Below are 144179 nucleotides of genomic sequence, written 5' to 3'. Positions count from 1 at the left end.
TTCCTATATGCTAAAGATATTCAAGATAGGCACCAAAGTGTATACTGTATACTTCCAATAATTTCGTCACTGGGCTGTAGCGAGTGTATGACGAACGATTGCTCGTACTGGAACCTTATTCTCTACCGTGTTACGTTATCTTCGTGAAATTAGCATGGAATTGTACTCTGTATGCCAATTTCTATTATCTTAAACGCAACGCGGTACGTTACGTGCTCTGTTAAAATAACGTGAGGTATATAAGACACCTGGGCCCTTATTCTGTATGGTAGTGTAAACGCGTAACGCGGTCGTGTCATGTTATCTTCGAGAAATGTGCGTGGAATGGTATTCTGTAAGCCAAATTTCTATAGTCCTAAATATGATGCGTTGTGTTACGTGCTTGTTACACACTGTCAAAATAACGTGCGGGATAGAGAATAAGGCCCCTGTACTGCCAAAGCGGTATGTCAGGGAAACCTTATTTCGAAATAATCGAAGTTTTGTAAATATAGTTTCATAGTTTTGTATGTAAAACTGAGATAGAGAAATTCTTTTAACGTTTTTTTAACAAGTTCTAAACAAGTCGTTTTGTCGTTATGTAGGTAAGTTCATTGGATGGGTATTTCTTTAAGCAATTTAACGACATCAAAATTAAGATTTTGTTTTTTTTTTGAGATACCGCTTTTGAGCTTAGCACGGCAGTGTAGTAGAGTGCTAGTTACGCGCTGTTAAAATAACGTGAGGCATAAATAATAAGGCTCCTTTAGTAGAGAATGACCGCTGGGAGTCTTTCGGCGCACTTGTCGAGTGTTCTGACCGCCAAGCCAGCAACGCTCAGCGAGGATTATCTTTGACAGCTCTTGTCGCTATGACAAATCATTGGAAACTTCGTCGGCAGTGTAGACATTCAGTGATCAACTATTTATATATCGACGGTTGCAAAGCTAATTGACATAAGCGACATTATTTTTCGAAAAAATTTAACTAGGTCAAAAAAACCATGAAAACTTAATAGATACACGGGTAAAAGTGGACGTACGGAGCGACATAATCGTGAAATAACGACCACGCTCTTTAAATAAAGATTTAAAAAAAAGAACAGGAAAAACGTACTGATTTTAAATATGTATGAAACTAAGTGTCAAAAATAATGTCGCTTAGAACAATTAGCCTTTGACTCGTTGATATGTATCTATTATTTAGATGTAATAAATATGTATTTTGCGTTTCCCGAGTGAGAAAGTAGTCGATACGTCGCTTCTTTTTCGGTGGTGAAACAAGTGCCACGCATTGGGATTATAACACAGGGATGCTTCCAAATATACAATATTAACTTTTGCTCGCGGCTTCGCCCGTGTGAAGGAGTTTTCTGGGATATTTTTTTCCGACTTACTTGATATGTATCGTTATATTATGACCAAATTACACTAAATCATTATAAATTGTAGCCTATGTGTTATTCTGATGTATAACCAATATTAATGTAAAGATTCGTCCAAATCCGCTCAGTAGTTTTTTCGTGGAAGAGGAACAAACAAACATACATCCATCCTCATAAAACTTTCGCTATGTATTAGTAGGATATACAATATTTTAAAAATACAATATTTCACTTGTAATCTTTGATTCAGTGACGATTCAAAGAATTTAAGTAAAAATCTAGCACAGAGAGATAGCGTATCTGTCACTAGAAATCATAAATGTATTTGTAGCGTAGTATGTCTGTTTACTTTAGCTACAATATTATTAATGCTGGTCTTCAAATAAATCTTCTATAATATCTACACGGCTACGAGGTAGATTTCAAAATCTAATACCATAAACAGAATAGTAGAGTAGACTTGAACTTTAAATCTGAATGGGTAGGCGGAAAGTAAAGATCTTTGTGGTTATAGGTATATCTAATTATAATTATTTAATGAAGATATGTTTGAAATTGTATTTCGTTAGGAGAGTTAATGACTATAATGTAGATTGATAATTTCATTATGATTGTGACAATGGGTAGATTCATATTGTACCGCCCCACTAGTTACAAGATAGAGCTCAGTGTAATTTGCGAATAAATTATTTTAATACTGGACGTTTAAGTGTTATTTTTCACCACACGCATACAGTTCACTGACAAAAAAAAATATTAAAGTAGTTTGATTTTTTTATTCAAATGTAGAGTGTATCGCTGTATTCCCAATTAAATGTTATACCCATCCTGAAAAGACGCTTTAATACACGGACAGACAGAATAATTCTCCGTATTGGAAACAATAGTCAAATAATTCATCTATACGAACCCTAATTCCACAAAAATACTTAACAAACACATAAATAACAACCCAAAAATGCTCTAATTATCGCCAGTTGGAAAACAAAATTCCTAAACTCAAGGTGGCCATAATATTTAAAAGTATGCCACAAAAATAGCTGTAAATAAAGAAATAATAAGTACCTACCGCGGCGTCATTACGCAGTAGTTAGGTGTTACAATGGCTACTGAAGTAGGGCTGGCACACGACTTTTTATAACTACCACACGCGTGGCATTTGTATTGGAGAAGTTACGGTATTGCTAATGTAAATAATGATATAAATAAACGTATCTTAATAACTGCGAACTTATTTTACGTGTACTTGCATTTGAGTTGTTTTTTTTTTAACTTTGTAATGAGATAAGTGGCTTATAAAATTCACGACAAAATCGTAAAAGTCTCTTAAATCTAAATTATATAATGTATTGACGAACTTGTTAACTGTTTATCGGTGTTGATCATTAAACATGATACAGTCATTTATAACATTGCGTTACTAAATGAAACTGCATACTTATCTTCTTGAATAGAATATAATACATACACGAACTGTAGATGTTAAATAAAAATAGGTTTATTTAAAAAAATAAAATAATGAAATAATAATTATATTTATCAATAAATTAAAACATCAATAAAAGTACATTTTAGTTTTACACATACTCAGAGAATTCGTCGCAACAACACACTTTCAATCAAAAATATACGCACGCTCACGTCAAATTACGCACTAAACAACAATATGATAAAAAAAAAATAAATTAAACCCTGGATCTTAGTAAAATATTCATTGTTGATCATTTTTGACACGATGTTAGCAAAAAGCAAACAAGAGTATAATGTTTACAAACGCAATATAAAAATGACCTTCTATTACTAGCTATAAAATACAATCTAGCATAACTAAGCCGAATAATTGATTACTAATAACAATAGGTTTATACATTATAATCGTATACCTGTAGGTACATACCAACGCAGTTAAGTCTAGGTAGGTGGAGTTATAAATTGCGTAGGTGTATGAATCGCAACTTTGATTGATATTAATCATTGGTACGACGGATATACAAATCATTTACTGTTTATAGCTTTGTTTTATTACGACGGTTAAAGGATAATAAGCCATAAACGCCCCGATATGTACACAAAGAGGTAATTTTTGATAGTTTGTGCATTTTAGATGATAATTTTTGGAAATATTAACCGATTTTTATTTATTTATTTCAGTAGTAGACAGCTTTATAATTTTTGAGTAATTTAGGGCATATTTTATTTTTATTTTTAATGTGGGTAGAAACACGTACAATAGTAGCGAATTATTTGAATCCCTTCCAAATTCAAACTCCGTAGAGCGATTTATAATCCAATTATTATTTTGATTTTTTATGCCGATAATAAAATCTATTATTTATTATGCCATGTTACCTGAATAAATAAAAACTATGCCACATAAAAAATACGAAACCGTAAAAAAATATTCTTCCTCCTTGCGTCTACCTTTAATTCCAAATTCAAAATTCAATACCACAGCACCCAGCCAGTGACAACGGTCCGTTCACAGTGGCAGCCCTTGGCTTGCGTAACGCCCTCGCGCTTGCCGCAATCACTATGACTCATGTACTAATGTGCTACACAATGAGTCTTTGTCTCGCCGCTACTGTAGCGTTATAGTAAGTCTCTTGGAGACTCCGTCAGGGAAGACTGCTCGGTAATATTAACGTGTATGTACTATAGCATTAAATTTTTTATAAATATATAATTACTAGGCATTATGAGTCCTTACATCCGCTCATATTATCTTAGTGACGCATTGCAATGTATGTTACAGATTTTAGTTGAAAATTCCTGGTCTTGTTTCTATGTTTGGGCACTTGCCCATCTTCAGTCGAGCTTGATGGTTTAGCCGTTTAATATATATAAAAAAAAACTAATAAAAATAAGTTCTACTGTGATAGTGACGCTGAAAAAGTAGTAGGTTAATTAATTTGGGATTGGACTTATAGGTGTATGGGCGTTTGTGGCACTTACTGTCATGCGAGAGGCTTGCTCGTCTCGTCATTTAATTACATTAAATTCCATTAATATTCATGTCGGTTATCAAATAGGTATAAGTCCCCTTCTACCGTCATCAGAAGCCTTTGGTCGAGTAACGCCCTCACAGTTACCGCAATGACTCACGATCCATAATGTTCTTTCAAATAAGTCTTTGTCTTTGCTGCTTTCACGTAGTACTGCATTGATTTTGCTCTAGTGTCTAATGCGCAAGTAAAATCAAGTTTTGTAGTTGAAGGACTTATTAAGCCAATATTTTTAAAAGAGTTTAAGGTTTTTTTTGTAGGCATGCGAGCAATCGGTCCGCCTATATCTGCCACCCATGGACTAGAGCAATGACAGAAGCACAGCCAAGCAGTTGTGTCCCTGGAGATGAGCAATCAGGGCCGTAGCTAGACTTGAATTTAAGGTAGGGCAGCTGTTATTACAAGCAAGGCGGAAATAAAAATGTTACTACATCTGATCTGCTCAATCGATTTTTGGTTTTCCTGACTTGTGAACGTGAGTAAAAAAAAAAGGGACCTCTATGTATCTAAATGTTGTTATAATATTCGTTTTATCTACAAGTTCAGTTGCTCGATAGGGACATAACCGACTCGAAGAATACAAAGTCTAAGCAACAGCTTTGTCTGTACGCATTGCACTTTCCCGTGATAAAAATGAGCTATATGACAATCCAGGATTAGATCTGATTTCCAAATACACCTGTATTTATGTCTTGCTACTGCTGAAAACCAACAAAACATTCTAATATGTTTAGAAACCTTTCGATCTTTATATAAAGTCGGTAGAGTCGGTTAGATAAAGTAAAATTGTGGTAGATATTGAAACTAACTTTTCGGATGACCAACACCTTAGTCCGCCCGGTAACCACGAAGGCAGCAAAGTCTTCGAAACGTCGGGAAAAATAATAATATAAAATCTGCGATAAATACAGTTTATTAAGTCTTGTTGATCGTTGACACCAGCCTTATTAACACCTAAACGCCATATTTTAAAAAGCAATATCATAATCTAACAATCTTTACACGTAAAATGAACTATATTTAACAAACCCTAACACATACGAACAAATTAAAAAAGTTATATATACTAAAATCAAAATGAAATATACACGACCATCACTTGTACTATTTAAAATCGTTATCTATATCGGCAATTGAAAGGCTATTGACTTAAACGACATTTTTTTCGAAAAAAATTAACTGGTTTAAAAAACATAGATGAAAGAGCTGATTTTAAATATATATGAAGTGTGTCGCATAAAAATGTTGCTTAAGACAATTAGCCTTACAACCGACATAAATAAAATAATAAAACAGAACTAAATCTACGACACCAACAGAGGTCTTAACAAAAGAAACGCCGCGCCCCAAATAGATCTAACAAAAATAGAATTGAAAAAGTCACGGCTAATTTTAGACGCTTCCGATTAAATAAGTGAACTCAACTTTTTTAACCGCGCCGGGTGATTTTATAAGGAACTTTGTTGACAAGTCCATCGCTTCGTCGCCCATTACGGCTGTTCGTTAAAATTAATTTTCTATTTACCCGCAATATGCAAAGTGACTTCGCTGACCTCAAGCGACAATCTCCAAAAATCTTAAGTACGTATGTTTATATTTTTATTTTATAAAACGTATTAAGATTATAATCAAAGACGCAGATTGCACAATTTTATTTTAGTGTGAAGTCGGCCTTGTTTTTATTTAGCTATTTTTGTGCTTAAATTGTTACAATAATTATACTAGTTATGTAATTGAAAATAATTAAAAAAAAAAAGTAAAGCCTTATCAAGTAAACACTGACTTACTGAACATTTTAATGTTGTACGACTCAACCTTTTTACAAATTCGTGGTAAGATTATCAGAAAAGAGAGAGAAAAATTACACTCAGTCGGAGCTCAGAGCCAGGAAGTTAGCGATGAGATACTCCGTGCCTATTAATACGTAAAGCCATTGGTCCCGGGCCTGGTCTCTCTCCGGTCATGTCGATTGCCGTCTCACCAGAATATGAGAGTGAACCAACAGAGAATGCACCTCCGTATCTTACACAACCCTATGCACTGTAATATCTTCTGCTTACTTGGCTGATCTCCGCTAAAATTGGCTGACGTGGCCGATATTCGGCTAGCAGGGTTTAAATATACCATCTCCCCTAGGTTCTTCAGCCTCTATGGACATTGCTTAGCGTAGATATCTTACAATATATTTTTTAATTTTGTAACTCCATCAGTTAAAACATATAAAAGTGCTTTCATTACATTATATTGTTTATAAATGCACAACCACGATAAAAATATGACGTATTTATGAAAAAAACAAAACACTATTCAGATCCCTTGTTATTCTAGGCCCTGATATTTCTTCACAATTTCACTTACGACAGAAACCTCTGAAATCTATGAACAGGAACTTCCATTCATTGGGTTCTTTATGTTTATGGAGATTACAAATCCTTTTGGGCATTTTTCCCGTATGTCATGTGCCATGTGTATGTGTGTGTCATGTATGTTAATCTAGGATTTATTTATGCGTTTGAAAATACATCCGTCAATTAAGCGATTATGGCGTTTACGTCTTAAAAACAATGATTCTTACCATAATAATATTAATAGAATGTAACTACCACTAATAGTTGATATTGTAAAAAACTTCTTAATAATTAAATAAGAAGTTTTAATGAATGTATTTCCATAAATATGATTATAACGAAATAAGATGTAAATTCAAATTATACAAAAAGAAATTGGATGGTGATACTAACACTGCTTCTAATTATCTTAGATCTATGTGCTATAAAATCACGCATCCAATTATGCCTTTTTAGGGTCCTGCACCTCACAAGGAACCCTTATAAGACCACTTCGTTGTTTGTCTGTCTTTCAATCAAGATCTTTTTCCCAGCAACGCGTAAAGGTACCAAATTGAAATTTATGCCTAATACTCGGGTCTACGACCTCTTTCAGCTGCGAAAAAATCAAACTTGTAAGTGAACAGGATGAAAAGATATGACCGTTTATGACACTAATTTTTTAATTTCACAAGGAAATCAAAACGTATAGGGAACTTCACGTTGACTTAGAATCATGAGATTTGACAAAAAGAAGAAGCAAATGTTAATGCAAATTTGAAAACCGTAAATATGTACTTAAACTTAGTTATCTTAACTACAAGTTTGTAAGGAACCCTCCGTGCACGAGTCCAACTCGCACTTGTCCGTTTTGTTTAATTACTTAAGCTACTAAGCCTAAAAAATCTTATCAATAAACACATTTCAATTTGGACACGTGTGTGCATAAACATAAAATTAATTAGCAACTTTAGACTAGACATATGTCTAGAATTCTAGAGCACCTTGACAAACATATTTATAGATTCAGCTAGTAAACAAAATTGAAAAGTTGAACGCCTTGACGACATTCTCTCGCGTCCCGCAACTCGGCCCACCGGGCAATTTGCTTTTTTTCTTGCCAACTAGTGGATTCTGCGAAGAACGAAACAGGTCCGACTGGCCGGCGAGCGTGAGTTTTTTCGGCGAGCAACTCCAAACACGTATGCACGCTGTACTGTGTTGCCAACTTCAAACAACGCGCTGTAATTAGAGGAAATGATATTTCGTGTCACCCAAACATGAATCAGTTGCGAAGAACAAATTCCGAGAAAAAGCCACTTGATTCTCGGTAAACGTCATTAGTTGTATAATCAACATAACGACGGGCGCCCTGCACCTATCCATGTAAGCTATTCATTTGTCAATGTTTTTACTGTAATACGCAGCGCTTCACCGCGATACCGCCGCAAGTTGTCCACTCCACAACTCGTCCGCCATAATTGTGGCCTTAATTGAATTCTCCGTTTATTTTTTATAATTACATCCCATTTATGGAAACGTCGCGTTGAAAGTGGCAACATTCGCCATACTCCTAATTGACGACCGCCCGCGGCATACTAATGGCCATATTAAAATAGTTTTATGGACTATAAACGTTGCTCAATAGGTTTCGTGTGATCAAAGCGAATGTATGTGCTTTATTAAGAATGACAAAGGCCGATCTATCGTTAAATATTTAGTATATATCACGTTTCAGTTTTAAACGACGGAGTGTATTAAATATAATAGTACAGAGTTGTAAACACACTTGACATAAAACTTATTTTTAAATTAAAGACAAAAGTAACCAGACTTAAAACCTTTCCAAACAATTAGTAAATAAACCTCGTACAAGCAATAATGATCGTTATTGACAATTCCACGACAATTTGCAAGCTTCTCGCATCATTAAGCAAACGGTAATAGGCCCTCAAGTTGTTCCTACAACTTTGCTCCCTCCCTTGTATAGAGACTTCCAGTAAGTCTGAAGATGCATTGAACGCCGAATAATAAAAACGGCTCTCCAAGAACACATACATTCTTCTTAACAATCGTTAATTGCATTGTCATGCACATACCATCTGATGTCTTAACAGGGTGTAATTTACTATGTAATGTCAATTAAATAAAATAGAATACCGGTATAGCTTACTGGTGTAAAATGTGGCGAGTTTGTAAGACTCAATGTAATTAATATCGGTTACATTCTGTAAATTCGTTAATTCAAAAGCAAAATAGACATAATAACCTCGTCGTTTTATGAAGGTGGTTAAAAATAAGGATAACCAACCTGTTCTGTACGTTGATTGAATTCCAATATTACTAACACAATTCCACGATTAAAACTATATTTCTATAAAATGAATAGATCTGTATCTTGATTTCTTATGTTTTGGCCGATTTCCCAAACAGCCATTTTCACAGTATAGTTAAATCTAACTACTGCTTAATGATTGTTAGTATTGATATTAAATAATTGTTTATTATCTGCTTACTTTTTATGTCTAGAATTAACTCATGGACACATTATAACAAGTCTATTCTCATAGTCATTGAAATTTCCTTCGCTTCGAAAATGTTCTGCATCTGTTCATTAAGGGTTTGGAAATATGTTAAATTGTAAGATTCCCGTATGGAGGATTCCGTCTGAATAGGCACTTCGTTTTATTTACTGCCGACTGAAGTGCAAGCTGTGATATCAGTTCAGAAATATTGTAGCCAGGGTAATGGATATAATGAGTATTAACTTTCGATATTTCAAAATGGCGGGAGCTATGCGATGTGATACTTCATGATTTCTAAGTTATATTGAGGTAAAATTGTTTATGACCCAACGTCTTGCTTAGCATCATGTGGACGATCAGTTTCTGATGCGGTCATATGATCCCAATGTATAGAAAGTAATCCGCATATATTCCTTGCCGGGCACCCATGTCCTTTCCCTATGTTCAGGAGTGGCGAAGCATCCAAACAACAGAATTCCTACCGGCTTCCCTTTTAAAATGTACCTATTTGTTTGTCTTAGTTTTTGCTTTCTGTTAAATTGATCGCGTTGTGTTAGCTAAGGCAATTCATTTTCGCGGATTAATTTTTAAAAAAATCGCTATTCGCCACTGCTGTTTAGAGATAAAAAGTATAATCTATATATGTTGGTCTTAGAACTTGGTGTTTCTGTATATCAAACATTCAAATCCACGCAGTGGACGGGTAAACTCTGCGTTTGCCTGTAACAAACATCTTCACAAATTTTGAAAAAAAAAAGGTAAAGAATAATTTACTGTCGCGGTACACGTGATATATATAAAAAGATGGCAGCTTTCATGATCCGCTCCGAGACCATTAAGGCTGCAGTCTTAAAACGTCGGGAGAAAATAAAAATATAATAACGATAAAATCTGTAAATAGTCTTATTTGAAACATATTTCATGCCCAAATCGCAACAACTAGGAGACCATCTCCAGAGCTGGGTTGTGATAATCAAACACAGCACTGATATCCAACTCGTTAACATCACGTTCGCACTTATAAGATTGTATTGTATCAGCCTATCCCATTGGGCAAAGGCCTCCGTAAAATCCTTCCATGAATCAAGATCCCGCGCCTATAACATTATTACGCCATAATTAACCACAGTTCTTTCCCACAAATTAACCGCGGAATCTTAACAATATTTAAGCGGTTACAACCCTACTCGTCTGTTTCGGTAATCGAATACCCACCGCGTCTATTCTCACACACCTACGTCATCGAACGTATCAAATTTCGTTTATATTTCGTCACACTCGGAGAATTTAAGTGTTTCCATTCAATGTAATTGACTTTAGTTGAGGAAGCACGCGTTATACAAAATTGTGGGATTTTGAGGTTTGTTTTGCACGTTTTTTATAGCTAAACTGGCAATACTACGTCAAATGAAGTCTCGTTTTAGCGGGGTCGTTATTCTTTATAAGGAATTATATTAGATATTAAACATGAGAAAACCTTAATATTACATGACGTTTCTTTATTCTTGATCGTTATGTTCATCAGTGAAGATCGTGTCCGTCTTGAAACCTGACGGAGTCGAATACGAGCTGTTTTTAAGCCCTCCTATCTTCGCCTTTCGACAGGGCAGTGGAAATAAGAAGTCCTGTTGCACTTTTTATTTGATCAGACCAGCGAGTGGATGATCGCCCACGTGGTCTTCTACAGTCAACTTTCCCTACAACCAACAGTTTAACAAAGTAATTAGGCCGCTTCGGGCGATGTGGCCAAAACTTAGGACTCGTCGGTAGCATATTATGGTTGACACATGACGTTTCTCAACAAAAACACCTCTTCCTAGTTATTGACATCAAGTAAATCAAGGCGAGATCATTTCAATTTTCTTAAAACACTTCAACCACGTTAGGCAACATTCCTTTCACAAACTTAATGTAAAAACGAGTTAACGAGTTCCATCAGCATAATCCGAAGATTACCTACGTAACCTGCGATTTAACGTTTTTGTGCCCATTACTGGTAAACGTATGCATAGTGTTGTTACGAACCTGCATTAGACACAGTCAAGTACCCAGTAGTGGACAGATGTCGACAACCGCGGCGCTAATGCGGTTAAATTACACGTACCTACGCGTGTAGGGTTGCCATGGGTCTGAGATTTCCGGGATTTGTCTAGGTCGAGAGGAGACTGGGGTAACATTTCCCAGAAGTGTTCCGAAGAGCCCGCTGATTTATATCAAGGCAATAATTAACTAAAATTAAAATATTTATGCTTTTTATTCCTTATAGCGCGTCTTTATTTATGGAGCATGATTTGTCCGATATTTGATCACCCGATTTAATCTATAACATCATCGTCAAAGCGTAAAAACTGTAGCAAATCTTTTTCAATGTGTCTAATCAAATAAATGATTGAAGAAAACCGCACCACACAAGAAAAACACGGAAAGTGACCGGATATTTAACCCAATTATACGGTGTTTTTATAGTTTTATCCGTCAACAATTTAAGCGTTAACCCGACACGTATTAATCTAGGGATGTTTATTTACTTAACAGCAATGCAATTGACGGGTTATAATTAATTAAACATCATCCCGTCGCGATGTTTTTATGAATGGATGCTCCATAATTAAACAAGAAATGTCCCACTTACGCTGCATTAGTGGTTAACCTAGTATTTGAATGACATTTAGCTTTAAAACAGTTTATATTTACCAGATTTTTGCCTAACGAGTACGCTGTCATACCTACCTCTAATTACATTAATAAATTATTATCGTATTATTAAATTAAATTGACATGATAATGTACAAAATTAATGAGGTAAGATAACGCGTGTACACGCTATATTGACACCCAATTATTTCCATAGAATTGGAAGATTTATTGGCATATAATAATAGTTTTTACCTGTGGCTTCGCCTGCGTAAAAAAAATCTGGAAGGATAAATATTTTCCCGTGATGAAAGTCGCCTAAGAAGTAAGTAATGTAGCTTCCTATAAGTGAAATCCAATTTCAACATGGGTTTAGTAGTTCTGAGATTATAGCGTTCAAAAAAACAATCAAAGCTTTACATAATAGTGTAGATAGATTTCGGCCTACAAACGAAGAACAGAATATTTCTGGTCCTGTCCTCGATCTACCGTCCTAATAATAATCAGTTTCGTTTTACGTGTTTTATTGCGCTTCGTCCTACAAAATATCTTGTGAAGGTATTTATATATACACATAAATAAAATTGGCTACATAAGTCACAGTCACAATGGTGAAAGAAAACATCGTGAGGAAACCTGCATACCTGAGAAATTCTCTATAGGAATTTTCGAGTGTGGATTGGTGAAGTCTACCAATCCACACTAGGCCAGCGTGGTGGAGTAAGGCCTAATCCCTGTCAGTAGTAGAGGAGGCCCGTGCCCAACAGGGGGACAGTATATACCGGGCTGATATTATTATTATTAAGTCACATAATAGCGCATCAAAGGGCAGTAGCACGACTTGAAGGTATACAGTCTTAGTTTTAGTTCAAATATGCCTGTTGTTTCTACAGTCTCCTTCGCCGAAATCGGCGAGGAAGGCATCATAATATACACCACTTATTTAAACTAATATTAACGACAAGTAAACGAGTACTAATATAAATCTGAATTAAAATGGCGACCAAAACGTCACTGTTATAATCTATTTATTCACTTGTACAACAAATAATTTTACTTATTTGACAAGCATTTTTTATTCACATCCAGGTTTGCACTTAGACTCGCGTTTTTATATTATGAGCGCCACTCCGTACAACCAAAAACATCAATATTGACACCATGCTAAAATCAGTTTGAATGGATTACAATTCAATTCAGTTGAACGCAATGAATGTTCGTAACGCCAAATCTAGCACGTAGTACATATATATCAATAGTACTAATAGACTAACGTCTATCCTTGTAGAATATATTATTTATTTATTTATAATAAATAAATATTTAAACCCCGGACACACTCCAGAAAATGCATCTCTACTTGTGTTTCCATTAGAAACTTGTCCGTCACCTACTCATTATCTAACTTAAACGCCGCCACGGAAGCTGCTTTCATCATCGCAATATTAACTATTTATTTTCAGATTACACAGCTGTGTGAACAGACGGCTTTATATCATGTGCGGAAGCTGACGAGTGGGATACCGTTCTGTCATTATTTTATGCTATTACCGCACATTCATTAATGTAATGCAACGCACTTATGGCTGCCATACATGCTACGGTCCATCGGAAAGGTCCACCGGTGCAGGTATGCCTGCGCCGGTAGACCGGAATGTGTGTGGGAATAGACTTGTGCAGATTTTTGAGCCTCTGCAGGCGACCGGCGCAGAATCGAAAATCAATTCTTTCAATTGATACCTGCGCAGGCATACCTGCACAGATGACCTCTCCGGTAGACCGTAGCGTGTATGGCTTACATTAGGCACTATAGGGTTTGGTGTTCGATGTATGGACACAGCAAGGTTTTTCTAACACAATTTGCAAGGAATTGTATTCTAAAAGTTGAAGGAAAGGTTGTAAAACTTAAGCCGTAATATTTACGTGGTTGAATATTCCGCATTACATTATTTTTGTTGTATGTCTCTGAGTTGGATATAAGTACAAAAGATTATTCATTTTACAAGAGTCGAATGTATGAATTAGTCCAAGACTCCTCGCATGTAGTTAAAGACATATTCTCGATTCATAACCATATCACAGCTAATTTATCATTCCTTATAGTGCGAGACGAGCTATTTTTAAGCCCCCAATGTGTTAGACCCTCGATGTTACTCGAGACGCCACGTGTGACGCTGCAACCACTTACTAATAAAAATGTTAATACGACTGAATAATTTCATTAAACTCTAGTAAATATATAGAGACAAGACATTGGTTTATTTACAGAAATAACATATTTTCTACATGATATCGCCAGCTCCGACCGCGTGAAACTATTGTTACGAAATAAAAAAAAAACCGATATACATTTTTCCGTAATAAAAAGTATTTTTTTATTATTTCAAGTATTTTCTTTTATGTTATGTATATATTTGTGCCAAATTAATTTAATAATTTTTAACATAATGCGTGGTAAGCATTTAAAATGCTACCAATTTTAGAAACTTTTACATTAATAATATAACCAATACGTTCGCTAACTGTTTTCTTTACCACCGTGTGTGCGTGTTCTATTATTCCTACAATCCTTGATCCTTCCGCCATAGCGTGAAGAAGCAACTAAATAGGCTAGCATTATGTCGAATGGCATACGATAACCGTAAGTTGCTAATTGCACTTCGTATGTTTACTCTATCTGGACAGCATTACGATTACCAACACGTGGAGTGAAGACATTATGTCGCGCCGCAGTAAAATTAAATAGAATCGAGAACTCTATCTGTATCAAAGCTAAATGTATGTTTATCATTAGGTAGATTGGTACCTATCTGATGCTAAATGATCATTAATACTTAAGAACGCTCGCACACTCAGAGGAATTCTGCGTTGTTGATTTTTAACACAAAACAGTAGAGGAAATGAAGTCAGGAATTACTTAAGCCTTCGATATCCTCATTGACGATGTAAATCAGTGTCGCAAATCTGTTTTTACGTCGGTTTTCTGTTAAACAACGAAATTTAGCGGAGCCACCTTTTAATACTGCAGACAAGTTCTACCATAGAAAGCACTCGTAAGCCTTAAATAGACTTCTATTCTAGTATTCATTATAACACTGGGCGTATTGAACAATTTTAAACTTTGATTCCATATCAATTAGAGCGTCTTTTCAAATTCAAATACGACAGATAAGCACGATAACTACAATCTACAAATATGTATAGAGATTACAAATGGAGACGACAAAAACGCAGCGTATAGAAGGCGTTCTGAATATTTTTTCAAACCACCCTCTCCTGAAACGCTCTTTAATTTCATGGGGAAAGTTGTCGAGCCTTTGCGCGGAAGCGAGGCTTAATTGCAAAGCGGATAGTTTAAGGCGATACCTCAAGGTCCATTTTCATACATTTAAAATTTCGTCATATTAAATTTTAAAGGCCGAAATATCCATGATTATTAATTATTTTTACGTTTTTCTTTCAACTGCGAGAACTAATCACTAACTAGACGTGAATTTAAATTCTTTACTTGCCAATACTTGTTTAGTTACCCAGATTAAAGGTGAAACAAAATGTATGAAAATGGACCTTGAGGTATCGCCTTAGGACCTACCGCTGACATTCAGAACTTTAGAGTGCCGTGCTGAAAGGAGCTATGCTAATGGATATTTCTCTGTATTTTTCAATAATATTACATGCTTAAAGCGGCTGTAGTGAGTGGTGTCGATGGTAATTTCATTTCAACTTAATTTATTTGTATGTAGACCAATGATAATTATTAAAACTCCCTTTGTTACTGATATAGGAAATTATATTATTTTGATAATCTATATATAATGTTTATGATCTCAGAACTCATTTATGAATCGATTTAGAAAATTGTTTTTTTATTTGAAAAAGTAATCTTCCAGACCGGTCTCATAGAAATATTAAAAAAATCGGTTCAGTAGCGTTGTTTTAAACTGAAATAAGTTGAGTATGTCGTCCAAGTAAACGAAATTGCGAATTTTGCTTACCCCGTCATTCTTTCAGTGGTATTTTGTGGAGTTTTTTTACAAAAAATCTGTCGTTTAAGATATAAGCAATATCCGATATACGATTTATTCGGTTGTTTTTTTTTATACATGTTACAAATATTCAATGGTAGGGCCCTCGCTTCTATCTAGAGATATACCTACCTAGCTGAACAGATGCATTTTGTATCATAGACATTCCATTTAATATAACTGCTAACCATTTACTTAACATTATAGAACCAAGATGGAGAGGAATGGCATTTTTTGTCCTTATTCATGAAACTTGGTACTTAATACAAAGTTGTAAGTATTTGTTAGTGAGTATTGTAATCGTAGTACTTATCATCAATTGATCAAGATGCTCAGCATTTAGTTGTGCTAAAATAGTTTTTTTTTTTTTTTAAGAAATCGTCAATTGCAACCGCCCTTTGTACTTCATCGTATTTAGCCGAGTCTTTATTGTATTTTATTTTCTTTTTTGTTTTACATGTATCTACGTTGTACAATAAAGAGTTTAAAACTATAAAAAACAAATTAAATTAAAAGGTAAAATTTGTTTCAGACGGGAAGGACATCGTAAGTGGCCGCAGCACGATGATTGTTTCAATCAGCTAAAAGCCAAATCATTTTCCAATTCCATTTCCGCTGTCCGGAATGTCTGGAAATTGTACAGAACAAAGGGGGATCACAAAGGCGTCGTTATCCCTTCGGATGGGGCACCCCACGCGCCCCCTCGCCACCCCCGTGGGGTAGACCGGGTGAACCCCACCCCGTGGGGATTGCGCTCACTAATTGCTCAACTAAATTGGGGTAATGCATGGAACGGTATCGTTCGGATTTTAATAAACCATGAGCTTGGATCAAAGCGGCCATTTATTTTAGTTAGTGTAGATTTTGATATTGTAACGGTAAATGTCTGTTTTATTACGTCACGTTAGTCTGTAAATGTGCATTGTAATGTTTAATTTTAGGTAAATCTTGAACATAATAATAGTGAATATATTAGGACAAACTCATGACTAAAAGATTATAGAGATGATTAAACGCGATCCGCAAGTAATAGCAATTTGTAAGTCCCGCTAAGAGAATATATTCAATTTTTTATCAGTATTCGTCTTTTTTCGTTATTACTCGATGGTTCTAGGTTATTATAGTATGTTGTAGGACATTTACCGTATGAATTTACGCCAGGGTTATTGAATAAATATGTTTGGCGCTTAATCTATGTCGATTTGTGGTCTAATATCTCTCACAGTGCTTCAGTATTCTCGTCTTCAACTTTTAATGTATTTTTTACATTGTGTAGTTGTGTTTAAATAATTTATGACTGTGTACACTAGTTTTTTTAAGTTATTATATAATATTGGTTCATTGTTATATTTTCAGTATGTATAAAAAAAATTACATTTTTAACATTATATTAAGCAAACATTCTGTAACTTACGAATGATTTATATCAAGAAAATATAAAAAATAAGATATAATATTATCTTACTTGTTATTTTGCAATTCGAAAGAATACAAAGCATACATGTAATTTGTTATTCTTTTCTTACAATTCTCTACTTCCATGTTTTTAAAACATACCATATTACAGAAATATTATTTAATAACTTATATATACACTGGCGCTTATACTAAATGCAATTAAATGACCATTATAACAGCACTAACACGCCGTCAGCACCTAACTAACGAGACAATATTCAATAACGCTGTCGAAGACATATTAGCCAATAAAAACACGAATAGTCGCGTGTGAACGTATCTAATATCGTAAACAGTCCATTTTCCACGACAAAGAATACTTGTACGCAATATCGGCGAGCTGTCACGCACACGCGGCGCTGACTCACCGCCAGCTCGGCGGAAAACCGACAGCATTCGATTGAAACGCCGTAAATAAAACATGCTGCACGAACCCTACCGAGCATTCGCATTATTGTGTTACGAAGTCCCCGAAGCGTTTTGCCGCCAAAACAACGTACATTTTGCCCCCCGGCGCGCTTAAAAACATCCACACAAATTCAGCTCGCGAGCGACAGAGAACGACCTCGTAGGACGGAAAGGGACGGCCGCCTTAATATTTTATCAGGCATCTTCTCATCAGGAAGTTCGGTGGCATGCAATTATAAAACTTAATTTAACTGTGTAGAGTCGAATATCAGTTGTGCAGTTTAGGGATTGCGTGTGTGCCCTTACGTCGGTGAAAGGAAATTACAACCACACCCACGTATAATGTTGCCGCAATAAAAAACGTGTGAGAAGAAATAATGAGCGGTTACTGGCGAGCCGGGTCCCGACCGGCAATTTCATCTTTTTACCTTCGCCCGCTAATTGATTAGAGAGCGCTGGAATTCGGTCCGTGGATTTCGAATGATTGATAAAGTGACGCGAATAGATTTGTGATGCAGATGAGGCGGTCGCTGGTCTGTTGGAGTCGGGCTGGTATCGTGCAGGGCTATCGGCCCACGGACGATTGTTCGACGAATTGACATTCAAAACCGTCACGCCGTCGTACTGTCGAGAGCCACTTATCACATTTATTGCCATCTTTAGCGTACGTCCTTTTGTTCGTAACACAATGGATCGTTTATATTTCCACCACGTCTGTATCTTCTCAATTACTTGCATTGCATTAACAATTGTCAGCATTTAAATACACGCTACGTTACCAATTTCCTTGATAATGTCTGTTTTATTCCCACAAACGGCTATTCATGCGAAGGCATTTTTGTTTACCAGATCCAATGGACAGTTACAAGTTCAGACTAATATAAACGTCCCGAAGTAAAAATATTAATATAAATCTTTCAAAGCTAACCTATAATAGAATATGCAAACACCAAAAAAGAGAGAAGCTAAGAATATCAAAAGTAATCCCATCTTTCCTTTTTAAAACGGCAATTACCAGCTTTCCATAAACGCTGTACAGAACCGAAACAATTATTAAAATAACAAGCATACGCGGAAGCCATCCTCTGCCATAAATATTTTGAAGAGACGGCAGTTATACCCATACTACATGTTTTCTACGCCATCCTTTGCATTCATCTCCAAGATATAAAACTAATTTTGTGAGTTTTATCATGATTTTCCTTTAATTTTTACTCCCAAATTATCGGAGGAACAAGACATTCTGCCCTGTGGACCATAGTCCAAGTACCATGAAGGTTTAAAAGTAAAAAGCCTCCGAAACACTAAAAATCGCGTTGATTCGATTAAAGCAAACTGTTCAGGAATGTCTCATGTAAATCAATGTTTAAACCAAAGTATTTAAGCCTCGGAACATTGCTACTTTCCTAGCATCTATAATCCTTCTCTAACAAATTAAACTCTACCATTCTGCTAATTACACATGGTGATCAATTAAACCTCGAAATAACAACAGCGAGTCATCTCCGAGAAAAGCAAACAGATAATTTAGACACTATTTATATCCGCAAGAAAATGTTAATTGCATGCAAGTCTGTTATCGCAATACGTTGAGGTAAATTGGAACATTTTCGTAATTTTTCACGCGAGGTACAATTTTTAATTGCGTACAATATATGTATGTACCTAAGATGATACATACGGAAGATACGTATTCATCTAGTGTTGTTCGACGGGCGGTTTTTGTAATAAACAAAATGAAATTTAAGTCTGAATTGGTTGGCTGGGCGCTCGAAATTATTAGCAATACCCTTTATATTGCTCATTTTGTTTGAGTCGCGTTCCGGGGAGAGACATTGTATATGCAGTTAAGATAGAATAGGATAATCCCGACATTGCATTTTAGATGCTCTATTCTACAGGTACCATCGGGCGCAGTGTGGTCAAATAAAACGTCAGCCTATAAATGAATGCTTTTTATACATCTAAATTGAGAGATGAAGACATCGTTGCTTGATAATAGGTTTCACAATTAAGCATAAATAGTATCAATAGTATATTTTTTTGCTGAGAAAACACGCTTTATCGCTACCATTACTTGGGGAATGAGTCGAACGGAGGTGGAACGGTTACATTGGTTTCACCGGTCTTACGGCCCAATGCCGACACTCAGGAATAAAACATCATCGGAGCGAACATTGGACCGAGTCCCTAACCCTATACCCACACCGGCATAGCAACCAAATCCTGCGGTGGCCTTCTTCAGTGCATATTAGACGGCCTCAGGGTATTTTGATGGACTAAGATAGCCACGCGGTATCTCTGTCGCCCTGAGTATCAATAGCATGCAAAGATTTTAGGGCGCTTGGCAGGGTGTGGGTGGTTAATACTCTTCGCCCAGAGACAAGATATTAAGACAGATAACCATAAACAACATGACTAAAATTCAACAGCGCAACTTTAAAAACAACAGCGCTTGAACAATGCTTCTAGACGGCAGAAATAGCTAGATACTACAGGTGTCGCAATTAGCTGTTTCAATTTACAGTACAGATGATTATATTAAAGTTACAATTCAATCATTTCATTTTTAATTTTTTATCACCATTGGTCAAATTTCATAACTTGGGGATAATTTAATGTAAGACTTAGCATAATATGTTGATGCGCAAGAGGCGAAACATTGTACCCTGTATAATATAACAAGGTTTTACTGACCTACGAGACTGTACTTAGACGCCTATACTACATTTTAAGTTATATATAGGTACAGTACATAATGCTTTAAATAATGTGGACAATGACACACAACATTCTGCAGTAATCTGTGTTACATGCGCCTGCGCTTCTTACTTACTATATATTCAATTTTAAATTATATACATTTCACTTTCTTTAACGCAATGTTACGCTGATCGCTGAAACAGAAATAAATAAATAACGGTTTTATATGCTAATGCAATGTCAATATGACCCTATATATACATATTATATTATATACTTTTTTTAACCATTCTAGTTTATTATTCAGATTTAAAATTTAGCGCAATTATTTCACAGTGACCAATTAGATACAAGTTAACTTATAAACATATTATAAATGAGTCTTTCTCTACGACAAAATATTGACTAGATTATTCCCTGTATCTTTATGAATTATCGCTTGCTTTAACGATGAAGAAAAACCTCGCGAGGAAACCTGCATAACTGAGAAGTTCTCTATAGAAATTTTGAGGGTATGTAAAGTGTACCAATCCGCACTAGGCCAGCGTGGTGGACTAAGGCCTAATCCCTCTCAGTAGTAGAGCAGGCCCGTGTCCAGCAGAGGGACAGTATATAATACAAAGCTGATATTATTATGTATACTCTGGAAAGTGTTTCTCCCAAGAAATCCCGGTAAAATCAAGTAGACCGCAATGACAATGAAGTGACAGAAATAAGGCCTAGTAACCTGCAGAGTAAAGCCAAATAAGATAGCACCGATTCCCTTTCTACAATCGCTTCATCAATTGGCACTTCAGACATCAAACGTTTGGAGCATACTTAATTAAATTACGTCAGCGAATGCCGACGAAACAGTATTCCGATAACTTATCAAACCTCTAAATTATGGAGCGATAGTTTGCTTTGTTTTTCATATTGAGTGTGATTTCTGAAGTTCTTCATCTTATTTCCTTCTCTTTTTCTTTAAGGTCTGATGTTTACAAGCGGTAAAAAATATTTAACATCGGAAAATAAACTTGGGGCTTCTCTGTGCCGCACGTTATTTAACAGTGCGTAACAAGCACGTAATGCATCGCGTTGCATTTAAGATAATAGAAATTGGTACACAGAATATCATTCCACGTTAATTTTATGAAGATAACGTAACACGGCCATGTTGGTCGTAGAGAATGAGGTCCACGTTCGTGCGGCAGTCACTGTTATAGGTTTTTACATTCAATTCCAATTAGTTATATTATATTTTTTTAAAAGAGTATATTGTCCTCTAACAACATCAAACAACGTATTTTATACGCACGCTCTTTGTGCATGCGCATATTTGTGCACACAATTTTTGACTATATCGCTTTTACTGTGGGTTTTAGTTGTGTTTAAAATTCATCATCTGATATTTTAAAAAACGTAAAACATCTATATAAGCTCTTCAGATACGTATCTACTTTTTAGATATGCAAGAGAGGTAATCAGTACTCTAGGAACATCCGCCGATAGTTTCACTTCATTACCACAGCCTTGTTAGCACGGATCTGGTGGAAGAGATCCAATAGAAAATATGAGACTGTTTGACAGCCTACGCGTCAATTCTCAGACGTATTTGGTAGAAACGCACTCATAGGATTCATAAAGACGAAATAACTAAAGTCGCAAACGTTTATGCGGACTTGTCACACTATTTAGCGTCGTTACACATTACAGTTCTTTGGTGAAAACACACTCTAAAGGTTAATAAAATCAAAATAATTAAAAGAACGAACATTTACGAGTTTATGAAGACTAAATCTCATACATTCGTCGAGGTAGGGTTAAAATTTTTCGTTGCCCCCTCTACTCATGACCTGGAGGACGTCGTTAATGGAAGGCTGAAATGACCTGTAATACTGGGTTATAAAGTAATTATAATATTAATTCAAGCAAAGTTTGTAAGTTATGTTTTTATTTTCTACGGCCCATGAACTTACATAGGTATCAGAGACATTTTAGATGCTTTCCCACTTTTAAGAAAAAGGAATAGCAATTAGGAATGGAGCGAAGATATGTTGCATCTTTATCAAAGTTTTCGTATGATAGAATTATTTTGAATATCAGTGACTATAAATATTTTTAATTATAGTTGTCTGTTCCCGCCACAAACTGACAAACAAGATATTTATTAAAATACATAACATAATGACATCAGCGTCTCATAAATAATGATTTATTATACAACAATAAATTGTTATTTAATTAAGTATTGACTGCTAATATTGATTTAAAGGTTAGTTTAAATATTTGTATCGTACAACTCATTATTAATAACTAATTTGTCAGTCTACCGTCTACGTAAAATTATTTGTGAGTTAGTAACAGAATACTGATTAAGTCAACTCTTAGGTAGACGAAAACTAGTGTTTCCCAGTACGATGCGATTAATCGATACAGCACTATACGATATAACGATTATCAATACGATATTTTGGTCAAAAGATACGTCTCGATATATCGTATTCCTACAAAAATATCGCATGAAATTATCGTATTAAATTTGTATAATTTTGAGGTTCACACAAATTTTGCTGATTTTATTTACACTTGGGTATATTTAAATAATTTTAGGAAGACTGATAGTATCAATGAGGTGGACCGATGACCTGGTCCACGTGGCGGGACGAAGCTGGATCAAAACCGCCCTAGACAGAACAACCTGGCGTGCATTGCAACAGGCCTACTCTCAGCACTGGGTCATTATATAGGCTGGAGGAGAAGATAATACCACCAACTAATATTATGATTCATAATGTAAGCCATACACGCTACGGTCTACCGGAGAGGTCATCTGTGCAGGTATGCCTGCGCAGGTATCAATTGAAAGAATTGATTTTCGATCCTGCGCCGGTCGCCTGCAAGGCTCAAAAATCTGCACAGGTCTATTCCCACACACATTCCGGTCTACCGGCGCAGGCATACCTGCACCGGTGGATCTTTCCGATGGACCGTAGCATGTATGGCAGCCATAAAAGTAATATTATATATCTCAGTTGCCTCAAAGTGAAATCGTATATCCATCCATTCGTATACGATACGGGTACGATGCAATATATCCATAAAAGAGAATACGATAATATCGCGTTTCGATACAAACCATATCGATACTGTTAAGACACGATTTATCAATACAACAGACTTTTTTGGGAAACCCACTTAAAATGATGATTAATAAGGTCATATAAATATACATGAACGATTCTATAGTGGCCTCTATTTATTATTAGCTTTTGCTTATTCTCGTATAAGTCGGTGATAAAAATTAGCCTGTAGCATTTAGGGATGAATTTAGCTTTCTATTTGTGATTATTTTTAGAATCGGTCCAGTTATTGCCGAAATTAGCACCGTCAAACGAAAAAACATAGAATCTCTTTAGATTTAAATAGAATATGTTATTCGGGACAGAAAATAAGGACTTCAAGCTTTTCTGTTCTAAGACAACGTGTTGGAAAGAAAGCAAAACTGATGCTTAAGACCTAAGCTCCAGTTTTTTAACGCATTAGACTTTTAGACGCTTCATATAAATTTAAGTATTTGAGTTTTACAAACATTTTGGTCTTTATTAGAACATAAATTTTACGATGAGAAACTCTTATGTACTTTCTTTAACTTTAAATAATGATATGTTTGAATGCAAGGTCAGAAGAAATTCGAACTATATTAAAAATTATTGGAAAAATGTCTTATAGAATTATAATTATTCAAGATAGTAAAATATTTCTTGATTGCTTCTCAATATCGAATACTATCTGATCGGTATTTTAACTAGCAGTTTGTACGTGTAATAACCCATAGCACAATAAATACAAGAATTTCATCTGATCCCAGTACTTTTTGTCATGGTAGTCTTGTCTTCCCTTTTTAACTTAATTAGTCAGGTGCGTAATTTAATTACTAGCTCATAGTTTATTTTAAAAGATTTTAATGAAAATAAACAATATGTTTAAAGTTCAATACGTGATACGAAACCAAGAATAACTAAACAATTTTTCAATTAACAAAAAATATCATCGAAAGTGGAACTAAATGCGGTCTAATTGCGCGATAAAGGTCTTCTATTAACGCAAAAACTGGCATTGCCATATGCAAGTTCCACCGGGCGAGCGTCTCATTAGCGGCACGAATGCCGCGCGCCCGCGCAACCACATTTTACTTACGCATAACCCGCGAACAGTGCCAGCAAAAACAACGCATCAACTCTAAAAATACAACGCACATCACAGCGCAAGTGTGAAAACCGATCCAAGCTTAGGCCGCCTCTCGCGTCCGCTCATAGAGCGCTCACCGCGTGCTGAGTGAGCGTTTCAAATCGCACACAGACGCGCTGACTGCGCCTGTGTGCGTAAGGGGCTAATTCGTGTTTTGGGATAACTTGAACTGCGATAAAACGCGTACGCGAAGGTTATCAACCGCGTGCGTTGAGGGTTAACTTTTATTCCTTTTGATTATTCGATTCGTAACCGAACGGGTCAAGTATTGTTCACGTATGGAGACGTCGCGTCGTGAGATGACGTGGGAACACGCTACGATTGTTGTTTATGAATTAATCTTTTTATGAATGGATGCGTCGGAATGAAAGCCGTCAAAGCGGTGACATGTTTATTTTATTCTAATGGTAATAATAGTATGGATTGTTGAATATGGTCTATTGTGGGAATGTGTGGGGCTAAATTAGAAACTAATTGATGTGATAGATCTTAAAGTATATGAGAAAATTAATAGAATATCAAACTTATCATGCGATGTCGCAAATGTTCCTACTAAACACTATAAATATATTGAAGAGTATGAAGTATAGAAAACTAAATAAAATTAGGACCGATAAAGCCCTAAAAAAACATCTAGAAGAATATTCACCTTTGGACTAAAAAACAGCCCAGCTTATTTCATAAATTTATTCCCGTTATCGCTCTTAGTGTCCCATTAAAATATCTTTACATTATTAATTAAGGGACCCATATCTGGTTTCGTCTTTCAACAAAAAACTTTCCTTCGGGACATCCGCAAGGGCCTGCCCTTACAAACGTCGTCCAAATACCGCATCCCATACCTCATAGCGACCCAAACATGACAACTTCTATCTACAATTTTTATAATTATTTATTACTAATAACTGTTCTCGAAACTTCATTACAATATGAATATCCCTCATCTGCTGGTGGTAGGATACCTATATTTCATATTCGCCCGGATAGCGATCACCGTACACAAGGTGTTAAAGCCCGCCATAGTGGCCCACGTAAGTGTATCGCGTTCCGGGATCAAGCTGTGTATATCCGGTTCCAACAGGCCAGCATAATGATCTCTCGTTCCTCGACATTCTCTTGGAAATATACAGATATTGTATCTGACGTTTCGGACGAGCATCACCTCCGTACCCCCAGCGACCATAAAGACTGCAGTCTTCGAAACGTCGGGAGAAAATCATTATATAAAAAACCGTGATAAAATCCGAAATATACTTTTATTTCAATAAAATATATTATAAGTATTTCCTCGAATATGTTGCGAGTTTTCTTATACATTGTGAACTTGCTATGTACTGCTTAACTTCGGCACAAAATATGACCAAAGTTTCATCTTGTAGTTAGTAGTATGTAGTAGTGTTACCGGCCAAAATACTTTAAAATGGTCTGGACAATCCGATTCCGGCAAATCACTAAATGCCAAACCGAATTTACAAAATAATATGACAATTGATCCCAATACCTCATCAGACATATAATTATAGTACTAATAAACAAACTGAGTGTGAATCAGAAGCTCGACTAAGAAAATATAATATGACAATAGGGGACCAGACTCATTTTTGTTTTTTATTATTATCAAATATTTACGTTATTTAAATTATAACACAGAAAGAAATATTTAAATCCGGTAAAAAATAAACAAGTTATAAGTCTTTCAATTACGGTGGAAGGGGTAAGTAACAAGAAACAGAAAAGAGGCGCAATAGCCACGTGTGACGTCATCGGGCATTACGACGCGTGCGAAAGCAAGAGATGAAGCGATATTCCCACTTCGCGCCCGCTTCGGCATATAGTAATATTTGAAATATGAATTACTGGCTCATTTTTTAACCAATTTGAATGTAGTTGTCGCAGGAAATAAGCTCAATTTTATAGCAACTTCAAAAAAAGGTAACATACAAAAATTAGTTTTCCGACGACTGTCACATATTAACAATTTTGAAATAGGTCTTTATTTTAGGGTTTCTTTTTGGTATTATTAACCATTACATATAGAATAATGAACAAAATCAAACACAGGACGGTCCCCTATTGATCCCAATATAATACAACATTATAGCAGTTTATGAACAAAATGGGTATTGATCATGTGTACATGATCAGTGAAGCTGTAGCTTGACCAGAAAAAAATAACCTGCTTTGAGACGCCACCTTGCTATATTGTTTTAAAATTATCATTGTCAGTACATATCAGTTCCATATTTTACAATATGCGGAGGTATTTTTTATTTCGTGTTCAGGCTACGAGTAACATTTTCATTTCCATCACAGACCGTTGATCGATGACATTTATCTTTAATTTATTGTTATCGCTGCTCTACATTGTATGACGCAGCTGAATTTGCACTATCTATAGGGTACACGTGTATTGTCTTGCTTTAAATTGACTACTATATACGATCGAACTATCTTTACGAAAAAAATCATTAACTTACGCTCCGAGATCTTTTTAACCCTGCAGATTTTAGGGTACCGTCATCATCAGGCGCAGGATGTCTACTGCTAAACATAGGCTGACTGGATTGGCACAGGTTTCAAGATCGACTTATTAGAAGCGGCCCGCATCCAGCGAGCTCCTGTGCCTTTTATTAGGTCTTCAATCCACCTCGTGGGTACCATATTCTCATTCGTAGTTGTAATTGATCGATAGAGCAGACAGGTGCTACAGTCGAGACCGCGAGTAGGTAGACGTAGTGTACTACTGCATCATGGACCGACGACTTGAAAAAGGCGGCGAGTAGTGGATGGATGCGGGCTGTTCAAGATTGGGATGGTTGGTGGTCACTTGGGGAGGCCTACGTTCAGCAGTGGATGGCGACAGGCTAATTAATTGAGTTGAATTATACACGGTACGAGTACGACAACAGCTCTGAGGTCCTGGATTCGAATCCCGAGTCGGGATAAAAAAATATTGCGACTGGGTTTTTCCATCTTAATAATTACTCAGTCGTAGATCGGAGTCAGGAACTTGGCGGTGATACCTCCGTGTCTCAGAAAACACGTATAACCGTTGGTCCTGCGCCTGATCTTTGGATTGCCGTCACACAGAACTATTAGAGAAGGAACGGAGCACCTGTGATTGCGCACACACTAACATCTCCGTTGAGATTGGACGCCGTGTCCGAAATTAGTCTAAGAGGGATTCATTCAGTTAATTAGTTATCATCATTAATCAGTCTTGTTACGGTTATCGAGAATCGGGATAGGCCCGTATCATTGCCTTCTGCCACCGAACAGTATTGTGCGAGCAGTGTTGTGTTTCAATTTAAAGTATTTTGATCAGTATGATACTTCTCAAATAGAGCTAATGTTAAATTCTGAATGATGTTGATATTTATATATATATTTTTTCGAATTTCTGACGCTTCCTATCAGGCGTATGATTTCCTTTCCTCGTTATTGAAGTTTTATATAATAATAATATCAGCCCTGTATTGCATTGCCCTATACTTGCCCACTGCTGAGCACGGGCCTCCTCTACTACTGAGAGGGATTAGGCCTTAGTCCACCACGCTGGCCTAGTGCGGATTGGTAGACTTCACACACCTTCGAAATTCCTATAGAGAACTTCTCAGACGTGCCGGTTTCCTCACGATGTTTTCCTTCACCGTTAAAGCGAACGATAAATTCACAAAGAATACACACATGATTTTAGAAAAGTCAGAGGTGTGTGCCCTTGGGATTTGAACCTGCGGACATTCGTCTTGGCAGTCCGTTCCACATCCAACTAGGCTATCGCCGCTACACTAGGCTATCGCCGCTACACTAGGCTATCGCCGCTACCGAAGTTTTATATAAAAAAGTAGAACTCAAAATTACCCTAAGCTCACTCCCGAACCAAACATCTCCCCTGTGTCAACATGTTATTTGGTAGCATAATATTATGCTTTAACTCTGATTCACTATAATACTTTTCTAGTTCAACTATAGTATCAGTATACTATAGTACTGAGTAATATTTAAAAGACTCTTCTCTACTTTTTTTTATCTATACATATCATAAAACAAAGTCCCATTTTCTGTCTGTATGTTATCGATTTTTTCAAAATGTACTGAACGGATTTTTATGAAATTTGGTATGGAGATACTTTAAGACCCTGGAAAGATTATAGGTCGGGAAAATTTATAGCGCGACATTTATCCCGCGTGAAAGAGCAAGTTAACGTATTAAAATTCTTAAAACATAAAGTCACATGTCGTCCTAACATTAATTCCAATAAGGAATATATTGTTTAAAATGAAATATTTAAAACAAAAAAAATATGTTCGTGAAGAAATTTCGTACGTAAGCATAATTACCATTTACCAATAGTTTCAACTCTGCTCACCGAGGTGTCGCGACACGTAACTAACATTCCGCGTCCATTTTCGGTATAAGCCAGTTATAGTCCCTAAAAGTATATAGAGAGAGCGATTGTCTAATTTCTCCGAAGCGAGTCGTGTGCGGACCTCGTTAACGACCCGCCGGAATCCTGCTCTGGTCCACAAACAACCGGTCGGACCACGGACGCGGTGACAGAACTATGTAAGTCGTAAATTAATAATTTTAAAATCGACTTTCTAGGTTATGTATGGTTAGTATTGAATATTTTGATACAATTTTCCGCTTGCGTAGTAACGGGTTTTTTATTAATTATAAGATGTAACAAGTACGATTGTAAGGCGATTATCGAATTATTCAACTTTCTTGGAAAGAATAAAAAAAATAATATAGATCCCAGTTGCCAATAAAGTTTTGAATGATAATTATATTATTATCTAACACTAACAATCAGGTATGTATAATAATACAGTACTATTGTAATACAATATACGTGAACTAGACAGGACTAATGGGTATAGTAATCCACTGAAAAAATTACATAAATAAAAAAACAACACACGACGATTAAAAAAGTGTCTTATCGCCCCACTGATGAAACAGAGGGTTGGCTCGGTCATTAATCAAACACTATTAATTTGTAAGTTATGTCACTCTGTCACGAAGGCGCGGGAGCCGACACAAGTGTGTAGTGTCGCACTTAGCCGCAGATCGATGTGTGGAGGACAATTTACAAATACTTGTCAATTTATAGCCACTAGAACGCAGCGGGACCAGTCGTGGTGAAACTACGCTCTGTGGTTACAAAACGGTCTTGTGATTTGATAGGTAAATGTGTCTATAAATTTAGAAGTATAGATGTGTTGTCAATGTTTTAGGAAATACCAAGAGAGTAGTATTGGCAGTTATAGGTACCTACGGGTATATTTATAGGCTAGGAGATAGATTTTTTTTTTATTTGCATTGTATGATATTGGTTGTGGACCTCATTTCCTGCACTTAGTACGTAAAAGAATCAGACTATTGTGCGTAACGTGCATGCCAGCTGTAGAACAAGACATTCTAATTCCGACCAGAAGCACAGGAACTTCTTATTTTTGTGTTTTCGGCTTAACTGCAGCGCCCTAAGTAAGTAAACAGGGCACAGGAAAGACGAAGCAAGAGTAAAACAAGGAGGATGGTTCCTAGGATAAATGGGAAGAAAATATAATAATAATAATAATATTAGCCCTGTATTATATACTTGCCTACTGCCGAGCACGGGCCTCCTCTACTACTGAGAGGGATTAGGCCTTAGTCCACCACGCTGGCCTAGTGCGGGTTGGTACACTTCACACACCTTCGAAATTCCTATAGAGAACTTCTCAGATGTGCAGGTTTCCTCACGATGTTTTTCTTCACCGTTAAAGCGAACGATAAATTCACAAAGAATACACACATGTTGTTTTTTTTTTTTTAGAAAAGTCAGAGGTGTGTTGCCCTTGGGATTTGAACCTGCGGACATTCGTTTTGGCAGTCCATTCCACAAATGGGGGGATGGGGAAGAAAGGCAGTAAGAAATGTTTGCAAGCTCATTTAGACCACTATACGATGACCACTGGCGTATCACTGGCTCACAGAAATCCGACTTGAACAACTTTGCTATTGTATTTTATGTTCCTTTAATTATAATATCGATATTTTAGTTCAAACTGCTCCGATTACCATCAGATACGTTGTCACCAAAAAAAGAGTTTTAATTCAATTGCTATCATGTTAGTTATAACCAATAACTAGTAGTAATGTAATGATTTATACATTTACTAAAATTTCAAAGTCTATTAAATTCTAACGCGTTCTGTACAATACTCATCAAAAACAGTTGTTTAAAAAACGAAGATTTAACTTAGATGTTGTTTCCTCCTTTAATTAAAGTATCTATGTAAGTGCTTCAAATGCAATCATCCCTCAGTCAATGCCTGAGCTTAATGAATAAATGTTCTGAGTGATGTCATTTTTGTTTGTGTGTCATCGTAGCGCTATTAATACGTAACAATTGCTCGTAATTTAAACTTAAAAAAAACTTAATTACGGCCCTTAATATTTAACAACACCAATGTGTACACCATTTTGTGAAAAAAGAAGTTATAAAACGGTTTTTTTTTCCTCTAGGATACCGTGAGTGAATTTTAGCACACCTTTACATCTTCTAGCATCGATCTAAAATAGCCCCGTAACAATCTAAATTGAAATTATATAAAAACCCAAAATCGGTAACGTCTGTATACTATATAGGCTCAATTAGACTTTACAAAACCTATGTCAGATCCCCTTCACGTCAGACTTCAATCTAATTTCTACAAATAACATCGGTCAACGTAATTCTTTACCTAAAACAAATTGTGTAATTTTTCATCACGTATCAAACAACTCGTTCACACGCAAGACCCATTCAACATAGTTGCAATGTGACATTCCAACTAATAGATTATCTAGTCCTGTACGCGCATCACATATTATTCAAATTGTTTGCGGATAGTCGGAGTTGGCCACGCGCCACCACATGGCAAGCATATGGCGTGTAACGTGGTCGATTTCACCATTTACGGCTTTATAATGGCCAATTGTTGTCACAATGGCAAATTGTTTGTCGGATTCGCAACTGAGGTCGAACGCCTTGCATTGTCTTCTATGTATTTTTCTTAGATTTGTTTTTAGTTTTGCAAGGTTTCTTGCGTGAGATAGTTTTGTTACTTATAATGGGTAATGATTTACAATAAACACTAGTACGATACATTTAATTATGATTGTAATTAGTAATATTAGTTGTAGGTGATAATAATTACATACTACATTGAAAATGAAAAATCGAATTTCCGAAATATACTGAACCGGTGTGTGCATTCTTCCATATACAAATGTTACAACGAATAAATAAAGTTTAAAATCTACACAATTAGAGTTTCACAATTCCAAAAAAAAACAATATCAAATTGACTCGTTAACAAAATATAAAAATATATCTATTTATCTCGTATAAAGCATAAAAACATGTTTATAATATCTCGGTTAATTTATGACGTTTGTGATAACATTCATGAAAAATGTGTTTTGAAACTAAAATAATATTGTTATAGGTACACGCTATTGTTAAGGACGATTATGACAGTACAGGAAGTCGCATGTCATGTCATTTGGGTAATTACGCGCGCAGCGCGGTTATCTGCGCGTACGCATAACTGGTATATGTGACAAACGTGGAGATGTGAATGGGCAATTTGAATACTGTGATTATCTTGTGGGCTGCATTACATGTTATATTTAGTTTAGTGTTAGAACTTAAATATTGATTTTGTAAACAAATTTCCATGTTTCTGAAGCAGATTCGCTGAAGTGTTTATGATTAATTGTTTTGCGTTAGCTAATGATGAAAAGAAATCATAATCGAATCCATAGTTCTAGAGATTAACGCATCCAAGCAAAAATACTCTAACTTTACATAACAATAGTGTTTTTTATGTTAATAAATGGCAACATTCAGTGAAAGAAGCGATACCGTCACGGTGAATGGATCGCGAACAATTTAACAATTTCGGAACATAACGATCCGCCGATGAATTAGAGAAAGTCACATAATGACGGCCGTTTATAATTTGCCACACGATTTCTCGTGCGCGGAGAAACTTAATGACTACAGCGTTTCTACGGCTCTTTGTATACTTTCTAGGTAGAATACGAGTACCTACATAAAAAGGGCATCACAGTAGTTTACTTGAAATCTATCGCGATTCGAAGTCCTTCACAGGTTGTTGTGTTATGTTATTTAACTTCTTCTTTGCTTATTCCCACTTAATATAGGGTTAGCTCTCTTAACATGTCTGCGCCAAGCTGTTCAGTCTTGGGTTGTCGGTTCGGTTGCTGTTTTGTTTAAAATTTTTGGTCATACTGGTTCACTAGGAGTATGTTACCTAACGTTCATCTAAAGAGTTAATTATTGTCAGAGCTGACGTATACCAGTATTCTTTATAGAATGATACTAGTAAAACAAAAACGCATCGCATTTAGGTTGACTCAACCGGGGATGCCACCGTCACATAGATATCCGACGTGAAATGACACGCTGCAGTTGCCTTTGATACAGATAAAGATTATAATCACAGTGAGAAACACCTCCTTCTCGACCTTAATTCCTAGTTCTATAATTACGACAGCGCACCCCTGATTCTTTTAGAATTGTGGTGATTTATGCGAAATGGAGTCACTTAACATCAGATAGCCTATTTGCTCATTTCTCAGAATGGTGTAAAAACCGATACAAATTTTCCGCATCCGCATTTAAAAACAGGATACTATTTTAAGAGTTTGTAGGCCAGCATGAATCACATTAAATCACCCTCTTTATTAAACAGCACAAACTCGTGACGAATGTATCAAACTAGAAAATAGAGTATTCGCTCTTAAATCGCCCCGTAACACGCCCTTTGAAGAGTTTAGCATTTCACTCATCGATATCTCTACTTATAATTTACTTTAGCAACGTAAATAAATTTATTGCCGGTTGGAGACATTCATTTCTATGAAGTCTCAGAGATTTTATTGCTAAGTAAAATTAGAAATACTGGATACATTCAATTTGGTTTACAGGATTTAAAATGATATATTCTATGCGATTATTAAAATGTTCGTTGGGGTAAACCGGATTGTACCTATGTAATATTATGTTGTCATATTAAATGGATTTCTATCTTGTAATTGTCGTGGTTTGCGTTGTTTTGACAAACGACAAATCTTTTAACAGACCCTAATTTGTATAATCATCTAGCTGACCCGACAGATGTTGTCCCGTCTTAACTATGAATTTGCATTGCGCATTCTGTCAATCGCTGACAGTTATTTCAAACAATTGCCAGTTATACAAAATTAATATTTTTGTTAAGTTTTCTTAAATTTTCTAATATTCCGCGCAATTTTTTGATTTTTTTGTTTCCTAACAACTTTCTCCTGACAATAACAAACACAACAAAAAATTTGTGAAATCGGTCCAGCCGTTCACGCGTGATGGCGTGACCAAGGGAAATATGATTCATTTTTATATATTATATAGATATAGATTTATCGTATAGCAGCCTTTATTTATCGTATTTTGACACTATATTCACTCTAGACCTTACATCGCGGTTTTGATCATTACAGTATAATTTTTTTATAAATTTTCCACTGTTCGGTTACCGCGGCTGCGCGCCGTCGTAACTGACGTTTCAATGGACTACGATGATGGATGACGACCCCTGTGTCTTTCCACTACACCATTGTTTTGCTGGCCATCGAAAATTGTTCTGGCGTAATACATGAGCGCTTAGAGTTGAATCCTATATGAAAAGGAATTGTCGGCGCATGAATGTGGTTGTTTAGTTATCTATAATAAGATAAAATTAGGTGGAACTAAATCATAGGCTCAAATATATTTTTTAAATGTATATTTAAAGATTAAGGAACTAATATATGAAATTATACTCAATATTGCTACTCTAAGCAATATGAGTCTTCAATAGTTAGCTATAGAGAGAAAATTATAAATCATACTTATGATAAAATCGCTACCACACACATTTCAACTATGCATATAAGTACTATTAATGTAACCGGATGTTATTCTCATGATATTATACTCGAATTTATATGCGATTTAGAATAATTAAATACAAACGGATCGCCATTTTCCGTGGATTATACAAGCTTTACAAACATTGAATAGTTTTGTTTACTGTTTTATAAATCTGTAAAAAGTTATCGCGGTCACCTAAAACTTACGCCGCGGCATGACGTCACTGTAATAACTAAAGGCACAATGTATGGGATGTCGCGTGTTGCCGGCACTGATTGCATTAGCGTCTACAGTAGACTGCGCAAAAACTGCACAGGTGTTATTTATCGTTTGCCGTTAGCCCGAGTTTGTTGTAAGACTGTGTCTTGTTAGTAAAACGTATAACAATTGTTCCGTTTCTGAAATGGTTAAACTAGACGACCTTAATTATCCTTAAAAACCTATAACTAATGATAAAAAACCATAGGACATGGTGTTGGTCACAAACCATGAATACAAATCTTTACATATAGATTAAAGTTTTTGAATTCACGGAACTTAAAACAAACCATATTTTTTATGTATGTGTGAAGGAGTTTTCCGAGATTTTTTTCCTACTTACTTGACATGTATCGTTATATTATGACCAAATTACACAAAATCATTATAAATTGTAGCCTACGTGTTATTCGGATGTATAACCAATATTCCTGTAAAATTTTATCTAAACCCGTTCAGTAGTTTTTTCGTGAAAGAGGAACAAACATACATACTTCCATCCATCCATCCTCGCAAACTTTCGCATTTATAATATTAGTAGGATACTTCATTTGATACAAATCATTGTTACAAATGTTTGTGTAATAACTGAAATGTAACTAAGAACTAAAGATTATACACAAGCTATTCACAGAAAGCAATGCACTGCGGTCTCATGGATGTATCAATTTTAGTATTTATATTCAACACGAATATTTTATTTGCAAATGGTTCGAAACAACGGAGTCTATGAATAAATTATGGTTGTTGGTTTCGTACTGACTGAAATGTTTGCCACAAACAAAATAGAGGCCTTCGATTATAATTTCTGATACTTTATGCCAATATTTGAATAGTTTATTATTAATATTGAGTCTACTCTGCAAATTATATTAAACGCTCGATGTTTCCGAACATAATTTTATGGATTGATTCGGATATCAATGGACACTAAGTAATCTTTCGTATCTGAAAATATTGTGATTTTCACTTCTTTAGCTTTTCATTATCTAAATACTACTAAACTCATTAAAAAAGTCTTCATTCATCTATTAACTTTTATTTTCCTATTTATTCATTTATTTAGGAGCTATCGATATATTAGTAACGGTTTAAAGAAGAGCCAATAGAAACATGGCTAAAATATATTTAAAATAATTACATAATTAACTAAATGTTGAAAGAACAATACGCTCACTTAGACATGTGTATCAATACTTAACACGTTAATGTTATCAATAATAACAGTACTTAAAACTGTTTACAAACTAATATAAATAATATTTGGAAAAATTTGTGAAGCTATAAAACTTATATGTTCACACTTTCTGCAAACTTCAAATCACACAACCCTCCAATACAGGAAGATGACAAAATTGAATACTCATTAATTCTATCGTATGAAAAACTCTATGAATCACAAGCCACTCCACTGAACCCATAAGAGTGCACCGAGTGTGCCGCAGATACGAAGGGTGGATTTATGAAGCCGCGAGGTTTTCAATTTCCGCTCCGTTCCTCGGCTCGTGCCCCCTTGTGCCCCCGACGGCCCCTCGGGTAATTTTATTAAAAACACGACGGCTCGGCTTCGGACCTTGAATATTTATCTCTTCATGCATTCCAAACTAGGAAGGGTTGTTTTTGTACCGTGAAGTAGTCAGCAGTTATTAAAGCTTACTTAAAATAGAACTGCTAGGTGTGTTTCAACTATAGTTCGTTAAGAGGAAAGAAGGACTGACATTAAAGATGCTTTTAAATTATCTTAATATTTATAAAATCTCTCTACACCAATTAAGTAATGAACTAACTTTCGTAACAGCTTCAAATATACTTTATAAGTCACTATTTAGTTCGAATCGTAAAATTTTTAATCCAATAACCAACATAGATTTATATCTAAAGTTAGATTTAGGGAAGGAATCTATAACTTCCCACTCCGATTAAATAGGAATCAAGCAATTTTTAAAAGAAGAAACAATGCCGCAATGCCTAAAAAAACTCGAACGCCAATTGCATAAATACTTAAAGTTATAGAACTGGCTAACTTAATATGATTATTGACGAGTGTTGACTGACATAAACGACATCTGCAGGAATAAAAATTTAAAAAATATTATCATACAAATGTGCCTTTGTATGTATTAAACTTGCGATATATTCTGGGAATTCCTCAAGAGTGAATACATCTAGTAAGCCTTCTTGGATCTTTGCATCATCCAAGCAACAAAATACGCGGATCCTTCAAAAACAAAGTTAAGGTATTTCTAAATATTTTTCCTTTGATTTTATTTTTCCTTTTGTGTACATATTTTCCTTATTGCTATGAGATTTTATTTATACCCATTAATAAGCATTTTGCTTTTAAACTCTTCATAGCTTATATTGGTGGTAGGTCTCTCATATTGAGAATCCGCTTGGGTAGATACTACCACAATGTCCATTTCTACCGCCAAGCAGCAGTGTTCAGTCACTGATGTGTTCCAGTTTGAAGGGCATTGTAGCCAGTGTAACTATTGGACATAATAAGACTTAACATCCCATGTCTCAGGATAGCGAGCGCAGTGGAATACCAAACAATACTTTGTAATGCAAGGTGTTGGATGGTGTGCCTACTGTTTATCGGTCGTATCGCTTACCATCAGGTGAACAGCAAACTCGTCTCGTCATTCAAAGCAATAAAAAAAATTGCTTTTTATCAAGGATGACGGTAATTTTGAATAAATGCTAAGCCATAAAAGACGTGTCTAATTAATGGCTTTTAGAATTATTGCCATTTCACTAATTTCTTCTCGAAACTTCGCTTTTAGCGCCTTTTTGTCAGGAGGAAAGACGAGGACTTAAATCTAAAAGACTGTTCATCAGGGAGGGTAAAGATGAGAATAGGAGATTTCTTTTTACTTTAATAATCTGCATTAATATAAAATGGAAAACTTTTAATACAGTGAAAGACTCCATTTTGGATGTCATTGGACTAAAGTATATGCAATTTAAAATATATCAGGAATATTTTATTAAGTGCAATTGTCTGATCGCTGGCTAAAAGGAAGCATCATCTAGCCTCGCAAGTCTGAAGGCACTTGAGGAATATTCAAATCTTTTTAGAGGTCTTTCTCTTTGTATTGCTACAATTAATATCAAACATATTTAAAGTCATAAGGTTGGCTATAGCTATTTTCGTTTTTATTATAATAATTTCATAAATACTCAACAAAAACCACTCCGCAACCCGCTCATTGTTCCAGAAATTCACCACAATTACCATCATTCCTTTGTGGGAATCCTCGACAGCTAAAATGCGAGTCCAGACGTTGGCAAATTTGCACACGATCGCAAAAAGCGGGCTCCGGTGTTCCCAGAATGCCTATTGTCGGTGCATCATTACGACGCGCAATTTTGTCAGATCTCACATCCCCTTTATGTAAGCCAGGGTTATTACAAACAACATTGAAACATTCAATAATAAACCTTAATACTATAAAAACAAAAACTATTTTACCGCACACAAGGGAAGGTTGCAGGGATCAATGGGATACCCCAGTTATTTCGCTCCGGGTGTCTCGCTTCGAATTTCAATAGCGACGTAGCTGAAGCGCTTTATCAGGTATTATACTATAGACGCGTTGGTAAGGCAAGCGCTTTAGGCTGAAATATCTGCAGTTGAGTAAAGGTGTTCGCAAGCGACGGGATCCCGTTCTCATTGTTATGCGAACAGTCCTTTGCCTCCGAAATTGAAGTCCAAGTATTAGGTATTTACAATGAGACGCCACGGTATTGTTGTTTTTTGTTTTCGGCCCAAAGCATATATTTTTTTGTGGAACCTGTTTGGTGAAGGCTCTTATTTATGGACTTAAAGGCGGTCCCATTATGTTATGATTAGTTGGTTCTGGTGGATAATTATAGGTAGATTATGGGATTGTTTTAAACCTTTTTGTTCTGTTTAAGTGTTGTTTTGTTCTTGCCTATTTAGCCTCATACAATCGTAGTAGGTCATAAAGGATTGAGATTTGTGTTTTTTTTTTATGTTTAAAAACTAATTGTCGTAATGATTCTATAAACTTTTCTCATTTCGCCGCACGCCACTCTCTTGCTAAAGCCAAATAACTGTGGAATCCGGTTAACAAATACCCACTAAAAGTACTATATTTCCCTGAAATAAACTAACAGCCTTGTAAGGCAAGTTACTAATCAAATAACCTCGCCTCCTCCGACACTCCGATGTGAAACACAAAATCATTTGTTGCGAATTAGTTGGGAAAAAACAGTCTTATTATAAGTATCATCAACGTCATCAGCCGCAATACACTGCTGAAAATATGCCTCCGCCAAAGATTTCCAGATCGATGTATTGACCTACTCTATGATATTGGTACTACTCTTTTAAAAATATTTTTGTGAGGGTATTTATGACGCTTTTTATAAAATTACTAACGTTTGACAGTCCGAAGCTGTTGGTTATTGATTCTCGTACCGGTCGAGTAGTTGATCTTTGTGAAAATATTTCTGTAAAGTTCGTTTTAATTTAATGAAAATCGCTTCCGTTCCTAAATACTAATAATTATAACCATTTGCATTCGCATCGAATAAAACATATCGTAAAATCTCCAAAAATCAAATCATAAGGGGCTACTGTATCAAACCGCCACCAAAACCACCATGCACAAGGTGTTAAAATCCGCCATAATGGCCCGCGGATTCCGGGATCAGCTTGTGTTTATCCGGGTCCTACAGGCTGGCATAATTGTGTCGACTGTCGCCGCGTAATCATCTCTCGTCAGTCGACATTCTATTGAACTCCCCTCGTCTTACTATCGGGTGCAGTGTAACTTAGAGGAGCCTATTTAAAAAAACTTGCCGGCATTGTCATTCTCGATATAATCATCATCATCATCAGCCGCACGATATCCACTGCTGAAACTAAACCTCCCGCAGAAATTCTCAAATAGACCTATTGAAAGCGGCCCGCATCCAGCAAACTCTCACGACTTTTATTAGGGCTACTGTTCATCTAATGCTCCTTGCTGCATACATACCGTAATTGAACCGCCGACGCTGTCCATCATTGTTGTATATTTATGCCTAATGTAATACAAGGAAAAAAACACGTACTTATACCAAACGAACTCAGATCCGCGCGAGGAGCTGGTTTTTCCAACAGCAATACTTATCTACCATAAACAAACAGGAATTCGTCGGTTCATTACGTATACTCTTGATAACAGTCCGCGTAAATCTATCTCGGAATTAAAACCCGGCATTAATAGTTTTTCACGGAATAAAACATATTTAATCGCTTTATATATCACCAACGTGTATATATGCGTTTGATTCCAGTTAAACATATTGCATTTAACTATTTTCGCTTTATATATCACCAATGTGTGTAAATGCGTTTGATTCCTGTTAACCATATAACGTGTGACTATTTCACTTTGACATTAGCAGTAAAAGAAGCTGTAGTTAGACCTAGCCATATAGTTTGCGTGCAAAATGAGTTCGCAAATGTATTATCGAAATCGCGGAATGTGATGAGACCACCAATTGTACTATAGTCTTATGTTTATTATTATTCCTTTTTATATAATAAATTGTAATAAATAAAAACGACTGATATGTGCGTCGGGAGAAAATTATAATATAAAAAAACTATGACATACTTAATCCTTACAATAGTTTTATTTCATTTTATAGTTTTATCTGATTAAAAAATATATATCATTTCCAATCGGACTTAATTACTAGGATAAAAAGCCTATATTTTAAACGAGGATATGGTCTATTCCTGTGTAAAATTTCATCCAAATCCGTTCAGTTGTTTCCGCGTTTACTTCTAACAAACATCCACACATTTTCACAAACAAAATCAATTTACGTAGAACTTTCCACCTAAATTGACATAAAGCGACTAGATCATCTATCGTTGAGGCTAAAAGTATTTTGCGAACGGTCGATACCGACATTCAGATTACAACCGCAATATCAAGCTTCTAAAACTGACAAAATTGGCACATTTTTTTAATTAATAAAATGTATGCTAATTTTTGTCCTATGTGCTTTATAAAATAATATATAATTATGTCACTTTAATGATAATCTACAATAAATATGACTACAAACGCTAAAATTTCGTATACTCAAATATATTTAAGATTCATTTTATACCCTATTAGCTTTTGCTCGTGACTTGGCCCACTGAAAAAGTTTTCTGGGATAAAAGTCCGTCTATATATTTTCCTGAGATAGAATATAGCTTATCTCCTCTCCAGGGTCCCAAACTATCGCTATTCCAAATTCTATCGAAATCCGGTGGGTAGTTTTTGAGTTTATCGCGTTCAGTCAGGCACACAGATGTGGCTGGGGTCTTTTTTTTATAATTTTATTTTTTGATTTTTTTAAGAGGAACAATTCCGTCATTCTTAATTATTATTGCAACTGTTAACACAGCACACGCAACAAAAGCTTGCTTGCTTGCTTAAAGGAATATATTTTGCCCGTTTTTGCAACAAATTTCATTACTGCCCCGCTCCTATTGGTTATAGCGTAATGATATATAGCTTATAGCCTTGCTCGATAAATGGGCTATCCAACAGTAAAAGATTTTTTCAACACGAAATAGTAGTTCCTGAGATTAGCGCGCTCAAACAAATTTTTACCAACGATTCTAATTATTAAGCCTATAGAATAATGTTGAAATGTGTTTATCACATTAAATTTAGTAAAGCCGTGGAGGCAAAACAGTAATTAGTAATTATTAAAACGATTAATAACCCTAATTATAATAGATGAGGATTAATTATCTTGTATATAAACATGTTAATTATAATTACTCACTAGTAATATTGCTTGTGACTCCGCAAAACTCATAGTTATCTGGAATAACAATTCCACAGCAATTTTTCCCGTATACTTATAATTATAGGTCCAACCCATTCAACGGTAGATACGCAAATATCCTATAGCCATTACAAAACTGACAGTTTTTATACTATACATTATGCCTATATATAAATCAATTCCAATAACTTTACACAAATTAAAAAATAAACTATATGTAACTTAAAATTCTGAAACACGTCAACTATTTTAGGTGTGAATTTTCGAACGCACGCCACCCGTCGCCTATTTTTAAACGGCTATTTTAAGTTAATTACCAATAAAATGTTCGTGTTTCATTCGGCCTGTTCAACAGGTGTTAATCCTGCGTGATTATTTCTTAATTTATCAGCATTTGTATCCTCTTCTGGACCAGTTTTCTTTCAAACTAAATTATTAAAACTTAACATTGACTAACAGACACGCTTAAGCCGATGACTCTACAATTTGGCAACAAATTTTGTAGACTAGTTAGGTAAAGTCTATAAACGGATTTTTGGAAATACAACCCCAAAAAGATTCAAATCTTGTCGAAATGTTAAAAGGGAAATCAGCTTTAATTTATATTTAACTTGTAGATAACCATTACAGTTCGGACGCAAGCATTTGCAACGTTCATCAATCAGATTATACAGGCTAAAGATAGTTACCCTTCCCCGTGCTCCTCTGTTCCTCAGAAACAATAGCCTCAACACCACTCGCAAGAAACTTAATCCGATCATAAAGATCGACGATAACTTTAATAAATACAAAATACACCTTTCCAATAATTAATATTAAAAATCCACATTTCCTTTACCGCTACAATATGTAAATCCGAGACATTTGTCAAAAATAATGTCTTGAAATGTTAATGGAATAATATATCGTAAGGACATAGCTGATAAGATCTGAAGGAGCGGCCGGTGTAGCGCGGGAAATGATGCCCCTTCTCAAAAAATGAGTTAATCACAAACGGTTTCGGAACGTGCCGGTCCGTTGATTTTTAAAAAAAGAACTGCCCCTTTGGCGCCAATTCGAATGAAACCGTTATTTCGTATTTCAAAATTCGAACAAACATTCCCCGTATTAAAAGGCTATGTGCTCACAACACCGTATCCGTAAATCCCGCAGTCCAAAAAACTCTGACGTTTATCTAAAAATAAAAATCCCGTTATAATCGGTTCAGCCGTTTCAGATTTCCTATAAAAGCAAACCGAAATCGTCATATTTAGGTTTCCAAAAACTTGACTACTACCGTAACGCAATACCGGAAAAGGGCGATAGCTGCCTAAAACTTGCTATTATTGTTTACCATGAATGCTATTACGATGAAAAACTAAAGAACACAAGACTCAACTTTTCTTATATCCAACAACTCACGCCTCTTAGAATTAGGCGTTCGCGCTAGCACGAAATATTTCTTGCAGACATTCATGACATACCTACGCGGTATAGCGCAAGTATTTCGTGTTCTTTAAAAACCATATCTTAATTCCTCTGAAAAGCTGGTAAAGAATACATACAACATTTAATGTTTAGTGATTTTCACAGTCGGTACAGTCAGCCACAAAATATGCTGAACGAATTCAAAATTTCAACTCGCTTTATACTGTTGTATTTTTTATTAACAATCGTTTTTTCTTCACTAAAATAAACTTCAAGGGGTTTATTTTATTTTAGATAAAGAAAAAATAATATTTCAAATGAAGTCAATGTGTAGAAGAATTTTTTTATACATAAATAACCTCAACTCCAGAAAAATCTTTCACGCGCTACCTGTTTGAATAGGAAGGAACAGAGTTCAGAAAAGTACGGTAGGCCATCGGAAACCCCGGCCGATCTAAATGTACCTCTAAATCTAACGAATGCACGTGTTTGGGCAAGAGTCGCGTGCCGCACACACGCTGTGGAACTTCTGAATTATTGCACTAGCTGCAATAATATTATCGGAACCCATAATGAAAAGCAATCTTACATCAGTATATAAGGATCAAACTGAGGAATGCGCACGCGCATCTTGGGAGTCGAGTGCTATAAGACAAAGAAGCGCGCAAGCCGTTGTAAATACACGCGAGATGCGCATTCGCAGCGTATTAGCCGTATTAGATATATAAGGTATGCATGCAATCTCTCGCTTCATATTCTCTCATTCAGATAGTCTACTATCCTAGTCGAGCCGGCACGTTCATGATGGCATACCTATGTCTACAATGATATATAAATTTCTTAGATGTACTGCAGCTAGTTTAATAAATTTAATAATACCTACCTCTGCCCCAAGCAACGCAAGACCTAAGGACGGAGCAAAAAATAAAGTTAGAAAAATATAAAAATTAGATAAATTAGTAAAAAAAGGTCCTCCAAGACACCGCGCGGGGTCTCTTTAGGCGCGAGACCTCGGACGGTTGCCATGTTCCTCCCCCTAAGGCCGCCTCTACCTATGCTCTACCATTGGCTCTATTGTTGGTTATTCGATCTTTTAAGTCACCAGCAGACGGACTGCTATACAAAAACTGACTCGCATTTAGTTGTATAAAAAGAATTCTGTTTCATTCTATTACTATGCAGACGATGTTACCGGCCCGACTCTATTTCTAGAGATCTCCAGATATTATATTTCTTTCGCACTAATACAACATTGGACGCTAAAATTCCCATGGTTTTTTCCGAGATTTCACTATAGTGGAATTATAACATTCTTACAGGATGTCCTACGTGCACGTCCAACGCGATACAATGCTATGCGTTGCGACGCAGCAATCGCAACGGGACGTGATCAAAACAACCGAATTAAGGGCGGTGCAAGTATTACGTAAGCACCAAAGGGAGATGAAGGGTCTATGGTTTGCTTATTTGCGATAACATGGAAGACGGCGGGCTCTAATAGTGACTACGACAATATTTACTTATTTTTATAATAAGTAACAATTAAGAAATTTTGTAAACAATTTATGCTGATAACTATTGAAGAATGAGGTAAGGCCTTTGCTTAATTTTGCTGACAAAGGTGACGGGGTTAAAAAATACCAAAATTCTAGTCATGTAATACTTGAACGGCCCTTTACCTTATTTGTTATATAGCAGTCCGCGACGAAGCGATCGATAAATATACGTTGTCGCAACGAATCGCGATCGACGCTCACATGATATTCTAGTATCACGTGACCGTCGAACGCGATTCGTGTTCAAAGGAAGGCTCTAGCCTTCCCTACCGACTTCGAGAACAATCTGACATCACCGTAATGACACACAGATAATTTCATCCGCGAAGACGCGCCCCACTACTATCTCTTACAGTGAGCGTGAGCAGCATCAGTACACACGCACACTACGATGGATAACGTTGAGGAAAGTACTTCAATCAGTCCCTCTACCCCGCGACACTCCTGCTCTAAAGATGGGACGCGTCTTCGTGAATGAAATGATCTATAGGTATGTGTGATTTCGGTACAGTGACGTAGCTAGACGTGGGTGAAGTGAGCCCTTGTCCACGACCTCGCATTTTTCAAGTCTATTTATGCTTTTCAATATTCATCGACTACACATTTATATGTTTTCACTATCATAAATAGGTATGTCGTATCAAAGCATGTTTGGTATTCATTTATTGGGTAGATCTTGGGAATGAAAGGAAAAAGTCCTCGCTAATACGATTTCGCCCACGTCTATATTAGTCCACGCTACGTCACTGTTTTCGTAACGTCATATTGTTCTCAACGTCGTTATGAACGCGATGACTCCGTGTCAAGTCCGCCATGACATTATCGGCCGAGAGTGAGTAAATCGGCATTATATCTTGTGCAGATCGTTGCAACAATCGTCAGCTACAAACACGAACTTACCAAAACGATATTGATGGCGTGTTGAGTTTTAAATACTGATTAGGCGGCGCACGTGAGATTGCCGTCACATTGATTGAAAAGCTGCGGGAAATTAAGTCTTAATAACAATGAAATAAAACTATTTTACGGATTGTATCGGTTGTATATTCAAATTTTCTCTCTTTAATGTAACAGTGATGGTGCAGGACTCCTGTAAATTCCTCTCAGTGCTTTATTTAGGACAAAAGATCGTCGCCAGTATGTAGTTTAGATATCAATATGTAGGTATTAGGTAATGGTGATGAATCAGAGTTCACTCCTGATTCATGAAGTTTTAGCTTAGGTATTTTATATTCCTCAGTCTTATGCGGTTTGTGGATCGGCTTTCCGCATAAAGAACGGACATTTTTGGGGTCGAAAGACTATTTAGCGTTAATTGTACAAAATTCGGAGCTTAATTATACATCAACCAGCAATAGCTATCAATATTGAGAGCAATAAAGTAGAACTACATTGATTCATGCCAGAGTTCGGATGATTTCTCTTTAAAAATCGTTGCAAATACTTATAATTAAGTTGTACATTGACGTATATCGGTCAATCAATCATCTCTCGAAGAACCATCGTTCCGGCTATGGGTATATCATAGGAGATAAACCGAACAGTTCATTCATCATCCGCGTCACGTTGGAAGCTGGCGGGCTGTATCACCGTGCTGAGAGCATGCGAGGCGTCTATTTATCGCGCCATATCTCCCATACACGCGTAATAAATAGAAGTTCGCCGCCGCGCCCGGATCCGGCGACCCTTCGCCGCGCACCTCGCGTCTCGGCCAAAATGTCCGTTGTTTTTTTTGAGCCGCAGCGAGCAAAAAACAAACGCCGAGACGAGCGCGGCGGCCGGTAACGCCGCGCGGCGCCGGACAGAGACGGGCACAGTCGGCAGCGGGCGTGGCGCCGCAGCGCGCGCACTCATTGGCCGCCGGCACGCAGTGCTCGCCGCCCGCGCTCCTCCGCCAATCGCCGGCGACTCCGTTGCACCCGTCCCGGGCCCCGCGCGCCCCAAAATACCGACCTTTCACGAATGCCAACCCGATTCGATACGACCGAAAATGCCTTAGTTACTTCACGCGCGCTCTGTTGGTAGGACGCTTTCGCCGTTCGTTCCGCGAAAATTATTGTGAACGTGATATATCGTGCCGCACGCTCGACTATGTTCGTGGACACGATTTAGGAGTTCCGCTTGGATACCGACTTGATAACTCACAGACTCAGGTATGTCTCTAATTATATGTATATAGGTGCCGGCAAGTGTATAAATAGCCCTAATATGAATAAAAATTACCTAAGTGCTTATAAACGCAGAATAAACACTTATACGCGTATCGTGTGATCGAACGTAAAAGCGGTGTCCTCGTAATCAACGTAGGCCGGTCGACGCGGCAACGTCGCGCGTAAATAATAGGGTAGACGCTCGATCTTTGTCTCGCAGCCGGTACGGAGCGGCAACATCGCGCGCGGCGTGTGCCTCCGGCGCGCGGGGATCGCGCCCGTCGCTCTCCCCGCCGCCCCCCGGCACACCGCGCACACACGCGCCCGCTCCTTTGCCGCGCTACCAAACCAATATACCTACTAGCCGCAATGCCGTTGCGCTCCCTCATCACATTACTTTTCATGATTACTGCTTATCATTGCTTATTGTTACCGTAGTTCTGTATTAAAGTTTATTTACATGTTAATGGGAAACCAATGTACTTATATGATTCTGTCTCATTATATACTACTCGTATACCTGTATAAATATAGTAAATTAAGAAACCAATTTACTCGTAACGTTATTTTAATAGAAATTCAACAATATCGCACTCAGAAGCTGAAAATGAGAGCCGAATGATGAAAATAAAACTTGTTTACAGAATATCGAGCGGGTGTTGGTGAACTCGTAGCGCTCTCTGTCGGCATCCGCGCGCAGTCGAGTGCGCGGGGCGCGGGGCGGGCGGCTTCCTCCCCCTACTTCAGTTTTGGCTGTGACACGGTGAAGGGAGGACGTATCGCTGCGTGTGGCTAAACAGGATCGTTCGCGCGGCAACTTTGAACAGTGACAGTGCTGAAAGAGTGTTTCGACGGAGGATGTCCCTCGGATTGCAGTGCGCTATCAAACGGATGCAGTGCTAGGATCACACATATTGGATTGCAGTGTTTTTAATTTGGATTTGGACTCTCAACCACCGACCAAACTGGGGATGCACAAAATGGAACTGGGCGACAGCGTTTACGCCGCCGAGCGTATCATGAAGAAGAGAATTAGAAAGGTGAGCTTTGTTTCTTTTACGAAAGCGGCGCACGGCAACACGTCCATGGCGTTGCAAAACGTGCACGCGAGATCACATATCAAGAGCCGATTTTATTGGTGCGCTTTATTTGTAAACTGCATGTGTCGCAACGTACTAACGCTCGTTTTGTTTTTGCTCGCGACTAATTTCAAAACACGCTCGTAGAATTCATTATTGTTGTGCATCGCTTTGCATGAAACTAATTTTGATTTTTGTGTATTAATCCTGGCATTGTGATGGTCGGCAGCTGCTCACAAATTATCCGTAAGGGTTTTATGTCGGTGTTTTCGTCGCGTATTATTATCGCGGCTCCCCTTACGCGCGAGTGTGTGTTCAGAAACTGAGGGCTGAGAAACTGAATGCTTCTTTGTGAATGGTGCCCTTCTTGAGATTACAGTTTTGTTTGTGACACCAAACCAGTTTCGCACATAGACTCGCGAGGGGCAACCTTGTCTCCTTGTGATATTTTTTCATTTAATTTTTTTTTCGTACGTTCTCCCGTTACTAACTTGGCCCCGATGACATTGTCAATAAAACGCATTGTCACAGATTTTTTTTTCTTTGAAATTGCGTTTCGATATTGCAATATAGACTATCGAAAGGGTTCTTTTTCAATGTTTACGTTTTGTGTTTGAGAAATTTTAAATGTGTATACTTGTTGATGAACTCTTATAAATGATTCTGCGTTTTTGTTCCAAAAACTAAGTTAAAATAAGTAATTTAAGAGTGATTTTACAATCATCAATTTTTATTTGGAAAAGTTATCACAGTATTAAACCATGATAAAATACATCCTAAAGAAAATACAATATTAATTTGCTTCACTTTTATTATGCAGCTAAGTTACAATATACTTACCTCACGTACATTTTATTTGATGATTGAAATCATCCTAACTTTGTAACATTGAGAAAGAACTGTTGGCAAGCAATTGAAATGGAAATGGACGGAACCAAAGGTAAGTCGACACGCGCGTCTTGCAGAGTTTAGAGGTAAGTGAGAAACCTTAAACCACAAAAAAGCTAAATACGATAATATACTGTTCTATATTAGGTCGGTACATTAGTCAGTTATTATCTACAAAACATGCATTTCTAGTGTCATTTTGGACAATATGTTAAGTAAACAGAGATACACAAACATTTCGAATTTGAAGTCTTAACTGTACAGCATCAAAAGCTGTGTTTTGTATTATTTTTTTTATAATTGCTGCTCAACACGGTTCAAATATATCGTAATATCGTGGCAGTTCTTTTTTCGTGTGATATTTTCATTAAGGATTCAACATTACAATGAATTACATGAAATACAACATTCAATATTTTGAATGCACAGACGAAATGTTGCAAGTGACGCTTGCGCCGTTAAAGATACAAGTAATTCTAAATTCAAATCACAAACATTTACAAAAAGCATTGGGTCACGAGAAGCAAATATTAAATTTTAGTTTGCTTAACTTTTCCCATTTAAGTTAAAACAATTGTAGATTCACAAAACTAATGGTTTTTAAAGACATTTTAACGTTAACAATTAGATAGATCGTAGTGGGAAAATAATTGTAACGTCAAAATGTGCATTCGTTTGTCGAGTATGTGTTGAGTTCACTAAAACCCTTTCGAGATAGTATAGAACTTGATAATTCTAAAAATATGTCGCACCCTTAGAACTAAAGTGACTTAACTCAAAATTTAAATATTTTCAGATTTTATTAAAAAATGACCTTCCAAAGCATGCTATAACCCTATGACGAGAAAAAGACAAAATTATAGAATAGAAACAAATATTCTCACTTTCTACGCCCGCCTAACTGTTTTTAAATCTTTTTTATTCGTTTCCCATAAATCATCGTTGTTAAGTTAGGTCACTTTAGTTATAAGGTTGCGATGTATAGTAAACTCGGAATTCCTTTCTTACTACACTCACACTTTGACAAATGTTTACCAACCACAAACAACTGTCCTAATGAGTAGCTAAACCAGTGGCATTTCTTTTCAATGTCCATTCAACAACTGGAGTACATGATTACAGAAAAAAAATATGTGTAAAACGAGCTTTGATTCACTATCAAAACTATACTACGAAATAACTCAAAATTCAGAGATCCGTATTACACGAACAAAAACCTGTTAATGTCCAAACCGTGTTTGAATTCCTAACTCGCAATAAACTCGACTAAAAGATTACAATGTCAAAAACTATAAAAACATTTACGAAATGTCAAACTTCACCGCTTTTAAATGTTAAACTTTTTGCACAATTGTCTCGATGAGATAATAACTGAATAATGAACCCACTCCGACGAACTTGTCCTTCGTATCAGCATTTAATTAAGCCCTTAGTTGCGTTGGAGATAAGAGGTACCTTGAAACGGCGATACCTCGAGCCTATCTGAGCATTAATTTCAAACTGTCCCATCCTATTTTTATACGTAACAGGATCGGCAGAAAATTGCTGATAAAATACAGTGGCTTGTTAAGATACAATGGATCTGACACGACCTGATGATATTTTTAATGGTAAACCAGGTGACTTGTAAGTATTGCGGGTAGTTAAGAGATAAGTAGCGGACACGGCCATCGGATAGTGGAACCGCAGGTGGAAGATACAATGCACCGCATACTTGGTCGTAAAAATCTACTGTTAATCGTCCTTTTACAGCCACAATAGACCTCTTAAAGATAATTCACATACGACTGAATGACAAAACGAACAAGTAACTCACACACACAATATCACGCATTTATCCCCGAAGGGGTATGCGGAGGCGCAACCAGGCACCCAAGTTTCACCAAGTATGTTCCGTCCTATGATGTGATAGGGGGCGAGCCTATCGCCATATCGGGCACAAATTCCAGACTCCGGTCTGATACTGAGCAAAGTAACCCAAATATCTCCGATCCGGGATTCGAACCCGGGACCTCAGAGCTGCCGCACCGCGCATGCAGTTCAATTACGCCACCGAGGCAGTCAAGTAACTCAATGCACTGTAAACTACCGCTAGTTCTCGACTGTCGATAAATAAGTTTACATCACCCGATAACTCAACATTGTGACAATCTAAACTGCGTTCATCGTAAAGTAGAATTAATTTCCATAACGCATAATAATAAAACACGGCAATAGTAAAATATCAAAAGTTTATATACTTATGTTTACGCTAATGTGAGACATCGAGAAGTAATTTTTCGGATTATATCGCGGTTTCTAATTTTTCTACCGACGTTTCGAAGACTTGCACCCTTCGTAGTCACAGTCAGTACTGAGGTGTTGATCGTCCGAAAAGTTAAATATTCACGGATTAACCACACGTACCCTATGACATGAATATTTTTAATTGTGTGACCACGTGTGCACGACGCAGAATGAAGTTTCCAAACATACCATCAATCAATCTTGATACTACTGGCATCTTGAGCTTTATCTTTATTTCATCGAAATAAAGACTAAAATCTCAAATGAACTAAACTCGCATAAAAACTAAATTGAAATAACAGCCAAAGGATAGGAACTGTCGGAGTTCTTTTTTCCATAATAGATTTGATAAGGCGAGAGAGTAAAAAAACACAGCAAAGTGGTTTATAAAGATATTTATTTTCTAATACATTTATAATTTACTGTCTGCGAAACGTCAGAGCGTTTGTCCATAATCTCGCGGCATGAAATGAAAAATGATGATGTGTGATATTGACTTCTAAGTATACAAACAGCAAAAACAACTCAGTTTACAAATAATAAAAGAAAAATGTGAACTGAGTTTGTAACTTAAAACAACCCCTTGAACGATTGAATCGATTAAAAAGTATTTTATACAAAGGTAATTTCGAATTGGGTCCCCCAAAAAATACTTTCGAGCATTTATTTTTTAAGTATTGATCAATGTAATTGCTTAAGCATGGTCGTAACAGGAAAGTCATAAAAGGAACTATCACATACATTAAATATTAATATCAATACACATAACACAAACATTTAAAAACTTTTTACTACACCGCACAGGCCTAAAACAAATATTAGCTGATCAAACAAAAAATCAAACATACATGTCTTGTAATTTTGGAGTTACATGTCGCGTTTGTTGTTGAAAAGATTGTTATAGCATCATGGCCCCAAACGCCAGGCCTTAGGGCCTTGACAAAGACGAGAGACGAGACCAGAGACAAAGACCGGAAAGAAATATTAAGAAATACCGTCATCAACATGTCAGAATTCCCATCAAAGCTATCAAACAAGATCAACTAAAAGATTAAGGTTCAAATCGAAACTTGTACGACTATTCTGAATAAGAAAGCAGTCGATTTGGTAACGTAATTTTTTAGGTTTCATAAAAGACTGTGGGTTTTCCTGGCGCTTAATACTTGACGTAGACGAAGCACTTGAGATATAATAACTTATAACAGACTAGCCTAATGAGTGATTGGGGAAAATAAGCCCAGCAATGAGACTTGACTAGGAGAAAAAGTAAAATTTAAAGATTATAAATTTTACAAATGAACTACGTCTCGTTTTGTTTTGACATCAGTAAAATATAACATGAAACAGTTTTACTGTACCTTCGTAATGGTCTTGCATGACGGATTACAATGGACCAAAGTCTTAAGTCGTTTTATTTTATCTGAATTCTACACAGGTGTTTGCCTTGAATGGCATTTGTGTGCTCCTAACCCATAATTATCGTTTGCACCCTCTTCATAACGTAAACGAGTTGTGGGTGCCGATATCGATATTTGCAAACTAGATACAACAATAGGTCTAACAACCATAATATGTTTTACGGCGTTGGAAAGTTTCAAATATTCATTTTTATTTAGGCGGTTAAAATCGTATCGTATCTACGGTTGACAGGTAAAGTGAATTAAATGACATTGAGTTTTATACATATTAAGAATCAGCACATTTTTATTTGTTTTTGAAGCTAGTCTCATTTTTTCGGAAATCTTGTCGCTTAGTCAATTAGCCTGCCAATCTTCGATATTAAAAATGATCCGTCAGGAATTGCTCGCGGTGCAACTCTAGCGAAAACCACTTTTCCCAGATAAAAGTCACACTATTTACTCATCTAGGAAAGAAAAGGATTTAACCGATGTCCTGTCTTTAGGTTCAATCTTACTCTGTCCAAATCTCATCATAATCACTTCAGGGGTGTAGCTTTGAAAATATTGTAAGCATGAACATGTACTAAAGTACTTTAGTCTTCTAATTTGAATGTAAAAGTTTCAGCAGATCATATTCTATGACGTAGATCTCTAGTTCTATCTAAACTAATCTAGGATTTACTGTCAATTTCAAACAAAAAGATCGTACCAATAGATCCATCTACTTCGCTTACTCAGAATTGGTCTCAAACTATGACGCGACAAGAAAAATATTGAAACCAAATACTAAATCCTACATTCCATCCCATGCCAACCTAGAGATCTATGGAAACTACTCCAACATACGTAGAAGAACTCCAGTCACAACGTATTAGAGTGGAATTTAATACCACCATTCTTTACTCACATGCCTTTGAGCCACGACTCCTGCTGGAACGCTTAGAAATGACACGCCAATGATCAAATGAATTAGAACCTAGTAATAGATAGAATTACGTTATTTATATATACAACACAATTTATATACATGTTTCTATCGGAATAGTTGAACAAATGCCATGTTCAAACATTTCTTTCGTCGGAATAAAAACTTATCCAGTAAATTTATTTATGCTTAATTGACTTTAGTTCACTATTACCTCTCCCGTTGTGTTATGGTGGGAAATAATCAATTTATTCAGTCTCACCTTTCTTTTTGAATTATTTTGTTCGTAAAGCCTAGGTGTTCTTAGACATAGCTTCATTAACATTATTATTCCTAGCTTACGGGACGTTTGTATTACCGTAGACTGAAGCAAATAGTGGAGATTAATGGCATATAATAAAGCTATGTATGTTTGAACAGACTGACAAAACGTATTTGGTCTTACAATACAATTTTGGCGACTGTCAAAGATCGCTTCGTCTCTCGTTGATCAACAAATTTAAAGTGCACTTCAGAGGTCAAGAGTCGATATAAACCAATTCCTACTGGCTTCCCTTTTGTATGTAAAATCTAATTATCATTAGAACTATTTGCAAACTGCATTTATGCATAGTATCTATATGTTGTCGGGTTACCTTTCGAAATACTTCATCCTTCCGATGCACTAAAATAAACAGCTCAATACTTTACCGTGTCAGAATAAATGTAATTATTATTTAATAAACCTATTTAAAAGTTGATAAGATGTGAAGTGATTTACTTATTTTTCTTAGTCGAGTATTCTTGATAGAGGTCGTGGTTGTCGCGATGCTGATGCACGGAAAGTTATCGGTGTTAGTCTTATCGGCGATGTTTGCAGGTCTGCTAATGCTTCTCCATTTTTGTCGGTTAATAGCGCTACGTGTATTCTGTCACGAAAGACTATTGCCGATTTGATTGAATCAGTACAGCGAAAGGGGATCTGCCTCTAGTTCTTTTTCCTTCTATCTGTTCTAGGATGACAAGATTTTCCATAGTTTTCGTTTCTGGAGAGATAGATTTATATGAGATGAATATGAAATTTTACTGAAAGACAAGACTGGCGGATATTTACTATGTCAATGGTAGGATCTGTATTGTAAAAGTTTTTGTAAGATACATTAAAAGGCCGGCTCGACCGAAACTGTGCACTACGAAAATCTTGTGGTAACAGTTTAAATATCTCCATAATACCATAATACAATGTTCTTAAGTAATCTACTTCGTTTTCATTTAATATTCAATAATTTATGACCCAATAAGCTATATTATTGCAACGCACTAAACTTATCGCGAGTATAATTTCACTCTGTCCCATTATTGTGTTAGATCGTAACCGGTCAGAAGTTTCAGAAGCCTGCCTCTACCATCCGTGTCAAATTTAGGAAACTACTTAATGGAAAAACAAAATTGCATCAAAGTAAATTGATATTTATTGCTAGCGCTTAAAGACTAGTTTAGCATGTGCGTCGTTCACCTAGTTATCTGCCGCCACGGTTCAACATTAACGACCGGGGACCAAGCAGGCCAAATTGGATTTTATGAAGTTGTGATAGAGTTCGTTTTTGTTTAGCATTACGGGCGCCGAGTAGTAACTCCTACAAAGCTCTGAGACCCTGGTATCTCGGAATAAACGCGCCAGTATTCGGCTTTAACCGAACAGTCATCGAGCGCGCATGCTCCCCGCCGTTTTCAACAGCCAATCAGCGTCAAGCAACGTACTCGCTGTACTAAAACACCTTGTATAGTTTATTTTCAGACATTACAAGCTTATCTATGGTTATTTTCATTGTAATTTAACTTTTTTCTTATTTATATATTGTCATGTTTTAGTACGGCTGAGTGTAACAATAAAATTTTGTTAATTTATTTGTGACTTCGGCCTATTGCTTGACAGTTGAATGCCGTAGAATATAGTTCCGGGGTTATTTGTTAGATGGCGCTATTTTAAATACTCTAAAATTAAAAATAAGTGATATATTTAGTAAAATATAAAAAATATTTGCGACACTGTTCCCTGAGAAAGAATCATTGAAATTAGTTTAGAAGTTGTAAAATGATTCAGATTATTAACGTATTTGTTACATCGCTTGTCATAAAACGCATTTATTTCTACTTCAGAATGGACATTTAGGTATTTTTTTGATTTTCAAAGATGTTTGTGAGACTTTCGCAATCACCATGTTTACAAGAAAAAACCAAATACCCTTGTTAGCAAAACCCTGTCTATATAATTCAAAATGTTTATAATTTCTCTTTCCCAACGCCATCTAATGTCCCATAATACCATTTGACAACATGGTGAATAAAAACGATATAAATCTAAATACAATTCTTTACCTATCACTAAAATGTCCATTTTATAAAAACGAGCATGAATTTTAAAGCAAATTCACCTTTAATCTACAAACAAAAGAGGACCGGAATTTTTAGATGTTTCGAACTTCAATTTATCTGTAGTAACGGTTTCCAGAAATATAAAAAAAAATAAAATAAACCGTTACTTCAATATCGCGATGTTTCCGATAATGCGAAGACGATAGTTCGTCCTAAAAACGCGACACAAAGCGAACAAATTTTCTATAAATAATCGCTTGATAATACCCCGACCGTAATTTTATCCATCCCTGTATTGGAATGAAATAAAAAAGTGCGAAGGGGACACGGAAATCGATAGAGCCGTCTCGACAATGTTTATTTTTATTTTTTAAGACCAAAGGCCGTTTTGCGCTCGGTCTGGGGATGGATTCTTCGATTGCGATGTTTAATGCTATTTTAAATGTTAATTAGAAACGGATGGCAATGAGGGAAACGAGTTCTAAGTGTAAAATGAAGTGAACATTTTTACGGGGCTTTCTTATTGCATCGAATGTTAAATGAAAAAATATGAGAGACTATGTTAACTGGCAGTCTACTTGTTATTTAAAAGATACATAAACATACCCTCAGACCTCTTATCCTCCTGGGGTAGGTAGAAAAGCAACTAGTGTACGCACTTTTTTACATTGTGTGTATTTCGTCCCATGATGAGATCATGACGAGCGTATCAAAAGGCATAATTAATAAAATAAAAACCGCTGTATTCGATATTCACCCTGAATCGCAAGATGCGTTTGGTTATCCATTATATGATAATGGTATATTATAAGAATTTCTTTTACAAATGATTAACATATCTTTAGTTTATTGATGAGGTAGAAGGTAAAACTACGGCGTTGAAATTCAAAAGTTGATAAGTATGGTACATACAAAAATAGTATTAAAGTACGTCATAAGTCATATTGTGTTTATAAAATAGAAAATGTATATAATAATATTATTACATACACATTTAAATCGTAAATTACCTTTGTATGCATGGGTTTTCTAAACAAAAATTTCCAAAAAAAAAAGTACTCTAAAAATAATGTCAATTTATAATCCATACACAATATTTATGATTATGTGAAGCGTATTCTACGGATTTCTCTGTCCCCAACTGTTCATTATAACTAGGGCCTTATGTACATGCCCGTAGGTACCGCGCCACCCCTCATAACATAAAAACTTCTATGTGACCGCTCCCCTATATTTAGAAAGCATACTTAATCGCATACGCGTACGCACAGAATATTAAAGTGGTGAATGGTGAAACGTCATATGGGAGTCCCGCACAATTAAAGCGGAGACTGTATTGTCTCATGCACGCTCGGTCATACGCGTTCCGCTACACCGCAGCGCCGCCACACGGCCACAACAGTTCACGTGATAAAATTACAGCTTGCGTAAATTGAAACGTACATTTGTCGTTTTAGAGGCGCGCCACTATCGATTCGATCCGGCCGAAGCTCCGTATGAAACTCGACACTATCGCGGCGCCGATCTGTGTCGAGTTTTTAATGCGTCCGCACCATTTTTGAAAACTGTTCGGTTGATTGCGGCATCCGGCTCCCGCTGTACATGGGCACGGTCGCAGGAGTAACACAAAAACTTAGAGACAGGCCGGCGCTCGCTGCGAGTCATTATAATAATGCGCCTGTTGGCTCGCCGGCGGTCGTTTGCGCCACGCATTATTATGTAAATGTAAAACGAAAAGGAAAGGACGCCGCTTTTTTCTGTCTATCTGATTCAGATAAGGACGGTAATTAGTGATGCGGCGTGGGGGCCGTGGGCGCCGCGCCGCAGGTGAGATGTTCCCACGTGATGCCATCTCTACGGGTCATTGTCTAATTGAAACATAATGGTCATAATTAACACCATTGCACTGTAAATCATGTGGTGTAAGCGATATTGTAATTTTTGTCAAATTTGCCAAAAATGATCCACTAATAGTTCTGTTACCCTAACACTCAAATAAAAAATGTTGCCCTACTCGGAAATGTTAAAAGTTCTCAATTACGTAACCCAAAGCTGTTATAAAAACCTATCACACACCGTCATGCCGCGCCCGTATCCCCGAAGTGGTAGGTAAAAGGTGAGCGCACCCACATCCGCCCTACATTTCGCAAACGATATTTCTGTGCAGGGCGCGCGGATAATTTCGGACACAAATGATATTTTACAACCATATCGTTGGATTGCTCTGCTCGTTCGTACGTTATTAAATTAATGAGGCGGGTCGAGATGTCCGTGACAAATCCGCATTAACCCGATCGAATGACAAGTTTTGTTATAACAAAGTGCAGCGCGCGAGTGTCGTGTGACTGCAGTGTTTGCACATTGTTTAATACATTCAATAACAATGGAATGTAATCAGTCGCGGCGTTGTTATGAGGGGCGGCCGAGGGTCGCGATGGAAATATTTGATGTACCGCAGGACGAACTTAGTCTTTAAACTGGGGGTCTTTATTTCCTCTTGCCGAAAATAAAAATGTTTCCCCTTTAACAAACTATTCTTTGAAATGATTGAGTTGATGATCAAACAATTTAGTCCAATGCAGGCTAGAAAACCTGTTAAAATTTTGGATTCAGTTATTTTAATAAGTCGTGTCTCTTGTAACTCCTTCGTTAAGAAAAAATCTGGACCAAAACTTGGTTTCGCTAATCCAATACACTTCAACATCCAATACAGCATAAAAAAGTGAACGTGTCTATAGAAGTTAAAAAATTATATCATTGATACTCATATTATGTTTTACAAATATCGGGGGATCCAAACCCCCAAGCTGCATCTGACTCCGTCCACGTCCGTATCTGTGCACACCCCTCTGCAACCACCCGTACTACATTGTGTTTTTTCTTATCGTCCCGAGCCGCGTCTGCCGCGGGTGCGATCTCCCTTAATTGAGTTATTACGAACGTATTTATATCGGGATTACGATAAGCATTTATCAGTTTATGCAATATTATGGTAAACCGTGCGGTCTCATCATTAAACGCGACCCGATAGGCCGGCATAATTCTGAGTGTCAGCTACGTGCCTCATTGGGCCCCATTATATTTAGACTGAATCAAGCGATAATTCGTTGTGAATTATCGCTTGCTAACGGTGAAGGAAAACATCGTGAGGAAACCTACATACCTGAGAAGTCCTCTATAGAAATTTCGAAGGTGTATGAAGTCTACCAATCCGCACTAGGCCAGCGTGGTGGACTAAGGCCTAATCCCTCAAAGAAGTAGAGGAGGCTCGTGCCCAGCAGTGGGCAAGTATATAATACAGGGCTGATATTATTATATTTAGACTTGATGAGATCCTGTTAACACTTTATCTTACCAGAGTTCGAAAATGTGAGGAAGAATAATTTAGACGAGTCGTAGATTCAACAGACGGCTTTATGCGATCGGGCCTTCCAATAAATATAAGTCTTCAAATACAATCTACATAACTAATTGCCAATAATTACGTACAAAATTCCAATCCACAATTATACTTAAATACCTAACAAAGCGAACAATTTAAGTTAAATTCCATTCTAATTACTAACCTTTCTGTAAAAGGCGGGCAGGTGATTCGGAGTATTGGTGCAAATTTTATTTATTTAACTAAACAATGGCCGTACTCGGAAATCTTCGTGTAGTGTTTGTTTAAGAAGGCAGTCGAGAACGAAGGGTCGGCCGTTCGCTCCCTCGAAATCCGTTCTTCACGCACGATTTTTATTTATTTCAAATGCTATTGCATAAGTAGTTTGTTTTAAAATCTGGATTACGCTTTCCCAGTTGCAATATCGTTGTCCGACGAGCGGATGCTTATCAAAAATGGTCTTTATTCCTGATTGCTAAGCCTTCAAGGTGTGAAAGCAATTGAAGCAAAATGCATAGTCTCAGGTAGAGTTCATCTCAATTTGTTATTTTAAACGATTTATTAGTTTTAGATATTCTACAAACATTTAGTGATGCAAGGTCGATAAGCCATATAAGACGATTCCTATTGACATATTTTTACACACTCTATATAAAATCTTAACTAAATAGTATCAATATACGAAATAAAATGTTATACCAACCCCTTCGCTGGAATAAAAGAAAATTTCCCAATATTTCGAAGTATTCTTTTATTTCTTCTGTCATGACTTGAAGTTGTTTGTCAGAAGTATTCCTTAAACCAGTTCGCGGGCTCACTATTACAAGGTTCTATTTTGATGTGCAAATTTTATTATTTCACATAATTCTAAGTCCTTTTCATCGAAAAATTAACAATCCCTAAAGATAAATAAAGGAGGAACCAGGAATTTTTACGGGAGGAACCAGGAATTTTTACGTTCATAATAATTTTTAATCTAATTTTTGCAACATAAGTAAAAATTAAAATAGGACCTTCTAATAGTAACCACCTTTTTTAAATAGACTAGAGTAAATGCCTGCCAAAACGTATTTTGTGTCCGCCAGAATCAAGATGCGGTCGTTGAATATAATTCGGTTTTGCGAGAAGTGGCGCGCGTGATCATTATAACCGCAGAGAGCTTTTCATTTTACAAATTCTATCCTGTCTACTGCTCCTTCGCACTTGTTTATCAAGGTATTTTGAGCAGTATTCTCTGTGATTTTTAACTTTGATGGTTACTGTTTGACGGATATGCAGTCGTTTTGACATTGCGTTCATAAATTAAACCGTAAATATAATTGTCGTTTGAAAACTATATAATAATATCTAATCTAATGATGCATATCTTTAAAAAAGTGTTACTATCGAATAATTTAACTATTAAAGAAGGTAATTTTAATTTTACATGCCCTAATGCCACTACTGCTACACGAAAAAATTTCTTGGAATGGCAATATCATACTATGATTCAGAAATAAACTTACAAACATATAATATTCGAACTAACCTATCAAAAAATCAGACAACTAAAACCGGGGCTTTTTACGAAAATATCCATTAATCGTGAAGGATTTTTAACCAAGTGTTAGCAGAGTTATAAACGCATATGGGGTTTCATATTAGGTAACGCAATTTAAAAATTACCCTGTATACATCTCTCAAAAATTTGTTCAGTGATACGAGGTATTCCGCGTACCCAGTACTGGCCATCCCGCATAAGTATCGAAAAAGGACAAATTGAGATTATACTTACTATAATTAACTTTTTTGTCACTTGGTATGTACCAATGTTAGTTACGCGGGATTGGCTTTTGAGCTAGGCAAGCTGTTTAACTTGAGTGATGAATTTTGCCAAACGATAGAGCTCTCATGAACAATTTTACGTTGATATACCAATATAATTGCAAATGTTGTCAATAACGCAGATTTTTTTTTTGGTTCTTCAGTTATCTATTACATATAAACATGGTCTATGATTCTCTTGTTCAAATTAAAATGGCTTTACGTTCCATAATCTTCAGTGTCAATAAGCTATTGTACATTTGATCTTGACTCTACATTTTAGTTTTGTTACATCCGCTCGTGACAAGTCTTTTTCTAGTCGTTTTACACAAGTAACCTGGCACGTAGTTCCTATTAGTGTAAATGAGTGTCTTATAATTCGGAGTCGCAATCGGATATTACTGCTCCAATAATCTCTCGAATTGTCGAGAGGTTAGCGCGATCAATTTCTTAACGATATTTAATAGTAAATGATAGTAAATTATTTATTCACTGTGGCATTGCCAGCACCCAGAACCCTAAAACAATCTTTAATCACTCCAAGGTAACTTCATGCCTTTAAATGAGAAAGAACAGGTTAATAAATTATCGATATTTAGGAAAAGCATTTTCTGCGCAGACTTAAGGTTAGAAAATAAGTGACGTTTCAGTATACCAATTTCAAAGATAACGAATGCTTAAATCCGTGAGGCCATCTTAAATATTTAAGTAGCGTTTGAGTATTCGGGCGTTAGTCTTTAGTTACCAAATTAATCTCAGATAGGTGGGAATGCGTGTCAAGAGAGCCGCAAGATGTCACATTAATCACTGTTTTCTCTTGAGAAGGGCGGCGTCACTGACGGCGTGCTTGACAGTGTATCGATTTAATTGTCCCGAGTCGATGACCGTGCGACCGCTAAGTGCATCGCCGTCGACCATTACTGTTGCATACCACAGTACATTACTGACTACAGTCTGATTTGTTCGAAATAATTCTAATTGATATAGGTGATAATGAAATTCTAACACTAAAAAATATAAATCGATTATAATGCTATTTTTTACGGTGTAATTTATAGTCAATTGTGTGGTTTATAGACTATTAAAGAGTTATTCAACGTGTGGGAAAATACGATGCCTTCTTAGGAAAATCTGCAAAACATCCTTCTCCATGTATGGCTGGCCGCCGACTGCGAAGCGAGATAGCCGCGGCCCGCCGCCACTGCGCTGGGTGTTGTTTACTCCGCTACCGTTCGCGCATTCGCTTACCTTGTCTTGCGTACATACTCTTCGCACACAAGCCCCGTTTGGAATTGCGAAGACTCTTCATAGCCTATGAGCTCCTGGTAACTATGTTACGAAAGAATACGCGCGATACTGCCACACCGAAGCGATTTTCATAAAAAAAAAAAAATATTACCCAGTCGGGTGGTATTTTTTGTCCGTATTGTTAAGTGCTGATAAAAATATATGGATTTCTTTTATTTTTATGCCGCATTGTTATCGAAGATTTGCATAAAATATATTCGCATTAATAACGATATTTAAATACAAAATCACACTCAAGTAGACAAAAAATGGCCAATTTATTCGTCTATTCAAAACAAGTTGATGTTTAACTGTCTGGCACCTTATTACTCCAGGCAGAATGGATAGGCGTTGGACGCCGATGGCGATGTCACGTCCGCCACTGCGGAGGTCCGTACGTGGACAGAATAAACACTCCGAGCCGGGGTGTGAACTTGTACCATTTAACCCGCGTGTAAACGTTACTATGCATCAGTCACCTAATACAATTGTCGAAACGTGATGTTCTAAATATATAGATTTCATTACATATTCGATAAAAAGCTCTACAACATAAAATTCAATGGTTTTGCATATTTATTACGCGCATAATCTACCAAAATATTCAGAATAAATTTAGCATATTTGCGTCTACATCATGCTTAATAACTGTATATCAATTGAAATGATTGGAAAAAATAAAGTTCTGTAACATTTATTGCCCATAAAATTCTATGATAATGGATTGAAAATCAACAATAACAGCGATGCAGTCGATCGCTTATTATATTTCAAATACTTTTTTTATATATAATGTATACACTTTTAGTTAATAGGTAACATAGATAATATATTCCAATCAGATTAATGTAGTTAACACAGTTACGGCGTAATATGTAATGTACAGCTTTCACTTCATATGACCGTGCGAAGTCCAAACAACGTGGTACAGTATTATTGTAGGTCTTACTTGCCGCTTGCGTTCACGGAAAAATATGTTTCAAGAACAATACTATTTGATAGCCCTATATAATTAGCGTCGCATTAGTAAAGAATTCCCACAGATGAATCAGTGGAATCCGAGATTACATACAAACGGCTAACAGATCTTTATAATACTAGCAGATATGGGACTACAGATCGATCGTAATTTCAACAAGAATTTGACGTCTTACTAGAGTTAAGTACGGACTACGCTAGTACTTAAATCGAGAAGCGGATAAATTAATAACTGTCTGCGCAACGAAATTTTTGTCGCGTAGATTCATTAATGAGAGCAGTTTATTTACAATTCCTCAGTATCCAACTAAAATACAAGTATAGTCCAAACCAAGCTTTACAAGTTACAGTCCACCGAGCTTCAAAACTAAATTTACTCTTAATCGAAAATGTATATTATGTACTCCAATTACTGTACAAGTACTGTATTGAAACTTCATCGCAGTTTTAAAAAGAATCGCGGATTAAGGTTATAGCTTAAGGTTATAGCTTAAGGTCCATTTTTCATACATTTTGTTTCACCTTTAATCTGGGTAACTAAACAAGTATTGGCAAGTAAAGAATTTAAATTCACGTCTAGTTAGTGATTTGTTCTCGCAGTTGAAAGAAAAACGTAAAAATAATTAATATCCATGCAAATTTAAATTAAATTTTAAAGGCCGAAATATCCATGCATATTAATTATTTTTACGTTTTTCTTTCAACTGCGAGAACTAATCACTAACTAGACGTGAATTTAAATTCTTTACTTGCCAATACTTGTTTAGTTACCCAGATTAAAGGTGAAACAAAATGTATGAAAAATGGACCTTAAGCTATAACCTTAATATTACACTTTGTATAAAATATAATATCTAACAAAGAATTAATACCGAAGCACGAACCAGTTATCGAGGCAAAACAAATGGAGCAGAAGACCTCCTTCAAAGGCCCTTTGCGTCCATTAAACATCTTTCTCCATTAGGTTACTTTTGTCAGCGTGAATTCACATTTCCTTTCCATTTTGCCTTTATATTTGTAAAGGGTATATTTTAAAAGTTTTTGCACACTATGGTATAATAAAAACTAAGGTTTTCTTTTTAAAATTGTTTTGACCTTGTGTTTACATTCACTTTATTTAGTTTCGTCGTTAAAGTTTATGTTTTTTTACCAATTATGTTTAAATGTGTTTACATTATGTTGTTTACTTGTAACAATAAGCTACTTAATATAGCACTCCTAATAATATATAATGTATACAAGACAGTAAAGAGCAGTGGTATCACCAAAACTCGTTAATTAAAGTATCATTTATGGCCATTGACTGCTAATTAAAACCCGTAAGGCGATAACCGAAACCTCAACATCTTTTATGGCGATTTGCAATTAAAAACCACCGTACCGTCACAACAACACCGAACCATTAATGAGTTAATCAAAGTAGACACAGTAATTGCGCCAATCGCCAAAGGCGTTCTGTTTCGAGATTCATTCTCATTTTTTCACCTCCCTCAACCTCTCGTCCCTCCTGCCAACCCTCCGGCGCCCTTTTAACGCCTCGCAGGATCCCCGGCTGCGAAATTAAACGACACAATTGAATTATATGGGATTTTGTACCGTCGCGAGTCAAGATTGAGCTCCTTACAGCTTGATGCCAGTTTATGAGTTGATGCGCTTCGAATATTGAATTTGAATACCTAAGAAGACAATATTTTTGCGTTTCCAAGTACGTTTGAATGTGATAATGGATAATGAGGGCATAATGGTATTGTTTATGGGCTTTTGTTGTATCGTTCTCTGAAATGGGGGAAGGTGCTCTAGATTTTCGGTTAACGTAAATTAATGGGAATTTTTTATATTGGGTTTGTCTACTCAGTATCAGATCGAAGCAAACAGGCGCAACAGGCTCGTCTTCTATCAACATGGGACGGAATCTACATGGCTGGAAATGGGTGTAGTAGTTGCACCTCTGCCTACCCCTTTGAGTATAAAATGTGTGAGTGTGTGCGATATCCACTAGTAGTTGTCCAGTGACCGAAATTCGACCGTCGATTCAATATATTACTAACTCATATATTCTACACTCCTTTATACGTTAATTAATGCAAATCTCACACACCTTCGTGCACCCAATGTGGTTAAGGTTTACAAAATATTTTCTTCAAGTATTAATATATGGATAATACACAATTGTCTTTGATAAATTACCATATAGAGATCATAAATAAGATGTATAGTTGACGGTTAACCCGTAAGAAATGCAGGGCATAGCTGTGGTCAACACTCCGCAAGATGGGAATCAAAGCGTTCGCTCGTGCGTGCCGTCGACGCGTCCTTACGCCGAATGCGATACGGTCACGCAGCGTGATAACGTGAACTACGAGATAAGAATGTAGTGCAACAAGTTTTCTTTGATGGTGGGTTTAGACGCGTCGGTTCTGGATAGGGACAAGCCGATCTAATCCAGCCACTAAGCAGTAATGCGCTGTTTATTCCGTTTTCCGGTAGGAAGATTTTGTGCTCATCAAATCTATTGGGCATTATGAGCGTTCTTTTTGTGTTATATGAGCCTCTCCAATAAGAACACTAAAAGAACGAATAGACCATAATAGACCATAGAACGAATAGTCCACTAAATAAACCATAGTTTATAATTAGGCTACCGGCTTGCCTATATGAAAAACAACTGTAAATCACTACAGTACCAGAAATTTCAATATAACGATTGTATGAAAAGGAGAGGCTAGGAATAGTCGGCTGAGCGGTGCAGTTTCGCGTCACGCTCGACATTGAATGCGAAGGGGATACGCGCCGGGATTTATTATTCACATTACTTTACCTATTGTTGTGTTTTGTCAGTCACTTTCAAATATATAAACACTATCTCACTTATAAATGTTGACTTGTATTCGGATACCTAGTCGTGTTATTTGTGAAATATAACAAATAGAAAAAAGTAACTTAACTATCATAGTTAGAAGAATTAACAAATCTTGAAATGGAATTAAAAAAGAATTTGTTGACCTTTCTGGACGTAGCTTATAACCGATCGTGAGGAATTTCTATCCATTCCCATACAAGGTGGAACTCCTCGTATTTTTCGTATAAAGATCCAATTTGTATAAAGCTTCTAAATCCCTGTTAAAAAGGTTATTTGTATCGTCACGTGATTCGTAGGTAAAAGATCTTGCGGCACGTCTCGGCTTTGCGCCAATAATTAAATCTAGATGGCTTTATAACCATCGTTGGCGCCCTGTGATTCTTTCTATAACATGATGTTCAATCTGAAGCTGTTTACTCAATTTAGCTTGGTAGGGTCAAAGACAACGTGATAATGTTCAAAATTAACTAGAAGTGTTAAAACTGAACTGTTAAATTATTACCAAGGACCTGTTTCAAAGCTTTGCAGTAATTTTTATTTAAGTTATAAATTCATAGAGCCGTTAGAAATAAAACCGTTTAATATAATTGTTATATTAAAAAGCTCATGTAGATAATAAATAGATAGTAATCCTTTTATTAAGATTTATTTGGAAGTGCTTCCTTAGAGTCAAACTTTTGTTGGTTGGCCTTTACATTTATTTGACGAGTAGCATAACTCAAAAGTTGTAAAACCGGCAATAAATGTATAACAATTAACGTTAACTCAAAACTGCAATTTGTTGGTATTTAGTACTTATCCGATACTGAACAATAGCTTAACAAATTGTGTTACACCCGAACTGGCACCGTAGAATTACTTGCAACTCGTAGGGAAATTTGATAGGTTTCAAGTTAAACGTTTGATCGTCCCCGGGCGAGGTTGCGTTCCGCACATTAATCCCCCCCTCTGACCTCCCTCGTGCCACCCCCTCCGGGCTTTGTACGGCGGCCCCGGGGGAACACTCGACAGGCTCGCCTACAAGCCAATTTGTAATGCAAGTACGCTCAACTATTCCCGACTCGGAGTAGCATAATCTCGTCATAAGCATTTGACTGAAGAAATGTTTTAGTTAACTTTGTAGAGTGTTTAGTTTAGTTTTTGTGGTTTACGTTTTAGTTTTGGAACTATTCATTCATTCACACACATATCCACGACTTTAATTCTCAGAAGTCCGTAGACTCGCAACTAGTACACACATTTTCTGCTGTGTTTATTCTGATTTCCGTCTCACAATATGATAGGGGATACAATGGTTTATTATTATTATGTTTAAACAAAAACGTGTTCAAATATCATCAAATAAGACATATTTGATTACCCAAAATTATAGTAAAGTATTCGACTATTTACACTTAAATTAAGCTATGTTCATTTTCAATAGCTATTAAGTTGATATGTTTTTAAATTACAGAACTAATATTCCAATACTTTTCGTCCGTTATGAACTTTTAGGAATTACAAATGCCAATTCCATAAACAAATAAAAACAGTAGCCGTTGCCCGTTCCAGTAATATTCTCCTCGTGGCCACAATTTTCTGACAATAAGATGCTTTATCAATGCGATCGCCATTTACGGGTATCGACACGATGCAATAAGTTGTTATGAGTGTCCACATCGTGACATCTTGATACCTCCAATGTATTCTGAAATCGATCCTTGCAGATATCTTTATACGTCAAGTTGATGACAGGTTGTTTTTGCTTGAGATTCGTGCGAATTCGAATTTTGCAATGTAACTGAGTTTAATACATAATATACTATGTAAACACAGGATCTCCACACTTCTGTAGTTAGTTTATAAAATCATAATTAAGTGTACCTTAATCACGTTTAAATTAAACTTGCATCTAAAATTTATGTTGTTCAACTAAAAACTAAACTGTTGTTTAAAACTACAGGAACTCAAACTTTCTACAAATGTACGAAACTAGGTCGAAAACTCATTTTCGTGCATCGACCATGCCTTTATTTTTTTATAAATCATTATGGAATTGTCTTTATTAATAAAATATACCAGAGTTAATCATATAATGCTAATGATGCGTCTATGTAAAATTCTCACTATTTCAACTCATTTTTAATATCTGATAAAGACTGGTGCATACAGGACTCTTAGAACAATTGTTTGATACGTCGTCTGACACGAATGAAATGACAGTCAAACGATAGCACCGTAGTCATTCTAATTCTGCCAATAGGAATCGTCGGAATTGGCATTTGTCAATAATTTGTTCATTTGACCATGTTCATTAGTGACTTTGTCAGACGATGCCTTTCCTTTTGGGTATCAATGCGCCGTTCTGACAATTATTTTATCCTCAGCGGGATCTTTTGCCGAGTTCAAAGCGTCGACTTATTAAATGTTTAATTAAATTTACAGACATTACCTTTACCAGGTGTATTCTCTGTAGATAATATTTAGGTTTTTTTCTATAACAGTAATACCAACGTGATAATAAATAATTTTTTATATGAAATGCCTATGTCAATAATAATCTAATTCTAGTCGATTCGAGGATTACATGTTGGTCATATACAGCGGCAGTGTTGACAGCAGTAAAATATAATGGAGCACTTACCAATCATCGTGTTTTATATCTTCTATTAGATTGTGTTCGCGGCTCCGCCCGCGTGAAAAATTCTTCCTAGTCAAACGCTCCGTTATAACTTTCCCAGGTTTAAAAGGAGCCCATGTCCTTCCCAGGGTCTCAAACTATCTCCTTATCAAATTTTATCAAAATCGGTTAAGTAATTCAGCTGTAAAAGCGTAACATACTCACAGACAGTTCTTCCGCTTTTATAAGTTTGGATTGCGTCAAGACAGGAATTAACTCTGCGATCTGTAGGGACTTACGTCCCATCAAACACTTCAGGGACTTAGGTAATACCATATTTTGTTTCAATCAAATCGTAAAACCAATTGACATTTGGTAAAAATATATTACAACACCATTGCAAGTTTTCAAACAATGACTAAAAGATGTTCACAAACGAGAAATAAACTGATTCAATACCAATACCATCCTCGGGGTTGATGCCTTTATCTCCGCAAAGGATTTATTAAAGGAAATCCTTTAGTATGAAAAATACCCGTTGAAAAGTATTCTGTAGACTGTTGTTGGCGCCTGTCCAAGGTTTTGTCCCGTCTGCCGTACGCGCGGGTGTCTCGTTTCCTTAGGATTTAACTATTATATTGTAATTGACGTATTTTAATATCTCTTTCTGTATTTAGTTTTGACGGCAAGATTATCTCTTAGTTTATGTTCCTAACTTTTATGGATTTAGCTCGAGGAGTCTTTTCTTAATTTTGTTTTAAGGCTTTTTAAACTTTGATATATTAATATCTTCAATGTACATATCGTCGCGTTGGCTCTATATAGTAAAAAGTTTACCCTTTCGGCCGAAACGCTGTCCAAATGCAAGCTGGCAGAATTCACATGCTTTTAAAATGCTTACAGAAAACTCCCGGACATGCCGATTTTGTCTAGACGGGTAACATTATCTATGATCTACTTAAATATGAAATGCTATTTGTTATTTTACCATACAAGGATATCAAAACAACATAGACACATTGTAAGTTATTTCAAGATGTTTTACACTACAGAGACAACTTATACGATGTGTGAACTATATACTAAACACTTTTTTATTAAGATCTCAACAAAATGAAAACGAACCTAGAATTTTAGATATTGCCGATTGGTTTTTCGAAACGAACACGGCCCACAAACGGATGAACCAACATACGTTTTGCTTTTTTCGCTGCAGAAACATCGAGCGGGATATTCGTAAGCCGCTTAGGACAGAGGCGCATGCAATTCAAATACAAAATATGCACTTTAAGGCCTTCTGACAAATCAAAATAAAGGACATATTTATAGTTATTTACTTTATAAAGGGCTGATTTCTAAATTATGTGATTAATTTTTCATCGAATGTGATACAGACAAATTAAGAATTGCAATTGCACAGAGAAAATAAGTGAATTTTTCGACATCTCTATTCAGTCTAGGTACTTATATTTCTTAATGGATATAACTGATCTGACTGAAAAATTGGCCAATAATGACATCGAGACGAGGCTTAGCCGATCGCAAGTCAGGATAAATAGTAGCAACAAATTTAAATACAAAGTAAACAATATACCTCAATCACATCATCGAAGTATGGGCTTCTGGTACACCACTTGACCCTCGCCGTGCGTGTCAAATGATTTATGCGCCGTCTTTCACTAGCCACTATGCGGGCACTTACATTTGTTTATTCATTGCATCTGTTATAATCGATTTGGGACCGATGATCGTTCTGGGAATAGGTAATCGATTCTTACAATGCTTATGTTTCGGTCAGTATTAATGTAACTCTTAATTTATAGAGGAACCATTCTAGAACAGTTGAGTTTTTTTTTATTGCGTTGAATGACGAGACGAGCTTGCCGTTCGCCTGATGGTAAGCGATACTACCACATAAACAGTAGAAACACCATCCAAAATCTTGAATTACAAAGCATTATTCGTTATTCCACGGCGCTCGCCATCCTGAGACGTGAGATGTTAAGTCTTATTATGTCCAGTAGTTACATTGGCTACAATGTCCTTCAAACCAAAATACAACAGTACACACGTACAGTACTACACGCAGCTTTTTGGCGGCAGAAATAGACATTGCCGTGGTACCTACTCAGGCGGACTCTCACATATGGGAGACCTACCACCAGTTAGTTTGTCTTAACTTAAGATTAAATATAGTATCTGGTTATTTCGCATAATTAAAACCGTAAGCAGGAATACACATCCGATGCGATGGGACGTAAAAAAATCTATAATTACCCGCGGAATGGAATAACTCGTGATAATGTTGCTTGTTTATAAACAGTATTGTATTTCGGTATGAAGAACAATTTCATCAATTATTAGGCATTATGATACTGGATGTCTTAGTTCCGAGCATTTTAAAAACATGCATAGATTTGTAAAACAAGGGCCGTAGAAAGGATCCCGCTTACACCAATAAAAAACAAAAATATGTATGGAAATGATTAGTCTTACGTATAAAAAATTCGCAAATCTATGCTTAGTTAAAACACAAAGTTACTCGATCAGCTGTAAGTCAAAATCGTCCATCTTGCCGCTTAATAAGGTTTAAACTAGGAAACCAGTGATGTTTTTGATAGCTATTTAAGCAATTATTCAGTACCTCTTAACGCTATATAAGTTTATACCTAAGTAAAACTGGATATGTAAGGAGCAAATTATCGCTAGGATATGATTCCTATACATATTTTAACTAGCGTAAACTATTGTAGGAAGTAATGGCGTCCATATAATCCGATCTTTGCCGACTTCCTTTTATGTAGAATATATTTATCATTAGAACGATTTGAAGACTGCATTTATGTATATTAGTAACTCTAGGTTACTTACCGCTCAACAGTCAAGATAATATTGGACCCATAAAAATTTACTGTAACTATTCCTACTTTCAACTTTGACGTTGGCAAAATCATCGTCTGCCAACGATGGAGCCACAATCTAAAAATTGAATTGATATAACTGTAGGTTATGTTGGGTTTGCTTTTGGAAAATGTCGCTTTCGCCAATGGTAGGAAGGCGTGTTGGCTATGGTGAGGAGTTTTGGGTGAAGGTGCTGCTATAGACAGACAAATAATGTGCTGGACTTATGTTTCATTTTAAAAAGGTAACGTTACGGAATAAGTAATATGCTGTTGGTGATAGTAATATTGGAAATACGTTGCTTTTTCGCCTTAAATTACAAATTGATTAGGTATATCGGTAACTTTTGATATGTTCTTTATCCGAATAGTTAGATTTAAGCTGTTTAAAGAGTTTAATCATATAAATATATGACATGTATTTCGCCGAAACCTGGAAACTTGCTAACTATGCTGTATTTCGCACGTAATTTTACGTTTAAATGAAAATGTTCCATCACGTATGGTTTAAGAGTATTGCCTTTCGTTCCTTATTATTTACTTTAGAACTATTATTTGTGTTATTTATAATGGTAATCATTTTATCCAAGATATTGCGGTATGCTAACGATATTGATTGAATACAGGATTGTAATGAGCTAATAACGATGTTCATTGAAGTGTATCGCTAACCAATCGGGCACGCTATTTCAACGTCAATAAGGTCTACAGTGTAATAATCGAAGACATATAATAACTTAATCAATAGCTATCGTTGTCTCAAATTAAATCGTAAGTAAATAGTGTAGTTGAAGTATTAACTCTGTAGTTAGACCAATTATCGCAGAATGATCGATAGTTCGCAGGATTAGTGTTAAAGCACTGTCGCTAATTACCACCGGCTTCTATCGGCTAATTGGCTTCTATGCCGTACAGCCGACCGGCGTCCGTCCGCTGTCTGCTGCATCCGTTGCGTGGTCCGCCCATGGCGCGATTAAAACCATACACTTTACAATCGTGACTGTACACCCGGCTCACACGAATTTAAACCTTAACACTGTCGCGCAAAGGCCATGTTGGCGATATGGGTTAGTTGGTAGGTCGGTACAGGTTGGCGGGGGTGGAGTGCGCCGCGGTGCGGGGTGGGGTGCCCTCTCCCTTCGCCCCGCCCGCCCCGCTCCTCGTCCAATCGCCGTCCGTCAGCCGAACGACCTCACCTTGCCCACACGTCCCAGGGTATCCTTTTAGCTTTTTTTGTTATTGAAATATATCTTTTCTTTGTGTCCGCGGTTTGGTTTGGGTTTTTTTTTATGTTAGTTAAAGGACAATAGTTTCTGTACAGATGTTTAGTGGCAGTTTGGTTACGGTTTTTGGAGAACATGTAAGATTAAATTTTAAGAAAATTGATGTTTGGTGTATTTCATAGTTATTTAGTTGTCGTCTTGATGTTATGTTGTAGAAATTTAGTACTAACCTCCTTTATTTTTTTATGTATATTCAAAAACATTCCAAATGCAGGTAATAAATTGACACAACTCATTAGTGCATACAAATATCAAATAAAGCATTAATTAGATTAAACATTACATCGCTACAAAGACACCGCGTACGGAAAAAATTTTCACCTCACCCTTCCCCACTAAAACCAATAAGACGCGAGGGTCTCAAATACACTGCCGAGTATGGAAACGCCCTATATCCACGCAGTGACAAGCTGAAATGGGCCTTAAGCAACCACAACAAGTTTCGAATACGCTTGCACAACATGACCAAATTAAAGGGTCCGAGTGAAAGGCGCAGTAAAATATGAGGTTATATCGGTGCTTCATCCGAAACGTGAACAATTACCGTACGCGCAGATGTTCCGAGGTCTTAATATCGTGATGAGATACGTCTGAGCTCGTATGAAACATTGTAAATAGTTATTGTCTTTGGAAAAATATTATTTAACGGGGTTTTGTAACTGTTTAGGGTTCAGTTTCTTATTTAATTTAATAGTGAGTCATTTTAGATTATAATACGTGTTTTACTGTTATTTATATCAACTATTGGTTATACAGATAGATGGGATTTATTAAGCTATTAAAGATTTATAGTATACTAGTGATCCCCGTGGTCGAAATTGGAAAGGAATTGTCAAATTTTATTTTACTGCACTCTATTAAAACTTTAATCATGTCAAATCTCACACTCTTCCGAACTAATGTGCTTAGCAAGGGATACAAAGATTTTTCTTCACGTATTTAGATACTCTAATTCTTAGATATGATTATTAAAAGTTAGAATCATAAGTTTTCCTTTTAATACGATTAGCTAATCCCAAATTATGTTCAAACTTACAATTTTTAATACCACTTTATCCCAAAAAAACATATTGAAGCAAACACGGATATATCACACATCCGATTAATTTTAAATACTTAGTATCTGATATACTTATATGCACAATGCTAGAAGCAAAAACCCTTAAAAACTCTAAAATTTCAACTAAATTTCCAAAGCAAAGTTGACTAAACTTAATTATAAAAAACAAATTACCGACCGAGTTGATACAGTCAGTTACTGCTGTGTAAATATACCGTATTACGCGAGTAACTATCCTGCATTGTAACTTGACTAGCGGGCGACCAATGAAAAACCGCAATAAAATCCCGATAAATACTTTTATTTCAAAGTCTAACATCCGTGTAACCATAAGAAATAATTATAATATCCTGTACTTTACTCTTTACTGACTTTACTCACTTTCCCCGATCCTTTCACAGGGCATTTGACAGCTGACTGGCAATATCGAGGCGAGTGTAGTTACTAATACGCGAGTTGCATGGAAGGAACTGTCCATCATTAACTTAGCTCGTAATAGAATTTACGTGTCATATTTCGTTGAACAAATAGGTTTAAGGAAGACAATATAGTCTTAATGTAATTTAGTGCTTAAGTATTGTTTATAATTATTGTTTTCTGTGCTACGCCTTCTGTTAAATAAAATAAAATACCCAAACATGTTTGAACGTCGTTTATACCGGTTAGAAATCGCATTATGCGCGTCACAACTCGCTTTATCTTGATAACGTTGTTACCAAAAACTGTCACGTGTTTCAATTGTTGTCTAGCGAATAAGTACAATTATATCTTGCATGTTACATTTAAGCATTGCTTACATTTGCACGTGTAATATTTAGTGCAAAGGCTTTGAATGTTAACGTTATTTGTACTACAATAGGATATGTGCAGCGTATGTCGCAAACCATACAGCTAGTATGTACTAACTACAGCCGTTCTCAATTACCGCGGCGCGTTCAGTTAGCGTCTCGGTGTGTGTTATTATTGCATGCGACTGACTCGTAATGCATGCCCGGTTCGCTAACAGTACTCTTGTGCGCTCAATAAGGGTGGGTTTCGACACGATCCGCGGGGAGATAGCCGCGACAGCTGGCCCCAGCAGGTGCGCCCCAAATGAACTGCTCACTGCACGACGGACACTGGCAGCTCCGTACATTTCTTCAGCCTTTATTCATTCAACTATTTGCCATGTACGTTCAAATACATTTCACTGGTGAACGTCGCAACTGTCTAGCGGTCTCGTTGTTTTATGTACAAAGCTATAACTTTCCTTTCATGTACAAAATATAAAGCGTGATTAGCATCGCGTACGGTCGCAAGGCTGTGTGCAACCCTTCCGCTCTGTGTACACGCCACTGGCAGTCGCGCCACGTCGGCTCGAAAGCTCACTCGTTTAACACATTTTAACGCGTAAAAATGAACTAACGAAACATTTTTCTCGTTTCAGAACAAGGTGGAATACTACGTGAAATGGAAAGGGTGGAAACCAAAGCACAACACCTGGGAGCCGGAGGAGAACATACTGGACCCGAGGCTGATACAGAGCTTCGAGCGAGGAGAAGAACTCAGGCGGCAAGGGAGGAAGCGCGAGCGCGAGCACTCGCCGGTGGAGCGCGCGCGCAGTGGCTCTGAGGAGCGCCAGCCTCCGCCCGGCAAGCGCAAGGCCGAGGTCCTTTCCAAGGAGTCAGGCAAGATCGGCGTCACCATCACCATGAGCCCACCAGCGAAGCGACACGATTCCACTAAAGTCAACGGGGGAAGAACGCCACAAGTGACTTTACCCACTCCGCCGCCCGCCGCGACGCCTGGTGGTGCTCCGGCCCCCGCCTCGCCCGCCGCTGAGGCGGCCGCTCCTCGGACAGGCCCGAGAAGGGCACCGCATTCACCTGAAGAAGCGGATACTCACATTCCCCCTGAACGCGAACGTCGCACTGACTCGCAGCCTACGGCGACCGCACCAGCAGAGCCGAAGGGTGCCCGACCACCTCCAGTCGCACCGCAACCTGAGGACGAGGACTCGTGGGGCGAGCCCCCAGTGACGGTAGCGCCGCCGCCCCCGCCCGCGACGCGACGAGGCGCTGCGTACTGGATGGCGCGCTCACCTGTCGCTGATCAGATCTTTATCACCGACGTGACAGTGAACCTTCAAACCGTCACAATAAGGGAGTGCCGTACTGAGAAGGGATTCTTCCGACCTCGTGAATCCCGACCACTGGACGTGACGTAAGGCGGCGCCGCTGAGTGAACTGTGTACCTCGGAATTTGTACAGTTAGTTAGCTAGTATTTATTTAGTTACGACAAAGTGTTAAGATCCTTGGGAACGCCCCGAGTCCTCGGTTAGGCCTAAATTAACAATAGTGTAACGTCTAAGTATGTTGACATTGTTAAAATATAGTTATAGTTTGTTGAAAATGTTACGGAGACTTTCAAATTATATAAATTAATACATAAATATATTACAACCCGAGCGAATTTAAAAGTCTGTAACGTTTGTGACGTACTATAATTAAGCAGGACCATGAAGTCAACACGCCGACAAAATTATTGTCAATTGTTAAAATTTAGATACTATATTTTATATGTTGAATTTGTGACAAACGAAATGTACCTCCGTATAAGTTACTCTACGCTTGTGGTCTAACAAAGATCGTTATGAACGTGCATTGAGGGCGCTAGTCGGTCTTTGTTTTGGCCAAATTTATATTGCCAAGACACATTTGGCGATAGTTCCCTCATATAACTCTATTCCTAACGATCTTGGTCAGACTCTATTTCGAATGTAAGATTTTGTCGGCCGCCAGTATGTAGCTAGTGGAGGCCGACATAGTTTCCAGGCATAGTTGCAAACTTGGGCTTTGTCTATGAGCAATGGGCATGTTTGCCACAGTGGATTAATACCGCGTATACCATAAAGCATACTTCCATAGGTATTGTACGAATCTCTTATTTATTATTATAATAATATGATACAACTATTACTGTTTTTATGTTTTTGTTGTATAACATTTTGTCATAATCAGTATAACACTTACATACTTTCTTACAATACGATTTTTAAATGCGCAATTTATTTATGAATTTAATTTAAAATAATTCGTATTAGACGCATGCGTATGCGCCTGTTGGCAAGCATTTTGTACTTATCGTTGTAAAAGCTATTGCGTTATTTATGTAATTTTATTTTAATGAAGTCTACACCCAGTCTGTATTCTGAAGTAAATTATAATATCTAGAAATAAAATTGATTTCTACCTAAACCAATATTGTATGTATTAATGGTAGCAATTTTTAATTTTTACTGTTGGTTTATTAAATGAACTGATTGTTTTTTTATTACTGTACATACTGCATTGTGCTAATAAATTATTATTGATATAATTTAATTTTAAGATTGAACAGGATTCAGAACGCTGTTTTGTGTTCCTCTTTGTTGTTATTTTGTTCCTGACTTAAATATTAATTATTTGGATGTGTGTCCTATTTCATTTGTATGTTTTTATTATAAATGCATTTTGTATTTGGGAAGTGATTTTTCTGTAAATATTGTAAATAAATAGTTATAGAACACTTGTTTTATAATGTGATGGACATCTCACATTGTAGTCTGTAAATAAATGAGAATGAATTAGATTATTATTTTTATTTCTAACCCGATCGATTATGAATAAAATATCTTCTTCATTTTCTACCTGGTGTTTAACACACCCGAGTAAGGTGGGATCGGCGAAACACAATTCGTCATGGTTGCTGCCCAAATTATTTTTACGCTATAATTAATACTTAATGACCAAAAAAGGGTTCTACGTAAAAAGTAAAATAGTCATAAACTTCTATGTTGTGGCAACTACTTATTATAAAAAAAATTGTTAAAGGGATGTTATTTCTCTATACATTACCCAAGGATAAAATGTATCATCTCGCCCCGAATCATATCCATGATATGGGTCGGGATACACAAGGCGAAAAGTGGGTGCAATAAAACGCCTGAATGCAATATTGACCATACTAGTCAGTTTGAATGGATTGCAGTTCAATTCAGTTGAACACAGTGAATGTTCGGAACGCCAAATCTAGTACGTAGTCTATATATATAAAAATGAATTGCTGTTCGTTAGTCTCGCTAAAACTCGAGAACGGCTGAACGGATTTATCTTATCTTGGTCTTGAATTATTCGTGGAGGTCTAGGGAAGGTTTAAAAGGTGAGAAAAATTCGAATAATTGCCGGGAAAATCCTCAAAACAGCATTTTTCTATTTCCCATACAAACGTTTTCTAACTAATGCGTAGAGTCAATTTGAGCTTTATTGCTATTGTATAAAGTTCACTGTTGTCTAAGCAATGTAGGTGTGTTCCTAACATCAAAGCAGTGTGCGTTGGAGCACAGAATATAATAATGTAATGTCGCGTTCTGAAACTCAACAAAAGTGATATCGCGGACCCGACTAAATTGAACAGTCACAAAATTTAATATATCATTAGTTATTTGGTTGGCTTCACGATATTATTTCTTTTGTTTTACTTTAAAATGCATGTTTTCGTTATGGACAATTTTTGAGCTACTTTTGCATATCTATACTTATAATAAATCTGTAGAGAGGTCAATTCTGTACATGAAATATATTTCCAAAATAACTGGGGGTGATTAGGGATCGATACTGATGCCAAAAATGCAATTAGTAATATTTTTGTCTGTCTGTCTGTATAACCGTTATAGAAACAAAAACTACTCGACGGATTTTAACTTAACTTGGTACAATTATTTTTCATACTCCTGAGCTGGTTATAGTATACTTTTCATCACGCTACAATTAATAGGAGCATAGCAGTGATGGAAAATGTTGGGAAAACGGGAGAAGTTACTCCACTTTTTAAGCTTCCGTCATTTCGTGTGCAACCTTAATAGTTAAAAGTTCCTTCGATTTCACCAGGATCCCATCATCAGACCCTGACCGGACAATCGGACCACCTGCATACCACCATAAATTAAAAAAACATCCCGACAAATTGAGCACCTTCTCCATTTTTGAAACCCGAAATCCACGCGGGCGAAGCTGCGGGCGGAAGCTAGTATATTATATAATATATCGATGCCTGAATGTGTGTGATATAAGAAGTTATGTCATATTGTAACAGTTGCACATCAGACGGGGCGATCTCTCAACTGAAATTTTTTAGTCAATTAAAAAATCTGCACAGCCCTCTATCGGGAGTTGCATGTTGAAAGGAGAAAGTAAAATAAAAAAATATTTTCGTGGTTTGTCTTATAAACGCAAATCTTAAATGCATAAACCTTACTAGGACTCCGAAAAGATTGAATATAAGTAAGAGCTAGACGAATAAAATTGAAATTTGTACTGAATTAATTAGACTGCTGATGAAAGTTCGAATTGGCTTTAGTTATTGTTAGAGGTTCAACGGAAAAGTACGAGAGAAAGTAGATTCATTAACTCTATTTAACAAGAGAGTGATTGCTGGTAATAGCATTTTCGTGCTTTCAGAGTAGTCGAATTCTGCGGCCGAAAATGAATGCAGTCAAATTGGACCATATGACATATTGCGCATTTTCTATCAAAACAGAAATCTAGATATCTGCGATTTACATAATGTTAATGGTTTAGTTTTATTTAATTTATATTTATTCTAAGCCAGTTTATGTAATTGTATAAGTACTGACTTTTTAAAACAATCTCAAATGTATGCTCTTTAAAAAAAAGAACAGACGCGATGTATAATTTGTCAATTACGTAATACGGAACGTAACATCGTGTACATTTGACAGTTGACAGATGAGTTCGCCGTACGCGATCGAAGTTTGCTGAGAAATCTGACGATTTGTTGACGAATAATTCTTTGGTCCATGTTTGTATCGCTTTTCGGCGGCGATTTGTAAACCGAGTTATGGAGTGGTCGAAAGACAAAACATTGAAGTTGATCGAGTTGTTGCAGATGAACGCTACTTTGTGGAACCCTTCGTTATGCGATACTCGGCGCGACAAACAAAAACGTAGGGAAGAAATGCGCGCGATAGCAGATATATTAGGAATATCTATACCGGACGCTGCGAAGAAGATTCAACATCTCCGCACGCAATACAACAGGGAGTCCGCGCGGGAAGCGAGAGCTCACGCTGATGATCCTAACGACAGATATGTCAGTAATTGGTATGCATTCGAATATCTACATTTTTTGAAAGACTCCAACAAACCCTACAGAGTATTTCATTCAGTAAGTATTATTTACTTCTTCAGACATAATAATGGGATATTCCTTAACTCAATATATTCGTTTTTTACATTCCAGGAGGAGAATCGAGATGTTATCGGTCCTCAAGCGCATTCAGACAACGTAAATGATTGTAAGCTGGTAACCTTGTCTCCACCTGTAAAAGTAGCCCGCACTGACAACCTACATTCACTGAAACCAGAGATCATTTACCCAGCAACTTCAAGAGCAAGAGATGAGTTCACGGTATTCGGGGAATACGTAGCAAACGAGCTACGCTCATTAAAGGGAGAGAAGAACTTGTTAGTGGCAAAGAAAAAGATACAAGACATAATATTTGAAGTTAAAATGGGTATGATATGTGAACCCAGAGCCGAACATGGAACTGTGTGTACAGTATTTGCTCACACAACACAGGCAGCACACAATACCACATCCATACATGGTGGTAAACTGTACACACCGGTGGTAAGCTCACCACCTCACATAGAGCCCTTACCTGCTCCACACACACCACCAACTACAGGCATTAGCGAGATCATAATCAATGGGGCTTGCCATTATTCCAATTTTAAAGTTGATACTCAATAGCAGTGCCATCCACTTCCAGATGAGGAAGTGGATAAGAACGAAGGATACTCAATTAGACATTAAGGCTATAGTTTAAGATATCTACATAGATAACAGTGGCAAAATGTAAAAGGGAATCTGACAACTTATAGGCACTTATATGTATGTATGTCGTAAATTGTTCAAATGATGGTCAGATTTTACATGGATTATGAAAGGGAAGTAAGCATGAATTGGGCTATGTGTACACTCTGCCACTGATATATAATAAGGTTTAGTTAAGAATTAAAATTTAATTATTACATATCATTTTAAAATGTATGAATGTTACAAAAGCAGGATCTAAATAACTGATGTAACTTTTGCTGCTATTATTTGGCTAATTGATAGGAAAAAGATGCATTTTTATGTGAATGAAGGTTTACGCCAAGTAATAAGTATGCAGTAAAAATATTAATACACCATATAAATATTATTATGTTACACAATAGCTATTTTTATCTATAGTTACAATACTTAACAAAATGTTATTGAACTCTAAAGTGTAACTGTTATTGTTACAAAATATTTTTTAATTTTTTATGATTATGCTGTTTTTATGATTAACACTGCAAGTTATTTTTACAATTCTTATATTTGCAGTCTAGTCATGCAAAATCTTAGAACTACTAAGGCTATTTCATAATTCTTTATTAATTATTTTATAAATATATGGACATACTCCATTCCATGATCTCAGTCACTTTGTTTTTTATTTTAAAATCCACACTTTTTATGTATTGGCAATGCTTAATTTAATATGGATTAAGTGTCTGAATATTGTTATATAAGACTGATGGCATATTCTTATAAACTATCTTAACTACTACCATTGGATCCATAGCAAAAATGAACCAATCAGAATAGAGTTTGAAATGGTTGTAAAGTTGAGTTATTTTGATTTATTTATTTTTTCTAATTAAAATATTAGTCCAAAAAATATTATACTGATAGGTAGGTCCTTCAAATGTGAGGGTCCATGTGAGTAGCTACCACTGCATTGTCTATTTCTTTTGCCAAGCAGCAGAGCGCATACTCTGTTATATTACCGTTTGAAGGACATTATAGCAAGGGTGATTAAAAACTTTAATATGGTTTTGTAATCTACCGCATACAAAACTCGCCAGAGTAGAATTATTCTACGATTATATATAATTTTAATATTATACATAATAACTGACTACGAATTATTAGCGAAGTTAGTTGCGATCGTTAACATTTTTAAGAATATCTTCTACCTTAGATTAGTAGACATGATCAATAATGAAGCCACTACTTCAAATTAATATGATTATGGGTACACATATATTACAAAAAAGGCTCCTAAGTTATTAAATTGGTGAATTGAATGACCGAATTGGAGGTCTAGTATTCCATTAGGAAAAGATTGTAATATGTAACAATATTTTTTATTTTTTAAACACACTATTTGATTCGCTTCTTATGTTCATATATTGCAGAACAACTTAAAATTTATATAGAAACATTTACAGAAAGGTTGATATAAAATAGTTTAATCATGCGTTTTCCTGCTATGCCCAAATAGTATTATGATAAAGTTGTCACAAATTAGATAATGGATGCAATATCGAAACGTACGCATTTGAATTATTAATGGAGTTATCTGGGAGGTATACTTATATTACCTACCCAATATTGGGCAGCAATTCAATTCAATTCTATTCATCCACTTTAGTCTATATTTAGTCTTAAATTATATCTTCAAGGAAATAAAGTTTTATTTATGCTGCCTTTGTTATTATTTTAACCTTCAATTTAAACTGATGATTTGCTAAAATATATTAATAGTGGCTCGCACAAGCCGCACTCACGGATTTTTTCTCTGTACATACAACATACATCCAACCAAACATCCCGGCAAAATTACAGCAATCGCATAGGGACGCAAATTGTCACCTAGGCCAACTACGATTTCGGCTATCAGGCGCTTGCCATACTGAGAATAATAAAATCAAGCAAACAATTAAGAAGCGTATCTTTTGAATTAAATGAAAAAAAAGTTAGTCAGATTATTAAAATACCTTAAAAGAAATATCAATTGGCCAGTTTTGACCTAGTCAGAGGTTGATGTTTTCCATTATAAAATGTTTATTGTGCTGTAAAAAATATTTATAAATTATCGAAGCATAAGACAATACCGATTGTTTAGAGTACAACGTATATGATGTCATGTTAGGTACGCGAATATGAAGTAGGGAAGCTTACTAGTAACAAGTCCTCTGTTTTTATTATACGTTTCTACTTATAATTATGTAAATCCCATCCGCCACTTATCGATCGTCACAATTCTCGGGTGAAAGACATGATCCAAACACGTCTATCTTTAAAATTTACAGGTGAACTAAGTAATTATTTTAGTGCAACAACGGTTTATTCAAACGTGATAAGCCTACAAATAATAGCTGATATATCCCCATACACAGCGTTTCCCGTTGCCATCAGTGCGTGTTCGGAGTTTTAGACCAGTAGTTGTGTTCTTTTGTGGACGGTACGTTTATTTTTAATTTTATTTATAAAATACTTTTTTTATATTGGCCAATGTTTTAGGAAAAAGTATTTTTTATTTTTAATCTATAATTACTCGCGTTCAACTTGTCAGTGTCAGTGCTCTTTAACCTTTTGACAATCAGCTGTTGATGTTTACAAAATTTATCATGGGTTTCTTTTGTTACAGAACCATGATTATATTTGTATTTGTGATAGTGTTATCTATAACTAACGCTACTTTACGACATGGTCACGGGTCAAACGCTGTTGTGACGGACAAAGAATATTTGAAGAGATATGCTCCCGACTGGGACGACCTCGATACCCGACCATTACCAGAATGGTATGATAGAGCTAAAATTGGAATATTCTTGCATTGGGGAGTGTATTGCGTTCCTAGTTTTGGTTCTGAATGGTTTTGGAGTAACTGGAAAGGTATTTTTTTCATAAAATATACTTAACGGAATTATATTACAAAAAATAATGTGATTTTTTTATTAATTACCTATTATTTATATATTTTGCAGGGGGCAAAGCTAAATACGAAAAATTCATGACCAATAATTACCCACCAGGATTCACATACCAAGAGTTTGCGCCAATGTTTACGGCGGAATTTTTTGATCCTGAAAAATGGGCGAAACTCTTCGCAAAGGCCGGAGCCAAGTAAACTATAAATTTATATTTGACATTATCTCTAAATGAATTTGATAAAATCCTACTAATATTATAAATGCGAAAGTTTGTGAGGATGTATGTATGTTTGTTCCTCTTTCACGAAAAAACTACTAAACGTATTTGGATGAAACTTTACAGTAATATTGATTATACACCACAATAACACATAGGTTATAATTTATAATGATTTTGTGTAATTTGGTCATAATATAACGATAAATATCAAGTAAGTCGGAAAAATATATATCTTGGAAAACTCTTTCACGTGGGCGAATCCGCGAGCAAAAGCTAGTAATTTACATATTCTTTCACAGATACGTTGTTCTAACCAGCAAACATCATGAAGGTTTTACTCTTTTTCCATCAAAGCGTTCGTTTAGCTGGAATGCGCTCGAAGTTGGTCCGAAAAGAGATTTAGTCGGCGACCTGGCCAGAACAATACGTGAAGAGGGCATGAAGTTCGGCGTATACCATTCTCTGTATGAATGGTTCAATCCAATATACGAAGAAGATAAAAAGGCGAATTTCACGACTCAAACATACGTCGATACTAAGCTATGGCCGGATATAAAACAGCTGATCAATGATTATAAGCCATCAGTATTATGGTCAGATGGCGACTGGGAAGCTTACGACACGTATTGGAAGTCTACAGAGCTGTTAGCGTGGCTGTACAACGACAGCCCCGTGAGAGACGAAATTGTCGTCAATGATAGATGGGGTATCGGCACTTACGGCAAACACGGTGATTTTTTCAACTACCAAGATAGATATAACCCTGGTAAGGAAATTAATATATGTTTCTCCAATGTAGGTACAAAATATTAACCATTAAATTTTTTTCTAGGTAAACTTTTGAAGCATAAATGGGAGAACGCATTTACAGTCGATGGTCAATCGTGGGGCTACAGAAGAAATGTAGAGTTAAGCGAAATATTAAGCACCGAGGAACTGTTTGAACAAATTATATCAACTGTTAGCTGTGGAGGTAAAGAAATGGAATCATTACTTTACAATCTATTAATAATTTAAGCAATTGTACAAGCAAAAATTGGATTTATTTTCCAGGCAATGCTTTAATCAACATAGGTCCGACTAAAGAAGGCACGATAGCCCCAATATTCCAGGAACGGCTGTTGTCTCTAGGCGATTGGCTCGCTATAAACAGAGAAGCGATTTACAACACCTCCCCGTGGGACTCGCAGAACGACACGCTCAACGGAGATGTTTGGTACACATGCACTAAAACTACGTACAATGCGAGGAACCCAATAGCAAAACCGAGCAAATTGGACTCTATTACAGCTATATACGCGATATTTCTCGAATGGCCTACAGATGGGGTTTTGACTGTGAGGGATATTACAATGCACCTGCATAGCGGCAACTATCAAGTGGAGATGTTGGGGAATGACGGATATTTGAATGTGAGTTAATTAAACTTGAAACTGGATGTTTGGGGGCTGGAAGAGTCGGTATAGGTTGACTGACCGAACCTTAGATAGCTGATATTCTTAGTAAAGGCCAGGTCAAGTACTCTGAACCAGCGGGAATGGATGAAAAGATTGATGAAGGTGAAGGAAGCGAGAGAAGTATGCCGGAATCATGTAAAGTGGCAATCCAGTCTCTGCTTACCCCTATGGGATAGAGGTGTGATTGTATGTGTATATGTATATTTAGGAGCCTATCAAGGGCGCGAATAATAGAAATTATTCCGGGTATATAGGCTACTTTTATGCGAGACAGTGGGAATTTTGTCTGTGGAAAGAACATTCCCAGCAGAGCAAAGGTTATTTAATAAAAAAAAACTGTCTTCTTGAACAAAGGCATCCAATTGATTCCAATATCGGCTCTGTTCGTCTTTGTTCTTAGCTACAGAATTACTAACCGTTAAGTATACTTTACGATCATACTAAACCAAATATTAATTGTTATTAATGCATGTTATTGTTTACTAAATTATACGCAATCTCGAACCAATAATGTAATAACGTTATCATTTTGCAAACGGGCCGTTGACAGTTGACACTTATCCTTCGCCTAAATAGCACAAATACTTATGTGGTCAAGCATTGTTAAACAATGCAAGGCGAAACTAGACTGAAATAAAGGCAAAGATAAAACTTTTTTATCGCTGTTGCAACATATTATACACACAAGTCCTTTTTAAAATTACGAAGCACTTATTGCAATAAATTACTTTAACGTATATGTCTTATTTTTATTTATTTTATGTAAAATTTACCCGGTTGATCTATCAACTGGCAGTATGAACTACTAAAATAGTGCCTAATAAAATCAATCTTTTTCAAGCCTTATTGCTTCTTTAAGTTTAGGCATTTTCGTTATTCGATAAAATAGGAATAAAGCATATTTCTATATAACTTTTAACACTACAAACTATGACGTATTTACGTGGCCGAAATTGTCCTAGGAAGTATTAATTTAACAGTGCTAGTTCCGCTGTATTGTACTATCCCTAATAATATTTTTTTTTGTTTAGTGGCAAATCAGCGGCGGTGACGTCAGTATACAGTTGCCGGACAAAGCCGAAGTGAAGTCAGAACACGCGTGGTCACTGAAATTCACTTTGAAATAATACTATAATAAGCCCTAACCACCGATGGCTTAAGTCTTGAGCCTCGACATCGGAGGGTGATAAATGTTCTAAATATTTTTTTTAATTATATATAAAAATGTAAAAAGGTTACTTTCAAAATAAATAGAATTTCAATAGTTTATACTTGTGTTAATATCAAATGCAATGGTCACCTTAATAAATTGACATTTTTATAGCTACATGTTAATTCAGTGTGTATGGCTCATGTTATAATAAAGAGCATACACATTTTTTTTTTAATTATTTTGAATGAGAAGACGAACCTGCCGTTCGCCTGATGGTAAGCAATACGACGGCCCATAAACAGTAGAAACACCATCCAACATCTTGAATTACAAAGTATTGATCAAATTCGATGTGGTTTTTGTTTGAAAGCTGATGTGTTCGAGATGTTTCTTAACTATAATTTAATAGGATCTATCCAAACGGTTGGTGATCATCAGCTGTTGCTACATTCACAAATTCGGTTGAATTTAAATTTGGTATAATATTACTTTAGTAGCATTTCTAAGACATGGAAATCTTGAGCGGACGCTGCAGCATCATGTAGTGTAAGGGGTATCCAACTCTTCAGCTACTTTTAGCAGATGTAGTATTTGGGCTGATAAAAAAGGTCCCAATCTACATCATGAGTTACAATACAGTAAGGGCAAAATTGAAATATTTATATATATATATATATATATATATATATATATATATATATATATATATATATATATATATATATATATATATATATATATATATATTTATGCACCTAACCCAAAGAATACTTTCACCATAAAAGGCATTTTAGAGATAATGAAAAAACCTTTTTATAGATGTCGATAACCAAATAGTATTTTTCCATATCTCTACTATTATATATGAATACATATACAGCGGAAGAGTTTTTTTGTTTGTTTGAACACGCTGATCTCAGGAACTATGGGTTTGAATTATAAAATTGATTTAGTGTTTGATAGTCCATTTATAGAGAAAGGCTATAGGCCAATGGTTCCCAAAGTTGATTGAATCGTGACCCATTTAAAAAAGCTTTCAAATTCTGTACTCACTTCTAAGCTGTTACGAAGTTGCTTTTAATACTTAATTACATACATGGAGTGCTTGTTATAGTAAAAATTTCAATTACTTTTCTCCTTCATCAGTTATCATTCATTCTATTTATCAGGCCCCACCTAATATTCCTTCGCGTCTCACCAGTGGGTCACGACCTATAGTTTGGGAAACACTGCTAAAGGCCATATATAGACATCATGCTATGATGATCTAAAGGATCGGAACATCAATGAAAAATGTTGCAAAAACAGGAAAAATATCCTTTTGATAACTTAAGTTGTGTGCGCTGAGTGAACGTTTAAAATTATAACGTATGAAGAAATTGTTCCTCTTAAAAAGTTCTAAAAAATATATTTTAAAACAAGGTCCCCCGCCGCATCTGTCTGCCTGTCTGAACGTGACAAAATAAAAAAAAACTATCCAACAGATTTCGATGAATATTAGCATGGAGATAGTTTAAGACCATGGAAAGGGAATAGGCTACTCTTTTTGCCGAGAACGTTAACGTTTTTCGGGACTTTCATCCCGGAAAACTTTATACCAGTATTTTTTTCCAAGCGGACGGTGCCGCGTGCAAGTTAATATATTATAATTGTCTTTGATAGTAATAAATGTCAATATAATGCGTGTAGATAATAAATATAATGTTAAACAAGCTTTTAAATCTTGTCATTGGCAGAATTGTCGTTAAAACGATACAGCCAGTTCAACAAATTTGAATTGTAATGTTAAACAATAATTAACGCTACAAGCTGATAAAACGCCGTTTTAAGATAGTGTTTTCCTTACATCAGTAGTACGTACACTGATATTCAATAAACTCGTGTGCCAATACAAGTAAGTCTATACATTTTATATTTTAATTTCCGTACTTGTTAAATACTACAGATATGACCCCACGTCCTTGAAAGCATACTGCTTAATAGTGTCCTGTGTTGAAAAAAATATTTTTTATTTCGAGTCTAGGTGTTAGGTTTTGTGTTGCTTGGTACCTACAAGCCGCAAAAAAGTATAATTTTACTTTTAAATTTAATACGCATGATTCGCCTAGACTCCACGACCTAGATCAATTTTAATTACTCATAATCTCTGCTGCCCAGAAAGAAGCACTGAAACTTCAACCTCTGCTTTAACCTACTTCCACAAATTATGTTTTCAATTCGTTGTTTATTTGTTAATGAGGTATGGATCCGAGCATTGATTCGAGAAAATTATCGTTTGCCAACGATGGCGCCACAATCTAAAAATTGAATTGATTCGAGGGACCTATATTATTAATTCTAATAAAAATCCTTTCACATACAGAACCATGAGGTTAATATACTTAGCAACGTTGATCACGTTATGTGCGGCAAATGTACAAAATATAGGCATATATAATACAATAGAGGTACCTAAGAGGTACAAACCCGATTGGACTGATCTCGACACCCGGCCGCTTCCAGAATGGTATGATAAAGCCAAAATAGGAATATTCCTGCATTGGGGTGTCTACTCCGTGCCTAGTTTCAGATCTGAGTGGTTTTGGAATTATTGGAAAGGTATGTTTAATTCATTTTTATTATATTGGTTTTAAGAATGTAAACGAAAATACTCAATATTTCACAAGCACCGTTAAAATTAGATTAAAAATTGTTTTAATCCATTCATTTTTATTATATTGGTTTTAAAGTAATTTTGTTTTAACTGTTTGAGAATACTTTTTATTCCTTATCACACATATCTTGAAATTTAGAGAAAACTATAAGAACATAAAAATATATGAGTTTCATTATACATTACGTACAAAAATAATAGGTAAAAATTATAATAAAAGTTTAACACTGCATATTTTTATTTATTTATTGATCATATTTATGTAATATTTGTAGCCGGCATGGAGAAGTGTAACGAGTTTATGCGTAAACATTATCCGCCCGGTTTTACATATCAAGAGTTCGCGCCTATGTTTACTGCAGAATTTTTTGATCCTCAAAAATGGGCGAAAATCTTCGCTAAATCCGGGGCCAAGTAAGATCTTAATCTTTTAAATAAATATTTTATAATATTATAAATGTAAAAAATTTTGAAGTAAGTATATGTTTAGATGTTAGAAGTTTAGAAAAATATAATCTGGGAATTTTATATCACAGAAGGACCCTTACCAGGATTAAGCCGCAAACAAAACTAGGATGTAATTAAATAGATAATAATATAATAAAGTATTGTATTAAAATATATGAAGCTATATTTGAATTATTCGCAGGTATATTGTCTTGACCAGTAAACATCACGAAGGTTTCACTCTCTTCCCTTCCAAGAAATCATTCAGTTGGAATGCCATGGAAGTCGGACCAAAACGCGACCTCGTCGGTGATTTGGCCAAAGCTGTACGCGCAGAGGGTTTGAAATTCGGCGTATATCATTCTTTATACGAGTGGTATAATCCTATCTACCTGGAAGATAGAAGGACAGGGTTCGCGACGCAAACGTACGTCGAAACTAAACTATGGCCTGACATCAAACAATTAATTAATGATTATAAGCCGTCAGTATTATGGTCAGACGGCGACTGGGAAGCTCACGACACGTACTGGAATTCAACAGAGCTGTTAGCGTGGCTGTACAACGACAGTCCCGTGAAAAACGAAATCGTCGTTAATGACAGATGGGGTATTGGCATTCCTGGAAAACACGGCGATTTCTATAATTATCAGGACAGGTTTAATCCCGGTTAGCTTTCTTTTTTAATGATTCACACAGTTGAAGTTGTTTGTCACAAACTTACTAGGGTTTTACAGTGTTTTGTTTCTCATTGTTTTATGGGAGGGGGGTCCTCTATTTGATACGTAATCCCCCCCCCCCTCTCCACAGTTAGTTTGAAAATGTACAAACGGCATAAAGATTTAGGAGCATGTTTTAATCGTAGTCTTTTGCAGGTAAACTTTTGAAACATAAATGGGAAAACGCGTTCACGGTCGATTCCCAGTCGTGGGGCTACAGAAGGAATATGGAATTAAGTGAAATATTTAGTATGGATCAGTTGCTTAGAGAAATAGTGCCCACGGTTAGTTGTGGAGGTAAAGTATAATTGACATAGATAGTCGAAGTAGCATTGATAGCATCTTTATAGAATTTAATTTAATTTTACCTCTAATTTCCATATTTCTCTTACTTCTTTATACTACTATGAAATATGTATATATAAACAACAAAACAAATCAAGCAACCTCAATAAACGTTTCAGGGAATGCCTTAATCAACATAGGACCGACTAAAGAAGGCACGATAGCTCCAATATTCCAGGAACGGCTGTTGTCTCTAGGCGACTGGCTCGCAATAAACGGGGAAGCGATTTACAACACCTCCCCGTGGGACTCGCAGAACGACACGCTCAACGGAGATGTTTGGTACACATGCACTAAGACTACGTACAATGCGAGGAACCCAATAGCAAAGCCGAGTAGATCGGACACCGTCACAGCTGTTTACGCCATATTCCTAAAATGGCCGGGAAACAGTATTCTGAAGTTGAAGGACGTTGCACCTAGTATGCTCAGCGGGAATTATCATGTGCAGATGCTGGGTCAAGATGGATACTTGAACGTAAGTTCGCTTATCTTTAGCAACTAGCAGAAGTTGATTTCAGCAAGCAATTTTTAACCTTAAATAATCACGGAAGCCTCAATTTCGAAAATATTATAGCTTGCAGGACTTTCGGTAGTGGTATGTGTAAAGCTATTGAAATATTATAGCTTGTCGCATCTGGAAGTAACGCAATATATTTCTGCAAAGATTGTTTAAACTTAGCTTGATGATCATTCACGTTATCCTTCTGAGAATAATCGAAGCAACATATTGTGATTGGAGATAATTTAAATTTTACGAAGTATCAATAGGTTACTCAAAGTTGTAGTCTAAAGTTTATAGTTCTGCTGATAGTAAAGCCGATAACCTTTTGTCTTGTGGGGATCGTAACTCGGTCAACGTAATGAATAATGCCCTTAATCTAGGTACCTAGTCTCTTTTGGATTGACTAGACCTGTGTAAATGTCTATCATCTGTATCAATATAATAAAGAGGAAATGTTTGAGAATTTGTTTGTAGGTTTTTAGGGGCTAAACTGTGGAAACCCTGAATGATTTTGAAAATTCATTTTACTAATCGGGAGTTACATTATTCCGAGGTGCTTTAGGTTACTTTTTGTCCCGGGAATATATAGAGGACTTTTATCCTGAAAAAGATTTTCCACGCGGGCCGAGCCGCTGACTAAAACTGAACCTCTATTTCCCTTGGACACGTCATAACAAAAAGAACAACTTTACCGATTTCATCCTTTTTTTAAGTTTTCCTATACTTTGTAGAATGTTTTTATGAAAAAAAATCATTAAGATTAAAATTACTAGGTGTTGCTTGCGGCTTCACCCGCGTTAAGAGCCTTCCCCGCTGCGAAACATCTCTCTGTACCCCTTCATAGCAGAATTTAGTATAGTTTAAAAAACCGGAAAAAATCTCACGGGAACAAGTTACCGGGATAAAAAGGAGCCTATGTGTTAACCCAAGACATGGTCTATATGTATGCCAAATTTCATCAAAATCCGTTCTGCTGTTTCTGACCTTACTTCTAACAAACATCCAAACTTTTTCACAAACTAGCATTTATAATATTAGTAGGAAGTAAGATGTTTGTCTTTGTTGTTTCAGTGGCAAATCATCGAAGGAGTAGTTAATATTCGACTACCCAGGAAAGCGGTGGTGAAGTCGGAACATGCATGGTCATTGAAATTTAGTTTAAAATCCTATTAACTATCAAAGAATTTTATTAAGTAAACGTTTAACTTTAACACCAGTGTTTGATTTACAAATTATCCTTATTTGGAATCACATACTATTAAATCGTTTCTAAAAATATTTGTATTGTGTACCTAGTGTCTACTTGTCCAGTCACTGGGTTGCAATAAAAAACTACCTTAGTGCAAAGATATAAGGTTCAACAGAAACACATAAGCTAGTCAAAACATTTATTGAAATTTACTTCTGAACGCACATCCGAACATTACAAAAATCCTCAATATTTTTTAACATACCTACATTTTTTTTAAATAAATAAAACCAAAATTAACGTCAAACAAATGTATTCATTTCATTGTACAATGCTAGATAAAGGTACATACTGGACTATAAGTAACATAAACGAATATTGTGCTGTGACACCAAGAACATTACAAATAACAGCGAAGCTTATAATGCATTGCAAACGTACAGTCTGCATAGAAAGCTGGTGTTATAATGTAACATTGTGTTCAAAACTTCATAAAACAAGACATGGCCATATTGTTTTTTTTCAACATCATGTCAAAAATTACCATAATCATAAATCACACTAGTTTTGTATATTACAACAGTCTTAACACATGTTACCTTTACACAATGCAAATATAATTTATAAATGTACTAGCCTTTGTTTGTGGCTTCGCCCGCCTGAAAGAGATCATCCGGTATAAAGTCCCGCTATATATTTTACCGGATAAAAAGTAGCATACATATGTCCTTCCTAGGAACTTAAACTCTCCATACCAAATGACATCAAATTCCATTCAGTTTTTAAGTTTATCACATTCAAATAGACAGACGGGGGACGTTTTTATATTATGTAAAGATGTTTAAACTTGAAATAAAAGCCACTTTCTATGCTGAGTGTACAGGCGACAAAATATAGACTGGGAGCTGCCAACGTCAAATTCTACATGATTTCTACATATAAATTACGTATATCAGCAACAACAGGGTACACATAGGATCTTATCTAAATCATGCTACGATGGACGTTGGGAGTTCTTGGTCCGTGACGTTTACAATAATCACTAAAGGGGTGCTTACGTACTAAATACACTAACACTTCGATGTAAGGTGAATTCTGAAAGCACTTGTGTACACACTTTCCAATTATAAATAGTTCATTTCACAAAGACGCGCACACATTTTGATTTTTCGGCAATTGCACGTTGCTGTACCGTATTCTACATAATGTATGTGCACATTTTTTTTATTATCTAGCAATGCAGATATGTGAATGAATTCCTCCTAGCCTAATTTCGGCCACGGCGGAATATCAACGGAGATCGGCCAAGTACGCAGGACATATTATAGTAGACATGCGTGTGCGCAATACCCACGTGCGCTCTCTGTTGCTTCACTCTTATAATCCGGTGACCTGGGGCCTTATTCTCTATCCCGCACGTTATTTTAACAGTGCGTAACAAGCACGTAACACAACGCGTCATGTTTAGGACTATAGAAATTTGACTTACAGAATACCATTCCACGCACATTTCTCGAAGATAACATGACACGGCCGCGTTACGCGTTTACACTATCATACAGAATAAGGGCCCTGTATATCGACATGACTGAAGACAGGTCAGGCGAAGAACGTGCTTCACGGGGATATCACACCACCAATTTCCTGACTCCGAGCTGCGCCTGAGTAATTTTTATAGAAAGTTCAGTTAAATTTATTTTTGGTCTGGCCATTTGAACCCAGGATCTCAGCGCGGTAGTCTAACTCGTACCGCGTACGTATTACAACTACGTCACCGAGGCAGTCAAAATGAGACAAGCAAGTACTTCGACTTATGCGTAGGTCGTTGCATCTTCGTTAAATTAAAATGTGTTGATACAAAACTTAACCTAGCGCTTTAACTGTTAAAAAAAATCATACACAGTTTAGCTAATTTTATGAATATAAAAATGATGTTTAAAAAGTACCATTATTTATTGTCCTGATCACATGGATAACCAAACAAGAATTCGGTATCAAACAAAAGTGCCTTCAGAATAATTTTCAAATATAAATATATGGGCAATAGAAAGCTATGAATGTATTGTCTAAAGGGTACATCTAGATTACAGTAAACACATTCATATAGAAATGGAAGCGTGAAAAAAAATATTAAGCCCTCGTTATATAAGTTTCTAATGTAATGCTTTGATTTATAAAAATACTTCTCGCTCCATATCTGTATGAAACGACCAATATTTGTAATCATTCGAATAAGTATATTCTGTTATAATTTACATAAATATTTTGTATATAAATGTTTTGCAAGCTAATATGGACTCTGTACGTATTTATTTACAAGCATCATTGAGTTGGCCAAGCACCCGTCAATTACATTTACGAAGCACAAAAGTGTGGTAATATATATGAGGTTAGTAAAAATATACAGTTAATTTTCAGTATTAAATGAACGATTCCTTTGATGTAAAATACCGTACAAGTGCTCTACACATTTTATTCGCCTTTTATAATATAAAGAATTCTATGAAAGCGCTCACTCGATTAATCGATATCGGAATCGATTGTAGGGATGACCCTGGTACATTACATTGAGGCAGATTTTATCAGCTTTACATGGTGGAAAAACTACCTTCCCTCAATCAATATTTATACCGTCAAATATCACTGTAATATATTAATTTCCTTCTATATATACATGATACATATATTTCCTATCATAATCTTTAAACACATTACACATTTAAGCATTCATTTTGTTACTTATTCGCTACTGCAGCGGAAATGAAAACGCAACCAATAATATTTAGGGTACAATTTAATATATTTCTTCAGTTAAATTGTCAAATTGACATATGTTTTGAAACTTGATGACATTTCCAATTATTCTTTAAAATCAAGTATAAAAAAGCGATTAAAAGTACAAATTAAACGTGACGTTTAAAAACAAGCATTCATTTTCAATAAACGATCTCACTCGCTTTTTTCGATTTATCTCAAAAATTTACCAATCATAAAGTTTTTTTGACATGCTTACATTTGAATTATTTTGATAAGTTCATTCCCAGAATTAGATCGAACATTGAGGTTGTGATCGTTCAAACGAATGTAAGATGAAAGTGCTTTTACGTTCAAATCAAAATCGAAAACTGTAAACGACGTAACAGATCCTAATTTCGATAATGAATTACGGCGGTAATCTTAATCCATATCTCCGGATCGATGGCGAAAATGGGCCAATCAGAATAAAGTTTACACAAATTATTTATTTTGGTTATTTTTTTGGGTCGACCTACTGATGTCAAACGATTGGTATTTTTTGTAAATATGGGTATGGCCAAATGACTGTGGACTGCATCTGATAGTAAGCTAGTAAGCGGAGTGGATTCCAGACATGATGTCGACTGACGAATGATGACTATTCATTAACCTTAGCATCGAGATGATTACCGTTCATGATTTCCCTCAAAGCGTTCTTTCATTCAAAAGTGCGAAACCCCAGAACGCACTAAAATGCCATCTTTGTACTATTCTAAATTATATTACCGTATATTTTCCCCTAAAATTACATCGGGTCTTACAAAATAGTACCCAAAAAATATTAAATATGACACTAACGGTTATTTTTTTGTAACCTAGGTATTATTTTAACGGTTACAGAGTGGAATGTTATTCAATCGCATACATTTATGCACAAAAAATTCTTACTCTAGTAAAGCACTACACGTTATCTATTATTTTTTTATTAACGAATACATGAAAGCACACTTTTAAGTTTTTATATAATAATCGTATTAATTTATAATAAAAAATCATGTTTTTAAATTAAAATTTAGACAAAAAAAACCTTAGGTTTCATCTACATACATTGTTATTTGTAAACTCCAATTACCCTTTAATTAACATTATCTGCGATTTCATTCATGTCGAGTGTCACTACTGTCTAAGAAAGAGATGGCAACATATTAAAGGCGCCGCCTGGTGGTAATAATCACTCATTTCCAAAATTGCTACAGTAATTTAGAAAAAGAAATAGTACATCTTTGCAATACGAAGGTACAGTTTTTATATATGGCATGGTAAAACGAAGAAATAAACTAATATTAATTCTTATACTTAAGCAAAGCTCGTCTATCGAAAACTACTGTGCTATATATACATATTTTTACATGTTAAACAATAAACGAAGCATTCAAACTATTAAGCCACGTTACACTTACAATATTAAATCTTGTATCACAATGTTAACGTAAATATAAAAAGATTTACGACCAAAATCAATAACGATCGCAATCGCTATCGTAAACTTGATCCCGATTGGTTTACCAATCAGAACGAGTCATTTGACATGCTTTCAAACGAGCTTCGTTCTGATTGGTCAGTTTTAACAACTGTCCTGGAAATATCGATTGTGACCGTATATTGAAATCGCCCGTTAGACAAAGAGTTTTATTCAGAAATATATGAAAAGGTGTATTCAGTACATAAAATTTTTGTTAATTGTTTTCTATGTTCATTTGAATATCGAGTGTAAAAATAAACAAAGAAAATGACACTTGAACATATTGCGACACCGATTAAAAAGTCGAAACTGCTTAAGATGAGACATAATATTCTAATAGATTTTTCAGAAAGTTATAACGATTATTGCAGTCCATTATTTAGCTGTTAGATATCATCTTGAGATAATATTAAATCTTGGTTTTTAAATATCAAAATCTGACAATAAAATATCACAACCTGCGGTATATATACCTCCGCCAATTTGTATCATTATATTATTACAATTAGAAAAATTATACATGGTTACCATTTTATTCAGAAATATGTAAAATTGCAAACATATAAGTTATAAGTTAGTTATTAAATCTTTTCATGCCTTTCTTATTAGTTTCCTCTGAAGTTAGCATAACTTAAACATACTCTTATACACCATATTTTTGTATAAGCAGTTTCGACTGTAATCCCAATAACATAGAGTGCATTCTTAGTACCTACCTCGATAAGCAGGGTACACTTAGTTTGCCAACAACCCGGCTATCAGTTTAAACTACGACACTGAATGCAGCCTATCCCGCTGCCGTAGCGCCTCTAGATGTGGGAGTATCGATATATTCTCATTGAAGTACTCCTCTAGCGGTGGTTGGGCCAGTATCGTGGCCAAAAATTGTTCTAGCGTTATCGACCAGCCATTGTCTGGGTCGTCTTTGGATGGTGAGGGTGGCGGCTTCTGAACACTGTCGGAGCTTTGTTCTGGTTCTGTTGCGTTTCCGTTTGGATCCAGCTGCGGACATTTATTTCTATAATAAGCTTTTTGTCAAACGTCCTTTGTTGTGCGTCCGCCATTTTGGACGATCGCGTCATTTAAATTGAGAACGTATGCGTCCGCGCATAAAAACTAAGGTGCAACTTAAATGGAAGATTTTATTGAAGGCAGGTTGGTCTCATAAACAAGGGTATTAACCCTAAGGGTATTCATATGGCTACCTATAGACTTATGTATAACTCTATACTATGCTAGATATAATATAGATTTCTGTTGTATGTGCAGGCATTATTTCAAGGACCATTTTATTTATAACATCTAATATTTTATGGCAGTAATAAAGCAGATACCATTTCTAGATGGCGCTGCTATTAAGTATATATTAATACAGGTAGACTGCGCTTTTATTTACACTTTAAGAATTATATATACCTCAACAGGTTGTTTCGCAGCGGCCGCTAAATACAAGCTGTCCTGTGAGATTTCTCGGTCTAATTCGGGTCGTCGCTGGTTTAATTCACCTAACTGTAGGAGCAGTGTACCTGAAAAACCAATTAACCAAGTTTTACATTATAATTTTTTAACTGGTTTTAGACAATGTGAAATATGTAGTATGTATTATTTGTACTCCAAGAAAAATACATTTAATTTTTATCAGCCTGATAAAATCTAACGAGGTTCCAATCTACACAACATAGTGTCTCTATGCGTATGCGCATGGTGGCAGCCATCAATGAGTCTATTTTTGCATATCATTATTTATGTAGATGTCAAAGTGTACACCATTGGTATTATAACAGGATATTCAACATATAATGTATAACACAATACATTAGTGAGTATCAGCATAGCGCAGTGTAGTGACCTGCGAGCACGACGGCCTCGTACAGCTTGAGGTTGTGTTGCGTGAGGTCGTGCAGCACGGCCAGCAGCTGCAGGAAGTGCGCGCGCGGCAGGCGCGGCGCGGCGGGCGGCACGAGCCCCCCCGCCCCCGCACCCGCACCCACCCCCGCGCACGCCCCCGCCCCCGGCGAGCTGGCCGCGGACCACACGCCCCACACCGCGCACGCTCGCACCTCATTGGCCGTGTGCGTGATCGCGCCCTCGCCCCAGCCGCTTGAGCCTGTCAATTATACAGAGTGTTTCAAAAAGGTTATCATGTTTGAGATGTGGAGTTCGATTTTTCAATTTGCTAGTTACGAGAAAAAAATATTTGTCATTGAATCTATTAAAAAAAATATATGTCGATATAGAATAATATCTAAATAAAGATAAATTAATTCTCAAATAATGTAGTTTATAACAATTTAATAAGTTAATAAGATTATTGTAATCCATTATTCTAAACAAAATTACAATCGTATCTTTTTTGGTTTTATAACATTACTATGTTTACTGACCGCTTTGTGTGTTGGTGCTGTCACTGGATTTCTCCATATTGCCGTCGTCGCACACCTCGCTTATCGACCGGTGTAATGAAGATGACGCATCTGGTTCCGGTGTAGTCGGATTCTCTATGCTGTCAAGATGAAAAAAAAATGCTATAAAAAACAGGTAAAATTAAATTATAATACTGAATGCGGAATATATTTTAAATAACTTATTACGTGTCTAATATCACGATTTTTTATAGTTTTATACACCGAATAATAAAACGAAATAATATTCTTAATTTTATAACATAAATCGCTCGTCAAAAGAATGTAGATTTTCAAAAGGTTAAATCTTTAAACTGAAGCTTTGGCTTCATCTATCATCACCTGTCAAAGAAGGCGATGGCGTCCGCAGCCAGCTCCTCCCCGGTGTCAGTGTAGTCGGCGCGCAGGTCCTGGCGCGTGAGCAGCGGCGGCGCGTGCGCACAGTAGAGCAGTCGCAGGCGGCGCTGCGCGTCGGCGCGCGTGGCGAGCCCCACGCACACGCTCAGCCCGCGCGCGCTCACCGCGCCGTCCTCGTCGCTGTCCATCACCTGCCACACATACAAGAATATACATATTATATAGTAAAATAGAAATAAAAAATAAAGGAACCGGTTGAGATGATTTAGATCACTTTATTGTAAACAAATAAACACACACGGTATAAATAAAAAAAAATGCAAGCCCTATAAAGCAAATAAATGGACAGGAGATTTAAATAAGTAGGCATAGGTCTCGCTTAATTTTTTAAACGAGATTAAAATAATAAACACATTTAAAAATTCCAATAGGTCATAATATAAAAATGACTCGTAAAAACTGCACCAACAATACCTTAAACATTCTGGCAGTGATCGCTTCAGCAAATTCACCCTTAGCCCACGGTGATAAAGCTGTGTACAAGGTTTTGAACTGCGTGTAGTCGAGCCTGTACGCTTCGTACGGCGCCTCGAGTCGCTCGCACGGCACTCGCTTCGCCCATAACAACTCTTCACGTATCGCACTTAGTAACTCCTGAAACAATAATATTAAAAAAGTTGTAAAATACTTCACCTTGAAGAAAGAGGAAGGAAAAAAGTAGTTTATCAGTTAAAAATAACATACACATCATATCAGCGTTGCAGTACTACTTAGGTCGTACTGTAGCATCCAGCTGAATGAGAGGTACCTTTGCTGGACTTTACTTAACTGACTTGGAATATAGTAATTTTTATTAGTTTATTAATAACATAATAATTTTTCTCTGTTAAATTTTGTTCATTTAAATTAATAATGTGTCTATTTAATTTTAAATTGCGTCAGCGATAAATCTAATCTCAATCATGAGACTTTAATCTATGATAGAATATAATACCTTTTATCATGTAAATGTAAATCGATTTTATATACATTAAAATAATCTTTATTAATCACAACATATCAAAATGTTAAAGTATAAAGAATCACCTGCAGCTCATTAGGCTCGAGCAGTTTGTCCTGCTGCAAGGCCCTCAGCGTGTTCCTCTCGAGGCTGTCCTCCAGCTGCCGCACCACGCGCAGTCTGTGCTTGAGACGCAGGTGTTCTATGTGTTCGCTGGTGACGCTGCCGCCGTACGTGCGGTACGTTCGGTATATCAGATCTTGGATTTTTATCGTCTGGAAATTTATATAATCACAGATGAATGAGAAATTGGCTGAACACGAAAAGCGAACATATCGCCTGAATTTGGCTTTTTTATGTAGAAACTCATAATATTAAGACTAAACTAAGATTTATAACTTTTCTGGTCCCCAAGATACAGGCATCGCCTAGTTTGGGGTCCCCTGTTAATTAAAGTTTAAAAAATCTGTGTAAGCACAAACACTATTAGCATGTAAATAATATTATGTTGTCGTTTACTATTGTGCCAAATAAAGGTTTTTATCATTATTATTATTTTTATTAAACCCGGTTTTATTTGTGTTATGAGTATTTTTAGCCAATCTAGTTAAACTAAGCTACTGTTTTTATAGTTAAATTAATTTTAATATAAAATTTAGATACCCTCTTTTTGTAACACCTCTATATATTTGCTAAACTAAGAGTTAACTTATGACTCACCCTTTCGGCAGTTCGTGGCTCAGTGGACAAGGCCATCGCTTCCTCGTTGTAAATGCCTTCAAGATAACTGTTCAGAATCTGCATCGCTTGACCGTCTTCTGTGCAGTTGAGAAGCTTCTCGCGATTTATGTCCAGGATGGTCAATGTGACCTAAAATATAGATAATAATATCAGCCCTGTATTATATACTTGCCCACTGCTGAGCACGGGCCTCCTCTACTACTGAGGGGATTACGCCTTAGTCCACCACGCTGGCCTAGTGCGGATTGGTAGACTTCACACACCTTCGAAATTCCTATAGAGAACTTCTCAGATGTGCAGGTTTCCTCACGATGTTTTCCTTCACTGTTAAAGCGAACGATAAATTCACAAAGAATACACACATGATTTGAAATATAGATAATTATGTATAAATATAAAGACAACCTGTAATATCTATAATAAATCGTGTATAAATACACAAACAGAGGTTGTACATACACATTCTTAGAATCACAGTTTTTTTCTTTTTCACGATGAAATTAATCGAGTGTTCGCCAGATATAAGAGGTCCCATGGAATAAGCACGAGCCTTGTGCCTGTATTTATCTAGCACAATTCCAGACTCGAGGTTGACAATGAGCAGAAAAACTCAATTTTAAATTTCCCGAACACAATGCATCGACGACGCCTCAGTATCTCAATAAAATAGTTTGTGTATTAAATATTTATTTCGATATTCAATATAGTTATATCATGGTTAAATGTTTCTATTGGGGGTAACGTTTTTAATATGGTTTTTTGTGTTATATTTTCTTATGGTTTTGCATTATGGTTAAATGTTTTTTTTGTGGTTAAACCAAAATACGCACCTGGAAAATAACCTTAGCGCCGTCATAGAAGAAGCAGTCCATGACGTTGACAGCGCACTCGTACGGCATCACGCTGATGAACAGAGTGAGGAACCACGACAGCGAGATCATCTTCATCATGCCCAGCTCGTCCAGCTTGGCGTGCAGCTCCGGGAGGTGGACTTCTGTCAGCTCTTCTAGGACGCCTTGGTCGACCTGGAAGTCAGTTTTGTTGTTTTTTTTATGTGGTATTTTGGAAGTGTTGTTTTTTTGAAGCGGCGATAGCCTAGTTGGGTGTGGAACGGACTGCCAAGACGAATGTCCGCAGGTTCAAATCCCAAGAGCACACACCTCTGACTTTTCTAAAAAATCATGTGTGTATTCTTTGTGAATTTATCGTTCGCTTTAACGGTGAAGGAAAACATCGTGAGGAAACCTGCACATCTGAGAAGTTCTCTATAGGAATTTCGAAGGTGTGTGAAGTCTACCAATCCGCACCAGGCCAGCGTGGTGGACTAAGGCCTAATCCCTCTCAGTAGTAGACGAGGCCAATGCTCAGCAGTGGGCAAGTATATAAAACAGGGCTGATATTATTATTATTTATTTTGGAAGTGTTTTATCAACAATATTTATTTGGCTAATGCTCTCTAATCAGTCCAGCGTACTTTTTCCAATTCGCTATAACCGACAATCTTTTGTATACAGAGACAAAAATGATGGCATTTTTTCCATCCTTCATAAATGTAAAATTTCATTTTGATTTTTTTATTTGCATATTATAATGCCTTCAGCCCTTTCAAAACCCACATAAAATAATTAGTAATTCTCACCAAAGCTCCAACAACCCTAGTATTGTAGTAATCAGGCAGCAGCGTCTCGCATATAGTAGCTAACAACCAGAACGCTTGCTCCTCCGGGCAATATATGAGGAGTACTGACGCCACTATGTTCATAGCTTGGCAATATCCGATTGTCGGGTTCTTGAGTGCGTACGCGCATAGTACACGACGTAGTGCCGAAATACCTAAAAAAAACATTCCTTTATATTCCTTTCCATAAATACAGTTCTCTGTTGTGGATATTGGCAACAACTATGGAAATAAGATCTCAAAAAATAGTTACAAAATTTTACAATTATTTAACACATGTAAATGCAAATTCCAACTACACAGGGTCCTTATGCTTCATAAACGACAATTGTAACTAAAAAATTAACTTAGTACATATTGAAAGCCCTTAAAAAATACCCAAACACACTGCCCTTATGCGATATTCATAATTTTATATTTTTACCATAATTTCCTAGCTAACTTACCAACATCATTCTGGAACGCCCGATGCTCCGGCAGGGATCTATGCAAATCCCTTTCTATCTCATCGTTCGCTTGATTCTTCGACGAGAGGGCTTCGTTCACGAGCCTCTCGTATAGTCCTTTGTTCTGTGCCTTCTGCAGTATAGAGCCGGAGAACACGCTCCACAGTTCGCCTCGGAGCGACTCCGGTATACCGTTCACTACTAATTCGCTTCCGTCTGTGGTCTGATACATGCTGACGCCACGGCCTACTTCTGACATGTGGTCCTCCCATTGTTTTTCCTGTAGGTGAGCATTTTCTTTATAATGATTTCTCATGTTTACCTGCATGTTGCAATAAAAAAAAAAACTCTCGGCGTTTCGAAGACTGCAGTCTTCGTGGTGACGGGGCGGACTAAGGTGCTGGTCATCCGAAAAGTCGAAATTACAAATACAACTACAAGCTTTGTGTGGAACCCATAATTGGATAAAGGCATGACAACTTTACTTATAGCTACATTTATTACTTACTTATAGCTATATTAATTATTACTTTTAGCCACAAACCTTTTTCTGCTGTATCTGTTTAATGGGGGACGTCTGGTGTGTCCGGAACAGCGTCATGAGCGGCGGCTGCGCGGTCCATTCTCCCCGGCCCTCCTCCCGCGGCAGCGCACGCGTCGCCTTCTCCCTGTACACATCACTGTTGTCACACACACATATTAGTTAATGCTGAACATATCATTTCCCCATAGTAGCCATTAGTAGCCGCTTCGTCTGCACCATGCTGTTAGATCGAGCAACCCTGTTAAATCATGAAAATTTATAAGTAAAGTTTTATGATTACACGTAGGAGTAGCGTTAATAGTCGATGGAATAGTATTTGAAAATATCGTCGGTTATATATAACCGCGTAACTAACATTGGTAAAGTGTCACCGTAAACGATCCCAATCTGAATTCTCAATCCTCAATCCGATTCCGATAATAAACCAATCAAAATAAGTCATTTGTAATTGCATGCCAAAAAATACTTTGTTTTGAATGGTCCAATTTTGAGATAGATCAAAAAAGAGATTAGGACCGTTTATTGAAAATGACCGACAAGTGTAAAATTTTAAGGAGGTTAAATTAAATGTGTCGATATTTCCGTTGTGTTTTATGCATTAATTTTGACTACTTTCATCACTAACGCGGTGTTTACCAGAGCTTGTTACGTGGTATTCCACCATCCGACGATATATAATTGATATTTAGTATAGGTTAGAAGTTTACATACCAACCGAACTGGCAAACAATTCTACCATTCCATCTAATTAATCACTACCCTGGTGTGAAATAGGTATTCCAGAGATAAGCGGTAGTTAATATTATCGCGTCAAGTTTATAGAGAGATCGTGTTACAAGAATGAAGAAATAAATGAGTTGACAATCTGCAATAATATTCATCTAAAGATTATTATCATTAAGAGTAGCCAATGTTTAGTAAATTCTACAAAAATTACTACCATTAGCATAGAAATTAATCAGGCATTTAGAGTCAGAAAAATATTCCAAAACAATGGAAATAAAAATACATCTACATTAACAAAAATACAGCATAAACTACGGAAAAATCCAATGACATCAAAAACAGCTCATCCAACCATAATACATAATAATCATGCTAAATATCTACGTATACTCACTTCGGAAGTTTAGCGAGCAACTCCGATATTTTATGCACGAGGAAATCTCTATCGGATATGTTGCCGAAGAGAAAACTCGTGTGATGCGCAGTCGTGATGAGGATGCTGCCGGAATCCCCGGAACTGCCGGTGCCGCCCGAATCCGCGCGCTCGACTTGATGCACGTTCCGGAGCGGTATCGTGAGGCGGACTAAATTCGGTACCTAAAATAAAAAAAGGTAATAGTGCTGTCTTTACACAAGAATCTCTAAAGACCTATGTAATTAATACGAATTATTTTTCGCATTATTTTTATTACCCGTTACGTATAAGATGATTGTCAAAATCGAACATAGTAAAGTTCTCTATTTCTTTATTAGGGGCTGTTCAAGTATTACGTAACGCAATTTTAGAATTTTTTTTACCCCCTACCCCCCTAGTTTGCTTGTCACCCCCTCCCCCAAACGTAACGTAACTCTAAAGTGAAACGTTTTTTTCTAATATTCACAATTATGTCACGTAAAGTACCGGAAAGTCGCTAAAATACCTATATTATTGCTTTAAAACTAAAAAAAAACAATGTTACATAACGCGTTGTACTAACACCCCCTCCCGCCCCTGTAACGCATCGTAACGTTTTACGAGACCCACCCTCCCCTCCATGTTACGTTACGTAATACTTGAACGGGATCTTACTGAAACACTCCGCTGTGTGCCATCACAGCTCTAATTGGTTGCAGTTTAAACAATAATTTAATTCGAACAAAATCAATCATAGAACGTAAACAATAATAAAAATGCGTCCAGAAATAATAAAGCTGGCATGCTTGAAATCAAGTGGGGCCCTTTATAATCTTACAGTCCCCCCAATAATTGGTATTCAACGAACCGTCTCCACATAATAAGCACTTATCTTGTTAAGTCGACAAATAATAGCATACTTATATGCTCACGAATCACGTATTGTGTACGAAGATAATAAAGATTATGTCTCGTTTTATTTTCCGCTTTTTTGTAATGCAAAACTCGTGGAAAATAATGTTTTCTAAGAACTTGAATAACAAGTCTCGGGTGCAAATTGAAAATGAATAATGTGAGACTCAAATATACCGAATTAGTAACTCTCGCCTTGGGAACCACGTTTTACTTTAAATATTACAAATGCGAAACATGTCCAATATTGGAATTTTACGAGTAAAATCAGAAACTGCTGAACGGTTTTTGATGAAATTTTGCAAAAGGATAGACAACCAGTATTGACGTATACGCAAAAACATCATTTCCATTACATACGTTAGTAATACGTAAATATATTAGTACTTATTCAATATCAGATTCAAATAATCATTTAAAAATTTATACGTATTATAAAACAAAGTCCCCTTATCTGTCTGTCTGTATGGTATCGATTTTCTCAAAATCTACTGAACGGATTTTTATGAAATTTGTTATGGTGATAGTTTAAGACCCTTGAAATGTTATAGGCTACTTTTTATCCCAGAAACATACTTATATTACGGAAGTTTTTTCCGGCAAACTCCTTCATACGGGCGAAGCCGCGAGCAAACGCTAGTACACATCATATAATTGAATGCGCCAATATACCACATGCGAATCAATAGTAACAGTTATAATAGAACGTTAATGCGCACGTAACAAAGGATTGTAAACAATACGTTTTCGTGACTCATAGCGTTTAGTGTCGATAACGATTGTTTTCATATTGTATGTCACACCTATAAATCTATAAAGTTCGGATGATTGAAGGTTGAAGAGCTATAGAGAAAATATCCTGAAGGATAAACGTTTTTGTCAAGTTTCCTATAAAATGTGTCTATAGAAACAATATTAATGACATTTAACATGAAAATAGTAAAATAATAATGGTAATCCATATAAAAGGAAAAGTTTATAAATATGGAAAATAGGTTACTTAATAACTGACATACTTTTATTTAGCATTTAAATTGTCTGTCCTTGTGGGATCATAAATTATTACATAATAAGTATATCCAAAATATATTCAACACAGCCAAGTGAGTCATTGATGAATATTAATGTATATTAGTCATTATTAGGCCAAAGCTTTATGACTACCTTTTAATACATGGTCTAACACAAGTGCTGTAATTAACTCTCTAACTTCATCATAAAATAAACATAATTAACGAACATAATATATGCGTAATGTTTTTTTTTTATTTTATCAGGGATATATAAGTACACTGCTATCCCCAAAGGGATAGGTAAAGTTGCAACCAAGGCATCCCACTTTTCCCTCTATTTAGTATAATCAAGGTGATACTGAAGTAAAACTCAATATCACTTTAGCTGACCGGGGATTCGAACCCGGAAACTTAAACCTGACGTACCGCATCAGCAATACAACTACGCCACGAAGAGAGTTAAATAATATAAAACTTACCCTACTATCGAAGCATATGAAATTCTGTGACAAAAACAATCTGCCCCAATTGTGGCGTTTGTTGTATGGAGTCCACAGTGTACATTCCTCAGTCCCATCCAATTTCTCAGTTTGTGGCAGTCGGAATCTCAACGTGTACAGATTTGACTGTTTCCGTGCGTCCAAATCTCTCTTAAGAAAAGACGGTTTCTTTGGTACATTTTTACTCAACTTAGTAAGCAGATCCTTATCAATGTTGAACGTGCCAGATTTGTCGTCAATCAACCTTTAAGAGATATACAAGTTATGCAAAAGTAATATTAATATAAACAACAATTATTATGATAACATGTTTACATATCGTAATGGACACTACAATATTCTGTAAGTGACTAAAAGTCTAGAATACTATGGATTTTATGTATCAATCTCAATTTTGCTTTTTTTGTCGGTTAAACGGTACTGTCATTGCTAGTAACGTGGTATTGCACTATCCCTGTCGAAATGCATGTTTAGTTCCTATAATTATTAATAGAAACGTTTTTAATTTTTACCAATATTCAAGTTTTTTTTAATGAAATAAGTATATTTTATGATAGTTTGTTTTACATGTATTAAAACATTTTATCTATAAACTAAAGTAACATGTGGTACATCTGTTTACATAAAAAAATGATAAACATTAGTCAGCTGGTGTTGGAATATTAAATTAGAGTTTCTATAAATTAATGTTCAATGAAGTGTAAATTAAATTTTAGAATAAATTGAATGATGCTATTCTACAACTATTTTATAATAATTAATATTAAAATACAACTATAACACATATTGGACTAGCATCATAACATCTCATTAATATACTGCTACTCACTGTTTCATGGCAATGTTAGCCAGTTGCTGCATCAAAGCAAATGTCTCATTCTTCTTTAGGAACATTGTGAAGTAGTGCTTATCATCCCTGGTAACAACTTTTATGGAATCCGGAAACAAAAGGCTGTTGGTCTTTGCCAGTTCTGTGACATCCGCCCAACGTATCTTGATAGATGTTTTACGTCCAAATATGTAGGAATAGAAGCACATGTAGTGGACTGAGAGGTACATCCACCCTTGTCGGGGCATTTTACCTTTCCAGTAACTAAAATAGAAGTCAAACAATATTTAAAAAAAAATGACAGCAGTATACATAAACTTGGTTGCTGTTGCATGCCCACCACGCGACCTTCGATATTAAGGAGTGAGAGCCGAATAGCGGGGTTTTAGTCGGTAGGACGGCTTTTACCAGCGAGTCCGGCATAAATCCATAAACAGATTACCCCGTGTAAAAAATATGGATGCATAAACTTATGAACATACTGTGTTACATATTTAAAATATACTCATAGGTCAAGAACTTACCTACACGAATAATAACATACCAACTTTTCATCCTTTGGCATGTTAAATCTTTGGTGAAATTCATAATCCACATTTTTGTATGTAATAGTGTCTTCATCTATAAGGAAAAACAAGTATAAACAAACACAAGGATTTTTTGTGTTAAATATAAAAACTTGTTTAACAACCAAAACTAGCAAGTTTTTTTAGTATACTACTAAATATTTTTATACATTATTCCTTGTGTTTTGCTTGTTTTTTTATATGATGCAAGATTGACTGTTACATAAAATTTATAATGCATTGTTTATTGGCAAAATCTTTTTTACACAAAACGAACTCAGTTATATTCATATTTGTTTTTAAGATATATTAAGAACAATACAGTATTCATAAATTACCTTCAGTTAAGTTTTCTTGTTCCGTTGCAATGATGGAATTTATTTTGCAACAGACAAACTCTGTAATCTCTTCCTCGGTATCAAAGGAGTGTAATGTTGGGCACACATTATCAAACAGCCATTGCCAGTCTAATCGAATCTCTTGCTCTGTTAATGCTGTTGCTATCACTAAATAATAAACACACATACATGCACATATTGTGAAGATTTACAAAATTTAAAACCGGCCTAATAAATCATATTCTAGATAGTTCCACAAATGTAAACAAATATCTACCCACATTTATATTTAATGTTTTATAGTATCATTCAGTTGAACCACTATGTATATGAGATATATATAGTGCTTATTATAACTTAGTCCATGAAATTCCATGATGGAAAAAGGTGGTGGAGTAAATATTAAATCTCTACTGAGGTGCCTATTGGCCCCCAAAAGCAACATATATTATCTAACGCAACACGATACCTACAACTTCTGTACAATAAGGAATTTTCAATATATCTAATATTTGGCCATGATTTTTCCTCAAATATTTAGTAATAATACTCACCAAAATAGACTTCAGAATTGGGTGTTTGATGCAATATTCTGTAGGGGGCTGGTTTAGTATCTCTAACACTGTCTAGAGTTCCAACCAGCAATGAAGACAGTCCTTTGGATTTACCATGACCTTTCCTCCTTTGCAATACGAAATACAAAGTCGTCTCGTCACAATCCCTACAGAAATGTATTCATTAGCATATTGCGATAGTCAATAATAAAATCGCACATAGAGATAAGCAAAGCATTTGTAAATATCAATTACCATAACGCAGTTTTGATGAACACTTCTTGAGGTTTCACCCACATTTTTCCGTATTTCAAGCACTTTTATAGGAGGCACTTATCCTACGGTAACGTGAATGAACATTTTTAAACGCGAAAACAGTTTACAAAAATATTGCAATCTCAAGGAAATCGACAAACGAATTTGACAACTTTTTTCATAGCTTATGTCAAATGTCTTTTTTTATTTATTTATTACGGCTCTGGAAACAAGTCCATTGAGCCCAATGTCAAATGTAAATGAGTTGGTGTTGAGTGTTAAAAAAATAAAAGATCCTGTAAACAAACGGCCCCGCATAGAAAACTGCAAGAATTCAAAATCAAAGCCTATATTACATTACGGTTGGTTTTCATATTTTCATATACAAGCTTATTTTTTATCTTAATTTACAACTTACAATAAAATCATAAATGCGAATATTTGTATAATTTTTTGGAAGTTTGTTAGAAGGAAATGTAGTAGGTAACTGTCGACCGAATTTTGTTGTTTGGAATAAGGATGTAACATCTCTTAAATGAACATTTTGTATCCTAGTAATTTGCTCCCATGGAATATATTTGTTTATAAGCATCTAGTATTAATATGTCCAATAGTTACACTGGCTACAATGTCCTTCAACCGGAACACAATAGTGACTTCACATTATTGCTTGGCGGCAAAAGTAGACATTGCGGTGGTACCTACCCAGGCGGACTCTCATAAATTACGAGAGACCTACAGCTAGTAAATATATACCAAACGTAAAATATTCATTTGAGGCTGACTGCACTTTGACCTTTCCTTCTAATGCTCTGCTTTTACTTCCAAATGGAAACATATCAAATAAGGTCAGTCGGGGGAAGTGCGCCATAAAATTTTCATAGCTGGATTCAATGCAAAATAATTTCTTTTTGTGCTGACTTAAGAATGTAATTTTAGTAATTTAAGAATATTTGGTATTTTGTGATAACAACCTATAGCCATTCAAGGAAATCGGACCATAAATTAATAATATTTTGCTCAAAGTAAAAAATGGTAGTAGGCGCACTTGCCTCCGGAAATGGGGTAAGTGCGCCTGTGTAAAAAACCGCCAATATGAAACATTATAAAGAAAACACACACTTTAGTCCATAGAGAAATAAGTTTTACTCGCATTGCTCTTGGATAATTTTTAATCACTCAATATTATAACAAACTATGGCTGTCAAATCAAATTCGGGGCAAGTGCGCCATATATATGTAAATCAGGGCTTGAAAACATTTTAGATTTTATTTTTTTATTGTTTAAAAAAAACATACAAAAATGTAGAAATTAACAATTTTGAATGCGTTATAACTCAATTACTTAGAATTTGGCCTTATGACATTTGATATGTTTTAGCTGCATTATACCCAGATAACGTGCCTGATCGAACAATTGCAACCTATTCACATAAAGTTGCTCTACACCAAGGTATTTCAGTTTTTCTTTTGTAAAAACGAATTAACTAATACGCCCTTTTATTTAAGTCGGCTCAAAACAAAATACCTTGAGTACAAAAAAATCTGCTGTTAAGTATAACATTTTAATAACAATAATTCATATTAGTAAAATTTATTCTCAAAAAAGGTTGGTTATATATGGATCAGGGGCAAGTGCGCCATACGACTATTAACTGTGGCGCACTTGCCCTACTCGACAATTTTTAGGTACATTTTTTCGCATTGCTAAAAAATCCTTTATTTTAGTATATATAAATAAAATTCAGGCAGGAAGTTAAAATAAAAGGTTTAAACTATGTATTCACCTTACTGGTTTACAGAAATATGTTAAATATCTTGAAATATTTGATGTTATCTTTCACGGGGTCATCTCGGTTTACAGGTCTAAATGACACTTAAAATAAAATGGCGAATAAATCGTATTAAAATGAACATAGCCATTTATGTTTTTTAGTGGAACTGTATTTCAGTTAGTGGCATAGATGTAAGATTGCGGTAATTGTATAACATCAATAGTTCTCGATTTTTTTAGGGTAGGTGCACTTACCCCGTCGGCGCACTTGCCCCACCTGACCTATACTTAAACATATTCAATCAGCAAAAACTAAAATGGTTAAAATAAAAATATAAATTTAATTTTAATACACATTAAGATAAAATGCTATAACTAATGGTGGTGTTCCTTTTCAGCAATTTTTCTTTGAGATTCTGCCCAGCTACGTTTATTACCTTCCGAGTTTGCCATTTCATGAATAATAGAAAAAACGTATAAAGCACCAAGAAAGCCAAATGGGTAATACATCCATATGAAATTCTTTTTCATGTATAAAAAATAAGGAAACTGAGCAATCTTTGCTGACATAGTATAGGGAAATTTCATATGCCGTCCTGATTTTCTGAAAATAATTTAGTTCATCATTAAATCGCTATTTTCTTTGAAGTAAGTAAGCTAATGTTGAAAAAACATCTTCAGCAAGTTATTGTTTGAATCATAGTATTAGGCCTGTGAAGCGTTGATTCCAAAATTTGTCGATATACAAAAAAACACATTATCCTCCCTGAGTCGTCCTAAGTTAGAATTCTCACACGAACTAATGTTTCTTGTCCGCCATCCTTATTACGAGATAGATGTTAGGGCACCATTTAAACCTCTGCCTAACCCGTCGAAGAAAAAGTCGTGAGTATACGTTACCTACACGATTTTATACATACCTACTAACATTATCATTCACTTATAAACTTTTATATGAAATGCTAATGTTAAATATAAATAATATCAATGTTTCTTTTACCCAGCAATAATATCAGAAGCCCTTAAATATTTTTCTATTCTATCATAAGCACCTTCGAGCAGTTTTGGGAAAACCATTTTTTGTCAAATCTTAAACTTAGAGCTGAATCTAACTATGTTTGTAACAAAATATGTTATATGGGTTAATTTATAAGTGTATTTAATCACTACGTTTTGTCTTTCAGTCAAATCCAATGTCATAATTTTGTCAGTTTTGTACAAATAAAAATATAGTCAATGACAGGCCAACTAAAAAAAAAGTTGTGTTTATAAACTCATTGCATTATTTATAGCTTTCCATGTTAGTTTCCCGAAAAATATAAGTTAGAAAAACTGAAACCATGAATACTTTCTAGCAGACCATATACTATGTATTGTATGTACCTGAATTTAATTCGCCGCCATACTTTCTGTGTCACGGCTCATTGGTAAGACTCAAAATGTCTGTACGACATTCCATTGAATAGCATGTCTCTATAACGTTAGGGCGTTTTTGTCAAAAGCTGACATCACTTAAAACATTACTGCTCATTACGTAAAGTAATGCATGAGTAAATTTTGATTTCAAATTCTCATTTTTCAAGCACAAGAAGATTCTAGTTCTTTATAAAATAATCGGGGTAAAATAATTTTTGAACGAATCACATCTGTCATGTGTCAATTTCACAATTTTTGCAACCCCCTCACCCGTCTCGATCCCTTCATTTCCCCCATCAATCAATTGTGAAATCTCGTGGATGTGGATGGGTGACGTTCAGTGCTTTTCGGAAATTGTGAATAATTAATCATTTAGTACATAAAAATTTCATTGAAATGTGCGACAACGAAAAAGAAGAAGCCGCTAATTTGGTAAGATGTTAAATGATACATTGATCGCCTTAGCGTAACATTGGCATATAAATTTGTGTAATAGGTCGTAATGTCCATTCATTTCGTGTAATTGTTTTCAGAAAGAAGAGTTTGAATGGGTGCTCCGCGAGGAGGTTCACGCCATACTACATCAGCTGCATTCAGTGTTAGTCGTAAGTATTATTCGGAAAGTTTTGCTATTAGGTTCATTGTATCCTTGGATACTTACAAATTATCAAATTTCACAGGAATGCGCCCACAGGTTTCCTGTTCCTTTATATGGGAACGAAGGACAGAAACAGGACAAGTTCATCTTGACATCAACACCAGAGCAGCTGAAATGTATTGTTACCTTGACTGGAGATAGCATTACACATGCTGTGAGTAATAACATGTATTCATATAGCCTCTGCTTGCAGCGCAACCGGCATAAAACTCTGTTGCTACAATAAAAAGACGCTTATTTAAGTCCTCTCCTTAGCAAATGGCCTTGAACATTTGTTCCATACTTCTATGGCCTACAAGTCATGGGTGTTAATATGCAAAGACTTGTAAATAATTGGTTTATAAGGTAAAATATAGTTATTTTTGAAAATTTTAAACTACCAAAATGTTCCTTATTTAATTTTCTAACTAAATTTGCGTATTAATGATGGGTACTCAAGGAGATGCACCAAATCAATAATTTTAGTGACATTTTCATATTGAAAGTTATGAAACAATATCCATACTATAAATGCCATTTTGCTGAGGGCACTGTCTTAATTATAATTATTATGAAGCTTTGCATTAGTGAAAATGTTCATAATTGAAACAATAATTTCGGACATTAGGCTATTGTAACAGAAATTCAGCATTTTTAATAATAGTTTAGACTATTATATTGTGTTATGTTTACACATTCTGAACCTCTCCTCTGTTCATACTTCTAACCATTGAAAGATTAAATGTTAATACTGTACAATATATTATCACTTGCCGAGTTACATGATAAGATTCACTGTTTGCTGAGAAACTAATATTTGCAAGATTATACAATAATTTAGGTCATACATAATCTATGCATTAAGCATATATAATAATATTATTTTGTTAAAACTATGTACAGAAGAAATTGGTTATACTGATACAGATTATATAAAAAATATAATTTTTTATAGTATTTAAAAAAGTATGTGTTTCTAATATAATGACAATTGGATATGGTGACTAGATTAGCTGGTCCCTTTAATGTCATTATGACCATATTTGGCAGTAAAATTTATAATTATCTGTTTTAGTAAGTGTATTACACAAGTCATGTAAGTGTTCAAGAATAAGACAGGTTTTTATGATAATAAAATGATCATATAAGGCATTAATTGACACTACTGTAATCTTGCCCCGAATAAAGATGTATGTGGGATTTTTGACAGGACATAAGTTTCAAGGTGTTGAGGCAAATGCACTCAATATGCCGTACTTCTATCAACCAGGATGGGCCGTGGAAGCTTCAGCAGATCCAAGATGCAGCTAATCATTTGCAGCAAGCCATTGGTTATATTGATAATGTTGATAAACATTATGTGTTCAGGTAATAAAAGTACTTAACACATTTAAAATGTTAGATATCAAAGATAAAATTTTTATTTAATTCTTATTATTCATATTTTTATGGCATTTTCAGTACTGCATTGTATGAACATTTATTTTAGCATTTTTTTAGTTTTTTTGATTAAGAAAAATGTCTTGCTCCTGTAAGTATTGCACATTACAATAAAAGTAATTAAAAACAAAGAAAATTACTAGATTATAATGTTTGTTGATAATTATCACTTAAAACATAAATAACAGAATATTCAATAAACAAGGGTAGATAATAAATAAAGATTCTCGTTACAATCAGTGATGACCTAGCCATGTTATTTCAAGGTTTGTTTATCCTAAAATGTCTAACACAGTGACCTTTAGTTGTCTAATGTCAAGTAATTAGTTTTAAACGAGAAATAGAATGTGATTGCATGGTTTATTATTAAAATAATTTATTATTACCAGTTATAATTATTATACATATTATGTAGAAATACAAAAGAGAGTAGAGAAAAGTATAACAAATACTACTGATAGTTATTCACAGTATTTCCATCTTGTAAGGAATTGAATTGTATACACTTGTTACTTGCAATTCAGATCAAATACCTTTATTTTATGTTTTTTTTTTATATCTTATCAAATATTTCATAGTATGATTTTTCAAACCAAGGTTTTATTGTGTAAGTTCACTGCCCCTGGACCAATGTGGTTATTATTTAAATTAACAGTTTTTTATTAATCCCCAGAGAGGTTTGTGTCAGGCAACTGACCGGCATTTGAAAGGTCAAATTGTTTTGTGTCGTGTGTTAAAAACGTGTGTTGCCGAGCCTATAGGGAGGGATGAGGACAAGAGAATACATTAGCTATTGTATTATAATTATAGTATATCTAGTAACAGTCAAACATGAAACGTTTTTTAATTTAAACGGCAAATTATTGCGGAATAATGAAGAGTTTGTGGCGGCACAATTAATATATATCTCGTCAACAACAACAACTTTTACGGCGCTAAAGGTTTATTTTTAGTTTACGGTTTCCTTATACTTGGGCTAAGCTACAGAGCTGTTCACAGGTACAGAGTGCTTCAAACCTGAGACCCTCAGAAATAGGGTGGCCTAGTTTCCCCTCAGTTGAAAATGGAGTCCCCTTATATTTTTCTGACTTGCATTAATGGATGCCTGTTTCTAAATGCTATGTGTGTTTATGTTTGAGAATTCTTTATATAATACTTGGATTGAAATTATATATTTAACAAAAGGTAATTTTAAAGCTATCTTTGACGCAATGTTTTTTAAATTGTTTATTACAGATCGTCAGAAGAAGTGTTGCACATAATTCAATGTCTAATTGGTTCTCTACAGCGCGCGCGTACTGCCTTAGTATTACCTAAAAAAAGAGCAATTGACGAACTTATGAAAAGTAGAAATATGGTATGTATTACTTAAAATATACACCCGGTTTTGACATGTCTTATAATGATTAAATTGTTTGGAATGGATACAGTATGACGTTATTCAGAACCTGAAGAGTGGTCTGACAATTTGATAATATAATATTGAGTGAATATTATTGACTATAAACTATTTTCTGAGACCTTTCTACTAATCCTAGAGTGGTCTGCCAGTTTGATTATAATATTAAATTGAGTGTTAAATATTGTTGACTGTGACCTATTTTCTTAAGATACCTATACTACACATGTCAAAGCTCCTTTTCACGCTTAGCCGGCGCCGCGTCCGGCTCAATATGTCGCTTTAAGATTATCTGTAATAAAAATCGATAATAATAATTAATGGCCAATTACATCATGCAATCGGAATTAAGATAATATTTAATCCTTATTTTAATACCACGCTGTCTCCTTTATTGGGATAGTGATATCAAGATGAATTCACTGTGTTATCTATCAAAAAGTGTGATCTGAGCGTAATTTGAATCACGCACAAAGCTTATGTCGATAAGATGATGTTTACATTACATTTTGATAATGAAAACATTTTCCAATTTCTGTTCTTTCAGTTGATTCGTTTATGTTAGCTCCTTAACTTTCAAATATAAATTGAAATACTATTTATGTTTTGCTCAATGGCCGTTTTTAGTATGGCGAACCGTTTCACCACTTTTTTCAAACATTTTACTTATAGAAGTGTTAAAATCGATGAATATTTTATCTCTTCCGCCGGAGGCACGCGCTGGCTAAGCTCGCGACTCTTTTTATAGATAATATGTGTAGGTTATATGCATGTATGAAATGTTAATAACTATTCATCATTATATCTTATGTTTACGCGAGTGTTAGACATTAAAATATAAATAATTTTCGATTTTATCGCGTAGATTTTGTAACTTTGACTTTTCGGATGACTAGCACCTTAGTCCGACCACGGAGCCTGCAAATTCTTCGCTACGTCGGGAGAAAATTATGATATTAAAACCGCAAAAAAATCGGCAAAATAGTGTTATTTTAACCATTTACTTTAACCATTTACTTCGAATATTGCAATTTTATATTTTCCAGAAAGCCCTATCGCCAAACCTGCCCGAAGACCTAGCGATATCGTTCTACATCCAATCGCACAAGTTGATATTCGTCGCGTACCAGTTGAGTTCTGTGCATGGCACGATGAGGATCGACTCGTGTCAGGCGGATTGTGCCGTGCCGTGGCTGAGCGATGTGCTGTTCATGCTGACTGCAGCTCTACACATGTGCCAACAGCTTAAAGATAAGGTATGCATTTTTAGATGACTTATGTTTCTTAGCGATAGTAAGAGAAGTATGCCAAAGTCGTGCGAAGTGGCAATCTATAGTCTCTGTCTACCCCTATGGGATAGAGACGTGATACTATGAATGTATGTACGTTTGTAAGCTGATAGGGTTCGGCTTATACAAACACACCGGAATTTTGGGAGCACTAGGTGCACGCAACCGTTGAAAAATTAAGCGACCATGCTGAGAGCAATTTTCACTTTTCAGCGAGTTGGTTGGTGGCGGTGTCGGCGCTGGATAATTTCTCTTCAGTCGACATTCTATCCGGACCCGAATTTACTTACCAGTAGGGGGAATGGGTTAACTTTGCCATAGTCGTAAAAAAATGTGAAATCAGCATCTAAATTCTTGTAGTTATTTACAAGTGATGTGCAAACTCTATATTTATGTAATGGGCATGTTAGAAAATTATATTTTTATTGTTGACTCATACAAGTTAAGTGCAGCAAAGGGAAATCCCTAGCATTTTGCACTTAAAATAAACCTATTCTAGTGGTTAGATATCTAGTAAGGAAATACTTTTCCATTTTAATATTACCAAGCGAATATATACCATAAGACTCTGCCAAAAAGGTTTTTTCAACTTATTTTCTCTAGCATATCAAGTTTCTTAGTTCATTGTCTTGGCCAATCAATCATTTATCAGGGAGATAATGTTTTGATTATACTCGAAAGGTACATTTTATCTCGTCGTGCCGTATAACAGGTATTTTAGTAGCCATGATAAGATCTTTATAATTGTTTTACTCGTGAAAAACTCTGTAGATTACTAATAATCTTTTGTGACTAATGTATTGTCGATATGTGGCTTATAGGAGTTTTTATCTTTGCTTTGTGTTACCGCGTCGATTACACGTTTTGGACAATCATCGGGCGATAACACGGTCGGATAGTTTGATCTCAAACACTTACACTATATGATTTTTGAGGAGTGAATGTCGCTGGAATAGGTGTTGATTAGTAATATCTTGCCCGATCTTCTCTGGTAAGAACTGGTGGTAAAGATAATATTGACGGATTCTGAATAATGTATAACATTTTACAGGTTCAAATACATTATTTGATTGAGTATTGGTTTCACGGAAAGAAATTGACACAGAAAAAATTACCCACTTACACATGTCATGTTTTTTACCTCGCTCTAGCACATTAACTTTGAGAGGTCATAAATGTTATTTTAATTTTTTATCAATAAAAATAGGTTTTCGATATCGATAAAAATATCTATCGAAATACGCATTATGAACCTTATCAACTTACATTTATAAACTTAACATGTAAAATTTTTCATAAATCGTTTTTGTTTTCAGTTGTGCGTGTTCTCCCAATACAAGGACTTCACAGTGGGATCAAGATCTGCTTCAATGTTGTTGAACTGAACTCTACTAGTTACCCACACACTACTTACGTACCGCTAGGTATGACATATACAAAACAAAATGTATTTATGTACGTACATGTATTTATTTAGTTATAGTTGTCGAGTCCATTGTTGATATTCTTGTTGAATATGTTGTAATATAATGTATAGTTATTAACAATAACGTATTTATAGGATAATTTAATCTGAGATGAAGCACTTGTGTACAGAAATGTGATATTTGATGATCAGTTTTGAAAAGATTTTTTGGCTTCCTCGTTTATTTATTTAAATAAAGACTTGTTAAAACCTGCCAAAATATTTATTTCTGATAATTTATAACAGTATTGACGATCATCAAATGGAGGCTACTTTTATATGAAACTTTCATTTAATCTAAAAACACTATTTTGTATGGTATTGTTAAGTGCACAATTGAAATAGATCTGAATGTAAAGTTAAAAGAATTTCAATGCAACGTGGAAGCAATAACGCTTCGAATTTTATTTCTAAATCGCCATAATGTATAAGAGAACATAGATATTTTGTAAAATATTAAAAATTAAGGTATAACGTCAACACAAAAGATTGCTCTTTTATGATATAATGCGAGTTTTTCACTATAATAAATGTTATACAAATATACTGCGACAACTACAGGCGCAGGCGCAATAACCTCTGCTTGAGTTCCCTTATAATGTGGAAATTTATTATAAAATGTGGCAAGAAATCTTTACATTATAAATGCCTTAATAATAATCGCTGTATACCTCTGTCAGTTATACAATGTTTTGTCTCGCTTCCTCCGATTGTAAACGCCATTCAACACAGCAAGACAAAACACTCCATAACTATTAGACATGTATGTAACTTTTATTAGTAAAATGTAATAAATTCTATACAATCCATAATGACTCCCGCCTTGATATTCCTCTAATATATCTTTGTAATTATTGTGTACTGTTTTTATATCTCTCCATACTCTTAATTGTTGCATTGTGTTGTTCTAATACCAAAATAAGCATCATACCAAATTTGAAAGTGTAATAATTGTATTTTAAATTAATATGTTGTGGGATTCTTGTTGGTATTGTTATCGATTTTGAAAGTTTATTTAAAATCAGTATTTCTCATAAAAATGAACGTAACGAAATAGTGTTTATATATTATTATTTATTTTTTTCTGCGTCATCTATTTTTTTGTTTGTCTTAACACACTCATTTCAAACGAATGTATTGACATAGACAAAAAAAGACAGATGAGGCAGAAAAAAAGAAAATATTTCGTAAAAACTATTTCGTTGCGTGCATTTATTTGAAGAATACTGAATAAGAATAATACTTCGAAAGGTGTCAATATCGATAAAATACCAACATGGATTGTCAACAATTGGATATAAAAACTAAAGTTTGCCTTTAATGCACAATATAAATTAAAAAATATATTTATAAATGCACATCTTACGAATATTGGTTTTTATCTCGTGGTTTTACACTTATTGTAGATGTTTGAAAATTCTATTCTTATATGCTTATACTGTTTGTTTAGCGTACTACCGATCCTTCGACTCCACAAGGTTTGTTATAGCGATTTACTTTGTGTAAATTTATGGCCATTCGGAAACCTATGTAATGCATTTAATGTTATTCCATTGTTTAATTTAAGAGGGGCAGTAATACCCTCAATTGTGAAACTTCGTACCACCATGTTCAAATCATTCATTTGACATGTTTGACAATAAAATTATTATACTAGTATTATTAGGTAGTCTCAAGACTATTGTAACTATACCTACTGTGTAAATCAGTTCAATGTGATTGTGTTGTATTCCAATAAATCGAAATGCTGTTATGCAATGTTTTATTTATTACATCTACTTATTTATTATACAGTTTTGGTACACATTAAGTAGCCTTTTTGGGAATGGAATGGTCTGCTGAGACAGATGTCTGCAAATCTTAGACACGAACCTCTGAATTTTGAAGTTATGTGTATAATTTATTAATTTACATTAGCTTTAACGGTGAAGAAATATATCACGATTCAGGTGTACCTGAGAATTCTACAAAAAGAAGCTTGGAGTTGTGTGATATCTGTTAATCTGCACTACGCTAGCGTGGTAGGCTACGAATAAAATTTTTAGTAGTAAAGACCCGCGCTTATCTGGGGACAGTATACTCGTACTCGTATAATACAGGGCTAGTATAAACAGCTTTTTGTAAGTAATAAAGAGAACTATTTTATAAGTCTGATGCTTCGAAATCCACATCATCACAATAAAATGATTCTATTTGAAAAAACTCCAGAAACGGACTAACGTGCCAGGAACAATAAATCTAAGTTTGGTATAAATAATTATTACCTCTGATTTACTTAGATCTAGAATAGATTACTTAGGTACCCTTCAGATAAAATAGGTTCGTTGGTAAACTAAGTTTTCTATAGTGTCTACGAAGACGTGTCCAATAATATTTTCCATTACAACGTATAAAATTTACTCCGGACACACTCAACCTCAGAACAATGGAAAAACCCTAGTTGATTTCCTTGACCTTCTGAAAATCTACAATTTCAGCATAAGGACTGAATATGGTTCTTTTTATATATATTGGCTGCACGGTTTTATGTTTCATTGCCATCTTTTAAAATTATTTTAAAAAGTCTAAATAGGGATTTACGGTTCCAATAATCGATTTTAATTATTAGAATTTGATAAAAAATAAATAAAATATGCTTTAAAATGTATTTCAGTGATTATTAATAAATAATTGTAAATTTCAATTTTATTTTATTTCAAGTGTAAATTTTTTTAATAGGTGCAGAACATGTCCTATAATTATAAAAATAAACAACACTGGTTTCGATTGAATATCGATTTCAAAAACATTTGGGTATCGTTATGTGTCAAAATCAGTAGTCAGAGGTCATCCCTAAACCAAAGACGTCAGTCTATCAGTCAATCCATCAAAGTTTGTTTTCACTTTTTATTTTTTGTGTTTTTAAATTGTACGTTTGTGGATAAACAAACATAATAATAATGGCAATGAGAATCGTTGCCTGGTTTGGTTTAGTTTCCATCATCATTACAGGCTTATTCGGTTTCGGTATTTACTTGACTTTGCTTACATTTTTTGTGTCTTTTCTAATTGGGTAAGTACCTGAGAAGTAAAGCAATTAATAGATAGCTAATAATATTTATATGTTACAATGACGTATAAGCATTAACCTAATATTTATCTGCTACACTGTGCTTCATGTAAACGGGGAAAATACCATAGGTTTTGTAGATAATCGTTGGTTTTAATGATATCCCATATACTCTATAAACAAGGTAATTTATTTTTTTACCAATTATAGGTCTATCAGGTAGATATTTATTATAGTTACATATAATTTCTTTCAACCTTCATACTTTTTTTGTGGGATAGATTATTCTGTGGAAAAGTATACAGAACAGGGCAAATCCCATTTAGTATTGTGTAGAGAAGAGGCTGTGAACAGTACTTTTTTCTGGATTTGAACTGTGACATACGCTTTTTCTAGTGTGTTAATAATGGTCTTCTGCACCTTGCGGTAGCTTGGTCAAGTTTTGCATAGCCAAGATTCAAATATGACAACCATTACTTTTAGGAGTACAGAGGTCATTTCGGCCTTAAAACAAAATGGGTAACAACAAAGTACAATAAATAAAAAAAAGGGCAGAATTTTAAGAAGAAATAACAATATGAATTCCATTTGCTACTATGTTCATTGTTATTTTATCTGTATTTGCAGAGTGATAACGATTTTATACTTCTCTTATGACAACAAAAAGATATTTACGGTTGATTTGGACTGTCTCGATGATCCCTTGCAACGCACAAACTATTCCATTCAGATACCAAAGGTAAACAAACATTTATATCATACTGTTTGCACTTCTTCAATTGAATATATCATATACATAGATAACACTTTAAAAACATTTGTTAAGTGTGTTTAATAATAGCAAGGATGAGGAAATATTTTGACTTCAATGGTTTGGATATTTTGATTGTAGAATGGTTTCAGTAATAAATTATAATATTGACAGTTGAACTTCTTGACTCAAGCAAATTTTTTTTTCAATAACTTTTAACTAGGATAATAAAACATAGAAAAAAGTGTATTTTTAATATGTATGAAACTTAGTATAGCAAAAAAATGTTGTTTAAGTCAATTAGCCTTTCAACCGTCGATATAAAGTTAAATATTATATATTTATTTAAATATTTTCTGTTCCAGATATTGGAATTATTCAAAAAGGAAACCGCCTTACCAAAGTTTGACAATAGAATAACAGGCAGTGAGACCGTTGATTCGTTTCTCAATGAGATTATTGTAATCATAATCAACGATTATGTGACACCATGGTACGAGATACTGACAAGCGATGAAGAGTTTACAACACATGCCATTAAACGTTTGGTGCTGGCCACTGGTGCTAATGTAGCTAATAGGTGAGATATGCCATAATCTTTTTCATACTGATCCAGTAAATGTTTTATATATATTTAATGAATATTCAAAATAGGGGAAAGGGGAAAAATATTTGCTAACTTACATTCATTACATAGTGAGACAAATATTTTGTTTTATAATTTTGTTTGTGTATTTTAAAAATGATTTTAAATAATAGTATATGATAAGTTGTGCATTCAGTAATTCAATCTATATTCTTTTAATGATTTAATTAAGGTAATAATTTCAACATAGTGCCTTAGTCATAGAAATGCAGCTATCAATTATTACTTAGTGTTATTAGATATGATATCTTTTTATAGGATAAAAAGTGTGGACTGGATACACTTATTATCAACGAGATTCCCAGAAGAACTTACCACACATTTAAAATTATTCAAACAGTCCAGAGTAAGGCTGAAACACATAGATTTATTGAACAGTAAAGAGTTGGGCAGTGACAGTACAAGGCCAAGTCCTAAGAAACAAGATGACAAGAAAAGTCACAGGAGAAATAAAAGTGAAACTGATTTATCGTGGCCACCAGGTATATTTGTTTGTTATCTCCAAAATGAGATTTAAAGTGATGGGTGTTAGAAGCTACTTCACTATGTACATACGTTTTTAGAAAATATTTGACAGACCAGTCATTTTAAGTATATTTTTTATAATCAATATTTTTTTGCAGATTCGCAAACATTTGGTAAATCGAAATTTTATGATAGCTCAGAAAACATAACTGGAAAAACGCTGAAGGACATATTCTTTGAACTGGAATGCTCAATTGAAAATAAACAAATATGTCGCGATGTATTCTGTATGAATGCAGACAAAGAATATGGTATGAATTATAATAGTTTTTAATGTTTTTTTGATATAACTAAGCAATTATTAATAAGTTTTGTACTGGGTAAAGAATAAAATATAAATGTGGTTAATTTTTCCTTATTTGACTAAAATTAAATGAATATATAGTATGTGTAAGAATATAATATTATTTCATTATGTTATTAGAATACTAATACATAGATTTTTTTTAAACATTTTTTTTTTAAAAAGGCATTGGTAGATTTATTTCGTATTCTAGAATTACTCTGCGAGGTATCTGAGGCTGTGCTGTATCTAGTCGCTCCCGAGGAGGCGTGGAAATGTCATGCATTAAAAGTTATTTTGATAGAACTATTGTCAGCTGTTGTACTGCGGCCCATTATCAACCTGTTGAGCGACCCTGATAATATCAACAGAACTATTATTAGGATGGTGAGTTCTTGTGGAGGTGTATCTCTTGGAATAAAATGGAACCTATATTTTAAGTTAGATCTTTAACAATACATCAGTGAAAACTTTATTCGGTACCATGAAATAGTTTATGAGTTATGCGTGTATAAATATACAGACAGACAGACAGAAATTCTTGTTTTAGCTTCTGTTGATCTAATAAATACCTCCTATATTAGTTTTCTCCAAAATCTATAATGTTGAGACATCGGCCTGTTACAATTTTGTTACGGGTTTGATAACATTACCTATGTAATATCAAGTATTTATACTATTTTGCGCTTTACAGTGTTGTCGCGACTCGTCACTGCCATCAGAACTATTTCTTATAGTAATAAGATGTTGCAGCGACGCTGAAGAATTGGACTCCACTTTGGAATTAGTACAAAAAGATATACAGAAACTGGCAAGTGTATTGTATAAGTACTATAGTTACATAAAATACAGGCTGCTTTTCTGATTTTTTTTTAATTTTCTCCGTGCGTTTTCGATTTTGACAATCACGGGACTGAAATTCCACTATATTTTTTGCATTTTCTGCAATTTTTTATATTTTTATTTTAGCACTCAAAAGACAGTGCGGGTGAATGGGAACTGCAAGACCGCCAGAAGCTGTCATCGTTGCAATATTTGACCAGGATTATGCAAGCAAGGCGGGCTACATTGGGACCTCAAGAAGGTATTTTGATATTTTGGCACAATTATTGACGTCATAGAACTTTCCAGTGTTTAGATTTTTGGGTCAGGTTCGCGAATGCTATCGATAAAGTATATTTTCCTTATTATACTTGTGCTATATTATTATAATTTATTGATTATTTTGTTATATGCTATGTGCCCTCCTAGATTGTGACACAATTGGGCGTAACAATGATTGGGCGAGGTACCAACGCAAGTTCAGTATGTTGGCCAAACAATATGAAATAACACGGACGTTCGTGCCGTGATTTATGGCAATTTCTGAAGAGGCGGGATCACGTTAATTCTTTTTTTCTTAATATTTTTTTTTACAGGGGCTTCAAACAACACAGCCGCGGAAAAAATATCCGAAGAAGTTGCTCGATCACTAAAGTTTTTAAGAGCGACGGCGGCGTGGAGGTCGAACGCACAGTATCTATTGGAAATTGAATTAAATGAAGCAGGTAACTATTTTACATTTTTTTATTTCATTTTGTAGTTTGGTCACACTTTCATATTGAATCTAATCTAATCTACACGCACACGCATTTTGTCCCCACGGGGGGGCGGGGTAGGCACAGATGCACCCACTTTCCGCTGTGTGTATTCCCCCCATAATATGATAGAGAGCGAGCCCATAGCCATATCAGACACAAATTCTAGACTCCGGGCTAATACTGAGTAGAACCACTTAATATCACAGCGTCCAAGCCGGGGATGATACCAGAGACCTCAGTACTGCAGTCGTACCGTAATACAACTATGCTACCGAGGCAGTCATATTTTATATAAAATGTCACTAAAAATATTGCTAATAAACATGCAACTTTCTGGACCTACAATATAGTTTGTTTTCCGGCATCAAGGCATGACGATCTTGTCTATATACATTGACACATTGTATTTCTTCACAGATGCCCCGCACACGTCAAAAGCAGTCATAGACAATTTACGTTCGTCGGCATTAGAGCTATGTGATTTATATTTAGCTCCCAACAAGCCAGCCATAATGGGAGTGCCGGACAATTGTCACGCTGAGTTAGTTAGAAAGATCACAACAGAAGGCGAGGAGTTTACGAACAACCCTGTAATTTGTTTCGACGAGGTTCAAAAGTGCGTTTGCGACGCTTTGGAGGTGAGAATATAAATGTTTATACTACCTAAAAGTGATATATGAGTAAATTGCTGAAATTCATTCATTGTACCTGTCTCATAGTACATTAACGCCGTCGTGGATACTAAGCTTGTGACGTCATTTGTCAAGTTTAAAGATATTTTAATCACCTAGTAAAATGTCCATTTTGAATATGGAGAAGCATTTAGAAATTTTGTTTTTTTGAACTGAGAATCTCCACTTTTTTTAAGTCGGTTAATTATTATTTTAGGACGATCCCTCCTGGCAATCCGATTTCATGATGGACAACGAAGACAGCTCCGATAAAAATCACAGGTAAAGTAATTTAAAGCTTATATTTATTTATTCTTCTATAACCGTACTAAACAATGTTTACACTTTCAGCGACTACAAGAAGGACGACAAATCGGACAGGAAATACAGCGGTATGTATGCACGTATCTGCGCACGATTATCGTATATGTTTCTAACAACTAACCACACGTGAAATTGTTTATGCTCAACAATAATAGACAAATGCAAGAAAATCGTGAAATCTTGCTTGAACCAGTTGCCGAGGCTGTGGTCCAAGTCGAAATATAAATACGAACTACCGAACAAGTCGTTTACGTTCCCACGCTCGTTGACGCGACGGACGCCAAGTAACAAGAACCACACGATACCTAAATGCAGTGTGTTTGGTATATGCCTGGCAATTTAATGTAGACATTGTTAGCACATAGTCCAATAGTGTGGATTTATCGACAGTAATTGGCGACAGTGTGATTTGATTTTCGATTTTTTTTTTATGTATGTATTTAGAGGCGTTTAATTTGAGTGTACATCGAGATCTACACTTTGATTTTTGAGTAGTTCTCACATGTTTTTTGTAGTTTTACTTATACGCTAAATGTACACTTGAAATGAATTTATGATTTGTAACAAATAGTTCGATGCTACTAGGTATTAGTTTTGTTTGAAAAATCTTGGTTATTATTAATTAATAACTTCAAGAATCATAATTTTACAGGTATAAAAATAATTTTTACCTGAATATAATAAGTTGATAATTTGTCATTCATACTTACTGTCAACATTTTTTAAGATTTAACAAGCGATAGGGCCTAATCGATTGTAAAATATCGATTTAAAATTATTCACACATGTTGTAATATTTGATGAAAAATAGTAATTTATTGGTTAATAATTTCTCAGGTGATTTTTTGTCAGTGCCTGGAGCGAGACATAATCGTTCCCGTTCCGACATAGTCGGAAATTTGGCACAAAAGATGATCAATGAAAGCGCAGGTAAATACTTTTTGAAGTGTTTCGAGTGTGGCACTGAGTTCAATTCTTATATATCGATTGGAATATGAATAATATTTTTTATTGACTCTTTATGCTAATATTTTTGTAATTTTACACATTAAAAGAAAGTCCAGTTATTTAGTTTTTTTAAATGCAAAATAATTTCGATATCGTAATTATTTAAAAATGAAACACAAAAAAATTGTGGATCTCTATGACACAAGATTAGCTTGTAAGGTTCACAGCTAAATGAATTATGTATTATTTCACAATAAAATAATTTATCGATAAATGAACCTAGTATCGAGGATGTTTTCCCTTCCCTATCCTAAAAGTAGATATCTATAATAACATTACTCACATTTTTATATCTTCTAACCTGTGTTTTTTTACTAATGCATGTTAAATATTAAATCTCGCTTCAAAGTTTCGATTGTTATATTTATAGGAGTATGTCTGGCTGTTTTTATCGCATCCTAAAACGATTTTAGTTTATGCTTACTCGTAATTTAGTTTTTAAACGAAACATAATAGAAGTATGATTTTATATGAAAAGTGTAACATGTTTTAGGACCATCAAACTTGACATCGGCGAACACGAGCAACCTATCTTTGTCGCATTCGGAGATCAGTCGTAACGCGAAGAATTTCATGTCTCCATTATCGGCATGTATTATAGAGACAGGTATGTTATTTTTTGAGTATATAACTAGCAGTGGCGAAGGATGAAATTTTTCAAAAGGTAACCCGAGAAATAAAAACTTGCTTTAGTTAAGATTTCGTGATCAATTTAACACGTAAACGTTTTTAAACGTAAATAAACCTAAAAGGGAAGCCGGGTTGTGTTGTATGGACGCTTCGCCACTGATAACTAGATTTGCTTTCGCTCGCGGCTTCGCCCTCGTGAAGGAGTTTTCCGAGATAAAAGTCTCACTTTATATTTTCCCGACATAGAAAGTAGCCTATAACCTCCCCAGGGTCTCAAACTATCTGCATTCCAAAATTTATAAAAATCCGTTGAGTAGATTTTGAGATAATCGATATCATACAGACGAACAGAAAAAGGGACTTTGTTTTATAATATGTTTAGAGGTTTAGATATAATAGGATTCTGTTAGATTAGTCGGTTTTAAGATTTATCGAATCTCCGTATTAATAGGTGTACTTAAAGTAATCCATTACCGAATAATCTTTTTTATAGAAAATGTTATTTGTACATTTAATTACATTATTTATTTTTAGCTTTGGTCCAAGAAAAGGGTCGCGCCTTTGGTATCTACGCAATAGCTGTAACAAGATTGTCCGACAATGAAGTGTGGCATATTTACAGAAGATATAGTGATTTCTATGATCTGCACAGTTCTATTAAAGAAAAGGTAAAATAAATGATAATAATTTTCATATGTAGGCAGCGAAATGTTTGATCATATTTTTCACTCTATATTTCGCGGCATATTAGATACTAGTCATTTAAGCCAAAACTTTCTTATCGTTCATTAGGATGAATATATTATGTGTTATGCTACACGCGCAATATATCATATTTTTTTTTGTGATCGACTATTGCAATGTTCTAATATTTTTTCACAGTGGCCAGAATTAGGTCATATTCCCTTCCCAGCCAAGAAGACGTTTCAGAATACGTCAAGAACTGTTCTAGAAACTCGAAAGAGGATGTTAAATAATTACTTGCAAACGCTGGCCAGCCTCGCCCGAGAAAGTAAATATATGGCGCTGTTGTCGCAAGATTATTTGGGAGGCTTTCTCAGTCCCGAAAATCAACAGGAGAAACATAGTAATACGGTAAGTAGTTTCTTTTTTTTTAAATATTAAGTACATATTTGTATTTTTAAATAAATGACTAATTGGTTCCTAAAAAAGAAAAAAAACATTACGAATATTTCTTTCATTGGATGTTATGGTATTGAAATTGTCATGTAATTTTAGCAATCTTCGACATAAGACTTGTATCACAGTATATGTGCGGTTATTGAGTGTATGTGTGTGTGTAGTTATGTAATTGTTTGTTTGCAGATCGACGCTCTACTAGTGAATTCTCTACGAGCTGGCATGAGGACATTAAAGAACATGCCCGATCAATTCGCGAACACCGTTGACGGAGTCATGGATGGTAAGATTTGCAGATTATCTCAATTAGGTTAGAATGCGATTGCGCATTGTTTTAGAGGTTTTATCTCTGGATCGATCTAGGAATGGGCCAATCACAAAAAAGGCATAGACCAATCTGAATAGTTTCATCATTGTGCTCGGATTACTTACTTTGGCTGGTTTATTTTACTTTTTCATTTCGATTTTCTCAATGAATCGATTTGGAGATAGCTTTTGCGATTGTTAATTGATTTTGTTAGTTTGTTGTGAACATATATTTTGCTTCGCATGGCTGCGGAGTATGAAAAATGTCCATTAGTTTTGAACGTTACGTTCCTCTCAATCAATATTAACTTCCATTTCTGGTGGATTTACTTAAAATTTGTCACAACACGGTAACTACCAGTATTCATTAACAATATACCTAATATTACGATGTTTCAGGTATATCAAAAGTGTTCCAGGGTAAAAGCGGTGAAAATTATTATGAAGCTTTCAAAACTGGAACCACTACGGACGGCCAGGACGTGAGTATGAAGTTTTAAGCAATAATTTATCTTGATTGATTGATACTCATCATAATATTATGCCACAAGGAAAAGTAGGGAAGATTACAATTAGATTATCGCATATATTTAATAGACATAAACTTAACTATATATTTATAAATCTTCAATTATATCTTATATAAACATTTTATTATCAGCCTACAATGCTGTATAATAAAAACGATACGAACGTGCGTGTCGTTTGATTGAAATTTGTCATTGGTTGAAAGTTCAACGAGTGAGTCACATGTTTGTCTCTCGACCAATTATAATTAAACGACTTAGATTCTCGTGTCGTTTTTCTTTTACATTCTAAGGGGGCTGCATTTATATAAAAGTTACGTTACAAATTTGCTAATACAAACTATCGACTTCAACAGGATAGTGATGAAAGTGTCCCGCTGAAGTTACTGGAGGAAGTGTTGGGCATCAGAGGTCTGTGGCTGCGGCGTCGTTTACTCGCGCCTATAAGGACCTTGATAGCAGATAGGGTCAACAAGTAAGTGATACCGCCATTACTGGAATGTTCGCTCGAATTGCACAAGCAATCGAATTTTGCGCGAAAGTAGCATGTGTAATATGCTGTTGTTTTATCCAAGTTCTTGTTGTTTTTATTACAATAATAGTTATAATTTGTTTCCAGGAAGGTCCTCGAATTGGTATCGTCGTTGACGTCACCGAGAAATGTTGTACAATATTTGAAAACATTCAAGTGAGGTTATATTATTAAATTTTTGAACAAACTGATTCAAGTATGTCTTTTCTGTAAATATTCATAAAATCTCTTTCTGTGTTTCTTTTTTCATAATTTAACCAAGAAATCCAGTATTTTGTTAAAAATCTTTTTTTTTATTTATTTCGAGTTCTAGCAATATTATTAATTATAATGTTACGGTTCTCTCCAATGATCGATTTGCTTCAGACAATGGCTGACAAGTCGACACAACGCGAGTTATACAAATAGAGATTCGGCGACCAAAGCAAGAACGAGAGTCGCAGCTAAAGTAGCCTTGCTGTCCGCATGCTCAGGTAAACTTATTCGATTTTAATCGAATTAAAACTGTTAAGAAACAGAGGGTAGTTATCGTTTTTATAAGTTGTAGTGGTGTTGTGTGACCTGGGTACCCATGTCGCTTGTTGATGTTTTTTTGGGAGTCAAAACTCTAGCATAGGTACTAAATTAAACTCAAAGGATGGCATTTTTTTTTTTTTTTTTAAAGGATGGCATTTAGTAAGTATCTATTTCCAAAGATTCAGAGTACGTTAATACATAGCGGCGTACTTAGGTGGTAATAGTAACAAATTAGTAGACGTACTGAATTAACAAAGGCGCATGTCACTTTTATATGAGGCATGGTGTGACACAGCGTACCCGCACAACTGCGTACGTACAGTTACATAGCTGCGCCTGTGTGTGTCCCTACATCGTTCACTAACAGGCTGAATTATTTAGTTATTAACTTCCTACCTATTTGATTAATATCGTTACGATAAAAACATATTAGTTTTTCTTTGAGACTCGCCGAGCTTCACCGCTGGGTATCAACATTCGTGTCACTGCTGATTCTGGCTCTCAGGAGGTGTAATGGTGTGAGGGTGGGAAAATCTCTAACAGACAAACTGTTTGATTGTTTCGTCATTTTTAATAAAAAATTGGCAACACCATAAGGCTGAAAATGTTTATTGCCTATATAGTTAAATTAAATTGTACATTTTCAGACGATTTAAGGCACATAGTTGGGTCCGACACGACGCGTAGAGGACTTCTCACGGTTTTCGATCTCTTCCAAACACAGGAGATTAATAGGCGACTGATATTTGTGTTACTTGAAGGTATGTATTGAGACAAGAAAAAATTTCATAACAATTAAACTTATTACTAGTGACTGTTTTAGTTAATCTCACAAATATTATAAATGTAAAAGTTTGAAAGGTTTGGATGTCTGTTAAAAAAAAAATTATAAAAAGTTGATCAGATTTGGATGAAACTTGGCAGACGGGTAGATTGTATCCTAAATGAACACATAAGCTATTTCTTTGCCGGTAATTTGTTTACATGGAAATAATAAAAAAATTATCAGTTTTTTTGCTTTAAATAAATACATGGATGGCGCTCTTGTCCAAATGGCGCCATCATGTGTCAGTTACTTTATTTTAGCGAGAAAGGCTTTTCACCCAGGTGTAGCTGGGAGCAAAACCTAGTATTAAATAGACTCTACCAAGCATACGTAGTTATTATTGTTTGACGTATGTAAAATAATTATTTTCCATTGATTAAAACCTTAATATACTTTTCTATATAAAATATATTTTGACGAATTTCTCCAACGAAATGGTATATTTTACAGCGACGCTGACGAATTTATTCCCCGACAACAACATCCAGGAGTTGTTCAAGAAATTATACTCTAACTCACCGAGAGTGCCGGCGCCTAAGAAAAGTACGAACGTATGAGTATTCTCCCATTGATGGCTTTATTAATAGTCTTTATTTTAGAGCTACTGAATAAAGTTAATATTTAAAACGAAATAAAATATTTGCTTTTTAAAACAGCTCAAAATATTTTTTTTTGCGAAATTCAAAATACTGAACAAAAAAAAAATGTTCCAATTATTTTTATCGATATGAGGGTAGTCATGATTGTAAAAATGTTTATTTAAGGGATTAAAATACTTCCACATTTAGACGTAGCTGACTGCATTAGAATTTATTTGTTACGACTCTTCATGTCTATAAAGGGAATTAAGCGTTGAAGTGATAATCGAAATTAAGTTAACATAAATATATTAAAGTTCCATTGTTAACATCGCGATATCTATATACATAATTGTTTTTGTTGTCGATACAATTTCATGAGTTTAATGTGCTGGCAGATGCTTTTACGGCCTGTGCCTAAAATAGTAAAAAAATCGGTATTCCACGTTAGTTAGGTAATTTGGAAACCAATATGGCCGACTCGGTAAGTATCGAATATTTTGTGTGTGCCAAATGTTGACACGTTAGCCCCGGGTGGTTTTTTGTTTTAGTGCAATTTTACTCTTTATTATTAGCTATTATTCGTGTATAAATGGGTGAAGTAGTTAATTTTTTTGCCTATCATATATTGAAATCATTTTTTTTATTTGTCCATTCAAAATTTCGATATGTTTCTAAAATATGTAATTTTTGCAACGATTTCACATTCCGTGATCCAAAAAATATGTGACAGGTAAAAATAATTGTATATAATATTATATAAATGTTTTATGTCGAATAGCTTCCAAATTTCGAGGTGGGTAACAAGCATGAATGAATACTGTATGTTATTTAAAATACTTTAAATGCTACATGTTTTGAATACCTATTTGTTGATATCAGGAAGTAGTTATTTCAAACACGTAGCATTTGAATCTTATTCTAGAAAATTCTAATTCGCATTATTTCTAACCGAACTTAATACCTTAGTACTACTGACTTTAAGTTCAATATTGATGAATTATTATTAACTGAAATAAACAATTTGGCGTATTAGCATTTGATACATTATAGACTAAAATTCAGTATTAGAAATAATTAATTAAGACAGTTATAGCAACAAGTGTTTCTGAATATCTCAATTTTGTATATTTATAGCTATGAGCAATAATAACATTTAGAAAAATAATGTTTGATAGGTTGTCTTTTTTTATTTCATTACATATTTTGAATGTATTGACAAAGAGAAAACATCGAATAGTAATCTGTTAGGTAAGGTATGAACACTAAATTGTATTCATTTCCGATTTTAAACCCGAGATTGGGTTATTTATTATGGTCAAGGATGGATTGAAATGTTTAAAAATATTTGGCAACATTTTATTTATTCATATTTCCGTTAAAATATATATATATATATTTTTTATAATCCATTACTACAGAATTTTATGGCATGAGTGTAAATAATATATTAATATGGTATTTTGGTTTTATTATATACTTCCAAAAAATATACCTCCTAAAGAAATTCACTTTTTAGTGTAAACCAATTGTTTTAAGGGCTTGGTTTATTTAAATTAAAAAGAAATGTCAACTATTTTGTTCATTATATTAGAAAGGACTGTACTAAAGTATTTTTAAACATTTACATCTAAGGTTTAGTAGGCGAAGGTATATTGTGCCTTGTTTTACATTTGAGCAATAAGAAGGATTTGCTGTTGTTATTGAGTGTTGGTAAACAATTTATTATTACCGTGTGTCATGACATTTTTTGTTCCTATATTTTTTCGAAACATTCTATAATTTTAACTCGATCTTTGGCGAGTGTGACATTTTGTAAGTTTGCATAAGTTACTTACAAAATATGACGAATTTATACAACTTCCTCAGTTGGTTATAACAAAGTCGCGTAAATCTATACTATTATATAAAGCTGAAGAGTTTGTTTGTTTGTTTGTTTGTTTGTTTGTTTGTTTGTTTGTTTGTTTGTTTGAACGCGCTAATCTCAGGAACTACCGGTCCAAACTGAAAAATTCTTTTTGCGTTGGATAGCCCTTTGTTCGTGGAGTGCTATAGGCTATATATCATCACGCTATACCCAATAGGAGCGGGGCAGTAATGGCTAATCTCAGGAACTACCGGTCCAAACTGAAAAATTCTTTTGCGTTGGATAGCCCTTTGTTCGTGGAGTGCTATAGGCTATATATCATCACGCTATACCCAATAGGAGCGGGGCAGTAATGGCTAATCTCAGGAACTACCGGTCCAAACTGAAAAATTCTTTTGCGTTGGATAGCCCTTTGTTCGTGGAGTGCTATAGGCTATATATCATCACGCTATACCCAATAGGAGCGGGGCAGTAATGGCTAATCTCAGGAACTACCGGTTTGAACTGAAAAAATCTTTTTGTGTTGGATAGCCCTTTGTTCCTGGAGTGCTATATATAGGCTATATATCATCATGCTATGACCAATAGGAGCGGAGCAGTAATGAAACATGTTGCAAAAACGGGGAAAATTATGAGTTTTGAGAGCTTCCGTTGCCTGCGCTGCGTAAACGGTTAAAGTTATGCAACAATGATGTATGACGGGATTGTTTCACTTAAAAAGTTCTAAATAATATAACAAAAGTCCCCCGCTGCATCTGTCTGCCTTAACGTGTTAAACTCAAAAACTACCTAACGTATTAAGATGAAATTTGGTATGGAGACAGTTTGAGACCCTGGGAAGAACATAGGCTCCCGGGAAACTACTATTTTTATAACGGAAACCTTTAGCCTGAAAAACTTTATAACGCGGGCGGAGCCGCGAGCAAAAGCTAGTAAAGTATATAATCCAAATGTAGACTACAAGATATGCATAAGACATGAAGTCCACCTATGTATATATCATATTTAAAATTAAATAAATAAATGAAATCATTTACGCGACTTACTTGAGTAACTTATGTAAATAAAATGAACACAATATGAAATTCAAGCCTTATAAGTCATTCATTATGTTCAGTCATTAGAAAAATATTAAATTACTATTGTTATGTAGTTAATGGAGCTGCTATTGTAACGTTATTATTCAATTTAGCGTTATATCGTTATGCAATAATTTGCAGTTTTCTTGGTAATTATATAATTGAAATGTACAAATAATTATAGCAATAACGCTGTAGTAACGATAGCTATTGTGCTCACATATCACGATTACAGTTGTTCGATTTATTATGATAAATTATAAACATTCCAATTGTTTAAATTGTTTACTTATTTATTTGTGAAATAAGTATATATTTAATTATTAATAAAAACAATGCTGATTGATTATCGTATTTTCATTTATATCGTTAATCTAAGTTGCTATGTTAGTTTTTATAATGAGACCAAATGCTGGGTGTAGCTGATGACGTCAATCCCAGCAAATGAAAGAGTTCCCGGTTGTTGACGTTGAGCCAGTACTCAACCAATTAAGACTAAAAAGGCGTTATAAGAAAAATATTTATTTACATACGACGAAAAACTCTCAAGTGACAAGTAAGTACAAAAAAGCAACATTTTATTGCCGGATCGGAATTTAAATAATTAAAAAACGAAACAAAATTTTATTAAAAATTATATCCGTCGGCATTACCGATGTTGTTTTTGAACGAGTTAATCACTTATGCCCGTTCCACAATTGCACGCGAATTCATGACGTAAATCACGGCAAGAACTGTCACTGATCGTGCCTTGTTTAAAATACAAAACAAATACACATTGTCTTTATCTCCGAAGAAGTACGCAGAGGTGCAACCAGGTCACCCGCTTGGCAGGATTTGGCTGATTCTCCAGGATTCAGGCATTGCGACGAGTGCTTCTGATTATCGTACAGGATCCACTTTTCATCACGGGTATTAATTTGATTTAAAGTCCCTTCATTATTGAGTCGGTTGAGCAATGTAGAGCAGCATTCGACCCGTAATTATTGGTTTGATTCACTTACCTAATTCATCAGGTACCCACTTTTCAAGTTTTTTTAGTTCCCCGATTTGGTTCAAGTCGATTAAAACAGTTTTATCACTCACACCGAAGCCTGCAGTTAACCCTCAACTGGTTTGCGATGGATCCGCTTCCACAATAGCCTTTAATTCGCCATCTATACTATTATATAAAGCTGAAGAGTTTGTTTGTTTGTTTGAACGCGCTAATCTCAGGAACTACCGGTCCAAACTGAAAAATTGTTTTTGCGCTGGATAGCCCTTTATTTGTGGAGTGCTATAGGCTATATATCATCACGCTATACCCAATAGGAGCGGAGCAGTAATGGCTAATCTCAGGAACTACCGGTCCAAACTGAAAAAATCTTTTTGCGTTGGATAGCCCTTTGTTCGTGGAGTGCTATAGGCTATATATCATCACGCATTACCCAATAGGAGCGGAGCAGTAATGGCTAATCTCAGGAACTACCGATTCGAACTGAGAAATTATTTTTGTGTTGAATAGTCCTTTGTTTGTAGTGAGAGAGTAGAGTGCTCAAAGTTATATATCATCACGCTATGACCAAAAGGAGCGGAGCAGTAATGGCTAATCTCAGGAACTACCGGTTTGAAATGAAAAAATCTTTTTATGTTGGATAGCCCTTTGTTCCCGGAGTGCTATAGGCTATATATCATCACGCTATGACCAATAGGAGCGGAGCAGTAATGATACATGTTGCAAAAACGGGGAAAAATTATTAGTTTTTAGAGCTTCCGTTGCGTGCGCTGCGTAAACGGTTAAAGTTATGCAACAATGATGTATGACGGGATTGTTTCTCTTAAAAAGTTCTAAAAAATATATTATAAAAGAAAGTCCCCCGCTGCATCTGTCTGCCTGAACGTCTTAAACTCAAAAACTACCCAAAGTATTAAGATGAAATTTGGTATGGAGACAGTTTGGGACCCTGGGATGAACATAGGCTCCCGGGAAACTACTACTCTTATAACGGAAAACTTTAGCCTGAAAAACTTTATAACGCGGGCGGAGCCGCGGGCGAAAGCTAGTTATCCATAATCAGGAAAAAAACAAATTAATGACTGTTTTCGAAATTCGAATGTACCTGTTAAATGCATTTATAAATTTGAATTTGGAATTCTTAACCAAACAGGAGATATTTCGGATTAAAGTGGCCAGTACGACGAAACGCCAATTTAATATAATATGATTACCTAATATATTTGTGCACGCACCGATAAGACTGAACTATAAAATGTCCTAAATGTATATTTCAATGGTCAAGTTGTAAAGGTTAAGAAATTGTTAAAGTTGTTAAGAAACTTTGATATCTTGAGCATATTATCACTGAAGATTTTAGTGATGACGATGACATCGACCGAGTAAGACTAAACCTCTTCATTCATTTGCAAGTTGTAGCGACGATGTTCAAATATTTTTTTTCAAGGCATACTGCCTTCGTATGTTGGCTGTCTAGTACCTATGTATATACTTTAAGGACAGTGATCGTTCAGTATTATAAGCATATAAGGTCAGTCGGGGGAAGTGCGCCATAAAATTTTCATAGCTGGATTCAATGCAAAATAATTTCTTTTTGTGCTGACTTAAGAATGTAATTTTATTAATTTAATAATATTTGGTATTTTGTGATAACAACCTATAGCCATTCAAGGAAATCGGACCATAAATTAATAATATTTTGCTCAAAGTAAAAAAAAATGGTAGTAGGCGCACTTGCCTCCGGAAATGGGGTAAGTGCGCCTGTGTAAAAAAACGCCAATATGAAACATTATAAAGTAAACACTCACTTTAGTCCATAGAGAAATAAGTTTTACTCGCATTGCTCTTGGATAATTTTTAATCACTCAATATTATAACAAACTATGGCTGTCAAATCAAATTCGGGGTAAGTGCGCCATATATATGTAAATCAGGGCTTGAAAACATTTTTAGATTTTTTTTTGATATATAATTTTTTGCTATGTTAGAGTTTTGTGTGTGGATATGTTGGAATAAAAAATGGTAGCCCTAATATAAAATTCATTTTATTTCTAAAAACTAAAAAAACATACAAAAATGTAGGAATTAACAATTTTGAATGCGTTATAACTCAATTACTTAGAATTTGGCCTTATGACATTTGATATGTTTTAGCTGCATTATATCCAGATAACGTGCCTGATCGAACAGTTGCAACCTATTCACGTAAAGTTGCTCTAGACCAAGGTATTTCAGTTTTTCTTTTGTAAAAACGAATTAACTAATACGCCCTTTTATTTAAGTCGGCTCAAAACAAAATACCTTGAGTACAAAAAATTCTGCTGTTAAGTATAATATTTTAATAATAATAATTCCTATTAGTAAAACTTATTCTCAAAAAAGGTTGGTTATATATGGATCAGGGGCAAGTGCGCCATACGACTATTAACTGTGGCGCACTTGCCTTACTCGACAATTTTTAGGTACATTTTTTCGCATTGCTAAAAAATCCTTTATTTTAGTATATATAAATAAAATTCAGGCAGGAAGTTAAAATAAAAGGTTTGAACTATGTATTCACCTTACTGGTTTACAGAAATATGTTAAATATCTTGACATATTTGATGTTATCTTTCACGGGGTCATCTCGGTTTACCGGTCTAAATGACACTTAAAATAAAATGGCGAATAAATCGTATTAAAATGAACATAGCCATATATGTTTTTTAGTGGAGCTGTATTTCAGTTAGTAGCATAGATGTAAGATTGCGGTAATTGTATAACATCAATAGTTCTCGATTTTTTTAGGGTAGGTGCACTTACCCCGTCGGCGCACTTGCCCCACCTGACCTTAATACAATAATGCTTATCGTATTCTTATAGAAAAGTCTCGGTTTTGTAGCATATCTAGTATGTTTGCTAATGCAGGGATTCCTAACTTCTTACCCATTATAAAGTTGCGGATAACACCCTTTTGCAATGGATTGAGGAACACTGAAAATTTTATTCTCCGGTATATATTTGCCAATCTATACAGTCCCATATATAGACTTTGGCTCTCGTTGCACAGGTGCAAGAACAGGAAGCAGGGGAACTCTGAAGAATTATTCAATCTTATCCCTTTCTCATATTTCCTTTCCGGAACCACACGTGCTGGCTTGCAGAACCGCAGATTGTTAGTGTCTTCCATCTCGGCGCGCACCAAAAGGTTCGGAAACTCATAGCGGTGTCGCACCACCATGTGGAATGGGTTGCCAGCATACATGTTCACTCCTTCCTATACTTGGAGTGTTTCAAACGGAGCGTGAAGAAGCAATTATGCATCGCCATGACTGCTGACTGTCCGGGGATGCTTATATCTTTTGCCGGTCCGCACTTTCTTTCAGCTTCACTTCGGTTAACATCAGGTGCAGTAAAGCCACTTTCCCGAGGCCTGGTAAAAAAAAATTACATTATTTGTCATAGCTATAGAGATGTGAATAAACTTGGCAGCTCAAGTGATCTTGGGTAGTTGCACCCTTGCCTACGTATTCTATGTAAATTCAGACATGATCATATCTGGAAATGTTTTCGTTAATCAGAAAATTATCAGATCTTTATAACGCATTATTCCATTATTAATTTGGCTCGCCTATTACTACCACATATCAACAGTTATCAGTGGAATTAACTGGTCAATCTAATCTGCAATGCCCGGGGCTTCGATGTTTTGCCATTCAATAAATGTAATGAGCGCAAACATTGCCAAAGTCGTTTCTCAACTTTTATTATGACTGAATTTAAAATTCGCTATTTCTAACAACTAATTAGTACAATTGGAATTGTTTTTGTTATAATAACTATATAACTTTTATTTGAACATAATTGTATTAATACAGTTATGTAATTCCAACTGTAAATAGTTATGGAGGTAACAGATTTGTTTGTTCGAGCGTACTTATTTAAAAACTATTGCTCTACTTCTAAAAAGGTCACAAATAAGAAGCTGTATTATTATATATAATCTGAATACTATACAGGCTGATTTTTACCCTGGGAAGAGACAAACGTGGACAGAGCCCCTAACAGAAGTCAAAATACATCAATTAAAAAAGTAATTTGCAGCAGTCTCAATATACAATATCGTAAATTACATGAATAATAATTTACTTGTTAGCCGAGTTATTAAACAAATACCCATTCAAGCCGTTCTACTGAGAAATTATTGCATATTAATTGCAACTAACACAAATTAATTTTTGACGTAAACATCACATTTGCTTTGTGATCGCAAAATAATTGGCACGCATCAAAGCGAGCGTAACTTTACCGACTTATTATCAAATGTAATGCATGAACGTGAGCGAGCACGTAAAATATTCAAGGGATACAATAATGTAACATGAATTGAATGCACATTACTATGCAGTGAAAGATTGCCAAATGAAGGCGGTAAACGGTGCGACCACTTTGTGTCGATCTCTTCTGGAAGGGTTGGGCCGCAGCCAGCAATGTTCATCTCTGCCAAGTCGTTCGCTTTGATGTTTTCGTATTAGAACTTTAATAAAATTGTCGTATTAAACTCGATGGCAATCAAAGCAATGTCTAAAAGATGTTAGTAAATTGCAATTCAATTGTGGACGTGTCGGTAATGCTCATATGTGTACAAATACGCTCAAGTCGAGTTGGTTTTGAGAATATTGCGTTTGCAGAAACAATTTCAAGATGTTCGAAATGGGTGGTGGTTCGGATTTCTAGCTTAATATATAACTAATCTTGATTAATATAATACTGATTTCACGGTAGCTGTCTTTAACCAAGGGGAATCTATAGTGAAGGTGTTTCAGAGTTGCCGAGGAAAATGCTCGATTACTCTTCGATATTAATTGACATTATCTGTAACTACATTTTGCTTAATTAGATCTATTTATAAGTTTCCGATATTAATGCATATAATCAATATCTCTCTATATATTATAGGAAAACAATGTCATTAAAACTCATAATCCCAAACATCAGTATCGAATCACGAGCACAAACTCGGAATGCATTCGCAATTTGAACACGTTTGCTGACACGGTGGATTTCTCCCGCGGAACCTCACTGCCATTGTCGTGTGACTGACTCCGGATTCTACGGGACACATGTCTGTCACTTGATGTATTGATGGAGATAATAAAAAACCAACCTCAAGGATATTGGATTTTCTAAACCGAGTCTAGATTCAATATAGATAGTTTACGTGTCTCATATAAATTTATCACTCGGTTCTAGAAGGCAGATGTGTTGGTGGTTTTATGGAATGGCCAGGTTAGTCTTTATGATTTGTCGAGATTTAGTGCTGTGTGTTTCGTTACATTTGTATGGCAATAGGGTCGTCTATTGCACTTTGTTTTAAACGTAAAATGTAGTAAACTCATACTCATAGCTTTATAGTTTTTTTAGCAACTATATAGCGTCTTCTAAAGTAATATAGTTCTAAATACTGAAAGAGTAGTATAGAACATACAGCCTAAACTAGCAAATTTAGAAGCACGAAACGTTGATGAGCACTTAGTAAAGATATTTGACAATACTTCCCTCAGGGAGAATAAAACCCGTGGGCTTCAAGGTTTCTGTAGGCCTCGTATAAATTGGATAAGGAACTAAGTTCTTAAATTCTAGGCTGTTCCGTTAGTGATATGAAGTAATGCCATATGGTACCACGGAGCCGCTTCTAATGCGTCGGCAAAGGCTACTACAGAGATTTTGTCGGATGCATAGAAGGCTGGTAACCCCTTCATACTTACCACGGTTCCCTGGACTGACGTGGGATTTAAAAGTGGTTTCCCTGCGGTAATAACTCAGAAAAGTTGAGCACATATTCGAAATAAATATTGGTATATTATAAATGCATGTATTTATTTGTGAACTAGATGTACTAAATAAAACGCGTGTCGAATGTGACCTAGCGAATGGTCATTTGATTAGTTTAAAACTAGCTGATATTTTGATTTCATACAAGCCTATAAATCAAAAATATTTGGATAGAAAACCTGTCACGGATAAACATACCTATATGCTATTTTTCACCGCTAAAATACGTAAAATTAGTAAACGTACGATAAAGGAAATATTAATCAAGCGATCTTAACCGCAGTTTTGTAAGACCCTTCCCACAATAAAAGTAGGCAATGGCTTGGCTATGCCTTTAGCATTGCTTTAGTCCATGGGCTGCTTATCATCAGGCGGACGTCTCGTATCGTTTGCCTATTAATGCAACAAATAAAAAATGGTCCTACATTTTTCTTTTCTGGGATGAAATGTAGATATGTTGATCCAGAATTAGTTCTAAGTGCCAAATTTTGGGATGGTTGGCGCTCACTTGGGGAGACCTACGTTTAGCAGTAGTCGGAGATAGACTGATTGATTGAACTGCCAAATTTTATCCAAATCAGTTCAGCGTTTTGCATTTTAGGTCTACCAATCATCTTCACGATTTTTCACAATAAGTAAGATCCTAAGTTATGTTAGTAAGTGCTCTTGATGATTCGCCTTTTATTACATATTTGCGCGTACATTCTCATCCTCTTTACATAGACATTCATTTTCCACGACCCATAAAATTGCGCTCACATTTTTTACACAACGTTCTGTTCCATAGGTAATTTGAAAAATCTTTACCTCAAACGGTAAACAATTTCACGGGCAGTGGTTCAATTTAATTGGGGGATTATCTTTTTTACGGTTTAGTTGGCGAATAGACCTTCGTCAAGCTACGCAGTGACAGCCGACAAATGATGCATTCGGAATGGTTAAACACTGTAAGAAACCCTAGGCCAGAGATAAGTATGTAGTCTGCTGGGAAAGAAGATAGATGGACACAGCCCCGTGGGAAGCGGCGGGTGTTTTGTGTGTATCAGCAACAACATTAATATACAATCGTTGTGTTCGCCTTTATCGGCGTCTCGAGGATTTCGAGTTCATAGTTTTACAATTTAAGTAAATATGATAATAAGGATATGAATACTAAGATATCTATGTACGAGTGGAATCAGTTTACTGGTCTTAGGTCTCTCATATGTGAGAGTCCGCCTGGGTAAGTACCA

The 144179-nt window shown here is 35.5% G+C and overlaps 7 protein-coding genes across 13 annotated transcripts; 6 read left to right on the top strand and 1 right to left on the bottom strand.

Moving 5' to 3' along the window:
• The first annotated feature begins 46641 nt into the window (after window positions 1-46641).
• On the top strand, window positions 46642-77498 carry LOC115452478 (polycomb group protein Pc). Its single transcript, XM_030181058.2, has 3 exons — window positions 46642-46806; window positions 47448-47843; window positions 75315-77498. The coding sequence occupies exons 2-3, from the start codon at window positions 47775-47777 to the stop codon at window positions 76092-76094; spliced, it is 849 nt and encodes a 282-aa protein (XP_030036918.1). The 5' UTR covers window positions 46642-46806; window positions 47448-47774; the 3' UTR covers window positions 76095-77498.
• A 2147-nt stretch (window positions 77499-79645) lies between these two features.
• LOC115455836 lies at window positions 79646-82447 on the top strand. 2 transcript variants are annotated; one of them, XM_030184590.2, is made up of 3 exons: window positions 79646-79727; window positions 79815-80093; window positions 80169-82447. In XM_030184590.2, exons 2-3 carry the CDS (start codon window positions 79815-79817, stop codon window positions 80679-80681), a joined length of 792 nt encoding a protein of 263 aa, XP_030040450.1. In that variant the 5' UTR covers window positions 79646-79727; the 3' UTR covers window positions 80682-82447. The 2 variants fall into 2 exon arrangements, with proteins under 2 accessions (XP_030040450.1, XP_030040441.1); XM_030184581.2 differs by having other exon boundaries at window positions 79653-80093.
• A 547-nt stretch (window positions 82448-82994) lies between these two features.
• LOC115455589 (tissue alpha-L-fucosidase) lies at window positions 82995-86624 on the top strand. Its single transcript, XM_030184219.2, has 7 exons — window positions 82995-83208; window positions 83395-83642; window positions 83735-83873; window positions 84200-84666; window positions 84733-84873; window positions 84954-85312; window positions 86389-86624. The coding sequence occupies exons 2-7, from the start codon at window positions 83399-83401 to the stop codon at window positions 86482-86484; spliced, it is 1446 nt and encodes a 481-aa protein (XP_030040079.1). The 5' UTR covers window positions 82995-83208; window positions 83395-83398; the 3' UTR covers window positions 86485-86624.
• A 1591-nt stretch (window positions 86625-88215) lies between these two features.
• Window positions 88216-92390, top strand: LOC115448129 (tissue alpha-L-fucosidase). Of its 2 annotated transcripts, none has more exons than XM_030175481.2 (7): window positions 88216-88404; window positions 88873-89108; window positions 89439-89577; window positions 89813-90279; window positions 90486-90626; window positions 90794-91152; window positions 92251-92390. In XM_030175481.2, exons 2-7 carry the CDS (start codon window positions 88877-88879, stop codon window positions 92350-92352), a joined length of 1440 nt encoding a protein of 479 aa, XP_030031341.1. In that variant the 5' UTR covers window positions 88216-88404; window positions 88873-88876; the 3' UTR covers window positions 92353-92390. The 2 variants fall into 2 exon arrangements, with proteins under 2 accessions (XP_030031341.1, XP_037295391.1); XM_037439494.1 differs by having other exon boundaries at window positions 88750-89108.
• Window positions 92391-92554: 164 nt separating this feature from the next.
• LOC115447972 (TBC1 domain family member 9) lies at window positions 92555-110083 on the bottom strand. Of its 2 annotated transcripts, none has more exons than XM_030175306.2 (19): window positions 109882-110083; window positions 109627-109793; window positions 109073-109240; window positions 108693-108789; window positions 108169-108432; window positions 107319-107583; window positions 104915-105117; window positions 103795-103930; window positions 103251-103530; window positions 102766-102959; window positions 101957-102151; window positions 101106-101255; window positions 100472-100660; window positions 99860-100039; window positions 99371-99576; window positions 99011-99129; window positions 98476-98733; window positions 98043-98152; window positions 92555-97628 (listed from the first exon to the last, which is right to left on the bottom strand). In XM_030175306.2, the coding sequence occupies exons 1-19, from the start codon at window positions 109923-109925 to the stop codon at window positions 97395-97397; spliced, it is 3459 nt and encodes a 1152-aa protein (XP_030031166.1). In that variant the 5' UTR covers window positions 109926-110083; the 3' UTR covers window positions 92555-97394. The 2 variants fall into 2 exon arrangements, with proteins under 2 accessions (XP_030031166.1, XP_030031232.1); XM_030175372.2 differs by having other exon boundaries at window positions 103795-103918; window positions 109882-109925.
• A 3243-nt stretch (window positions 110084-113326) lies between these two features.
• On the top strand, window positions 113327-121054 carry LOC115449101 (protein rogdi). 2 transcript variants are annotated; one of them, XM_030176924.2, is made up of 7 exons: window positions 113327-113503; window positions 113605-113676; window positions 113752-113883; window positions 114919-115076; window positions 116385-116505; window positions 117594-117803; window positions 119153-121054. In XM_030176924.2, the coding sequence occupies exons 1-7, from the start codon at window positions 113468-113470 to the stop codon at window positions 119219-119221; spliced, it is 798 nt and encodes a 265-aa protein (XP_030032784.1). In that variant the 5' UTR covers window positions 113327-113467; the 3' UTR covers window positions 119222-121054. The 2 variants fall into 2 exon arrangements, with proteins under 2 accessions (XP_030032784.1, XP_030032713.1); XM_030176853.2 differs by having other exon boundaries at window positions 113344-113503; window positions 113605-113883.
• Window positions 121055-122113: 1059 nt separating this feature from the next.
• Window positions 122114-134654, top strand: LOC115449245 (sorting nexin-13). Of its 3 annotated transcripts, XM_030177045.2 has the most exons (24): window positions 122114-122353; window positions 122978-123089; window positions 123467-123681; window positions 124006-124229; window positions 124371-124523; window positions 124770-124942; window positions 125250-125366; window positions 125525-125639; window positions 125974-126102; window positions 126553-126773; window positions 127024-127088; window positions 127158-127198; window positions 127286-127453; window positions 127968-128060; window positions 128632-128745; window positions 129303-129436; window positions 129651-129863; window positions 130095-130191; window positions 130614-130696; window positions 131098-131216; window positions 131361-131429; window positions 131640-131746; window positions 132437-132550; window positions 133066-134654. In XM_030177045.2, the coding sequence occupies exons 1-24, from the start codon at window positions 122241-122243 to the stop codon at window positions 133170-133172; spliced, it is 3096 nt and encodes a 1031-aa protein (XP_030032905.1). In that variant the 5' UTR covers window positions 122114-122240; the 3' UTR covers window positions 133173-134654. The 3 variants fall into 3 exon arrangements, with proteins under 3 accessions (XP_030032905.1, XP_030032975.1, XP_030033056.1); XM_030177115.2 differs by lacking the exon at window positions 127286-127453; XM_030177196.2 differs by lacking the exons at window positions 127286-127453; window positions 127968-128060.
• The last annotated feature ends 9525 nt before the right edge of the window (window positions 134655-144179 follow it).

Source organism: Manduca sexta, chromosome 17 (genome assembly GCF_014839805.1).
Source record: "Manduca sexta isolate Smith_Timp_Sample1 chromosome 17, JHU_Msex_v1.0, whole genome shotgun sequence".
Taxonomy (NCBI): Eukaryota; Metazoa; Arthropoda; class Insecta; order Lepidoptera; family Sphingidae; genus Manduca; species Manduca sexta.
This window is presented reverse-complemented; position numbering and strand designations above follow the sequence as displayed.

Coding starts and splice junctions, on each gene's coding strand:
- LOC115447972 (XM_030175306.2), bottom strand. CDS start 109,925: ATGTGGGTGAAACCTCAAGAAGTGTTCATCAAAACTGCGTTATG. Junction 108,433..108,692: donor GTATGTTATTATTCGTGTAG/GTAAGTTCTTGA, acceptor CTTCTATTTTAG/TTACTGGAAAGGTAAAATGC. Junction 99,577..99,859: donor TCACTGCCAGAATGTTTAAG/GTATTGTTGGTG, acceptor TATGTGTGGCAG/GTGATGGACAGCGACGAGGA.
- LOC115455836 (XM_030184581.2), top strand. CDS start 79,767: ATGGAGTGGTCGAAAGACAAAACATTGAAGTTGATCGAGTTGTTGCAG. Junction 80,094..80,168: donor CCTACAGAGTATTTCATTCA/GTAAGTATTATT, acceptor TTTACATTCCAG/GAGGAGAATCGAGATGTTAT.
- LOC115455589 (XM_030184219.2), top strand. CDS start 83,399: ATGATTATATTTGTATTTGTGATAGTGTTATCTATAACTAACGCTACT. Junction 83,874..84,199: donor TTCGCAAAGGCCGGAGCCAA/GTAAACTATAAA, acceptor ATTCTTTCACAG/ATACGTTGTTCTAACCAGCA. Junction 84,667..84,732: donor CCAAGATAGATATAACCCTG/GTAAGGAAATTA, acceptor ATTTTTTTCTAG/GTAAACTTTTGAAGCATAAA.
- LOC115448129 (XM_030175481.2), top strand. CDS start 88,877: ATGAGGTTAATATACTTAGCAACGTTGATCACGTTATGTGCGGCAAAT. Junction 89,109..89,438: donor GTTTTGGAATTATTGGAAAG/GTATGTTTAATT, acceptor TAATATTTGTAG/CCGGCATGGAGAAGTGTAAC. Junction 90,280..90,485: donor TCAGGACAGGTTTAATCCCG/GTTAGCTTTCTT, acceptor AGTCTTTTGCAG/GTAAACTTTTGAAACATAAA.
- LOC115449245 (XM_030177045.2), top strand. CDS start 122,241: ATGGCAATGAGAATCGTTGCCTGGTTTGGTTTAGTTTCCATCATCATT. Junction 122,354..122,977: donor TTTGTGTCTTTTCTAATTGG/GTAAGTACCTGA, acceptor CTGTATTTGCAG/AGTGATAACGATTTTATACT. Junction 127,089..127,157: donor AGCTCCGATAAAAATCACAG/GTAAAGTAATTT, acceptor TTACACTTTCAG/CGACTACAAGAAGGACGACA.
- LOC115452478 (XM_030181058.2), top strand. CDS start 47,775: ATGCACAAAATGGAACTGGGCGACAGCGTTTACGCCGCCGAGCGTATC. Junction 47,844..75,314: donor TGAAGAAGAGAATTAGAAAG/GTGAGCTTTGTT, acceptor TTCTCGTTTCAG/AACAAGGTGGAATACTACGT.
- LOC115449101 (XM_030176853.2), top strand. CDS start 113,468: ATGTGCGACAACGAAAAAGAAGAAGCCGCTAATTTG. Junction 115,077..116,384: donor GATAAACATTATGTGTTCAG/GTAATAAAAGTA, acceptor TGTTTATTACAG/ATCGTCAGAAGAAGTGTTGC. Junction 117,804..119,152: donor GCCAACAGCTTAAAGATAAG/GTATGCATTTTT, acceptor TTTTGTTTTCAG/TTGTGCGTGTTCTCCCAATA.